The sequence below is a fragment of the Panthera tigris genome, chromosome A3, assembly GCF_018350195.1.
Source record: "Panthera tigris isolate Pti1 chromosome A3, P.tigris_Pti1_mat1.1, whole genome shotgun sequence".
In the NCBI taxonomy this organism is placed as follows: Eukaryota; Metazoa; Chordata; class Mammalia; order Carnivora; family Felidae; genus Panthera; species Panthera tigris.
In genome coordinates, this window is record NC_056662.1 from 37,328,651 (window position 1) to 37,464,406 (window position 135,756).

At 41.0% G+C, this 135,756-nt stretch overlaps 1 protein-coding gene and 1 long non-coding RNA gene across 5 annotated transcripts; one reads left to right on the top strand and one right to left on the bottom strand.

Moving 5' to 3' along the window:
- The first annotated feature begins 6,060 nt into the window (after positions 1-6,060).
- Positions 6,061-41,653, top strand: BTBD3 (BTB domain containing 3). Of its 3 annotated transcripts, none has more exons than XM_042980913.1 (5): positions 6,061-6,216; positions 33,015-33,300; positions 33,792-33,882; positions 34,474-34,592; positions 37,645-41,653. In XM_042980913.1, exons 2-5 carry the CDS (start codon positions 33,158-33,160, stop codon positions 38,675-38,677), a joined length of 1,386 nt encoding a protein of 461 aa, XP_042836847.1. In that variant the 5' UTR covers positions 6,061-6,216; positions 33,015-33,157; the 3' UTR covers positions 38,678-41,653. The 3 variants fall into 3 exon arrangements, with proteins under 3 accessions (XP_042836847.1, XP_042836846.1, XP_007086872.2); XM_042980912.1 differs by lacking the exon at positions 6,061-6,216 and adding an exon at positions 16,784-17,063; XM_007086810.3 differs by lacking the exon at positions 6,061-6,216 and having other exon boundaries at positions 32,344-33,300.
- Positions 41,654-57,581: 15,928 nt separating this feature from the next.
- LOC122236991 lies at positions 57,582-103,681 on the bottom strand. Of its 2 annotated transcripts, XR_006215183.1 has the most exons (5): positions 103,494-103,681; positions 100,930-101,069; positions 67,918-68,018; positions 64,458-64,585; positions 57,582-57,632 (listed from the first exon to the last, which is right to left on the bottom strand). It is a non-coding gene; the product is annotated as an uncharacterized LOC122236991 (long non-coding RNA). The 2 variants fall into 2 exon arrangements; XR_006215182.1 differs by lacking the exon at positions 57,582-57,632 and having other exon boundaries at positions 64,192-64,585.
- Between the last annotated feature and the right edge of the window lie 32,075 nt (positions 103,682-135,756).

Genomic DNA, 135,756 nt, shown 5'->3' on the forward strand with positions numbered 1-135,756 from the left:
TCCAAAGTAGACTCCAGGCTCTGAGCTCTCAGCAGAGAGCCTGACCCGGGGCTCAAACCCAAAGACTGCAAGATCATGCATGACCTGAGCCGAAGTTGGACATTTAACCGACTGAGCCACCCAGGCGCCCCTAAAGGTTGTTGTTTTAAAGCCACTAAGTCTTAGGATGGTTTGTCACTGAGAAATACTAATTGTACCAATATATTAAGTACAGATGGACAAAGACTGCTAGAATAGAAAACAAGAGGAGAAATACTTGTCATGGGTGTGGGTTAGCTCTTATACTAACAATAGGATACTGGACACAAGAGTTAAACATATGAAACAAATGTAGCCATTACAGAAAGTTTTTATGACCCCATTGTCAGAGGTGATTTCTCTATTAGGACATTTGCTAAACAAACACAAAGTAAAAAATTCAGAGAAGACATACAGAAATGCCACTATTCAACAAATCTCACTCAGTACTGAGATTAAATCCTCACCTGGAATTTTCATGTTAGATTTGAACTCCTGGCCAAATTAATCAAAGCTTTGGAATTTTACTAGCAATTATTAATTATATTTAGAAATAGTAGTAATGTAAATATGTCATCTATGCTATTATATATGTTACACCGTTAGTATGTTTCAGCATGATTTTTAAATGCTATTGATTTCAAGTAAAGTAAAATTGCCATTGCTTTCATAATATTGTTTTGGTAATACTTAAAAAAAAATAAACAAGACTAGTAAATCTCAAACTTTGCTGTGTATTAGAATCACCTGAAGAGTTTTTTTTTTTTTTTAAATCCCAATGCCGAAGTGACACCCCAGAGCAAATACACTAGGATCATGGGACTGTGACCCAGACATCGAAAGTTTTTTCAGGCTTCTCAGGTGATTCCCATGTGGAGCCACGTTTGAGAACCAGTGACCTTAGTCCTAGATCCACGCTGTCCAATATGATAGCCACTAGTCACATGTGGCTACTAATTATTTGAAATTTGACTAGTTTAAATAGAGGTGAGCTGTAAGTGGAAAATACACACCAGATTTTGAAGACATAGTATTAAAACAAATGTAAAATATGTCATAAACAATTTTTATAGTTATTACATGCTGAAATGATAATATTTTGAACATGTGGATTAAGTAAAATATACTATTAAAGTTAATTTCACCTGTTTGGTTTTATTTTTTAAAATGCGACCACCAGGAAACTTAGTATTACATATGTATTTGCATTTGTGGCTTTTTTTTTTTCTGTTAGATAGCACTGACCTAGACTGTCCCACTAAACTAGACTATAAGGTATGGAAATAATTATTTTAATATTCATATGACTTTACAAAACCTTCCCTAATGAAGAATGGGTTTACATTTCACAAAACTGGATATAATGTTCTGTAGGAGTTTCATTTTTAAAGAAAAAAATCCTCTTTAACCCAATATTGCATTTATTACAGTGTTTTTATCATTGCTTATGCAAAATCATTTATATGCATTTAATTTTTATGATTATACTCAATTTTATATTAAATTTTTTTATGTTTTATTTATTTTGAGAGAGAGAGAAAGAGAGACAGTGTGAGCAGGGGAGATACAGAGAGAGAGGGAGACACAGAATCCGAAGCAGGCTGTAGGCTCTGACCTGTCAGCACACAGCCCTATGTGGGGCTTGAATCCACAAACCACGAGATCATGACCTAAGCCAAACTCAGATGCTTAACCAACTAAGCCACCAAGGTGCCCCTCAATTTAATATTTTAAAGGGCATGCTGATATAAAGTTTATTTAATATTCAAAAATAAACGTATAATTAAAATGTGCAAAAGTCAGCATATTGAAAAGTGTCAATTGATCACATTTTATCAGTGGCATGAAATATTAAAGAGGGAGGTAAAGCCTGTAAAGAATAACCAATATTGTGCCACATTATTAAATTCTGATTTCTCATGATCAAATATGCTTATAGGAAGAAACATTTATACTGCCATTCTCTCTACTGGGTGATCGACATTCTACTTGTGATACTGATCAAAATTGAATTCATTTGAATAGCGTTACTAAAAAATCGCATGGTGAGTGCTACATATGAATAGCACAGAGCTCATTGTGTTTTAAGTCTAATTTTAAACCATTTAATGCTAGCACACTGGTTAAATTTACAAGGCAACATTCCAGGGTTTGTAATTAAAAAAAAAAAAATCTGGCCCAGGATGTATTTTAACTTACTTCACATCTCCTATTATCATCATTATTATTCATCAGATGATAATTAACATCCATGGCTGGAGGCCATTCCTTTCTATTTTATTAAAACTCTTCCTTTTCTAGTATAGGGTTTTCTTTAATCCCAGATTAATTTATTTCGCATTCACCGTGGCAAAGCTCCTGAAATGAATATATTCACAAACTCTCAAAATAAAATATCCTGAGTATTTAAATTTTTCTTTTTTAACATTTATTCATTTTTGAGAGGCACAGCATGAGCAGGGGAGAGGCAGAGAGGGAGGGAGACACAGAATCTGAAACAGGCTCCAGGCTCCAGCTGTCAGCACAGAGCCCGACGTGAGGCTCGAACCCACGAACCATGAGATCAAAACCTGACTCTTAACCCACTGAGCCACCCAGGCACTCCATCCTCAGTATTTAATGATTACTAAAATGCTAGGTAGTTTCCCCAGAATCATTACATTTTGTAAATCCTGGAGTTAGTTTACTCTCACCCATGGTGGAATATTTCATTTATAGCCAAAAGGAAAAAGGAGGTCACGTTATGACAGGACTGTTATCAGACAAACAGTAGGGTCATCTTTGTCAACCTGTGTAATAGTTTCCAACTCAATCATTCCTTATCTTTTTATGAACCCAAACCCCACCTTTTGTTATTTTCATTTTAGGTTGTTTTTGTTTTTGTTTTTCCTCATAAATCTCCATTAGGCCAGGAAAAATTTATGTTTTTTTTTTTTTAACTCCAAAGTTAAATTCTCACTTAAAGTTAAATTCTCCTTTAAACAAAATAACAGCCACAACAATACAGAGAAACAAAGAGAACAGGAGCTCTCACAACCTGAATGAGTGATAATGTCTCTTCAACCCTACCACCTCTGACAGCTCAGAAGCAAGTGAGTCAGTGGAATGTGGAATGTTATTTTATTTGATATTTATCAACTTTGCTCAAAACAGTTTTAAAAGATGCTTGCTGCTGTGCCCCTCTGGCTTGCGCCACAGGGAACAGCACAAAGCTGGGGGCCACAACGGAGGCAGGTTTAGGAGAGAGAGCCCCCAGCATCAATCTCTTGAACAAGGTAAGATTGACCCATTCATTTATGTTCCTCCTAAAGAATTTGCCACATTCTGCCTTTTAGTTATGATTATTCATTTTTTTCTGGGCTGTTTGATAAATTCCCTGAGGGCAGAGATGTTGCCTAGTACATAATAAGTGGCAATATTTGTAGATTAAATGGAATATTTTATCCATTTTTGCAAGCTCGCAATGGCTATGGGCCTGCCCCAAAAGGAATTCAATAATACACTCAATACTGTATCATGCACTACTCTGGGACTGGGAATTATTTCAAAAGTAAACTTTTCTTAGATTTCTCCTACCAAAGTAGCAAGTAGAGTGAATTGAACTGACACTTAAATTGGAATAAAATATTCAGATGTGAATTCATATCTCTGCTTTGCATGTCCAGTGTTTTAAAAGTATAACTAAAGTCTATCTTAATAGCTCATTTGGCATTTACTTGCAAATAATTAAAATATTCATATGTATCACTTTTTTAGCAGGTCAGAGTTAGGAAGACCAAAATTTTCTGTCATCTCTAAAGTCCGTTTATTAAATTTAAAATTATTACTCAGTGAACTGAGGAAATGCTATCACAGTGCCAATATCTACCTTTTCTCCTCTTTTGGTTTTGCCTCTGCTATTCATTTATAAGTAATTCAGACCCTAATATATGCTGCATGCTTTACCTATTTTCATTTAATTTTTCATAACCTCACAAATTAAAGATTATAATCTCTTTTTTTCAGATTCAGATGGTAATTAACTTACGTAATCTTCAGAGACTTGCAAGGGATATTAGTCAGGTTTCTGCAGAAAAACAGAACCAACATGGCTGTCTACCTATCTACCTGCCTACCTACCTATCAAAAGAGAGAGAGAGAGAGACTTATACTCACATGATTGTGGAGGTTGGCAAGTCCCAAATCTGGAGGGTGGGCTGGCAGACTGGACACCCAAGGGAAAGATTGCAGCTCACATCCACAGGCACTCTGCTGGCAGAATTCCTTCTTATTCAGGGGATGTCTGTCTTTTTCTATTAGGTCCTTCAACTGATTGTATGAGCCCTACCCACATCATGGAGAGCAATCTACCTCACTTGAAGTCCACTGATTTAAATGTTAATCTTACCTTGAAAAAATACCTGTTCACAGAAACATCTAGAATATACTTGACCGACTATCTGAGTACTGTGGCAGAGCCCAAGTAACACATTAAAATTAATGTGTTCCATTATTCCATTTAATTCCATATCCATCATAATTCCATTTTACAGATGAGCACAGTAAGACTCAGAGACACTAGTAATTTGCACAGTATCAGCAGTTTGTTATGAAACATTTGGGCTTTAGAAAAAGGGGTTTTTGTTTTCCAAAGCCTATACATATATATATATATATATATATATATATATATACACACACACACCCACGTATATATACACATATATGTATATATACACATACATATATGTATATACAATATGTATGTATACACATATGTATACATATATATACACAATATGTATGTATACACATATGTATACATATATACATATATGCATACATGTGTGTGTGTGTATACACACACACACACACACACACACACACACACACATATGTTTTTCAACTGAGTAGAACTAAGTTTTTCCAGGGCTCAACTCATGTTAAAAGAAACATTTAGTAACTGTGGCTGTATATCTTAGAGGTCTAATTTATCCACTAATAAATACCTACCAAAGATGATGATCTAATTGAATGAAGTAGGTGTCTGTCATTATAAACAGCTCCGTATCCCCGAAAAGGCAGTGACAAAAGCTAGGGAATCTTGTTCTTCACAATCTCTGAAAACTTTTCCGTGCTTTCCATTCCTGGTGCCAACACTAGAATTTAGGACACTACCACTTCGTACCAGAATATATACTACATTGTAGGTCTCCAGTCTTTATATATTTAAGTTAATCAGACCACCGCCTCCCCTCTCCCCCCATTTTTAACATTTTTCAAGTACTCACGAAAAAAAGCAAAATTTTGAGGTTAAGCGTTAAAAATGATTTCCAGAGGAGCTTCAACTACTCTTCCACCCATCGTTTCGGCTCTATGAATGATACATTCAGGTTTTAACCCCCAACAGGGTATGCACGGTGTGTATGTGTGTGTGTGTATACATATACACGTATATATATGTGTATACATATACATGTATACACATGTATACACACATATATAATTTTTTTCCACTTATTCCTTTGTATTCATTCACCTTTCTCTCCAGGTGAACTTCTGACTCCAGCTCTTATTCTTTCAGGCTTCTCAGTGAAGTTTTGTCATCACCCCGATCCAGCAGCAACTCTGCTTCCCCAAACTGCCGAAGAGTGTAGTGCACTTGCCTTATCTGTTCAAAGGGAAGGATGCAATCACTGCAGGAAAAGCAATCTCAAGCCAATGGTTCCCCCATTAATGGAGACCGCCCTAGTCCTGCACAAAGGGTCTGCCAAAGTAGGTGCTCAATAAATGTTTAACACATTTGATGAAGGCACCCGAGAAAAACACCTGCAGTCTGTGGGACAAGGGCGAATGCGCCTCACAGTGAGGAGGTCTCCTGGCCTTCTTCGCCTCTTCTCCCTTTCACTGGTCCAGGGTCACCAGTCTCCCAGAAACAGGACCCCAGGAAGGGACAGGCAGTGCGCATGCCCCTTATTTATCCAGGGCTGCCTCCAGGCGCGTGGCCAGCTTGGCCCCACCCCCTCCCGGCTCCCGGGCGCGCGCGCGCGGCCCCGCGGAGCGTGCCCTGCGTGCGGGTGCCCGCCAAGCCCGCCGGGCGCTGGATCCCCGAGTGCCCGGGCCGGGGCCTGAGGAGTGGGCACCGGGCCGGGGTGGCGAGCGGCGAGCAGCAAGCACCGCAGGCGGCGGCGACGCCAGAGGTGACGAAGAGCGCGGACGGTGAGTGAGGGCGCCGCGGGTGAGCGGGCGGGCGCTCCGCGCGTGCGCACCACCGGACCGCCTGGCCAGGGGCGCGCTCCCGGCCCCGGGCCGAAGGGGCCGTGCGCGGCTGGGCTGGGACGGGTCCTCCGGTCGGCGTTGGGCTCCGGGATGCGGGGTCCCCGGACACCCCGCCTTCGCTCGGGAAACGCTGGCCGCGCGGCAAGCCTTCCCGAGGGGTTCCAGGCGGGATGGTGCCGGGCCCGAGAAGAGGTCCTGGCGCCGTGGCCCGAGGGGCTGGGCCAGCTGCAGCCGAGGGACGCGGGGGTTGGGGGGGGCGAAGCGAGCCCACCCGGGCACCAGCCTGTCACACGGGCGCCCGCAGTGTGCGCGACCCGCGGAGGTGGCGGAGGTCCAGGGAGGGGGCGCGGCCGGAGAGCTTTGGCGCCGAGCAGGTGGCGGGGGCCGCGCCCCTGGCCCGGGGAGGCGCCTGCTTGGAAACGCGAACAAACTTCCCTGAGAAACTTTATTGAGGCGCTGCCAGCGGGGCCCGGATTGGGGGCTTCAGGGACCCACACCCCGTCCTTGCCCAGCCCTGGTCGCCGCAGAACCCCAGCGAATGATGGTGGGCTACTGGGGGTCTGGTTTTCTTCTGGTACTGGAGCTCGTACTCCCAAGTTGTGAGCGTCATTCATGGCCGATTCGCTCTTGAAATAGGTGTATAAGTTTGGTGTTTGGGTAAGAACGGTGTTTGCTGTCTTGGGAAGAAACAGATTATGCTGCCTAGTCTTTTTATCTCAAAGAAAGTATTGTTAGAGCATTCTGGGGATTCCTATTTATCAAGAAACCTATTGTCCTGTGTGTGCTTGGGGAAAGCCAGTAATTCTATTATTAGCCTTAAAAAGACAAAGGGAGATAATTGTGCTTTCTTTTTCTTTTTTTCCCCTCTTTTAAAAATACTCTTTACCACCTACCTCACCAAATCACGGAGTACAGTAGTTCCCAAAATTGGCTGAAGAAGAGAACCACTGGAGAGTTTTAAAACTATGCTCAAGTAGCACACCCAAGACCAATTAAAACAACGTATATTTTAAAAGTCCCTAGGTGATTCCAATGTGCAAGCATAGTTTGGGAACCGGTGGTTTAATATAAGAAAGTCAAGATTTCAATTTTACGAAGTAGCATTCAGTTTGTAATGGAGGAGATTAAAGTCTAGCTTCATTTTCCAAACAGAGGAATCGACAAAGGGTGGTTTGTTTGCCACCGGGGAGGGAGGGAAGTGTCTCTAATGGTTCAAACTTAAACTTAACTATAATGTGACTGTAGCGTCCAGGACATTGTTCTAACTGATGTTTTGAGTTTCCTTTGGGGCTCCTCAGCCCTCCTTCTCAGACCCTGTCATACCCAAGGGGTTTCATTGTCTTTTAACCTCTCAACCCCCTCCCCCATCTTTACCCTTTCTCCGTTCCCTTTTTTTTTAACCATCCCCCAATCCCTGGGAGGATCCCCCTCCCCCGGACTGTTCTGGCTCTGAAGGGTTACTGCGGGTTCCTATAGCAACGAGTCCTCCAGGGGAAGTGGGCGGGTCCTCCTACCTTTGGGTTTCAGAATAGGACTCTTCCTTTTCTGAAGAATTTGAATCACTCTTTCAGTTCTTGGCCTCAGCGCAGGTAAGGGTGAGCTCATACAGTTCCAGTTTTTCTTTCTAAGTAATTACATAACTATTAATGCTGTTGCTTGGCATTAATACTGCTAGCAGCTATGAGGAATATTCATTTTTCCCTGTTTTTGCGCTGAGAACTTGTTTAAGAAAGTCCCAAAATGAGGTGGAAACGATGTTTTCTGAAACAGTTTTTTCCTTTGGGGCACACAGACCTAAGAATTGCATACATCATTTCTCCAAAGTCCTAAGACATCTTACATTTAAGAAATTTTAAAAGTGAAATATAATCCTACAGTCATGCAAAAAATCTCTGGTAATTTGTGGCAAAAAAAAAAAAAAAAGTCATTATCAGCCTTTAAACAGTTTGGTTCCTAGAAAGTGCTTTGCCTAGATTCTTTACATAAATTAAACCAATTGTAGTGTTATACTTTAACAAAGGAAAGACACAGTTTGTTTACAAATTTGCCCACTGTTTTCCCTTCCCCAACACAGAAAACACATCCAAACAGATAATTTTATGCTCAAAACAGGTATCCTATAGCCATCGAATTCCAGTTTGCCTTTCAAGGAACTGTTAAAACAGTTCTGAACAAAAAAGTATGGAAATAATATCATTTACATATCTTAGGCTTTTTGCTTTTTGAAACCTTTCAAACTTTACTGTGTAAATATCAGAATTCAATCCCATCAATTCCAAAATGCTTTTAGTAGGCCAGTGATTCTGAGCATGCGTTGAGAGTTGAAGAGGTTTTCTCTTGCAACTATCCCCTGTTCTATGTGGTAATTAAACTGTTAACTGGACTATCAAGCAGATTCTGAAAGGCTGATTTTTCCCATTTTACTCTGAGAAAATAATGATGGAAATCCCTCTCATTTGATGGACCTTGTAGTTCAACAGTAATGCTCTGCTAAGATAGTAACTTGTCACCTAATCTTTCCTTTTTGCATCACATGCTTCAAAATTGAGGGCTTCTAAGCAACTCCCATTTGAGAGGATCTATTGTTTCTATGGCTTTTAAACATTTTAAAATAAATTATTCTTGCTGTAGATATTTAGGGAATTAAAAAAAAAAAAAACCAAAGAAAATAAAACTCAAAATCACATCATCCAGAAATAAAACTGTTCATGTGATGGTATGTTTCCATTTGTCCCTTTTTCTTTGTCTGCATATTAAAAAAAAAAAAGGCATTTCAGTTTCATCTGTAGTTTAAAATATGACCTTTTCGCTTAACCTTTTCTGTGCCTTTAAATCTTTGAACATAAGTTTTAAAAATATTTTTTTGTTTACTTATTTTGGAGAGAGAGGGCACCAGTGGGGGAGGGGCAGAGAGAGAGGGGATCAGAGTATTGGAAGCTCTGCCCTGATAGCAGTGAGCCCTGTGCGGGGCTCAAACTCAGGAACCACGACATGATGACCTGATCCAAAGTCGAATGCTCAATCAACCGAGCCACCCAGGTGCCCCTGAACGTAAGATTTTCTAATGATGGATATGCCAAAGTTTATTTAATGAGTTTTCTGTTGTTTGACATATTTCCATTTTAGTGGTTGAAAATTTGGTATGAAATACTGGTTGCAAATCTGACCTTGATCACTTTGGGTTGGAGTGAACTTTATTAATTACCCAATTCTACCTAATAATGCCTACAGCATAGAGATTTGGAGAGATGGAATGAATCATAGAGTAAAGCCTTCAACAGAGTCTGTCTGGCAAAGGAAGTAGGCTCAGAAAGTAAGAACAGACTTGGAGGCAGAGCTGGGATAAAATGCCTATGCCTGAAAGTCTTGGGGTCTCTGACTTGCTTGGACTGGATTTATAGTAGAATTCCTGAGGCAGAGGTGAACTCTTTTATGACTCTTGAGGCACAGTGCCAAACTGCTTATGCTAAGACACATTGATTCCCTTATGCACCTAATGGTCTCCCACTGTGTCAGCATTCCAGTGCTTAATCTTTCCTAATTTTCTATAAAAATGTGATCTTATTTTAACTTATATTCTTTGGTAAGTAGTGAACTTGGTGATTTGCTTCTTGTTTACCTTTTCAAAGCTGTCTGTTCAGGTACTTTGCCCTCTTCACTCTTAGTTGTTGATTTAAAAAAATAATTTTGAATACCTGTTTTATATAGTATTCTGCCTTTATCATATTTGCAGTGATTTTTTTCCCCCCACAGCTCATTGTTTGTCTCTTAATTTACTTAATGGTGTTTTCCAAACAGCAAAATAGTTTTACTTTAATGTAGTCAAGCTTTGTCTTGTCTTTTATGATTTTTCTTTTACACATTTATGTTTGAAAAACCCAGAAGTGAGGTAAATGTAACTGAAATTTTGGAAATATATTAGATTTTTAGGTTTAATTCTGTATTAATGTATGTATATGAATTGTCTTATACCACCTCCTCCTTACCAGTTAGTTCTACCAACACCATTTTTTTTTATTTTTTTAAGTTTTTTTTTTAAATTTATTTTTGAGAGACCAGAGAGGCAGAGCATGAGTGGGGGAGGGGCAGAGAGCAAGGGAGACAGATTCCAAAGCAGGCTCCAGGCTCTGAGCTGTCAGCACAGAGCCCCAAGCTGGGCTTGAACTTAGTAACTACTAACTGCAAGATCATGACCTGAGCCAAAGTTGGATGCTTAACTGACTGAGCCACCCAGGCACCCCCCAACACCAATTCTTAAAAGTCCATCCTTTCCTCATTGGTTATGGTCTTTCCTTTAAGATCTTGACTTAATCTTGGGTCTGCTTCTGTTTTAGGTCTTACTCATCTATGCACTGATCTCTAAACTTAATGCCAAATATTTTGTACTGTGGATTTAGCATACATGAAAATACCTGGTAGAGCAAGTCACAATATTCTTTTAAAAATCAGAAGTACGGGGTGCTTGGGTGGCTCAGTCGGTTGGGTGGCCGACTTCGGCTCAGGTCATGATCTCGCGGTCCGTGAGTTCTAGCCCCGCGTCGGGCTCTGTGCTGACAGCTCAGAGCCTGGAGCCTGCTTCATATTCTGTGTCTCCCTCTCTCTGACCCTCCCCTGTTCATGCTCTGTCTCTCCCTGTCTCAAAAATAAATAAACATTAAAAAAAAATTAAAAAAAAATCAGAAGTACATTCATCTGTCCTTTCAGATAAAGATTATCATCTTGCTGTCTTTAAGCTAATACAGGCACATAGTTTAAATCCAAAAGGCTTACTGTAAAATAAATGGTCCCTTGCCCCTCTCCCCACCAGCCCCAATCCCCTGAGTCTTCCTCCCCAGTGGCAGCCTTTTGACTGTTTACTGTTTCTTCTGAGTTGTTCACTGGGGCCTACTGTAGGGTTTTTCCTCTTGGTCTGGTCAGAGGATTGTCTTCCAGCATCCTGAGCTGAGGAAAGGATCTAGCTGCTAGTGTTCCCAGAGGGATCTGTCAGAGGTTTCAGAATCCTCTTTGTATAGAGGTCACTTTGGGGAAGGTTCCTGTGGGTTTACAACCCAAAGACTTAACTGTTTCATCTACTTTGTCAGGAATCCATCTCCATTCTTGATGGGTTCTGGGACTGTCAGCCAGACCTTTGCAGCAAGTTAGGTTGGAAGGGCATCCAGGGATGTAGAGCTTCCTAAACAAACTTTATTAACCTAATTTTAGCTTGCCACCCTATGTCACTCTTCTAGGTCAGGTAAGTTGCTACTTGTCTTTCTGCTCTCCACATTTGTGATTTTGTTGCAGTTTTCCACTACAGTTAGGTGCATTTTTGATTTTTGGTAAGGACTCTCATCTACATGTACAGTAGTCAGTGTCTCTATTAAGGGACCTGAAAAGTTGTTATTCAGACCTTCTAGCTGTCCTAACAGGGTTTTTCTTTGTTTGTTTGTTTTTCACTGAAGTCCTGATATTTCTTGTTAATGTTTTTCTTCAGTATTTATCTTTCTGTTGCCATTGTGATGGATTCTTCAAATTGGTTATTGTTAGTATAAGATAGTTGTTGATTTTTGTGTATTTATTTATAGCTGGCTATTCTAAGAGCTTTTCATCTAAGAGCAGTTTATTCTCTTGGGTTTCCTCGTTATATAATCAGTTACCGATAATGATACTTGAGTCTACTTCTTTCTAATAATTATACCTTATATTTTGGTTTTATGGCATGCTGACTAATGTTAACATTCTGGAACATTATAAAATGCTTCTGGAGCATTCGTTATCAATAGTAATGGTGGTAATGTGCAAACCTGTGTTCTTTAATAGGAAAAACAGTAGTAAAATACTGGTTTTTAGTTTATCATAATTCCTCATCAGTAGAAATGAAATATATATCCTATTTCCAATTTGCCTAGAGGTTGCTTTCTTTTGTCTTGTTTTGTGAAGGGATAGGAATTATATATTAACAAATTACTGTTAGTAGTTAAAGATTATCACTGGTAGTTCTTTTTGTTTTTAATGTTTATTTTTGAGAGAGAGTGTGAGCAGGGAGGGGCAGAGAGAGAATCCCAAGCAGGCTCTGCACTGTCAGTACAGAGCCAGATGTGGGCTTGAATTCACAAGCCATGAGATCTTGGCCTTAGGCGAAATGAAGAGATGGACTCTTAACCTGCTGAGCCACCCAGGTGCCCGTATCACTGGTATTTCTTAATGGATCAAGTGATTTGAGTCCCAAATATTAAATTGCAGTAAATCCTTTTTTTTGGGTAATTTTTTTGTTGTCGTTTATTTATTTTGTGGGAAAGAGACAGAGTGTGAGCGGGCGAGGGTCAGAGAGAGAGGGAGACACAGAATCCGAAGCAGGCTCCAGGCTCTGAGCTGTCAGCACAGAGCCCCATGCGGGACTCAAACCCACAAACCATGAGATCATGACCTGAGCTGAAGTCGGAGGCTCAACTGACTGAGCCCCCCAGGCTCCCCTCCTTTGGATAATTCTTTAGAAAAACAAATTCAATTCATGAGCAAATTGAACTATAACATCATATTCAATCCTAATTGTCCTCTGGGGTGAGGGAGGATAGAGTCACTAGGACTTTTTCTAAAGAAACTATTCCAAGTTGCTAAATCCAGCAGTCAGTTCTCATCTTTACCTATTGCCTGCATTGATACAATTGGTCATCCCCTCTCTTTTGACATATGTCATCTGATTTTAAAGATTCCACATGCAGCTACTTTTCCTCCTTAAACTACTAGACCACTAGTTTCACTTTTTCTGTCATTTTTTAAAATTTGCACTGGGTTTTCCTCACCAACCTATTAATTTGGAATGCTTCAGGGCTCAGTTCCTGTAGGACTCTTGTCATAAACAGTTGGGAGACTTCAATAAAATACCACGTAGCTGTTTAAGACTCCCCAGTGGATATCTCCAGCAGGGATAGTGCTCTGAAACTTCTGGAGCACATATCAACTACCTTTTTGACTTCTTAACTTGAATACATAAAAGGTACTTCCGTTTTAACAGGATTAAAACTGATTTTTTGTTTTTCTCTACACACCTACTCTCCTTGCAGCCTGCCCCATTTTGGTGGGTGGTAGGTACAGTTTTCAGATTATTCAAGCCAAAAACTTTGGAATCATCCTGACTCTTCTCTTTCTTTCCACATCAAGACTACCAGCAAATTCTACTTATCTTCAAATGTATCTAGAATGCTGTTTTCCAAGTAAATCCAGGATTTCAGCCCCTTTCCTCACCTTTATTGTTCGCATCTTTGTCTAAGTTTCCAGGCCTCTTGACTAGATTATTACAGTGACCTCTCTTTTCTCCTTCCCTGGCTTCCTTTTAACAAGTTATCCGAATAACAACCAGAGTGATCTTTTTTTTTTTTTAAGTTTATTTTATTTTGAGAGAGAGAGAGAGAGAGAGAATGAATGGGGGTTGGTGGAGAGAGAATCCCAAGCAGGCTCTGTGCTGTCAGTGCAGAGCCTGACATGGGGCTTAATCCCACAAACTGTGAGATCATGACCTGAGCTGAAGTCAAGAATGTTTAACTGACTGAGCCACCCAGAGTGATTTTTTTTTTTTAGCGTTTATTTATTTTGAGAGAGAGTGAGAGGGTGGCGAGTGCTAGTGAGGGAGGAGCAGAAAAGACAGAGAATCCCAAACAGGCTCTGTGCTGCCAGTGCAGAGCCAGACACAGGGCTCCATTTCACAGACCAGGAGATCATGTCAGGCGAACGTGATAACCTCTACACTTCGGAAACACACAGAAACCAGGAGATCATGACCTGAGCTGAAATTTTTAAGAGTCAGGTGCTTAACCGACTAGGAGCCACCCAGGCTCCCCCAGAGCGATCTTTTTAAAACAGAAGTCAGGTTACACTTAAAACCGTTCCATGGCATTCCATCTTACTTAGAATAAAAGATTTCCTCATAATGATTCACAAAGCCCAGTACAATCTGGCTACCCTAACTCTGACCTCTTCCCCACTTCCCTCCCTCTCTTGCTTTCCATGCTAGTCATCTTCACCTCCTTGCTGATCCTGAAACACATCCCACTTTCAAGTCTTTGTGTTGGGTTTTTCCTGTGCCAGTAATATTTTCTCCCCAGATACATTCATGGCCAGTTTCTTCACCTCCTTTGAGTGAGTCTTCACTAAAATATCACTTTAGCAGTGAGGTCTACCTTATATATAATTGCAAGTTATGGCCTGGATCCCTCTTACAGTGCTCTGCATTTCCTTTTTCTGTAGCATCTATTACCTTCTAAAATACAACCTGACTGACTGACTGATGGTGAATTGTCTTTCCCCACTCCTGCTAGGCTGTAAGTTCTGTGTGGGCAAATATTTTATGTCTGTTCATTAAGGTGCCACACGCGTCCAGTACATGGAAGGTGTTCAGTAAATATTTTTGTATGAATGAATGCAGTCTGCCTTCTGGTTTGTTTTGTTTTTTTCTTTTTCAGTGATTTTCTTATAAAGTAGCATAGTCCTTGGCATTATTGGGTCCAACATTAATGATTTAACACCCTACCGGCAATGGAGAAGTTCCAGAACATGTATAATTTACAATGGATATAATACTACACTGGTTATGAGGATTAAGTAGGATACTGCCTGTTAAGTGCTAAATTGTGCCAATGTGTAGGGACAAGTCTCTTAATTGTCAGAAAAGCCTAGCCAACAGCCTTTATTCATATTTGAATCAGGTGAATTATATTCTAGAACCTGCTCTCGGATTTCAGCTCTTAACCAAGGGTGGGCAGCAGCCTCACTTTGGGAACTTTTCAAATTACCTGTCTGAACTCCCTGGTAAATATCAGTGATTAACTGTTACTATATTTGTTTTTTAACCAATCTGTTAAAATGGAATGTAGCCATTTTTTGTTTTCTCCTTTTGTGCCTTCTTGCTGTTCAGGACATCTCTCTATCTCTTATGTCCCCTTTAAACTTTATTCCTTAAGGTTGAAATAAATTCTTTTATAAAGTGATTTTGAAACCACTCAGAGCCGCAGAGAAGCACATAATTGAACATGATATTGAATCCACAGAATCAAAGCATCTCAAGTCCTTTACCTTCAGCTTCCCGGACTACAATCCCCACAGCAATCATTATAGCAGTCATTTTAGAGTTTTGCTTACGGTGTTTCTAGAGCCTCCTTTTATGTCCTTCCAATTCCATAGTATCTCAAAAACATCAGACTCCCTTCACTTCTCTTTCGATAGAGCAGGAAGTGTTTGTATGGTTTATCCTGTTACATTTGCTGTGCAAATAAATGTCATGTGCAGGAAAAAGATGATTTTTTAGAGATCATATAAGCAACCAAAGAATAGACAGTAAACCAAAATGTATCTCCAGAAATGCATAAACCCAATAGCTGTTACCTAAATACAAAAATGTGCAATGTTTCTTCAGTCTTTACTTTCTTTTTCCCTAGGCATATCTAGTTCCTTGTATTTTATCTACCTAATTTTTCTGTAGTTATATGAGCAAGAGCAATCCCCATATTCAGAGGGCGTAAACGTTTTAGCCGTGATTATCTTTACACATTAGAAATAAAATTTCTGAAGCAACACTGTTCTGAATGCATCTGCCTGATAAATTTGCTCTGCCTTTGAAACTCATATTAGCATCTGGGTTTTATTACAATTATTTTATTTTGAACCCCAAACAAGGTCTTATTGGCCAAGTCTGAATGGAGAGCATTGACCTGCCTTTCTGTTGCTGAATCACAAAATAACCCTTAATTTAGGCTATTTATTAATTGATAGCCCAGTTAGAAAACATGCCATGTTTTTAAAGTTCTACACTTGGTTTGAGAACATATGTAAACATTTGTTTTCTTTCTAAAGATTTTTTTTTTAATTGCCACCTTTTATATGCATTCAGTTTTGTTTTGTTTTGTTTTGTTTGGAAGTGGTGCTCTTGCCTACTCAGCACCAGCAAACATACCTACTCTATAGTGAGGGACTAATTATTTTACTTTAGGTCTCTGGACAGATAAGAGATTACCAAGACTCCCACCTATTTTCATATCCTTGTTCATGGAAAATGTAGTAAAAAGTCAAGTGTAATAGTCAAACTACATTTAGATGTCTTATTTGGGGAATGATCTATATTCCTGGAAAGTCTAGAAGATTTTCTAATATTTTAAGTTAGACCTACAGCAGGCTTCTTTTCCCAAAATCTTATTGTCAACATTAAAAATGGCGAGAATCTACCCAGAAGTACCTCCTGCTCAAGATTCAGGTTCAGGCTCCAAACAGCTATTGCTGAATGTTGCTATTTCTTGCATATAGCCTTACCCCCACCTCCCACGTGGGACATCCATTCTCCATGGGTGCATCCCAGAGTGCTCCCTCCCTTCCCATGATTTCTTCTGGGATCTTAGGAGACAGGGTAATAAGTAAGTGCTAGAAGCTAGCACCCATCTGTTGGAGAGCAGGCAATCAGCACTGGAGGGATAGTGTGCAGTGTGCAGTCAGTCACTTCCAGTCCCTGCTGGTCATTTCTTATGGTGGACTCCCCACCCTGTCCCCCACATGGCTTCACATCTTTCAGTAAGTGTTGTGGAACTTCTTTATGTGAATTAGTAGATTTTCTAGTTAACTTAATACTATTCAACAGTATTTCTCTGGGACCTACAAGATCAGCCCATGCTTACCTGAAATTCTAGGTTACTTTATTATCTACTTTCTCTTGTCAGTGCCATGAAAGACTCCTCAAAATGCCAAATTTGATCCTGAGTTCTTGCTAGCATACAGCTGCCGGCAGGTACTTAAAATCATCACCAGGCAGTGATATATTCTACCAGGTGAGTATTGGTTGGGGATGTCAATATATAATGGTACCTGTCTTAAGTTATAGGAAAATCAGATGCTCAAGTTCAGGACAACCTGTATTCTGATTTTACAGTCTTTGTAATAACATATAATTGTTGGGTATAGAGTAATTATGAGGATCACAATTCTACCAACATACACAACCCCTGAAATCCTTTTATGAGTGAAGCTAAGAAGGTGTTTGAACACCAGCTCTTTAGTAAAAGGCTGGGTTTTTTTAAAGATTTTATTTTTAAGTAAGGTCTGCACCCAGCGTGGGGCTCGAACTCATAACCCTGAGATCAAGAGTCGCGTGCTTCACCAGCTGAGCCAGCCAGGTGCCCTAGAAAAGGCTATTTTTAAATGAAAAGTTACTGATGGTAGATTAAATATTTCCTTTTGACTTCATCAAAGTCCTAACCTAAATTTTATTTCCAACAACTTTTCTACTACTTAATACGTATACAGATTTTGATATTCTATAACCTCAAATACTGTAGTATATAGGAAGGTATTAAATTAGTGTGAGAGAGGCATGTTGTAACTTAATGTGTCTGTTTTTAAATGAAGGTCAAAAGTGAACGGGGGGGGCTCCTGTGTGGCCCACTTGGTTGAGTGGTGGACTTCAGCTCCGGTCATGATTTCATGGTTCGGTTTCTAAGTTCAAGCCCCGTATAGACCTGCTGCTGTCAGCATGAAGCCTGCTTCAGAGCCTCTGTCCCCTTCTCTCTGCCTCTCTTCCACTCCCCCTGTCTCCCAAAAATAAAATAAACATGGTTTAAAAAGTTGAACAGCAAATTCTCTTAACGTTGGCAGCCATGCTTCCCATCGGGAAACAGCAGAGGTTGCTACTTCTAATTCTCCTAAGGGAATGTAATATAGGAGAAAGTAGATTATTGGGGAGACATATCTGCATCTTTCTTACTGCTTTATGTGAAGTTTCTAGGGACAGTTGTCTGCTCAAAATCTATTTTTATTAGAAGATCTCAATTAATATCATGAAGGTGTCAATTAATAAATCATGCACTTCATGTTCTGTGAATTTTGGGAGGCTGGAGCAAAGCTAAGTTGCCAAACTGTCATAGAAAAAATAGAATAGGGGCGCCTGGGTGGCGCAGTCGGTTAAGCGTCCGACTTCAGCCAGGTCACGATCTCGCGGTCCGTGAGTTCGAGCCCCGCGTCAGGCTCTGGGCTGATGACTCGGAGCCTGGAGCCTGTTTCCGATTCTGTGTCTCCCTCTCTCTCTGCCCCTCCCCCGTTCATGCTCTGTCTCTCTCTTTCCCAAAAATAAATAAAAAACGTTGAAGAAAAAAAAAAATTAAAAAAAAAATAGAATAATAGTTCTTCGCTGTTAATTTTTGTGGCAGAGATTGTCATGTTATTCTTGCGTCCTCTATCTACAAAAAAAAATTTTTTGGGGAGTGAGCAGTTGAGAATTCTGTTTCGAGGATTATTGTTTTCTAGAAGAGTAAAACCAAAAGATGGTATGTATAAACACCTTTTTAAAAGACTGTTAAAAACCTCTAATAACTGACCACGTTATTTGCTTACAGTAAAATCCAAATTCCTTAGGATGCTAGGCAGGCATCCATAGTTCTCATACTTTTTGGTCTCAGGATTCTTTTACTCTTATTTTGAGAAATCAGAGAACTTTTGTTTATAGGGGTTATATCTGTTGTTATTTATTGGTGCAGAAATGAAAGCAAAGATAAATTTTATATATTTACTTACATGTTTAAAAATAAATATTTTCTGGCACCTAGGTGGCTCAGTTGGTTAAGCATCCAGCTTTGGCTCAGGTCATGATCTCACAATTCATGGGTTCGGGCCCTGTGTCAGGCTCCTTTCTGACAACCTGGAGCCTACTTCAGAGTCTATGTCTCACTCTCTGCCCTTCCCGCATTCATGTGTGTGCGCACTCTCTCTCTGTCTCTCTCTCCCTCCCTCAAAAATAAATAAACATTAAAAAAATAAAAATAAATATTTTGGTTTGAATCCTATGACAAAAATCTGGTCTTATAGATAGGTAGCCGGAAAAGAAAAGACATTTTAATACCCTTTTCAGATTATTGTGAATGTTTGATACCTCATCAAAATTTGAATGGTAGATTTTTATTTTTATTTAAAAAAAGTTTTTTAAGTTTATTTACTTTGAGAGAGAGAGCATGAGTGGGGAAGAGGCAGAGAGAGAGAGAATTCTAAGCAGGCTCCGTGCTGTCAGCACAGAGCCTTATGGCAGGCTTGAACTCATAAACTGGGAGATCATGACCTGGACCAAGATCAAGAGTCAGACCCTCAACAAACTGACCCACTCAGGCCTCCCTGAATGGTAGTTTTAAAGGTTAATTGCCATGTGAAATGTAAAACCATCAGTGTACTCTTGTTATACTGAAATTCATTGGTCTTTTACTTTGAATGGACCATTTCCCCCCTGTGCATGATTCTTTACTGTAATTGCATTATTATTAGAAAACATTGGATCAGTGTGTTATGCAAATCCTTCAAATGTTATGTTTCATAATACAATATAAAAAAATTACATTCATTTAACAGCATCACCAATCTCATTAGAAACAATCTTTAAGTATTGGGAAGCTATCAAACTCAAACTCACCGTGGTGTAATCAAGATTTCCAAAATTTTAACTTTTGCTCGAACGTTTGAATTTTATCATTGGCAATAATTTTGTTTTGTTTGAAGTGACAGTCTCACTTCATTTTTGAGAAAATGTCTGCTAGATATTTAAATGTGAATAAGCATATTTGGCAAATTTTCTCAAGTTCATTGGTGTTCCATGGAAGAAGTGGTTGGTTCAGCTCTAACACAAACAATTGCAGGAGTATTTTTTTTTTTTTTCCCTCAAGGCAACCATTCTATTTCAGTTTCACTAGAAATGCTTTAAGCATACTTCCCATTTCATCACACAGAATATTAAAAAGATGTGTGCTCAAGGGTTAAGGCGTAATTAAATCAACAGTTTTTACTGCTGCATCTCCCAGAGATTCCCCATGAAACTGCATTGATTAAGGCAAAGGTATGCACAGTAGCTAATCTGCATTTGCCCAAGCTGTTTCACCACTATTCCTAAATACTCCCATTCCCCAGGTTTGGGCAGGGAAGAATAGGGAAAGAAGGGTGATTTGACTTGTCCTTTGGCTGCTCAGGATTCACTGGACTGATCTTTAGGTGGCTTCAGAACTAACAGCATCAGTAGTGAAAAGAGTCACACAGCCAGGCTATGGACCAGTTCTTTGGAGCTTCTGGACAGAACCTTCCCTTTTCTAATTGGAGCAGATGGCTCCTCTCATGAGGGTTCTTGGTTATGCATCGCCACTACCAGATGTTTCTAGGGGGGTTCAGAGGGCTTCAGTCACTTGTACCTACTTCAAATACTTTCTTCACCAGTACATTTCAAAACCGCTTACAATGCTATTTAATACTTTAAAATCATGCATACTTACACAGCAGGCACAAAACAATATATTTACCTTATCCCACCTTCCAAAAAATACATTTTTATAACAAATTTAACTTCTTTAGAAATCCACGTTGTTTTTTATTTTTTGCCAACACACAATTCAAGCCATTGGTTTATAACAGTTTTTTAATGTTGTCAACCCTACTAATGATTTTTAAAATCCTTGCTGGTGGTAAAAGTTTCCTTTATAAACATGCAAGAGCTTTTGCAGCCACAGTTAATATATTCAGTTGTTCCACTATTGATATTACTATCTCCATTTATTCTTACTCCAATATTGTAAGAGAATATATAGACGGAAGTTGAGAATTCTTTATTTTTTTGGGAAAAAAACAAATACTTTTTTACCTAACACTTTGGTTCTTCTTTGTAAAGCATGGTGTGGAGACATGTGTAAGAAGTGTACTTTCCTACTTGTGCTCATGCTCCGCAGTAATCTTAATGTGACATTGCCCATCCCTGGCACTGTGTTTGTTTGCCATGTAGGCGTGAGTTTCCAGACTGTTCATATACCGAGCCCTGTACACACAAGCCTGTTTTATTACTTTGTTTGAAGATTGGGTGTGTCTAATGTAGTGGAAATTTATCCATTCAATGTTAAATATAGACGAAATACATTTCAAAGGAAAAGTCTCTTTAATTATCTGTTTTTTTAGATTATTCATATGACTGCTTTCTTCCTTTCATGTGAATTGCCGAGAATTTATTATCCTTTCCAGTTCATTAAATCACTAAAATTCTCTACTGGTGCTATAAATAAATATGCCAGACCATGAATTGAGACTAGTTGATAAAGGCAGCTTTGTCCTAGTAACTGGGTCTTGCCGTGGTTAACTCACACTTTGAATATGTGAATATCCTTACTGCAGTAAGTTTCACACTTCTGGTAAAGTAAAGCCTTGCTTTTTAAGCACATGTGGGGACATGCTTTAAGTTGAACTTTAGTATTGTCAGTTGGCCTAGCTGCAAGATGAATGTGATATTACAAAACCACATTTATGCTTAGACATGTTCAGGAGAGCCTGGGGACACATTTAATAGATGTCTAGGTTCTTTACCACTGTACCTAGCATAAGCCTGCAGCTCAGGCAGCTAGAAACATCATAGACCTTAGTTTCAGACCATTTTAAGCTCAGGACCAGTTGTACTCCACAAATGCCATCTAGGGTTCTAGATGGACTTGGATGTGTTGGACTAGGTCCTTCCTGTTACAAAGTGATTGAAAGCCTGGTGTGGGTGTGGTGCTGTTAGCTCTCTTTGGGAGATGCAGAGATGCAGCCCTCAGAGAACGTCTTCTAATCAGACACCATAAGGCAAAATGGAATGTGAGAAAGTACAGCATGGATAGTCTCTAAGCACCAGAAAATCTGCCTTGTTGAGGTGTCTTTGGACTACATTGAAGGATAGATAGGCTTCTGATGGGTAGATTTGTAGGGAAGAAAGAGCAGTGAGGATGGCAGGAGACAATTAGTTCATCTGCAGTGTGGGAATAGTTTTGTTTGCAAAGTGAGCTCATGAAGAGGACAAGTTAGCTCACAGCCATGTCATGGCGATTCAGAATGCATTGCAAAACATGAGGCTTCCTCTCTCTGAGAAGACAGAATTTCTTCATTTCTTCCTGGAGAGATATTTGGTCTGCAGTCCTGACATGCACTTGGCCACATGCCACCTAATATTCCTTTTTGTTTCCTGTTTGATGCTATATTTTAAACTTTATGAGAGAATGTTACCTTAAATAGTGATATCAACCACGTTTCCTATTCTAAAGTCTTAGTGGATCACGGCTTCCCTATAGCTGGCTATTAGAATGTGTATGCAGAGACCTAACTCCTATAAATTGTGATCACCATTTTCAGAGACGGTCTGAAACCCATGTATGGGTCCATGTACCTCTGAATGATGGTGAACTGGCTGTTTCTCTGTTATTGAAACAACAACAACAGAACTAAACAGTTGAATTGCCACTTGTTGAGGATATATTTGGATTTGAATGTTCATTAATCTTTAATTGCACTATAGTTAACGTACACATGTAAACACTGTCTACCTGTTGTTTTGTGATGCAGAGATTCAGGAAACCCAAATTTAAAAACATATTCTTATGAATACTTTTGACTTTCTAAGTGAGACTCATTTGAGCATTATTTTATGAGAAATTAACTTCTTTTATTCTGTACCTCTGGGCAGTTCAAGTACTGACCTACTTATATAGTAGCTCTTAATTAAAAAAAGAAATGCTTGCTGAATACATATTACAATTGAATTTTTCTTTGAAATACCTTATTTTTCTACTTCTGGTGCATGCAGTGAAACTAAGTACAGAACCCTCTCAACTTTATTCCAATTACAGCAGCATGAGGGATGGAAACAACAAGGGAATACTTTATCAGTGCCAAATTATTATTTTCTGCAGCAAATGGGGGCAATTTCTGAATGTTACTTGGTGTTGATATAGTGAGGGTTTTGCCAACCTTTATAGGACAGTGTCCTTCACAACAGTCATGGAGAATTGTGTACTTAACAGCTAATTAAAAGTAGCATAAAACCTATTTTTTAAATTTGGGTTTAGGATAGATTTTACTGTGAGTTTTTGCCAGAAGCTGGTTTCAATAATCCTCTGTCACAGGCTTCTAATTCTACTTGAATTTTTTGTTAGGAAACATTTTTGTGGCTTAGTTTAGAATGTATGTGCCTTTTTCATTTTCATTTGGTGGTCCCTACTCTAGAAAAGATAGGTTAGAAATTGGGTGTGAAGATGCCTTGTATAACTTCACATATGTTTGTATTTTCCCGTGGCACAATTTATCTCAGTGGAGCAGATTTCTTATTTTTAGATCTTGCACTGTTTGCTTAAAATAACTATATTTCATTTCAGCCACATACATTGTAAAAGTGAAGGAAGGCATTTCATTAAATAGTAATTAATTGAGACCCTTGTCGATGTATTTATTATGATGACATAATCACCACATTGGTAACTCGTCTTTTTCTATGTGATTTTGTTAAAATAAGAAATAAAAGTCACGCTCACTTGCCAACCTCGGCCTTGCCTTTACCAAACCTAATTCTGTTCACTTTAGAGTGATAAAAATTTTAAACCTAATATCATGTATATCATTACTTCAGGTGTTTTAGGAGGTAGTGGTAAATTGAATGATAGGAGAGCAGTGTTCATTTCTAAGCACCTTTTAGTGACTAAGGGCACAACACCTATTTAGATGACTGGTATTTGGTAATCTTTTTTTTTTTCATCTTGTAGAGCTTTTTTTACCAGAATTGTGAATGTTAGGGAAATTGGTCTGCGATATTTACCCCATTAATAACCAGTATTGATATACAGTATCTGATGATTAGAGCATTGTCCCATTCCATGTGCTTATTGGAAAAGTGACTTTCCCAAATACAGCAAGACATTCTTTGGTTAAGTTTAGGTTAGGCCTTAATGAAGAAGGGCTTTGGATTTTATTTTAATGATCTGACTATGGAAATGTTTTTAGTTATTCCTAATATCAGGGAAAAAAAATCACCCACTGAAGTTAAAAAAAAAAAAAAAACTAAGAAAAAATGTTTTTCTTTGACTAGCACATGATTTTCTTCCTGTGAACTGAAGCCAACAACCAACCTACAGAAGGTCACAGCAAGATTGTTCCATTCCAGCATTTCTAGTAGGATTAATGTCCCCTGTTGGATCACTGTAGTCTTCTTTCTGGCCTTCTCAGAAGAGACTTCTTGAGGCCTGATTTTACTTTTCTTTGGATAAATTGTTTTTAGGTACCTAGGTGAAAGTAACACATAGAATAGAATCATTGTATTATAGTAACAATATGTCTCCCTCTTTAACATTTTAATGTAGATTCTATTTGTTTGAAAATAATGATTTCTAAGGACTCCCTTTAGCTCCAGGTTTAATCTATGTGTAATGATGTTGTAAGTTAATCTTACATTGATTGGTAAAATATCTTTAGTAAACATTACCCAAAGAATTAATAGGCTTCTATTAACGAGGTTTGTGTACATGCATAGTTGTTGTGCCCTGAGAAAATAGGAGAAATGCATTGCATTAATGCTGGATCTCTTACCGATGGAAATTCTCATTTTGGAATTTCCATCTAGACTCTCTGCATATTATCGGTTGTCAAAGTAGCAAACTCAATTGAGAATTGTGATTATAAACTTTAACAAAGGATTTCTTGATGAAAGCTCAGTTATTCTAGTGTAGTTGAGCCAGAATTTTGAGAGGCCATCTTGCCTGGTTGGGGGAATGATTAACCAATCTAAAGAGAATCCTTTCTTTCCATTGACTTGTGTATCTTTTACCTTATTTCACTGATTATAAGGTGTCATCAGCTGTAAGACATGGTATTATTTTATGTACAAATAAGAAAGGGAAGAAAAAGTCCTACTAGTTGTACTGTTAGCTGCCATCAATTATAAGATAAATTCAATTTCAGAGATGTTAAAACAGGGGAGGTCTTAATAATTAAATAATGGCACATTCAGTTGGGCGTCTGACTCAGGTCATGATCTCAAGTTTTGTGAGATCAAGCCCCGCATTGAGCTCTGTACTGACAGTAAGTGCAAAGCCTGGTTGGGATTCTCTCTCTCTCTCTCTCTCTCTCTCTCTCTCTCTCTCTCTAATAATAATGACATATGTATGTGCATAGTTTTTGTTGGGTACTGGTCATAATCATAATATTAAAATGTAAAGAAAATATATTAAATAAATCAGTATTTCTGCTAAACATACAGATTCTTTAATCCTAGAAATCTAGAATTGGGAAAAAATAAGAGATTAGGTAGTGAACACTTTTACACATGAGGAAATTTACTAGATCATCCAGAGTATATAAAAATAAGGAATTGATTACCTTGTTTACCAAAGTATCTTAAACTTACAAAAGAACTCATGATAGTAGTCCTTTAAATAGTTATCTTTAGGGGTGCCTGGGTGGCTCAGCTGGTTAAGCATCCAATTTCGGCTCAGGTCGTGATCTTACAGTCTGTGAGTTTGAGCCCTGTGTCGGGCTCTGTGCTGACAGCTCAGAACCTGGAGCCTGCTTCGGATTCTGTATCAACCTCTTTCTCTGCCCCTCCCCTGCTCATGCTCTGTCTCTCTCTGTCTCAAAAATAAATAAAAAAATTTTAAAAAAGTAGTTATCTTTAGAGTATCTCATATGATAAATTTTATATACTGTTTCTTCTCAAGATCACCTCATTTAACATGATAGAGAATGACTTGGGATTTCAGTGAGGTGTTTAGTATTCCAAACAAGTGTATACAGACATAGCTTATATAAGCATCAAATATCATGTTAAATATCATAACAAAATTTTAAAAAGAAATCATTGTTCCTGCCTTCAGAGATAGTCACATTCTACCTTTGGGCATATTTTCTAAGTTTAAAGAACAAGTGAAGGTTAACTGGAGCTCTGTGGTGAGAAGGAAATAACTTAATGAAACTGTCCACGAGCCTTATCCTTCCAGCCACACTGAGGTATGCTTCGCCCAAATGCTTGTGTTCTCACCCTTGGTGCTATAATTCAAACTAGGTCATGGCTGAGAGAGGTCAAGTCGAGTTGCTAGTTCATACATGGGTAAGTTGTAGCTTTGGGCCCTCTCAGAAAAGGGGTCCAGCAGGGCATCTGCCAACAGGCGGTCTCACAGACATGAACTCCAGGGGACATCTAGCCTGGAGTATGGGTTCCAGGTGTAGATTTAGGCATCAGGTGGGGACCTAATCACGGTGTACAACACAACCTCACCTGCAAAATCCCCACAAGAGCCTCAGCAACCCAGGACCTCTTGGCCTGTGAGTGAGGCTAGAGCAAGCCTGCAGATGGGGATGGAATGTCATTAATTGTGAGGCCTGGAAGATTATAAGGGCAGGGAGCCAGATTAATTTTTGGGTTTTTGTTGTTTTGGAAGATTGTATCACAAATACTTCCTGCTTTGGGTACAGTTGTTACTAATAGTGAAAGCTTACCTTTTGGGAAGTGTTTTAGACTTTTATCAAAACACTTTCACAAACATGTAATCTTGCCTTCACAGTAAACCTGAGAGGGCTGAATGGGTATAATTACCCCATTTAGCAGATGAATAAAATGAGACTTAAGGATATTCAGTACCTTAAGGTCACTTCTTGATGGCTCTTGCTTTTTTCACTATACCATGCTGACAATGCTTGGCTCCATATTTATTTCTAAATTTAGAAAGTATATCGTCTATTTTCCAGCAGCTGTTGCTATTTTTAGGAACTGCCAACATTTTGCTGCTTATCTTTTTTATCTCTTATATCACAAACGTATTTTTTGCTCAGTATTGAAAAGTAAGCAAAAACAATACCCTGTTCCATTGTGACTTAATCAGGTTAGATTGAAATTTCTCTCCTCTGTGATGGTCTATTAGTAATTTTTAGAAGTGATCCTTTCCACAGTTTACCATGTTAACTTCACTTGTAGCTGTTCAGGTATCTTCTGGTAAACCAAATGCAAGTTCAGACAAGGAGTCCAGAGTTAGAGCAAGTTAAACAAGAGTTGCCAGCATTCTTGGTTGTTGACATAGGATTTGTTGGGGTAGACCACGAGTGCCTGGTTTTTCCAACTTTCGTTTTACCTGGAGAGCCTCTTCTGTGTGTTTCAGCAGCTTCCTCATGGCTGTTAGGCATTTATGTTCCTTCCTGTTAGAGTTCCTCTCCATTTTTTTCCAGAAAATGCCCTAGAATTCTTTCTGCAGGGTACGGAGTGTGTATGTGTGTATGTATGTGTGTGTGTATGTGTGTGTGTGTGGTGTATATATATATATAAAACCATGTTCATGGTTTTCATATCTGTAATTTTTGCATATATTTTTTTTCTTTTAAAGTAGATAAAAATATGAAAATAAAGCATTATGTAAAAATGTGGATATAATTAACTGTGGATGGAAATTAGAGCGGAACAGACAACATTAGGCAAGCAGTCTGGAAATCTTTATTCTAGTCCAGACATTGCCCCCCCTCCCTAACTATTCACAACTCCCTTAATCTTCTGGACACCTAGTCACTTTATCTGTGGATAGAGTTGCATTAAATGTATTAATTTGTATTGTCCCTTTCTGTTCCAAATCTCATTCAGGTCCCAAACTGAATATACAGGTTTCTACTAAATAAAGAGGGATGTCTGGCAAACCTTCCAGTGGTGAAGAGGATGATCTAAGTGAACTTAAATTCTGTTGATAATTTTGTTATTATTGGGAATTGAATGAAAAGAGAGAAAGATGATTGAACTTTCTGACAATTGTAAAAATTATCTAAAATCCACTTTTACTAGCTAACTTGTTTGGTTCGTAATCTTGCTCACTATCGTATGCCAGTCATTTAACATGTTACATGATTAGCATGTTGTATTTTAAGAGCACATGTTTCCCCTACTATCCAGAAGTACAGTGTACCTGTGAAACCTTTCGTAGGCCAAAATGGCACAAAGAAGAAGCAATTACCATTAGTTTATTTGGAAAAAGTCTTGAGTGTTCCCAGACCCCCAAAAATAACCTCTCTTTGGCTTTTCTGATACTTTAGGACACATGTTGCTAATGGATGCACAAAATAAATCAAGGTGTAAAGCACAGATGCTCATAGAGTTCAGAGCTATGGAGCTTGATGCTGAGTAGAGTTCCTGGGGAGGCGGAGTGGTGGTGCCACTTTTCTCAAAATGTGTACTGCCTCTGGAATGGCTCACTGCAAAACAAATGCTGAAGGCCTGTTGTGCTTTTTTTCATAAAAGCAAAATTTCTCTTTGTATTTCCTCTGGCTAGTGAAAACATGTATTAATGTAGGTCCTTCATAAGAGCGAAGTCCATAATGTGAACTTTTGAAAAGTGGGAGATACCTGCGTATACTTCATAAAAGATTGGTGGCTCCTTGACCAATATATTAGGGCGGATTAACCATGTCTCATAACAGCTTTAAAATTCAGGAGGTGTAACGCTAGTTGTTGTAAGGAAATTTTAGAGGTGGAATATGACCATAGATTTCGAGCTGATATCCTTGATTTATTCACTCTTCAACATAGTGGGTAATGTTTCTGGGTTGTAGATTCAACAGATGGAGTTTGAACTCTTTACATTTAATTTCAAGGGAGAAAAAGAAGCTATAATTTGTGTTTAATGAACTAGACTGTAGAAAAGAAAGCAGAGAGGAAAGTGATATAAATACTTTGTATATTCACATCAGTCTTAGATTTTCATAATATTTTATTGTGTTCTGGATCATGGATTACTCTGAAGGACAGATGATAACTATGGCTTCTCTTTCTAGAAAAATACATGCACACTCCCAGTTGTGCATGTTATTTGTTGAGCTGCCATATCCTCCTTCAAGTCCAAGCTCTTGATAGAAAAGAACCCTAGAATATGAAACCTTGAAAGCTATTAAAAATAAAGCTAGACCATTATTACTTAAACTGTGGTCATGAAATCAATGGAATGAATCAAGACCAACAATAAAAATAAAAGAGAAAAATAAGATAATATCTATACTGTCGTAACATGCTAAGAGTTTTTGTTTTGTGAACGGTCTTTCCATTTTTGTGTGTGTTTTCACACTTGTGCTAATACTGAGTCTGAATATAAAACGCATTTCTTACTAAAGTGGATTGAAGGTACAGATTGAAAAACAGTCATCTATTCTAGAGAACCTCTTCATATTGTAGCTGAGGAATTTGAGGCCCTTTAAGGCTAAATGATTTGTTCAGGCACCCCTCACCTTCAGCACACATACACACAGTCTTTTGTGGCTGCACCAGGACTGAACCACATTATTTGATTACTAGTTTTGCTGTGTCACAACACTAATTTTTTGAAACAGAATTATGAAGTAGATTATTGTATAAATATTAAGTCGTTCATCTTGGCATTCTTTAATCCTTAATGTTTCTGACTAAAATGGTCTCTGTCGTTGTCCTGTAAAATAATCGGGACATGAGCTTTTCCAGAGCATTGAAAAATATTTTGAAGCCTCTCAGTTGGCTGTGCACACACGTGAATCCTAGAATTTTGACATTTTGGGCCTAATCAGAAGAATTTCAGAGTAAGACATGAAGGTTAAGTTTTATGACCAACCCAAATTAAGTCATTTTGTATTTTTTCTCCATTTACTTGATAATGGAATGCAAAACATGGCACCAGGTGTTGATACTGGATCTTTGGGAGACCCTGTAACCCTCTTATTTTAATCTTACATGAGGTGTTGTCAAACTTGAACATCATACTTATTACCTGGAGGGTCTTATTAAAATGCAGACTCTGGATTTCTAACAGGCTCCCAGGAGATGGTGTTGCTGCTTATGCTGCTGTTCTGTGGACCACACTTGTAGTAGCAAGGACTTTATACTACCTGTCTTTTAAACCGTGGTAGGAAAATGAAGCTCTTAAGAAGTTTTCCATGTCTTGATTTTATTATCATTTTCATGCTTTTCAGATTGGCCACAAAAATTGAAATGGCATTTTTATTTTTTAATTGGATTACTTTTTTGTAGTGAAGAACACATCTTTCACAGCCATGCTCATCAGCCCCCACACCTCATGAGGGGCAGCACCCTCTTTGCAGCACGGTTTTAGGGGACTCCAGTTTAGGACTGCTTCTTGTAACTAGTATATTCACAAAATATTTCCACGGAACTTAATTGTCCAAATACCTGAAGCCTTTAATTTCAGAAAGAGCAGTTTTTAAAATATTCTGTAATTTTCGCTCAAACTATTAGGTGCACTTTTTATTTTAGTGGTGTAAGAGCAGTGTTTGAGGCTTTCTTGGTAAAAGGTGTTGAACAACATGTGAAATGAGTAAAAACCACGAAGTCTTCTACTTTTTATGCTTTTCCTGTTTTTTTTTTTTTTAAGTTTATTTATGTATTTTGAGAGAGAACATGCACAAGCAGGGCAGGGGCAGAGAGAAAGAGGGAGGGAGAGAGAGAATCCCAAGCAGACTCCACACTAGCAGCTTGGAGCCCACAAACCGTGAGATCATGAATTGAGCCCAAAACCAAGAGTCAAATGCTTAACCAACTGAGCCACCCAGGTGCCCCTGTGCTTTTTCTATTTTGTCTGTCCAGTTAACAATTATTAGTCTGTCTTGTAACAGCTCGTTTCCCTTTCCATTCTAATTGGTTACTGTCAGACCTGAAAGCCAGGTATGTGTGGGACTATCCTGGTCAGAAGGACCAAGGACCTTCCTGTCATCCTGTCATGGGGGCTTTCCTAGGAGGTTGTTGTCAGGAAGTTCTGTAGCCGACCAGCAAGGAGAGAAATCCTTTGATTTTAACGTCAGTCTGGGAGTTAGTTCAAATAGGAGCTCATTTGTTCCTTCTTTATACCTTTCACCATGGGCTTTAAAAATGAGTCTCTAGAGCTCTCTTCCTGTAACGTTGTGTGATTTGAAAGTATGTGTGTATGTATGTGTGTGTATATATATATATATATATATGTATGCTTGTGGTAGCCCTGTGATCGGGAACACAATAATTGTAATAAATAAGCAGCACTTCAGGGTCCATCTAAAATGGGGGTGAATAACCTGTGGTAAAGGCTGTGGTCCTACATACACAGTCTGCCTTGCACTGGCTTTGCAATAATGATGTAAGGGTTTTAAGGGTAATAATGATGACAATACAGAGGATATTCCTTGGCTCAGTCTCATGACCAAGGGTCCCAGGGATTAAAGTTTGATTTCGGTGTGTTATCTGCAGCAGATTACTAGTTATAATCATCATCATAGCTCCATTCGTTGAGCCCTCGCTCTGTCAGGTACTCATTATTCAGATGAATGCTGTGCAACAAGCAGGACCATGGCCATGAAGTCTGCGTTCGGGGGTCGAGGAGGTGGGGGGGGGGGGTGGGGAGTAGCAAATAGCGGCTGTACCTGGAACAAATGAGAGTAGTCCAGATAGCTAGGGGTGAGATTAAGTCTCCTCATTAGTCCCTCTTTAAAAATAAACAAACATGTGTGGATCTTACAGCAGGTGTTTTGTTTTTTCTTGTTCAACAAAGCTAGAAATTGTTGAGGGGTTCACATCTATGAAAACCATATAGGTAGTAGTTTATGTTCTTCTGATTCCAGGCAGAGAGAACCTGTTTGCATTTTAACTAGGCGGCATCAGAACATGTATCATCTTGAATGGCCTTATTATTGTTTTGTGTTAGAAGATGTGGATTATAGTCTTCAAAATTATGACAAATTAAATGTAGCCATAACATTTAGGCTGGATTTTGAGGTCCTGAACAGGGCCTCCCATCTGACATATTTTTAGTGAATTACAGCCTTTAAAAACTGATTAGCAGACTTGTCTCATTTGAATCTTATTTTTATTTGTCTGTAGTTTCAGTGCTGCTAAACCTACTGGTATAATCTTAGACTAATTTAAAAGTATTTTCTGACCTGAAACTCCTGTCAAAGATCATTATAGGAACTAGAAAATGTTGGGAGGTAAAATGAACACATGACCTCATCTCTCTTATTTTGCACTAGACTATAACTTGCATTCAAAGAGACTGGAAAAAGAAAAACAACATTCCTTTCCATTAAGCTGTAATAAATGTGTTGTTTAGTATGGTTTTGCTATTAATAATCCATTTAAGCTGGAAGAATGGAGGATTTTGTTTGAAGTATTTGAAACTAAGTGCTGCCGGGATGAAGATTTTACTAGAAATACAGAGTACATATCAGTCCCTACCCTTTGTTAATTGATCCTGCTTATTTAGCTAGGGAAATTAAAATGTATGTCTACTGAAGGGAAATCCGTGGGCACAAACTGTTCCTTTCCGGTTTGCAGATATATTTCGTAGGTTGTTTATCTTATTTAAATATGCAATAATACAGGAGGCAACAGAATGCAACTGCTGTTCCTTTAATATGAGAGCTATGCACGTTACAATAGGTGTCACTGTTTTGCTTGGTCCAATCATGATTGGTGACTTCAGCTATTGGCTCGGAGCACTGGCTGTCTGACTCCATCTGCAGGGCTGTAATACCTACTCTCCTCCGATCCATTCACCACACAACTTCAGCCGGCTGAACAGACTCGCGCGGCTCCAGCACATCTTGCTAACCTAATTCAGAGAACAAGCAGTGCGGCTCTCTGCCTGTCATCTTCGCTCACTGTAGCATTTGCAGGTGATCTAGGAAACTGGGTTATTTTTATGAGCAAATAAGAGAAATAGGAATCATGATGGAGATGTATTTAGCAGACCCAGTACTGGATAAAACTTAAAGGCAGTTTCTATTCAACATAGTGAAAAGGTCACCTTGTCCGGCTGAGAAAAGAAGCAAAGCATCAGCTTGTTGGTTTCTGTTAACATCTTGGCTCGTGCTAGCCTCCTTTCCTTGATGTTTACACCAATTTGGGATCTCTAGCCGTAAAGAGAGACACACTGTACTCATGGTAGATGACAAGGAAAAGAACATGAAATGTCTCACCTTCTTCTTGATGCTTCCAGAGACGGTAAAGAATAGGTCCAAGAAAAGCTCGAAGAAAACAAATAGCAGCAGCAGCAGTGGCAACAGCAGCGGCGGCAGTAACAGCAAGTTGCCCCCAGTTTGTTATGAAATAATTACCTTGAAGACTAAAAAGAAGAAGAAGATGGCTGCTGATATATTCCCTCGTAAAAAACCAGCCAGCTCCAGCAGCACCACTGTCCAGCAGTACCACCAGCAGAACCTCAGTAACAACAATCTTATTCCGGCCCCAAACTGGCAGGGTCTTTATCCTACCATTCGAGAAAGGTAAGTGCCGGGCCAGCACATTTACTTGCAAAGTTTTCCTGTGTTGAAGTTTCTGCTTTTGCACAACCTGTAATGGATTTTAACGTAAATCTGTGTTTCCTCTTTTCCCAGAAGCTTTACTGGTAATGGAAAACTGCCTTGTATCTTTTCCAAAACAGTACAGCTGTTTTCCTCTTAGATAAAAATGTTTTTGCAAGCTGTAACATTTAAGTGACAGGATTGTGTCTGTGGACCACAGAAGGTTTGAAGATAGAAACCTTTTATTTGTCCTTAGCCTGATGAAAAGTTTGTGTAACTTTTTTTTGTTGTTGTTACTTCCCATGTGTTTGCAATGATCACAGAGTTGTTTAGTTGGAATCTTTATTTGTAGTTTTACCCCGAAGTTACTAAACTGTTGCTTTAGCTTGTGACTCTTTTGTGGGCTTTGTATGTTGGGGAGGGGTTTTAAAAATGCCGGCTGCTGTGAATTAATGAATTGCCTCTGTTTATAGAAATGCAGTGATGTTCAATAATGATTTGATGGCAGATGTACATTTTGTGGTTGGGCCACCAGGTGGGACTCAGCGGTTGCCAGGACACAAAGTAAGCAACAGCTGCATTACTGGTTTAGTCCTGAGGTTTACAAAGAGGGACCCTTTCCATGAGCCTGAAATGAAACTTGGTTGGGGTGGGCAGCTTGCCGGTGGCAGGCAGTGCGTGTTTCACCCATCACAGAGAAGGCACAGCCTCTCCAAAGGGTCTTGGCCACGCTTAATTTTTTTCTTTGTTTCTCTCTACCCTGCTTTACGTCCCACACAAAAACATGCCCTCTTAACTCTCCAGTCATGGAAAGTTGTTGGGACAGGTTAGGGAAGTCATGTTTATTACTCTTCCCTTAGAAATTGGTTAGATACGTTTTTATTTTATTTATGCATTTATTTATTTATTTTGTAATGAGGGAACTTGTCCATTAATCTCTTAAAGCCTTGAGGTAATTAGCAGCGTAAAGACTGGCTTGCGTGAACATCTATCATGCTTTCACGGCAAGATACACTGTACCTTGGCTTTGAAAAAAGAGCAGGTGTAGGTGCTCTATGTCCACTGAACCTGATTGCTTAGAGTTGTTTTTCTGGATTGATTTACTGAAAATGCTTGTAGTTTAGTGCATGAAATAAGATTTCCCTTTCTCCACAGTATGTTTTAGCTGTTGGGAGCTCTGTGTTCCATGCAATGTTCTACGGAGAACTTGCTGAGGACAAAGATGAAATCCGTATACCAGATGTCGAGCCTGCTGCTTTTCTCGCTATGCTGAAGTAAGCACCGTTCGTTTGTTTAGAGTTTGTTTATGCCATGTCTGTACTCCGCTGGTTTCACAGTTAAATGTAAGTTCTGTGTAACAGAAAGGGAGAAAGATGAAGAAAGAGGGAGCTGCTTACCTTGTAAATGTTTTTGGAGAAAACTGCTGTGCATCTTTCGGTGGGAAGCATGTGGAATGGTGCAGGCATTTATAATAACACTTTGGCCTGAGATTTTTGGGAGCAAGTGGCATGTACAGTGATTTCATTTTTAATGACTTAAAGAAAAATAACTTCCTAGAGTAGGCATTGTCTAATAGAGCATATTATCTCTGACAGCATCATGTATGAAGAAGTCTTTAGAGACATATATTATATTTTTGTTTCACAGTTCCAGAAATTGTATACCTCATTTAAGTACCACCAGTTAGGAGATTTTTGAGTTTTCCAGGAGTTACTGTTTTCTGTCAACAAATGTAAAACTTACTGTGTTGAAATAATCTGATCTTTATATATACATGCATATACATACTCTTACATAAAATCACATACCATTTCTCAAGGATAAGAAGCATTTGCTTTTGGTAGCAGAGGAGACATTTTTGAGACAGATGAATAGTTTTCTATAGTTTTATATGTATTTAATGGGTAATATAAAAATGTAAAGCTGTAAGGTACATACTTCTTTAAAAAATAGTTTTTTTATGTCTCATGGTGCTTTTCAGAATCCAATACATGTTCATCAGCTAAATAGAATCCGCTTCTTTGATGTGTATTGGTGCTAGACAGTGTGGTTAAAATCTGATGATAATTTTAAATAATACTTAATGATTTGTGTTAAATCCTTATTCTAGCACACCAAGTATATCAGGAATTCAAGGATATCTGCTGCTGTAGGGATTTTGGTTCACTGGAATAAATAGGTTTGTTGAAAAAAAATATTCTGTGTGTCAACAAGTTGGACAATAATCCCACAAATAGTTAAAATGTTGCAATATATTTATTGTCTGCTTCTACTGAAAAATAAGTACTATAGTTCTAGCACTTGAAGTATTCAATTCTCTATTTATGTTGTAGTTTTGAAATCTAATTTCTTCTAACTGAAACTTTGACAATGGGAAATAGGGAAATTAAAGATAAGTGAGCATATGAAGTACCTACCAAAAGGTGAAACTAATTCACCACTTTTTAACAACCAACAGTTAGTGACGAGGGATGTGTACAGAAACCAGTTTTACCTGGAAAGGGTTTTGTTCTGTTTTGTTTTGTTTTGTTTTGTTTTTCCCCGTAAAGTCAGCTTTGTATATTTGACATTGTCTCTGGCGGAGGAGAACGGCAACACGAGTTCAGCGTTTTGACTGCACTGCAGTCCAGTAGTGTTGTGTTGTTGATTCAGCCACATGTATACATAATTAGGAAACATGAATAAGAAATTACAAAATTACATTTTACCTAAGTCATTTGCTAAGCATCTTTTCTTACAGATGTATTACCTAGAATATATCTCAATACAGCTTTTTAAAATTATACATGCAGTCCACCAAAAGTGGTAAGAATAAGAAATGTAGTAGGGTGCTGTTTGCCCTTGGGCCACTGTTGGATCAGTACTGCACTGTCTCCAGAGTAGTGGAGGCCAGGTCTTCCAGACAAGTGCACTGTGTGGCTGAGTAGCCAGTATTCCTAGAAAGGGAATTGTCAAGAAAAAGGGAACACTGCTTACTGCTCAGTGTTCAGGGTAAGAACTACAAAGTGCTGACTGTGTTCCAGATTCCTCCCCAAGGTCCTGGTTCTCAGGTCAGAGCATCACTAAGCTGCCGGTATTTTGTGAAATCTGTCTTGCCAGTGGTGGTACATGGCTTAGCCTGTCGGAAGAAAAAGAGCTTCCTGGGAGCAAAACTGGAGGTTTCATTTGTGGTTGTGGGCATTTTACTTATTGTCATTATTGTGGGTTTTTTTTTACTTTGTTCACAGAAGCCATTGCTAATCTTTTGTTAAAAGTGTTTCATGAAGTTAAAATATAGTAACGAAAGGAAAACTTCACAGCAAGTAGCTAACCTTAGCTAGAAAAATTTTAAAATTTAAGTGTTATCAGTTTGTATTTTTCACCCATACGTACTTCTCACTGACTCTTGTACTCAACCATAGCAATCTAAGAGAAGCAGATGATTTTTTTTTTTTTACCTTTACATACCATTTAGAGAGACTGCCACCATCCCCCCCAAATCACCAAGAAGCGTTTTATCTCCTGACATAAGGATGCTTCACAGAATCCTAAAAATAGTGCATATTTGGGCCTTCTTGCTTTTGTCTTTTAATTAAATATATCTGGAAACAATATATTCTTTAATTCTGAAGGTAGAAGAAATGCGTGGGGGAGAGAGGAAAGAATTCAGGGTTTAAAAAAAGAAAAGCCAGATACAAAGTGTATGTTGGATTCTATGTAAAGGCAACTGGAAGATATTGTTGAAATCCATGTTTGATAATCTTTTGAGGTTAGAACTACTTGCAAAATATCTTGTTTAATTTCAGGTCTTATTTTGTGTTTAGGAAAAATTCAAGTCATACTTTGTTAATAGCATTAAGATGCAGTCATTGCCAACATTATAGTATTGAAGGCATTTGTTTCTATATGAATGCAGAAAATTATAAAATAAAACTATATATATAGCATCTAGAACATAGGGAGATTATTCTTTGATTAAATATAATATGATGTATATAACAGAAACTTTGCTGTTTTTCGCTAATATTAACTCTGACATGCAGTTCTTTTTCAAACAGTTCTAATATCTTCTATTTTTTTTTTGAAGACATTGAATGCAGGTTATAAAATAGAGGCTAGAATGGTAACACAAAGTTAATGTCTTTAATTATACAAAGTTACTCCTGAGTTGAAACATTAATAATTTATGAACATATTTCAGAGGTTTCTTTAATCCCTAATCATTTTTGTAATAACGATCACATAAGACAATTTTCTTGGAACTGACTTGAAAGTAGTTGCATCTTTTCTTGCTGGACATGCTCATTTTGTGAAAATTCCATTTATATGCTGTGCGCTGTCTTTCAGATATATCTATTGTGATGAAATTGACTTGGCTGCTGACACAGTGCTGGCCACTCTTTATGCTGCCAAAAAGTACATTGTCCCTCACCTCGCCAGAGCCTGCGTTAATTTCCTGGAGACCAGCCTGAGCGCCAAGAACGCCTGTGTGCTCCTCTCCCAGAGCTGCCTGTTTGAGGAGCCAGACCTGACCCAGCGTTGCTGGGAGGTGATCGATGCCCAGGCTGAGTTAGCTCTCAAGTCTGAGGGATTCTGCGATATTGACTTCCAAACTCTAGAAAGTATCCTCCGCAGGGAAACTCTGAATGCCAAAGAAATTGTGGTTTTTGAGGCAGCTCTCAACTGGGCTGAAGTGGAATGCCAGCGACAAGATCTAGCTTTGAGCATTGAAAATAAACGCAAGGTCCTCGGAAAGGCGCTTTACTTGATCCGCATACCCACGATGGCCCTGGATGATTTTGCAAATGGTGCTGCACAGTCTGGAGTTTTAACCCTCAATGAGACCAATGACATCTTCCTCTGGTACACTGCAGCCAAAAAGCCTGAGTTGCAGTTTGTGAGTAAAGCCCGCAAGGGCCTCGTGCCCCAGCGCTGTCACCGCTTCCAGTCATGTGCCTATCGGAGCAACCAGTGGCGTTACCGGGGCCGCTGCGACAGCATCCAGTTTGCAGTTGACAAGAGAGTGTTCATCGCCGGCTTTGGGCTGTACGGCTCCAGCTGTGGCTCTGCAGAGTACAGTGCCAAGATTGAACTTAAGCGGCAGGGCGTTGTTCTGGGGCAGAACTTGAGCAAGTACTTCTCAGATGGCTCCAGCAATACCTTCCCCGTGTGGTTTGAGTACCCAGTGCAGATTGAGCCAGACACCTTCTACACGGCCAGCGTGATACTGGATGGCAATGAACTCAGCTACTTCGGACAAGAAGGCATGACGGAAGTTCAGTGTGGCAAGGTGACTGTCCAGTTCCAGTGCTCCTCAGATAGCACCAATGGCACTGGGGTGCAGGGAGGGCAGATCCCTGAACTTATATTCTATGCTTGAAAACACCTCCTGAAGCAGTGTGAGCTCTGAGGTGCACATCTGGTTCCTACTTGCTTGATGCTTAGCTCATCTGCAGATACATGATCCACGCAGGTAGTTCATAATGAATGAAGCTGTAGGCAGTTTCTAATTTCTTTCAACCTTTTAATTATGTACAGGCAAAAATGCAGCATTCAGCTTTTAACTATATGCTTAAAAGAGCCAAGTTCTTATTAAGCCTTTGTGGTTTTTAGAGTTGCATCTATACACCTGGGGAGAATTTGTGCTCTTTTCCAGCTGCCCACTGACCTCCCAGCTTTGTCCCACTTAAAACGTTTGGATCACCTTGAATTTCCTCTAGGGCTTTATTTTGACAAATAGAAATAAATAGTCCAGAACAACAATGATAAGAGTTATTTTTAAGAGAACTCCCTCTCCCCCCCCGCCCCCCGCAAAAATTATAGGTAAATCTCAGTGTACAATTTCTGAAAGAAGTTTTGCTTCATAATAAGTAACATTTAGAAAGTAGACAGTCATGTTTAGCTCTTATTTCATTTTAAATATTTTACTCTGGGCATTATTTTTTCTCAAATCCTAAATTCATAAGATTGTTAAATGTTAAACACTGCAAAGGAAATTGGATGTTTGCTTGGGCCATGACTTCTACAAGCAGTTTTTTATTCTTTTAGTTTAGGAGATAAACTATTATTTCTTTTAGAACTAACTAAATTACAAATTTTTATTGTCAGTAGGGAAGAAATCACAGACCTGTTAATTTAAACTAAAACAGCTTATAAAGTAAACCTAAAAAAGTCCCGTTCTACAAATAGTTTATTTGATGGCATGGTAGTCTGCACCATTTGAAAAAAGCCAGTCTTCTCCCCACTTTGCTTCTGATCGTCACCATATGCTTGTTTTTATAAATCACACTGTATAGAATCTTATTCCCCTTTTCCCATGAAAAGAGGACCAAAAGTTCTTCAAACGTATGGAGTAACAATTAGTTTTGTAGCACTATGTGTTAATATAATAAGATACTTTTATTTGTTGATTTTCTTTTTTTTAATCTGAAATACATTTTATCTGATCTACTTTGACCACATACATACTATCTTCTTAGTTAGTTATAATTATGTCCTGTTCCTAGACTGCTAGAATTTGGCCTTTGGCCATCTTAAAGTGCCAATATATGCCTGCAGGGTTTTAAAAAAAAGGTTTGGAGTGATATACTTGATTGTACCTAATATTCATTGTATCAGCATCCCATCCAGCCCTCTTATTTGTACGTGGCTAATGTAAACAAAGGAGGGGAAAGCTCATCCAAAAATTCTCCTTCAGTGACGGCTTGTGATGGTTTAGTGCCTGTGACCCTGGGAGTGTCCAGTGTGTTCACTTCCAGCTAAAGTATCCATGTGTTTCTGAGCAGCTTTTCTGCTCAGTGTGATCCTGAGATGGCTTCCCCCACCACCCAGAGTGTGGTCCCTGACCGCCTCCTTCTCCTGCTCTGTGAGCCCCATGCTGGCTTGTCTGGAGCCAGGGGTTAGTCCTGGGGTGGGTGGGCGTGTGCGCGTTGTGGGCGTCGGTGCGCGTCCGTGTGCATGCAGGTATGTCTGCCGACTCAGGAATTGTCTCCTCCCTGCCTGGCCAGTAAGAGGTGAGACACAAATGGTCCCCCTGCTGGCCTGAGGAAGGCCCCAGTGAGTGACTACCCTGATCTTATTCACTGTGCTTCTGGGCCACTTTTTCCCCTGTAGACGTGGGCTTGTTGCTTTTGGCCGGCTTCCCTGACGGAGGAGAACACTGGATTATGGGAAATGTTTTAATCATGTTTGCCATTACCTATGCCTGTTAGCATAGATGATCAGAAGCTGTTACTGGTGATTATAGATGAGTATTCCCAGGACAACTTTCCAAAATTATCTAACAATTCTTTCTTATTAGGGAGATGACACACAGTAGTTTGGCAAAGTATCTATGAAACAAAGGTATGTTTTCAATTTAAAAAATACTTCTATAAAGGACTTTGCTTTTAAATTATGGTTAAACATTTCAGTAACTCATAGCTACCATGCAAATTGGTAGACTATGTACCTGTTTAGAAGGCACTCATTTTTAAGCCAGAGGAGAAAAAACTTGATTTAGCACTAATTTCATCATCTCAGATTGTTGAGGTGGGTGTGATAACCTCAGAGTGAAGATTGCTCATTTGGTAACGCTCACTGTCAGTGCTCCTGTTAGCAAGATGCCCTCCACGTGGCTAGGGAACAGCTGGTAGAGAGCAGAGGGAGATCCTGTACACTGGGGGTGTCAGCGCTTAATTTTATGTTAATTACTATTACTTAAAAAGAAAAGACACATCCACCACCTGATTGGCTGGTGTCAAGAGCTGTGGGTTAAATTTGAAAATTGTATTTAGACTGAGAAATTTTGTATTTTAAATCCTGTTCTCCCTTTTGCATTTTCAACAACATGGAATGAAAGCTAACGTGCTTGCTTTATTTTCTTTGGTAATCTCAAATTTTGTAGCTTTTACTGTTCTGACAAGGCAGGCAACTCTAGTGTATAAACACAACTTTATTAAACAGAATACTCTGTAGATGCTTTTCCCAATGTATCTGGCAGTCTTTGTTGTTGTTCATACTGGGGATAAAGGGGAACTAGGCTAGCAGTTCTAATGTAACATTTTTTAAGCATATCTTAATATAGTATTTAAGTAAATGGTCTAATTTCTACATAATTATTGCACTGAACTGTCTTTTTTGTTTTTTAAGGTGTTTAAATAAGCTCAGCTAATTCAAGACACTAGCCACTTGTGCATCAGAGTGCTTGAATTTAGTAGCTTACAGCATTATTTATGAAGGAAAAATATATAAATATGAAGTACCTCATGTTGAATGTTATTGTACTGTATTTTTAATGTAACAGTGCAGATCTTGTTAGACACATGAATGTGTATAATCATGTTAAATGCAAATAAAAATAAAATTGGTTCATAGATTTGTTTTCCTTAGCATTTTTGTAGGTCCCTTGAAACAGTAAAAAATCCATTCTGGCACTTTTGGTGCCACTACATTTTACAGAGCTGGTTTTGCTGGGTCATTTGTTTGCTAAGTATTCAGATATCTTTGATCCCTAAAGAAGTAAGAATTTGAGGCAAAAGCGTAGGAGAACAATGGATATGTTAATCAATCTCATTGTTCAAAGCCTGACTGTTAAGTTAATGAGAGGAAGTGAATGGATGCATTTATATTCCCTATATGGAATTTGTGGTTTGCTGGCATTCTGATGCTATAGTTGCTCAAATGTCTGTGGGTCTGGCTATACTAAGGGGGTGTTGATACTGAATCACATCTAGCTTTAGATGTAACCAGTGCTGCTTGTTCTTGCTGCGTTATAATAGCTTAAGTCTCTGAATGAAAAAAATAAATGTCATGTGAGAATTTTGAATATAATTTTTACATGCTCAACTAGTTTTCAATTATATTTGTCCATATCAAGTAATATACACACACACACACATTCACACATAATTATATACACGTGTACTATATTTTTTCTCTGCAGCCTTCTTTTGCTCTTCTACTATAGTTGATTGTGAAATCCTATATATTTGCTTAATCACTTCATCTACTCAGGGTTCAATTGCTAAAGCATACCTCTTAAAAAATTTTTGGAATTATTCCAGAGAATAAAGAAACTGGAAATATTTGTTCTAATCAGATTTAATTACAGATACAACCTAAATTGCAAAGGTCTCTAATCCGGGAAAGTCATCTGTTTTCTCTGTCGCTATTTAAACATCCATATGGTTGTTTTCAATATCCCAAAACAATGGAAATGAGCTCCTTTGCTGGCACCCAGGATCAACATGTCACTGAAATTACACATTCTTCTCAGTGGACTCTATGGCTTGCCTACAAAAGGGAAGAAACAGGAAGGGAGAAAGCATTCTTGAGGACCTAAATCATGCCATGTAGAGGCTGAAACAAGCAAATGGCCCTGAAAATGTGTGGTTACCCTAAGTCTTTGTTAGAAGAGCACTTTGGGTGTCCTTGAGATGCCTCAATGGAAGTTGAGTACACTTTTGATTTCTAATTAATACATTTCAGCCTTTTATTTCTGAGCCATTTACATTTATTGACCAGGTATTCCCTTTGTTCAGCATTTCCTCTTATTCTTCATTCATCTTCACTTTTAAAAATACAACAAAACTGAAACTGGGGAGATATTTCAAAAGAAATTCCGCATGTATTTCTATAAGCAATATAGACACTGGTGAGAAGACCTTCTCAAGATATGGTCAGGTTGGTGAGATGGAAGTATTTGTGAGGAAGAGATGAAGACAGTGGTTGACTCTGCCAAATACCAAGCAGCATAAGACACTAACCAGCAGCATAGATCAGTTGCTGAAGAACCTTTGGGTACATTTCCAACTTGGGCATCTCTCTCTTTTGCCTCTCTTGAGCCTTTTTTGAGGGAGAGTGGTGGGAGAGGTGTAATTCCCATCTATGCCAACCCTAACTGTCCTTATGACCCTTGTTTTCTATTTGCCTGTTTACTTAAATGTCCAATGGACAGCAGTTTCACTAGCAGATGCTGTTGTTTTATACTCTGTCTATAAAGTTCTTAACCTCAAGATAAATAGTTAAACAAAACATCTGCTCTTTACTTTGTCAAAGCTGTGCTTTAAACAGTTCTGTATACAGGGCACAATTATAGTTACCCATTCGACTACCAGAACTTCAATGTCCGTTTACTCCGACTGATTTTCCTTTAAGCTGGCTTCGGTAGTAACCAGTCAGAGGCTATGAAGGAGGGGGAGGGGCTGTATTAGACTACAAGAATGGTGTCCTTTTCCACTTTGTGGAGCAATAGTACAGAAAATTATTTCAAAATTTAAGGTACTTTTTTGTGTTTATGATGTTGGCAAGCAGTTCATATTTAATAGACCATCTCTTACATCGGTTTGTTTTAGAGGAGTGATATTGTACCCGAAAAACGTTTAAAAATAAGTCCTACTAGTGGCCTTCCTAATTTTAACATTAAGTGCTGCAGTAAAGCTTTCTGAGCACAGATAGCATAAGGACTGTTGTGAGAAACCAGAAGAGTCTATGAGATATTTTGATATGTAGCAGTCTTTACTGTAGCTGTACAATTTGCATTTTCCTTCCCAAACTATATTCAAAAAATAGTCTAAAGAAAGATGACTATTTAAGGAAAGCTGCAAATAATCTTTTAAAGCTTGAAGCAGAGGGGACCACCTTCTGCTGTACAGTAGAATACATAAAAATGTACTTTTGAGAGAGATTCTATACATTTTTGTGCTTGTCTTAACCAGCTCTAAAGTTTATTTCAGTGTCCTGTATAATAGTGCCAAAACAAACAATACACCTGAGCCTTAACCAATTTGAAATTAAAGACAAATTCCAACTCTGAGAACATATGGCGGCATCAAGGGACTATTCAGTGTTTCTTAGATGAAAGACATAAGGTTTAATTAGTGAAAGGATTAGCCCAATGTTCATTCACTCATTGGTCATTTATTGATCCTTTGCTTCATCCCAGTCAGTAGAGAGACCCATTAAGACACGGTGTGTGCTCTCAAAAGGTCCAGGGCAGTGCTGCTCCGCCCTTAGCATGCACAAGAATTATCATGAATTGCCAGGCTCTGTCCCCAGAAGTTCTGATTTGCTAGGTCTTAAGTGGGGCCTGAGAAATTGCACATCCAACAGGCTTCCATATCTGCTGCTGCTGCTTCTGCTGCTGCTATCTGCAGTTCACACTTGGAGAGGCCTGTGCAGGGCAGGAGAGAAATGCCTTGGCTACGACAGGAGCACTGCAAAGGGCATCCACATCAGTGGAAGAAGAGGTGATGCTTGAGCTGGGTTTTGAAGGATGCATTAGAATTATCTAGTGAAGCTTGGTGTGATGCAAGTTGGAGGGAGCAGGGAGGGGGGGAGGGAATTCTAGAAAAACAGCAGAGCAGATAGAAGGGCAGACAGCTCCACGTGGCTTAAGAAAAGAGACATGTGGGAGAACGAAGCCACCTAACTGTGTGCCACGTATGGAGCCAGCTAATGAACTGGACCTGAACACACACTTCCATCTGCTAGGCTAAATTACCTGGCTTTTATCACAGAATGAAGCAGTGACATTAAAAAGATTTGAAATAGACCAGAACACAATTTTGTGTTTTCGAAACATCTTTCTGAGCTCTGGGAAGTACAGGCTAGCTCAGAATGAAAACAGAAGTACTTAGGGCTAGGCTGTGAGTAATGCAAATGTGGTGGTTGTGACATCCACTTAAACGAGGGCTTGGTGAAGATGTCTTGCCTTACGTTTATCCTAAAGGAGAAGAAGTGTTTTGTTTTTTTTTTGTTTTGACTCCACCATCCTGTGTAGATAATTGATTTATAGATACCCACTCTTGATTCTAAGATTCTTTTAGAAAGAGGGGAAAAGGAGGGCGCCTGGGTAGCTCAGTCGGTTAAATATCCGACTTCAGCTCAGGTCATGATCTCACAGCTTGTGAGTTTGAGCCCCGCGTCGGGCTCTGTGCTGACAGCTCAGAGCCTGGAGCCTGCTTCGGATTCTGTGTCTCCTTCTCTCTCTGCCCCTCCCCTGCTCACACTGTCTCTCTCTCTCTCTCTCTCAAAAATAAAATAAACATTTAAAAAAAACAAAAGGAAGGGAAAAAAGTCAACAGACTGTACTGGTTAATAACACGCTGGAGCCAAGACTACCACGACTGTAAGCTGCATGTGACTCCAAGCCAGGCACTTAACCTCTCTGAACCTGTTTGCTCAAGAAAGATGGCGATAATAATAGTGCCTTCTTTAGATAATTATTATGATGATTAAGTAAATTAAAATTTCTAAAGCACTTATAACAGTACCTGGCATACAGGAAGTGTCATATGTTGATTAAGTAAAACAAAGTCTAAAGGGCCACAAATTAAACCTATGCATTTTCCTCATATGTGCCCTTATGAGAACCAGTTTACTTTCATTTTACACACACATAAGTTGTCAGTGCAGACAATTAAAAAAGCATCATTTTGGGGGTACCCGGCTGGCTCAGTCAGTTAAGCGTCTGACTCGGTTTTGGCTCAGGTCATGCATGATCTCGCAGTTTCATGGGTTCGAGCCCTGCTTCAGGTTCCGTGCTGACAGTGTAGAGCCCGCTTGGTATTCTCTGTCTCCCGCTCTCTCTGCTCCTCCCCCACTTGCACTGTCCCTGTCTCTTTCAAAATAAATTAAAAAAAATAATTTTGTTGTTCTTTCAAGTCATTGGTCAATAGATAAGGAGTATTTAGAGCTACAAAGAGCTGTATTGTTGAGGAATTCTCTTACTTTAACCAAATTTCTAATAAGTATTTCAACTTTGTCATGCTAATGAGAGACAAATGATGTAGTTGGATTCTAGCACACCAGTTAGAATTACTCAAAACTGCTGTGTAAAAGCTGACTGGGAGTACATAACAGGTGTGTGAGAGACCCTTTGAGAACATTTTCCAAGAGGAGTCTGTTTGCTGGTAAAAAAAAAAAAAAAAAAAAAAAAAAAAAAAAAAATCCCCTGTATTTGTTCTGCTAGAGTCAAAATATGCTCTTTATTCTTGGCTTACAATCTTAGACAATTTTGGATATCACCCCTTCTTCAAATATTTGGGGATTAAAATCATTTTTAGCATTGAAATTATTTGTTGCATGTTGAAAGGAGGTTTGACCCGATGAGTGATGTGAATGTCACAAGGAGTCACTAATTGTCTTTCTTCAGGTAAACACAGGTGTGCCAGGAGAATTTGAGTTTGCCTGCCTCCCCCCACAGTCTTGCTGGCACTTTACCTCCTTTCTACTGCCCTCCCTGTGAATGTCCCCCGTTCTGTGGGCTCACCTCCTGAGGCAGTGCTGGGGCCTCATTTGACAAGGGCCCTGACATCAGCTAATTTTTGGTCCCTGGTTTAGGGCTGGATTCTCTGTTTTGCAAAATATGCTTTTAGGAACCTCACCCTCCAGAGATTCTCATTCAGGGACCAGTCACTTTTATCTGAAGCTCAGAGCAGGTGTGTGGGGATCCTGATGCGCATGAAAATTTGGGAACCACTGGTATAAACAAGCCTCTTGGAACCTTTTCTTACACCCACATGGACATTTAGCTTCAGCACCCTGCTCTTTGCTGGGGACCCTGGCACCACAGACTCTCAGAAATCAGTCTCATGCATATGCCCTGAACTCAATGAATCTTGGAACTGGCCCCAAGCAAGGCCACAGTCAGCATTAGTGGATAAAGTAAACCAGGGGAATCGGAAGGCCTATTCTCTGACTCCCTGACTGCTTGACACTGACCTCTGCTTGTTATTCTTGCTCTCATCAGTCTCCCTATGCCCCCACAGCCCTCCATCTGCACCTCAAAAGCTCAAAGATCCAGTTTTTTCAGCAATGTCCTGGTCCCATCTCTAGTCCACTTGACCATGCCCCCTGCTTAAGTTCTAATCACCTTTATTAAGTGGTCTTGGTGCCCGCCCATGTTTGGAATCCCACTTCTGAGTCCTGTCTCTGTAACCATTCCACTTCCTTCAGACGTGTGCCAGCCTGTTCATTCAGCGTGCAGTGTCTCCTCTTCCAGGCTGATATTCCTGGCCACTGGTCCTGACAGAGCCCTGTGCCCAGCCTCTTCTGTAGTCCTCACTCTCTGTTCTCTTCTTCTCATCTTCCACCAGACCCCCACAATGGCATACTTAAAATAGATTTTTGGCAGCTTTGTGTTGCACAAGTGTCACATAACAAACACAAAACCTCAGGAGTGCACGGCAATACATTTATGCTCTGGTGCCTAAGAACGGCTGTGGGTTGTCTTGGCAGCGACACATACTTGATTGGGTTCATTCACATTTGGGTACTGGCTGTCTTCCCTGGGGCAACTTTGCTCCGATTGTCTCTTATCCTCCAGCAAGCTGGTCTGGGTGGTTTCAGGCCAGTGGCCAAGGCACAAGAGAATTACCTACAACAGGAAGGAACGTGCCTGGCCTCTGGGGGCTTGGGCTCAGAATTTGTGCACCATCACTTCTGCGTTGTGTTGGCCAGAAGATGTCACAAGGCCACCCAGAAGCAAGGGGTGGTGAATTAGACTCTACCTCTTTACTGAGAAGAGCTGCAGAGTCATGTAGCAAGGGCTGTGGATAAAAAGATGAGTATCGTATTGGGCCATTTATGCCATCAGTGTTGGAGGTACCTACATGCAGACCCTGTGCTCCTTTCTAACCAGGACCTCAGAGTCAGTGCCACTTGAAGTTACCCACAGAGAATCCACAATCCCCAAAGGCATTAAGTGAACATGAGGATTTCATAGGGGAGAGGAGGAGGAATCTTTCTCATACTCATAGCATATACTTCCCAAATATCCATTTGGCAAGGGTCCTCACCACGTAGTTGGTTCTTCTAACGAGTTGCTTCTTGGCCTCAATTCCCCAGGCAAAACTGTCTTCTCATCAGACCACATCTCATCCCCTAGTTCCAGCTCCTCAAACTGGAGCCTTCAACACCTTGTTAGATGTAATATTGTCACTGAAATCACTTCCACTCTTGTATACTTCCCCATTAGCATTGCTGTACGATTTAACTCTGAAAACCAGGCCCTAGTAAAGCAAAAAAAGGTTGTGGAGGTGGAGAGGAAGGAGCCTTTCTCTTGTGTGTTTCTTCATTATCATTAACAGCAACACCCCTAGGAAACTTTAGATGGTTCATGAGCTTCTTCCAGGTACAGGTGGATGGAGAGAGACTGGGTAGGCCCTCAGGGTCAGGAAGAAAAGAGGAAGTCGTAGGTTGATACAACAGCTCAGCCATCCCTTGGGGCCAGAAGGAACTGGAGGGAGAGGGTTGGTTGGAGCAGGGAGCAAGGATGGGGTCTCACTCAGGTGAGCAGGAAACCTCACACAGCTTTTCTACCTGGAGCCTCTCTCCCATGGGACCACACAGTGTTTGATCTGGGGAAGTTCAGCAGAAAGGACTGTTTAGGGTGAATCCACCAGCTGGTGGGATGGGCATATCACTTGTATTCCTCTAAGGTCTGTTTGCCAAGGGCTTGCTTAATCTTCTCTGCATATTGTGACCATATCACCAAGGCCTCATCAACAGAACATTTGCTTATCTTATCTTTCCAGCAGTGCTTTGTCACCTCACGTGAACATTCATAAGCCAGCTGTGTACTCTCTGGTCTTTGGGGGAATATGACAGTGCCCTTGACCCTACTTCCATTCCTTTCTTCTCTGAAGAACCCCTCCCTCACCAGTGCTCTTGGAGGAAAGCCCTGGCCACTTTGTATCTGTTTTTCTTCTACAGGACAGAAAATTTTAACTACTGGAGTGTCCCAGATCTTTCATTCCCTACAGAGACAGTATACTTGGTTACTGCTAGTAACCAAAGTCTTGATTGCTGAAAGAGTTGCTAAATCGGTCCACTCCTTCCTCAAATTTCAGATTTACTTGACAAGTAGGTTTATCAGAAACCTCATGCCATTCCTTTTGTTTAGGCTTATTTGCCTTAGATAAAGAAAGAATTACAGAAATAGAACAATTGTGATAGACTTTAAATATTTTCACATTCACCCAGTAAGAGTGTCATTACCCCTTGTAAAAATTCCAGACTATAGGCATAATTTGGGTTGGAGGTAACATTCAGTGTGAGTGGGAATCATGTCACCTGGTGGCTTCCCAGAGACTGACTCTGTCATTCACCCCAGTCACAAAACTGGCTGAATTTGAGCACCTCTTGGGACAAACTTCTTCATGTTAAAGTATCTCATCCCCCTTTCCTCCCTCCTCAACTGCATTCAGGAAGAATGTACCTTCCAAGGGAGTAGAGTCAAGCAGATTGAACTACTGCCATTTCCAGTAAGATTACAGTGCACAGACCAATGTGGTGTGCAAAAACACTCTGTTTGGGGGTGTTTTGTAGATGTTCGTGGTAGGTTTTATTGCCATTCTTTAATGTTTCATTTATTCAGAGTTCAGAAGTCATGTGGGAAATGAACTAAGCCCTTCCTTACAAGGGCAAAGAAACACCTACCTACCTTTTCAGGTAAACAGTTGTTGGATTGATAACACCAAATCCTCCATATATGCAAGTCACCTTGGCCTCCAAGAAAGCTTCAGAAGTGAGCATGAATGGGACTAGAAACAAGATAGTACAGGGTCAGAATGGGGGGTAGGGGTGAGAGAAAGTACACTGGTGCCTCCCCATTTTCTCTGAGATGCAAACAAAGCCTTTGGATGAAGAAGGAAAGGAGTTCTTTGGGTGGAGTGAGTGAGTGATGTCCAGTAGTGACAGGTGGCCAGAGGGAGAGGAGGTGGCTCTGTTAGACCCCCCTCGTCTACCACCCACACTCTGTAACGAGTCTTTGTGGGTTTGCTAAGCTTTCTGTGAGAGCCCCATGGGTGACTTTCTCAGGTCTGTTTCTTAGAGGCTTTTTAGCTTCTGGGCCTCCAAATCGAGCCCAGAGTGCAGGCCAGACCCACCAACCATTCAGAGTAGAGGAGTGAGGCCAGAAACTAGGGCTTCCTTTGCATCACGTATTGCCCTCAGGCCATGTAGCAGCTGGAAAGATGTACAAGCTTTGTCCTTCACCAGGAAGAGCCACGTCTGGTTCATGGCAGCTTCAGACATACTTGGAATCCAGAAGATGGTGTTGAAGTTTCCTTACTGCTCTGCTGTGCCCAACCCTCAGGCTGGGTGGAGTCTGCCCTGCATGGGGAGCCAGAGGTCTTCTTGGCATGCATGTGTTCATCCTTCCTTTTCTATCCTTCTTGCCTCAAAGGCACCGTTCCTCTGCTGCTCACGGACTCCACCTATAGCTTTTGAACTTGAACAATCCGTCTCATTTCCTGCCTGCTATCCCCACATTCATTCATGAAGATGTTAAAGGTGAGGGAGTTCTTTGCTACCAGAACTGTGTTCACCTCTCACAGCTAAAAGGCCACTTAACAGGCGGTGGGGGAATAGGGAGGGACAAAGCAGGTGGAAGAGCCCAGAGGTGCCATGTTGTCACAGTAATGAAGATAGGTCGGAACAAAGAGGTGAATGTCACCAGACACCTAATCCCTGACCCATAGACAAGAAAAGACGAGTGGCTTCTTACAGCCTACATGTGCCAGTTGTCAGGCTTTGCCATGTGACTGCCATTTACACAAGGGCTGTGCAGTCTTCCCAAACTCCCACTAAGATGCCCTGGTTAGAAAAACAAATTACTGCATGCGTCCAGAATGCAGTCTTTCATAGGTCATTATCAGAGTGGGTCTCTTGTCAATACCATGCCTGATTGGGAGAGGCTCTCAGAATCATTTAGTTTCTGTCTCTTGTCAGGGGAAGCTTTTTAACTGCTTCCTGCTGTCCTGTCATTCTGTGCTAACCCCAAAAGGCAGTGTTAAATTGATGTCATCTTTCCAATTTCTTCCCAGAAGCATTTTCCTTTCTGGTTAACAATGGAAACATTTGTGCAATAATCAAGGGAGAAAAGTGGCCAAACACAAATGCTGTGAAAACCCCTCAGTGGGATGAATGCATTTATTTATCTGCGTATCCCATCATTCTGGATGACACAAAGAAGGATGAATCTCATTCAGGTACTAAGATAAGGAAAGAAAAATAAAGAAATAAAATGAAAAGCAAGTCCAAACCAAGAAGAAACCCATTGCCTTCAGTCAAAGAAAAGGATTTGATTTGAGGCTATTAGAGAATTACCACCAAACAAAAAACTGAAGAGAATGTTGATTATCATTGAACGAGGTGAGGAACACTTGGCTTTCATTGTGTTGTACAGTCTACATTTGTGTATGTTTGAGAATTCCCACAAGAAAAAATTATTTTAATTCAGGTAGGAATAGATCAATGAGCTCATACCTGTCAGGTAGGTCCTAGGCAGAGGCCCCTTTCCCCTACATTTAAGTCTGCAGTGCCAGCGGGACCCATTCCAATAACATACAGCTGAAAGCATGTTTGAAAGTCAACTTAGTTTGTTTTAGACATACACGTAGACAAAGGCTTCTCTGTGATCAGCCCACCTCTGGAGTCGTATAAACACAGACTAAGGTTTTCACAAATGCTGGATGTCCGAATTTTAAAACTTAAATTATGCATCTTCTTAGATGCAGGGATTGACAGTTATGTTTAGTTGCTTAAATGAAGACTCCTACTTCATAAGATTCCTAATTAAATGGGAAAGGCATTCTAAATTCTTGATCTTTGCTAATCGTATCTGGGAGAAGCCTGGAAGTTTAGATCATGATTTAATTAGGGCATTCTTACAGTTCCCCTGGTGGCAACATGATCTAATTTTAGCAAATTTTAATTGCAAGTGCAGAAAGGATTTATGTGGATTGGAGTTGAGTATGAGATATTCTAGCTTCCTTAAGTGGCACCACCGTCCCTTACACCTCAGATCCTCCATTTAGCCATCCCTGACCGTAACAGTTATAGGGCGCAGGGCGATTGAAACAAAGTTACCTATATATTCTATATCTAAATATTAAAAGTTACGTATCAAACTAACACATGCTAAATAAGCATTCTATCTTGACAAATAGGACTTCATAGCAACCTGGAAGGCCAGGTTCAAATTTTAAATTCTTGGCCCCTCAGGGTACTGTACTGGGGAATGTGGTTATTAAGAGCTTATGGGTCCCTTCCCATAGTGTATTTCTTTTCTCTTATAAACCTTGATTGTATGTCTCCTCAGGCCCATACATGCAATGTTGTCTATCCCAATCCAACAGCAAAGAGCCACCCCTGGGGGCTAAAGGTACACATAATGGTGGTATATCTATCCTTGTGAGGAAGTGGCTTTGAGGCTGTGAAGACAGAGAATTCTAGGCTCCCAGGTACTGCATGATGCAGAGATTGAGGCATGGGTTTTAGGTAAGCATGTCCCCTGGATTGATTTGCAAAGAGTTAATGAAATCTATGGCAAATAACTTTGTCTGCTTCTCCTCCATCAGGTCCTAAATGTTGGCTCCATAATCTTTCCTCTCATACCCAGGGCTCGGTAATCTTTCCTCTCATCCTTTATTCCTCAGTGATCTAATCTGGTTCCATGGCTTTATATTCCTCATTCATTCATCCAACAAATATTCATATTTCTAGGTACTGGGGATACAGTAGAATACAAAACAGAAGACAGAAATCTATGTCACAGAGCTCATTTTCTCATGAGTAAACAGTTGATAAGGAAGATGTGGCCATTTTAACCATGATCCTAAATTCTTTGGTATTCCATCCAATGCAAGGTAGAGTCAAATTCTGATCTCTTGAACTTGGGTGGTCCATAGAGCCTAATGAAAGGGATGCTGGGTGACTTCCGAGGATAGGTCATCCAAGGCCATGACACTGGTCACTGGAAACGCTCACTCCTGGAGCTCTGCATGGTCACATAAGAAATAGACCACCATGCTGGAGAGTCACATGTTGGTGTTCTGGTTGACATTCCCTGCTGAGTGAGTCCTTTAGCCCAGGCACGACACAGGAGTGGGAAAAGCTACCTTGGAAGTGGATCCTCCTGGTCCAGCTGTTTCAGCCTCAGCCACTTATGTCACTCCCAACGGAGGCCCGGACTTTAGGGAACAGCGAGGTTCTGTCCTCACTGTGCATTTTCCAGTACTGACCCACAATATCTGTGAGCGGAATGAAGTGGTTTTTGTTACTCCACTAAGATTTGGGTCAAGACATACAGTGACTTCTAAATGTATGTCCCCAGTCCAGACCTGAGTTCCAGGTTTGTGTGTTCAGCTGCCTTCTCATAATTCCACTGGGATTTCTTTCCTTTCTTTTTTTTTTAATTTTTTTAATGTTTATTTTTTGAGAGAGAGAAAAAGAGAGAGAGAGAGAGAGAGAGAGAGAGAGAGAGAGAGAGAGAGAGAGTGAGTGGGGGAGGGGCAGAGACAGAGGGAGACGCAGAATCCGAAGCAGGCTCCAGGCTCCGAAGCAGGCTCCAGGCTCTGAGCTGTCAGCACAGAGCCCAACTCGGGGCTTGAACCCATGAACCGTGAGATCATGACCTGAGCCGAAGTCGGACGCTGAACCGACTGAGCCACCCAGGCGCCCCTCCACTGGGATTTCTAAGTGAGCATCTGAAAATGTCCACTTCCAAAATGAAAGTCTCGATTGTCACCACTGCCTCCCAGCAACAAACAAACAAAAACAACTTGTCCATCTTCCCAGTATTAGTACAGGTCACAAGCTCCCATCTAAATACTTAAGACACAGTCATCCTAGATTCTTTTTACATCATTTCCCACATCTAATCTGTTAAGAAATCTCGCTGTTTTGACATTGAAAATAGACCTCTCATCTATTTTGCCTCAACTCCACTGCCCATAGGCTAGCCCTAATCACCACTGTCTTTCACCTGAAACAGCCCCCTAACACATTCCTGGTATCCAAACCTAGCCACTCTAGAATGTTTTCCCAACAGCAACAAGGAACTTGTTTCAAAAACATAAATCAGGATTTCCAGGCATAGGATGGTGTAGTGAGTGAAGACTTCAGTGCTTCCCAACCACCACTCTCTCCCCAACTACCCAATTCTCTAAACAAATAGTAATGAACGTATATATTACATGTGAAAAATTGAACAGCAAAGCTGGGATTAAATACAGAATAAACAAGTCCAGGAAAAGGAAATGGAATGAAACACACACTCACACACATGCACACGCACAGAGTGAATGGGATGTCAGCTCCAGTCTTGCAGTCAAAGCAAGCAGTAAGTAGGTCCTGGAAAGGCATATGGGCTCCATGAGCTATTTCTTCTGAGGAGACCCCTGTTTGAAGTATAGACTGGGGGTTGTCTTCAGTCATAAAATGAGGTGGAAAAAGACCATCCCACTACTGCCACTGATTATAGCTCCTGCCAAGTAAAGGCATGGGAAAGTGGATGATACAGGTACATCCTTGAGACCAAAAACTGAGCCAAGCCACCACTGGCTCTGCACCACCATCTGAGATCTAGTTCTAACTGGTGGCAGTGGAGGTCCAGGTGCAGGCAACTGTAATAGTATTAGACAATGAGAGAGATACACAGAAGGAAAGAGGTGTGTACTGGGGGAGGATCTCCCATTAAAATAAACCTGTAAACTAAAAGTCCTATACATGTGAAATAATCTAGTGCTAAGAAAGACAATAAGATAAAACATTAGAATGTAAATTCACTCTTAGAAGATTTGTGTATCAGTTAGTTATTGCTATGTAATAACATGTCACCCCAAAACTCAGTTGCTTTAAACAATTTTATAAAATATTCCCACAAAAACTTTCAGTACTAAGATCTATGTGTCCAGTAGATAGATCTGTTTGCACTAGAAAGAGAGTAAGAATTTATGGACCACAATCAAGTTTCAAATACACAGAGACACATTTGATAGACTTGAAAGGTGGGACAGTTGAAGCCAGATTGCAGGAAGTGGCATTGGGGTCAGGAGTGGAAAACAAAATCACCATAAGTAAGGAAGGTTACTGTTCACTCTCAGTAATGGGACTGGGCTGGGAGAGGAGACCAGAAGTGTTAGGTTAGTAAGAAAGCTCCAATAGGTAGGGTCTCCTCTGCACCATGGTTAGGAGCAAGATGTAGCTTAAAATGGGAAAATATATTTCACTAAGGGACTGTGCAGTTTTTTCCACATGCAAGTGTGGATACATGCATGCACACACACACACACACACACACACACACACACGTGAGCAGAAGGAAGGTTCCTTCCAATCTGCTGGAGAGATGAACACACGAGTTTATGGATTGCCTGGTGCCTCTGAGAACATGACCCACTGGAAGGCTTTTCAACACCAGGGCATCTGGGGGTATCTGGGGGTGGAAGTTCAGGTAGCAGTGACAGCAACAGCAGTAGCATCAGAGAGAAAAGGTGCCCAGGAGAGGTTCCTGCAGAAACAGCTATGTGGACCAGTAAAGTAGGAGAGGCGTCTACAGATGTCTTCCATAACGGAAGAGGAGGTTACAACAAATTAAACATGAGACAAAGAAAACTAGCCTCTACCAACTCTGTTGACTGTTGGAGAGATATAAGGAAAGGGGTGGGATGAGATGCTACCCTTTGGCTGTGGTAGCCAATGAGTCCACGGATATTAGGAGAAACCACTGAAGTAGTATTCCCTTGGTGCTGCAAGCTGGAGAGGCCAAGAGGAAATTCAGGTAATACGAGAGACTGATCTGCAAAAAAATACACAGGTCTTTGAACACTAAATTGTAAATCTAATTCTGTAAAACCATTATGGCAGTCAGCCTCCAAGACGGCCTCCAATGATCCCCACATCTGGGTATTCAAACCGTTGTGGGATTCGGCACACACTGGATAGGCTGACCTGGGAAACCAGTAGGCTATCACACAAATAACGGTGTGTGATTTTAGCTGCTAGGCCGTAAAATACATCATAGCCTCTGAGCTACTCTTTTGGATCACTCAGTCTGTGGGCAGCCAGCAGTCATGTGGTAAGGACCCTCAGGCTATCCTACGGGAAGTTCCAAGTGGTGTGGAATTGAAGTGTCTTGGCAATAGCCTTGTACATGTGCCATCTTGGAAGCAGATATTCCAGCCTCAGTCAAGTTTTCAGCTGACTATAGCTTCAGTCCACATCGTGACTTCAACCTCTTTGGAGACCCCAAACCTGAACTACCCTGTTAAGTTGCACCAAGGTTTCCGACCCACACAAAAACTGCATAGAATAATAAATATTCATTATTTTTAAGCCCTTACATGTTAGGTTACTTTGTTATGCCCCAAGAGATAGCTAGTACAGATTTTGGCACCAGAAATGAAGTCGGACAACAGATCCTTTAAGGATTTTAAGAATGAGTCTGTCTTCTCCTTGATTCTATGAGTATAATATTCTCATGGGTTCAAACCCCTCTAGGCTGCACTGACTCAGCCAGCTTCACATGGCTGCAGCAGGCTGGCCTGGACTTGCAAACATGAGGGTGACAGGAATCCAAGAGAGGAAGAGAAAATACACAAGCATTTTTCAAGCCTCTACTTGAGTGAAATTTGCTACTGTCCTGTTGGCCAAAGAATCACATGTCCAAGCACAGAGTCGCCTGGGAGGGTGGTACTCAAGGGCATGGATGAGGCAGTTGTTATAAACTGGGGCTGTTAATACAGTTAATGTACCACCACAATCCACTAAGGTTGCTTTAAATATGTCAAGTTATAGGAATATTTTCAAGATGGCAAACCCCTCATTCATGTGTCCCTGTTTTCTACAGCTCTTTAATCCAACCCAATTTTCCTTAAGTTTTAACAAATGATTTCTTAAATGTACACAGAATTGTTCTTGTTAAATCATTTCCAGCATATTTGGACAGTTTTCACACCAAAATCTCTTGGAGTTACCTTCTTTTGTTGGTTGCCAGAGGCTTCCCCTAAGCTTTAGTATGCTATCTAGTAATAAAAACCTGACTACTTCCAAATATTATTTTTAAAATGTCAATAAAATTGGTGTTTTGTTTTGTTTTTTTAGAACTGTAGATGACTTTCCTCCTCACATACATTCCTTGGCTCTTTATTTTACAGAAGTAAAAGGGAGATTCAAAAAAGAAAATGCAGAGCATGGGATGTTTGTTACCAGAGACCCATGATTATCTTTACCCCTGATTGAAAAGGAAACACTACTCACTTTCCCTTTAGTAGTAGCTCTTTGCACTTTGAAGTCCTACTGCCATTACTGATTTTGTATTAGATGATTCTTTTGCAACATTTATACCCATTGCTTAGTATCCTTCTATTGCATATGGTTTTTCTTTTTCTTTCTTTAAGGATGATTTTAATACCTTTCCAGCTGCATTTCAAAAAGACTTAGAACATGGCATTTTAAAAGCATATTTAAGTAAAACCTGGTGTTGTAACTTACCTCCAAACAGAGTTACAAAGTGGCTCCATTGCACTAGATGTATTGCAGGAGGGATCCCTTGTTGCAAAGGGCACCTGGAGAAAATGATGTGTGAGTTATGGGCCTACAGTAGATACTCGTGGGGAAATGTGCCCTACTTAGTGCATCAGCTCTCTTCTTTGAAGGATTTCTGAGCTTAAAACCATGGGATTTGATCTATTTATATATTTTATGTGGAGTGGGAGAAACCATTAGTACTTAAAACATTGGCTTTGGTGGATTTGACGTGGTTTTAAAAATGTTCAAGACATTTCAGGGAAGTTAGTGACTTGTAATTTTGCTGAAGCAGGCCATTTACTCTGAATGTGCTGTGAAGGGGAAGAGTGTGCACCCAGTGGGCCACCTCATCGCCCTTGCCTCATTCCATCATCACCCACCTGGGAATTCTTTTGCAGCGATGGTCGCAGTTGTTTGCTCATAATGCATTCATCCCCACCTTTCTCCTCTCTGCCTCCTGATCATTTTTATGTTCCTTCAGGTTTCCACTTCTACTTCCCCATTACAGGTTAAGGTGGGCCTTGATTGGATGAGAGCCAACCATCATCATTGGTTTGGGAGTGACCATGTGGCTTAAAACAATGTAATTAATCAAGGCAACCTTAGAAAATCTGGGTATCATTTAGCTATTGCTGTGTAACACACCACCCAAAAACTCAGAGTTGCTTCCAACAATTTGTCATAGCTCTCCAGGTCAGCTGTGTGGTTCTGATCTCAGCTGAGCTTCTCTATGTGTCTGTAGTTAGCTGCAGGTCTGCGCGTGGCTCTGCTGTTCCAGGTTAGGCTCTCCCATGTGTACGGAGGTCAGCTGGCTGGAGATTAGCATAGGTCGGGCTCAAGTGAGATAGATTGCTTCTGCCTCATGTGGTCTTTCATTGCCCAGAAGGGCAGCCGAGGTTTGTTCTTTTAGCGGAGCCAGGCTTCCAAGTGAGAGTGAAAGGTGACCCTCTTCTGAGGCCCAGGCTCAGAACTGGCACCTTGTTACTTCCACCTTATTCCGTTGGCAAAAGAGGCGTGAGGCCAGCCCACATTCATGGGGTGGAGAAACAGACTCCACTTCATGATGAGGGGAACTACAAGCTCACATTGCCAAGGGCATGGTTTCTGGGATGTGGAGGTAAAGAATTGGAGCAATTTTTACAATCAGTCTACCAGGGTCAGAGTGAAATGTCTTTGCTCACTTCTGGATATGAATAAGGAAGTGGACGGAAGTCCCCAGAGCTCCTTGCAGCCTTCTTGCTATAAAGGGGAAGCCGGCCTGAGGACAAGGACAGTATACAAGGGAAGACAGAACCAAAAGAATTGCAGAAGAACCATGTCACGGCTCTCAGGATCCTGAAGACATCTGCATCAAGCCAGCACCCCCGGACTTTAGAGACACATAAGCCAGTGAATTCTGATGTCATTCCAGCCTGTGTGATTGGAGTTTTCTCTCTGGAGAAACTCAACTGAGATTCAACAGAACAGTGCTTTACTTCTCCCTTAAAATTGCACCTCATCCCAAAAATTCAGCTACTAGTGCTTCTAGGAAAAGAATGCATAGATATGTAGGAGACAGTTCTTAGTCAGAAAGTCAAAGTTTCCTATAAATTAAAGAGTGAAATGTCTTACTCAGCAGAAGTTTGCATCTGTGACTTTAATCCTATATTTATGGAATATTCAGGAGTCTGAATGGGTCACTTAAAATTTCCAGTTATAATTTACTGTCTCTTATGGAAAAAAAATTACATGTTTTAGTAGACAGTTACTCAGTCTGTTTTTTTTTAATTATATCTTTTGAAATGCTCTCTCAGTTTACTTTCTATTTCTACCACAGTTTTATTGACCTTTGCACTCTATGGCTTATGTTAAAAATACTATCTATCGGTATGTTGAATTTGCTTTTCCTAAACTGTACACAATCCTTCATGATTCCAACAAAAAAATTTAATGGGGGGTATTGAGCTCATACCCTCCTTAGCCAGTTTGAGAATTATAGCTTTAATAGCATTTGAAGATTTGTAGATTTACGAAGGACCTTGGGACATAATCTTCCCCAAGTGTCGAATGTCTATTCTATTCATTCATTTAAACAGTTAAGTGGATATATGAAGCTTAATGTAGTCACCATTTGCTAGGTGATGTATTAATACTTTCAAATTCCAGTGGAAAGAACCCTGGGAAGAAGTCCAGGGATATAGCTTCTGGACCCAGTTATATTCCTGAATGGCTGTGAAGTACAGAAGTTTAGAGTACCAACAGAAGCAGTAAAGTCATGTGATCCAACTTGGAAGGTGCAGGGTGTCACTCCACTGTCATGGGAAATCAAACATTGATGGAAACACTCTCAAAGAGCATGGGAAATCATGTAGAAACTCAAATCTGCCCTAATTCTCAGGAAGAAAAAATGTTGCATCACGTTTGTGTAAGGCCTAGTCTAGAGAAAGTTGCCACTGTTCCAAAGACAAAGGAATAAGATCTGAGAATTTCCACATTAGCTTAATAAGTTACAAGTTTCCACCTAAGCAGGGTCACATGTACAGCTGTGCAACTTGTACACTGCACAACATCAAAGATTGCTGTTCACAGTCTGTGGTATCAATAGCTCCTTCGGGCCTTATCCTCTGACATAATATACACTTTTGTATGTGACATCCCTGCACTCAAATCCCTTGTGTCATTTATTAATTGGGTTGATACAAGTCCGGTCTAATTTCAGAAGCTGTATATCTATTTTCTCTGGCTGTTTAGTGTTCCAGCGTAAGCTTTTCCCTATTAAGGAAAAAGTGGTCCTGGAATATCATTACCCCTTGGTTGCTCTGAGCCTAAGGACCCAATCCCTAAGTCTTTTCCTATTGGACCTCTCCTGGGAGCACGACAGTACAAAGGGAAAGAGCGGCCTCCATTTCAAATCAACCAGTCAGCTCATCAGCCAAATGCAGGCAGTTCTCCTTCTTGAGAGTGTTTCTTCATCCTAGTAAAGACTGTTGGCTTAAATATTCATCAAGTCCTTCCCACTGTCAATGAATCAGTTCCATTAAAACTTGTCACTGCTAATGAGGTGTCCTTGCCCCACTCTCTTTTCATTCCATCCACTCTTAAGGAACACTAGTTTTGTCTTCCCAGATAATAATGTGATCATTTACTTAGCACATACTCTGTGCCTGCCATTGTGCTTTTCTTCCCTCTTTTGTAATATGAGAGAATTGAACTTGAAGACACTGAGTAGGTTGGGTCAGAGCTGGCATAGGACCCATGTGGCCCTACCTTTCTTGAGGCTTTTCCTTGTTGAGTCTAGGACAGTTTTTGCTTCTTAGGCTCCTGACAGTTGACTGGTATTTGCTGCCCTCTTGGCATAGGATTAAGGTTGTGCCTTGGAGCAAAGGTAAGCATCTTTGCTGAGGCACTCACTTTTGCTCCCTGCCTTGCCTCCAAGAACATATCTGTTCACCTGTGGACAAAGCCTCTGCCATGGTGAAGTCTTGTGAAACTGGCACTTTAGGCTTAAAGCCACCTGCCTGGGTCATGGCACTTAGGGCCCAATCACAGAATAGTAAAACCAAGCCCCAGGGCTAACATAAGCATCTGTAATTTGCTGGGTTCGCAACCCCACACTGTATCACAGACCCATCCTAAGCATCTCCATTTGTTATTGTGACCCACCAGTCACACACCCTTGACATGCTTCCAGGTTCCTGGACCAGTTGCCCAGTTGCTGCAGGTTATTAGGGGGTGGAGGGTGCCAATAAAGGCTATCTCCCCACCTACATTCTGAACCAACTGAAAAGACTAAATAGATGGCAGATGGAGGTAAATGTTCTAAAATGCAGTTGGTGATGGAGACTTTGGCTTATACCTATGAGAAGGTGGGTTTCTGAACACTGAGCCTCACACTCAGGCAGGCTCAGTGCCCCTGATGTGGTAGAATGCACTGGGTAGGCTCCCTACTCAGGGGGCTGGACATTTCCTGTGTCTGGAAGGCATTTCTCCCATAACTGTTGTATGGATGGCTTTCTTGTCACTTACATCTTAGCCCCAAACTGACCTTCTGAGGGTGGTCTTCTCTGACTCCTTGGCCACTCTCTATCATCTCTGGCAGCTCTATGACATGTCTACACATTCTTAGACACTGCTTTCATCTGAGATGGGGCTTAAATCCCCACCCCTTGAATCTGAGCCAGTCTCAAAGACTCTGTTAAAACCAACAAACATAGCAGAAATGACACTGCATAACTCACAGTAATTTCTGGGGTCAAGTTATTAAAGGTGATAGAATTTACACAGTGTCTGCTGGGACACTTGCTTTTGGAGCTCTGAGCCAGCAGGAATAAAGGCCAGCTATCCTGAGGCTGCCGCCATGGTGGGAGGAAGCCCATACCACATAGAAAGGCTATGGGCCAGGGTTCCAGTTGGCACTCACAGCCCATATCCTTGGTGACAACCAGCCTAAGCCACCAGACGTGCACAAGGTGCCTTCAGAGGGTTTAGCCTGCAGCAGCCAAGCACCCCAGTCTTAGAATCTTCCCAGATGAGGAGATATCATGACAGAAACAATCTATCTATATTGTGCCCTGTTAAATTCCTGAACTACCGAATCCACGAGCATACTCAAATGGTTTGTTTATTGCCATTTACTTTTGGGGGTGGTTTGTTATGATGAAGTAGTAACTGGAACACCCTGTTTAATATCTTTTCCATAGCAGTACTTATCATGGTCAGAAATTATATTGTTTACTTATGATTTATTTACTGATAGCCTATCATTCCTACAGAGTTGCAAGTTAGCTCTGTTAGTGCAAGGGCTTATCTGTCTTAGACCTAGAACAGTTGTGGCACATAGCAGGCTGTCAATAAATATTTGCTGAATGAGTGAATGAATAAAGATCTTTTCCCTTGTAGAACAGAAATAAGAGTTCCTGGGAGAGTATTTCAGTCCTTTTATTCTTCATCTCCAGGCCCTGGGCAACAAAACCAAGGCTGTTAGTGTGAAATACAAAGTAGACTGTTCTTGTTATAACATTCAGGCAAACTACCCTGTCGAACACTCAATTATTCCTTCAATGCCATGGGCTGAGCACCTGCCCTCACCCTACAAACCTGCCACTGTAATTCTGACTGGGGACAGTGAGGTAGACACAACCTAGACAGTGTTCAAGGAGTTATTGTTTAGAGGGCACTGACAAATTAAATAATGGAGAAGCGTCATTAGCAGAACACAGCCTCAATGGCAAGCCCCTTAAAAGTCAGGGGCAGTGACTGCCGTCTGCACAACACCCTATCCCCAGAGCCCTGCTCAGAGCCTGACATGAAACAGGTGCTCAGAAGTATTTGTTGAGTAGAGGAAACAGAGATTGTTCTGAGCCAGGGCAAAAGTAAAGGCGTGGATCAGAAGAGAAGGAAAACTATGAGTAAAGGAACTATGAGTAAAGGAACTCTTGTGAAATGTTGAGGGAACATTTCGTTCCCCAAACAGCATATTCTGCCATCATAAAGCATCCTTACAGAAGCCAATTTAAAATACCAAGGACCCTGGCACAAACACGCCACTGTTTTCTTAAAGCAAGTCTATTAAGATGACATGAAAAAATAATGGCATCTGCCTCAGGTTTCTGCTTGGAGATGGATTCATGCAATCTCAGCATTTTATCCTGAGCAGCTCCCCTGAGAAGATGCACTGGGGAAGCAATTTGTATATCTTTTAACTAAGACAGGAAGCCTTGAAGTCTGTGGGTTGTCCACTTCCGTAAGACTCCAAACCAGTCGCAGGGAAAGGTGTCAGATCTGAAGATCTTGTGTGCTGTTAACTGCATGCGGTTCCCCCTTTCCCCACCCCACCCCCGCCCCCCTGGTATTTACATCTAAGGCAATGCAAAGCCTTCGATTTTACAGCCAAGTTAGGATGCTGAGAATGTTCCTGAGTGGAATATGCCTGAAATTAATTAAGATATGTAGAAAATTTGGGCACATCACCAGGGACAGGGGATGTATTGAATTATTATTTGTTGAATGAATGAATGGATGGGATAACTGCTAAGATTGCTTTATGCTGTCGATGGTTTTACTAAACATATCAAATGCAGTCTCACCCAGACAGGTTTTACCAAGACAATTTCATGGAGGAGTAAAGGGAGTGTTTAAAAAAAGCAACACCAAGAGCAGTCGCTCAGTGCAGAGGGATGCAGCACTTATTGACTCACTGAGTCCTTACACTTGGTGCTTTTTTGGCACATTGCACTTTGGTGGCTGCGTGGACCTTTCTGCACCTCTTTGTCCCCCTAAGCATCGCCATCAGAGAAGTCAAGGATGGGGCTCAGTCACAACACAGACAGAAGAAGACTCATTAGTGGGCAGCCTCGCCAGGAGAAAGTGTGAATATCAAAGTAATTAGTGATTGCTGAATATTGTCAGCATTTCAGCATTGCCCTCTCGTGCCATTGAATCCTCAAGCACTTGCCTAAAGTTCCTATGAGCACGCCTCATGTCCCTTCTAGGAAGTGGAATGATGTCTTGGGAAAAACACAGGTGTTTAACTCAGGAAGTTCTATGTTCCCAGACTCTGTAAGCCTCAGGTAACTGAGACTATTATGCCTATATTGTAATAAGTGTGAAGATCACATGTTATAATGTCTTATACATGGTCTGCCACATAGTGAGGCAAGCAAGCATTAGTAGCCTGTCCTTATTTTTAAGCCAGCGTATAAAATCCTTGAAGTCAGAAAGCTGGCACAGTGCCTTGCATATGAGAAGATTTTATGAATATTTATTGTATGAGTGAATGCATGAATAACCATGGGATGAAATAGTGTATTAATCAGGGTAACTCTAGCAGCAGAAATAAATATATTTCAGTGGCTTATCAGAATAGAATGCTATTGCTTACTCACCAAAGACTCCAATTTGGGTGTTCTAATCAGCAAATGGCTTTCGACCACATGTTGACTCATGGGCCCAGGCTCTGTCCAGCCGATATATGGCTTGGGCCTTGGCGTCTATGTAAATCAGCCCCAACTGCCTGAAAGGGAAGGGACATTCACCAACTTCCACTCACATTCAGCTGGAGAGACCTGGTCATATGGCCACACTTCGACCCAAGGGAGGCCAGAAAGTAAGATCCCTCATTAGGCCCGGTGTGCCTTTCAACTCTACACACTTGCATGAGGGGACTGATTATTACTGTCAAAATAGTTTAAAAAAAAAAAAAAGAAGAAGAAGAAGAAGAAGAAGAAGAAGCCAGAAACTTAGAGATGAGTGAACACATAATGATAATTTGAGTAAAAGGTATTCCTATAATATTCTTTATAAGAGATAATAATTTAATAATTATTAAATTGTTATTAATAATAGTTGGCAAATGCAGGTGCCTATAGGAAACAGGCAAGAAATATAATGACTCAAGTAGGGCAACAGGATAAAGGGGGAACTGTGCTAATTTGGATTTTCTTAACTCTCTGAGGCTTCCAAAACAGGGAGTTAAATTCATTGCCTCCCTCTGTTCATGTTGTAGGCCTGGACTAAATGAGAGTGCTATTTTACCTTATTTCATTTTATTTCGACTTTTTTTTTAAAGTTTATTTATTTTGAGAGAGAGAGAGAGAGAGAGAGAGAGAGAGTGAGTGAGCAGGGGAGGGGCAGAGAGAGAGGGAGAGAGAGAGAAGAATCCCAAGTAGGACCTGCGCTGTTAGCACAGAACCTGATGTGGGGCTCAATCTCACGAACTGTGAGATCATGACCTGATCCGAGATCAAGAGTTGGACGCTTAACCAACTGAGCCACCCAGGTCCCCCCTTTATTTTGATTTTTAATTAAAGTTTAACAAATCTACAGAAAAGAGCAATATCTAAGTGTACAGCTTGATGAGTTTTTACAAACGAAACACCTGCAGTGCAACCAGCACCCAGATCAAGAAACAGAATGTCCTCAGTATCCCAGAAGGCCTCCTCATGCTCCCTTCCAGACTTCTCTTATAATATTTCCAAATAAGCCAGAAGTATGAAATTTAAAGTAAATTTTCTTCTGATTTTTAATGTATTGTGTGGTGGCCATGTAAGAGACATTTGCAAGGTGGACTTGGTTGAAAGTAACCAGAATGTAACCACCCTCCCTCCTCTCAGGATGGGTGTCTGTTGTCCACTGAGTCTAACAAACCACCCTAAAATGTACTGCCTGAACACAACAAACATTGATTATTTCTCATAAGTCTGGTTAGGCTCACACAAGCATTTACAGATATCTTGAAGGTCATCTGGAGGCTAACTGGTCTAGGATGACATCAGATGGCATGGCTCATTTCTACTCCTTGTGGCATCCCATCCTCCAGCAGGCTAGCCCAGAATTGTTCACATGGTGGCTAGGCAGAGTTTGAAGAGAGAGCGTGAGGCAGGAGTGAGGTGGTAGGGTCAGATGGGATGTGAGATGTGATGATGGAAGCAGAGATCTGATTAATGTGGCCATGGATGGAGGAATATGGGCAGCGTTTGGAATCTGGAAAGGCAAGGAGTGGATCTCCCCTAGAGCTTCCTGAAAGGACACAGCATTTGACTTTAGCTGCCTAAGACCCATTTCAGACTCAGGACCTCCAGAACTGTAATATCAATTTGTGTTGTATTAAGCTGCTAAATTTGTGGTCTCTTGTTACAGCAGCAATAGGGAATGGTTACACCAAGCTTTTGCCATGCTGCAGACTCTGCCTTTCATAAGTCCCTGAATGGCTGTGGACGTTCTTGCATGGCCAAGAACATTATCACTCAAGAGCCAGAAACCAGGCCTTGCTTTGGACTCTGTACTGCAGACACAGCCCCTTTCTGGCCACCCCCCAGCTGTGCCCATCCCCATGGAGCCAGGAGTCTTGCAGGCCCATGCTACTCCAACTGGGTCTACACCACAGCAGTGGCAGCCTCACCTAGGCATTTGTTAGGTGTGCCAATTCATGACTCTCAGACCTATTGGATCAGAACCCCTGGGAGTGAGACACAGGAATTTGTTTTGTTTTAATTTTTTTAATGTTTATTTTTTTTTTGAGAGAGAGAGAGAGAGAGCATGGGGGAGGGGCAGAGAAAGAGGGAGACACAGAATCCAAAGCAGGCTTCAGGCTCCAAGCTGTGAGCACAGAACACAACATGGGGCTTGAACTCATGAGCCACCAGATCATGACCTGAGCCAAAGTCAGGCACTTAATCGACTGAGCCACCCAGGTGCCCAGGAATTTGTATTTTAACAAGCCCTCCAGGGATTGTGAAGTAGGCTTATGACTGAGAACCATTGCTACCCAGGGTATGTGTGGGAGTCTTTTCCCAGGGTCTGTCCTTCTCAGCGTAGGCCATCCTAACATGAATGCAGTCTGGGGCCCAGGAGATGGTGGTTTGGAAGAGGGTTGAGAGGCTTCAGTTTAGTCTTATGGTCTGAGGTGTCTGTATTATTGCACAGGAAGTCCTGGTTTTGCTGGAAGTAGCCAGGGGAGGGGAGAGAAGAGGGGATGGACTGGTGTTTTCATTTAATATCTTGTTCCCAGAAGCATCTGGTCGTAACAATTAATGGAAACAGGGGAAAAGCAAAGTGCTTTGAAAGTGCTGATTTCTGTATACTTAGAGAAATGATGAGTATCACCTTATATAGAATCAAAATCACTTTGTATGGCATGACTTCAATAATAAAAATAGTAACAATAAAAATAAATCATCACCATCATCATTGTTACTGTCTTAGGTCTGATTCCCTGGAAGCAGAACCTGAAAGGATTCGTGAGTGAGTGATTTATTGGGGAGGCGCTCTCAGGAGGAACCTAGAAGTAGGGGAAGCAGGACAGAATAGTGGAGGAAGCCAAGGAAGGCAAAGCCCCAGGCTCAACCTGATCCTCAGTAAGGGCAGCTTTGGAGTGTGAGTTGCAACTCATCTTGTATCTGCCCAAAGGCAAGGGAACTGAGGCTTCTGAGTGTGGCCCCTGTGTAACTGTCTGCTTTGGACAACACCTGGCATGCAGGCTCCCTGCTTGTGCAGGGAAAGTGGCTCCAGGGCAAAGCATACAGGAGCTAGTGGGCGGGCACTGGAACCAGTACCCTGATCCCTGAGCACTGGCGTGTCCAGTTCGGCTACCCTGAGCTCTTGTTTCATGCTGGGCACTGTTTTCAGGGCTTCTCTTGAATTCAGTCATCAAACCCTTACCAGGGAAGAACAGTTGCCATCCCCATTTTGCAAATGTAAACCTGAGGCACAGGAAGATTAAGTAATTAGACCAAGGATCCACCTGAGGTAGGAGGTAGCTGAACTGGGATTCAAACCCAGGCAGTGCAGTCCCCAAACATCCCTACTAATGGCCCCCTTTTGCCACCATTCTCCCATGGGCCTCACCTGCCCGCCCTGCTTCCAACTCCTTGCAGGGACAATACTTCATCGAGGGGGAGCAAGTAGGTGGTTTTCCAAGTCTCCTTCATCCAGGAATCAGAGTGAGGCTTGAGAAGAAAAGGGAATTTTTTATCAACCACAAGAGAAAATCTTAATCTATATGCTTAATTAGGTCAGATACCCATTTTCCTCTGAGTCTTTTCTAGTTCTTTGAAGTCAGAGGAAGCCCTGGGCGTTGGAGGGGGGAAAAAGTAGAAAGAGAATTGGGAGGAAACCTCCCACATACACACAGAGGAAAAAAAAAATCAATCGTCAATCTTTTTTAAGGATTGAATGCAGATAAAGTCGGCTATCAGCCCTATCAACATGGAAAAAAAAATGCTTAAAATAAAAACTAGGGCAATCCCCTGAAGGAGGAAAAGCTTGGCATCCATCTGAAGACTCTTCTACCTTGTCAAGAGCCCCCCTCCCCTTCTATCTCACTAAGATACTGGAATTGTTTACAGTCAATCCAAGGACTCCTTGATGGTTTCGATGTTCCAGGTAAAACAGAAAACTCCAAACATAGATCTGAAATTTTCAGAGGGTATGTGAGGGGCATTTGCTATGGAGCAAGGTGTGCTGGGGGAGCAAGTGTAGACAAGGTGGGTCAAGAGGTCTGGTGCTACCATGGATGGCAGCATCTGATGCATACGTCTATGATTCTGGAAATGTTCTGTGCCTGTGCTGCCCCAGACGGTGGCCACTACCCACACGTGACTAGTGAGCACTTGAAATGTGGCTTGTGCAACTAAACAACTGAATTTTACTTTTATTTAATTTTATTTATTTTTTTTAATTTTTTTTAACGTTGTATTTATTTTTGAGACAGTGAGAGACAGAGCATGAACAGGGGAGGGTCAGAGAGAGGGAGACACAGAATCCGAAGCAGGCTCCAGGCTCTGAGCGGTCAGCACAGAGCCCGACACGGGGCTCGAACTCACAGACTGTGAGATCATGACCTGAGCCGAAGTTGGCCGCTTAACCGACTGAGCCACCCAGGCGCCCCTATTTAATTTTAATTAATTGTTTAAATTTAAATAGCCATATGGGCCTAGTGGTTACCCTAATAGACAGATTAGTTCTAGGTGTTAACCTTTTATGGATTTGGTATTTCCAAAATCACCTAAAAAAAGAGCGATCTTTTTGTTCCAGCCTTTTTGTGCATTTGTGCAGATGAAGAAATCAAATACATCAGTTAACTTCTGCTGCATAACGAGACAGTGGCTTGAAATAACAGCCATTTATTTATTTCATGATACCCTCGGTCACAAATTGGGGATGGGCATAGTTGGATAGTTGTTATGGTCTCCTGATGCTAAATTTGTACATTTGTGGGCAGCTCCAGCTCAGCTGAGAACTGGCTGGTCTAGGATGGCCTAAGTTGGGGGCTCATTTAGGCTCCATGTGGTCTCTCATGCTCTCAAAGGCTAGCCTGAGATCTTGCACATGATGGCTGGATAGGGTTCCAAGAAAGGGAACCATAGTGTGCAGGGCCCCTGAGGCTTAGTCTCAGAACTTCTGTGACATTCTGTCGGCCAAAACAAATCACACGGCCAGCCCAGATTAAGGTGCCAGGAAATAGACTCCTCCTCTCGATGGGAGATACAGTAGAGTCACATGCAAAGAGTGTGGATATGGGGAAGCATAAATAATTGTGGCCATTTTTTAAATCAACCACACTAAGGCCCCAGGGGCACAGTGATTGGCCTGAGGTCACAAAAGGGAAACTTTGAGTAGGGCTGGGATTTAGGCCTGGGGCTCTTGACTCTCAGACCCCAGGGCTGACCTTAGTTTGGTTCTTGGAATCTCTGTATAACCCTTGCCTTTTTGGACCTCAGTTTCTGCATCTACAGAAAGATGGAGACAGGCAATGATTTCTCTGACTTCCCCAGGCTCATTTCCTATGTTGGACTTGGTGGATGCCCAGGGTGAGGCTCTGGGGTGGGGCGGAAGCCTGGGTGTGGGCAGATCTGGGGGAGCCCATGTGGAAATCCTGATGGCTGCCTCTTTTGCAGAGGGGCTCTTTGAAAGCCAGAAATTGTCACACTCCACAAATGTAAATTTACCAATGGGCTGGCTCAGCCTTTTGGAAAGACGTTGGTAAAAGACTGAGTTTGGAAAGGATAGCATTTCTTCTTCCAGGTTTTTCTCATTTATAATCCACCCACTTCCTTTTTCTTTCATAAATATGATGTACGTGAGTGGAGCGATCTAAATATCTTCCCAGTTCCAGAAGCTTGACAGTATTTTCACATCGATCTCCCATTCCATACATCACGCCCTGCAGATCTGTGAACTGCAAGGCCAATAAAATGCCTCCGGTAAGAAAGAAGCCACGTGTGTGCTTCCACTTGGGGCCCTGAGTCTCCCAGGGCTTTGCTGCCCACTGTAGCACCCAGGAGCAGCCACCTCACTATACAGGCAGTCCAGATTTGCGTGTTGTGCCGAATGTCTGGCCCACAGGGCTTTACTGGTGAAAACAGACAGACATTAGAAGGGCAGTTCTTCAGAGGGAAGGGATCATGGAGAAGCTGGCAGTCTTCTGAATATGATAGTGAAAATGGTGAGCTGGAGAGAGCAGGAGGGACGGGGGAGGGGAAGAGGGAAGGGGAGAAGAGGAGGAAGACAGAGAGGAAGCAGGAGGAAGGGCAGAAGGCAAGTAAAGAGAAAGAAAGAGGAGGAGAAGGGTAGGGATGGAGGGGGGTGAAGGAGGGGAGGGGCTGTGGGGTGGGAGGATCACAAGGGCAGGGCCGCTTCTGAAGCCCCAGTTTCCCAGGATGCAGACATTTTTCTTTCTTGTCCTTCCTTCCTTCCTTCCTTCCTTCCTTCCTTCCTTCCTTCCATTCTTTCATTAGTTCTTTCCTTCGTTCTTGCTCTCTTTCTCTTTCTCCTTTTTTTAAAAAATTTAAATATCTAATGGCTTTACTAAGTGACTTATGAACCAGAGAGCACCCCATCTTGCTAAGGTGCCCCTGTGGCTCTTCCCTGTGCACAATTATCTTCCCTTTCTCAAGGGGCCTGGACTCTCAGTGAATCCAGTGGGAGTCCCCAGTTTAGTATCATAAGAGAATGTGACTCAGGTCCAAGAAGCACTGAATTTGTTCTCTACCCCCAGGCTGTGTGCCTTCCAGCCAGTTGCTTCACTTCTTTGCCTGTTTGTCTTTTCACCTACATAAAAGGCTGGGCTGTTTGAGGTGGTTTTTATTTTAAACTCTCTTTGGCTGGGAAAATCTATCTTCTAGTGAACTTTTGTGAAGAAACACATACATTTCCCACAGATGTACAGGGCTGCTCTATGTTCAGTTTGAAGATGGTTGGGTCAGACCAGCTTTCTTAGGTTGGGATCTCTAGAAACACACCCTGAGACAAGCCAATGATCTCTCTCTCTCTCTCTCTCTCTCTCTCTCTCTCTCAAGTTTATTTATTTCTTTATTTTGACAGAGACAGAGAGAGTTGGGGGGGAGGGTGTGGTGTGTGTGCGCAGAGGGAAAGGGAGAGAGAGAATCCCAAGCAGGCTCCACACTGCCAGTGCACAGCCCAATATGGGGCTCAAAACCACGAACCATGAGTTCATGACCCAAGCTGAGATAAAACATCAGACCCTCAACCCACTGAACCACTCAGGTGCCCCCAAGCGAATGACCTCATAAAGGAAGTGCTCCCATGAGGGAGTTTGGAAAGCAGGACAAGGGTAGGGAAGAGGATGAGAAAAGGTGCAGTTTCAGGCAAATTACCAGCCTCAGCCTGATCCTGTGAGGTTTCTAGAACATCGGTTAGGCCTCAAAGTTTATCTCCTTTGAAGTAAGGAGCTGGTTTTCATCCTCTGGACTAGAGGCCGGTCAGGAGGATATACCTCTCAGCAACTCCCAGCTCTCAGTGCTGGTAAGGAAGCAATAACCTAAGGACAACCCTCTGAAAGGGGTCACAGGGGCCACTCCTTAGCAGCAAAGCACTGCCAACCTGGGGGACAGGCACAAGGAACCAACAGAAGGGATCCTAGGGAATTTGGGCAGGGCACCAACAGTGTCTACCATGCCATCTTCATGAGTTTCTCCAAAAGCTAGTGGTCCACAGAAAGTGAGGCCAACCTAGACCAGTAAGCCCTTAGGCAACCTGCCTTCTGACCACATGGTAAAGTCACATGGTGGAGCCCAGCCCATGTCAGCAGAACCGTGGGGTCGGCCCAAAGAATTCTTGGCTAAATTAATGGTTGTCTTCTAAGCCATTAAGTGTTGGCATGCTTGTATGCAGCAATAGCTTTCTGACACAGGGGGAAGGAAATTATCTGAATCCAGAGTCTAATTTCTATCCCAACAAATATCTGTAAGTAGAAACTAAAGGTGGGGTCAGTATTGGAGTCAGAATTGACCTATATACAATTTTTTATTTACCTTACAGTGGCATTGAACTTCATGAGACACCAGATAGTTCTGCCTGGAAGGAGGCAGTAAGAATAATGTCTCTCCAGTTATTACTGAATTAATACTAGACAATTGACCCTTTTTTTTCAAATCATCCCCAGCATTTCAAGCTACTACTGGGTTTTAATCTACTGCCTTAAAATCCTCATGGTCACTGCTACAATGGAATTTGTTCTTGAAAGATAACTCTGCTTCTTTAAGAAGAAGGCAGCAAATAATATAAAGAAGGAAAGAATAAAATAAGATTACATGGCTAAGCAAAAAAATGAGGGGGAATAAAAGAATAATGAAGGAGAAATTAATTGAACTGTGCTTTGAATGATTGGCTTGGTGACCAGCTTCTTAAACAGTTAAGATTACAGTAGGGAGGTTAGGTTATATATATATATGTGTATGCATATATATATATATATACACACACACACACACATATATATACATATATATATACATATACATATATATACATATATACATATATATATAACATAATATATATACATATAGACATATATATACATATATATTTTTTTTAATGGCATCTCCCATGACTTTAATTGAAGTTATTTTTAAGCATCATAGAAGCCCAAATACAAAAGCTTGCTTCAACATGACCTTTCTGGAGATTTTGCAGATTGCACTTTACAGGTGTATCTTATTCTGGCTCAAGTGAGGTACCTATCACTTTGCTTGACATCATTCCTCCCTAAAATCACCACATTTGCATAAAAAATTAATATGAAAAGTGTGGTGAGCCACTAGGCAGATGGAAGCCTTTGACTAATTAGTTGAGAATGGTGACAACTTCAGAGACACGCTTCAGAACAGATTTAGCACTGACACTGCTCTGCAGATATGGGAACACAGTGTCACTTTCCCGGGAGATGGGGGAGGACGAGGTGCCAGCCTCAGAGAGCCTGGTGTCTTGGCTTTGGAGGAGGAGCAACCAAGAGTCTGTTCACAGGTGACAGTCCTGTTTGTGGAGCTCCACAATGCCTTATTGGGTCACATCCTTTGTCACACCCTTCCCTTTCCTCTTCCTCTTCCTGACCCAGAGGGCTGGATCCTTTCCGCAGCATCAGCCCCAGACCCTGTCCTTGACTCCTTCCACATACCTTGCACATCTGGTACTTGCTGCTTCTGGACCACTCATATCTTGATTCGTAAAAGAATCACCTGAAAGCCTTGTTAAACCCAGATACCTGGGTCATACTCCCAGAGATTTGGATTTAGGAATCTGGGGTGGGGCCAGAGATCTTGCATTTTCAACCATTTCCCACGTGATGTTGATGTCACTGGTGCAGGGACCACACTTGGAGTAGTTGTGCCTTAAGGAAATGATAACATTGATCTTAGCACAGTGTTGCAAACTAGCCTCCTGCAGACCAATTTCAGCCAAGAATCAGTTTTTCCTTCATAATAGTTTAAAAGGAAATCACCCCCAAGTATCTAAAGGTTTTGTCTTCTTTTGTAAAATAAAAGCATCCGTCACTGTCAACAATTGCCTTGATGTTAGTAGTAGTGTGTCCATTTAGAAGGGACATGTACTCTTCAATTTGCTATAGCCCTCAGCATCTGCTCTCACATGACACCAGGCTCACTCCATCATTTCCTTTATGTGTCTGGTCTCTGTTGGTCCCTAAGTTTGTGTCCCTTACTTTAAATTTGCATAATACAAATTAATTCATATTAACTTTCACAGGTAGTTTATCTGCATTTTTGCAAGGGCTTTCTGGCAATAGTGCCTTAGTTCAGAGGTGTGATACTGATGCTGGAAATCTTAGACTGGAATGGTCATCTTTGTGGAGAATTGTGGGGCTTCTCCAAGGCCCTGGTAGAACAGTCCCCTTGCATGTCTCCGTGAGAAGATTAACCTGGTTTCCCAAAGATTGCTGTCTAATAATGTGGCAATAGATGAGAGAAGACTATACATGCCCTCTTAGAAATGAAGATCATTTATAAAGCAGAATTTTGACTCAATGAGGCTGGGGTAATACAGCCTTAAGTTCAGAGAACAAAACGTTTACTAGGGTTCTGCTTATGAAAAATCCCATTTTCTCCTTCCATTTCTCCTTAATCAGTTCCTTGAAAGATGGCATGTATAGTTGACCACGGTTTCTGGAGTTTTGTCTGGATTCAAATTCTGGCCTGGCCATTTACTTTCTGCATTACCATGGTTACATTACTGATCACTGGGAGTGCCTTGGCTTCCCCATGCATAAATCACACCAACCTCACAGGGCTATATATGATGGTTAAATGGGCTTTAAAGGTCTTATAATAGCCAATGCCTAGTGAACGGTTGATAAATGTCATTAACACCTGCTTCCTGTTGTAGAAAGTACACAGGCAGAAGAATCAACCTAAACTCGAATTCCTGTCCTACTAGGTATTGGTCATGTGGCCTTGAGAAATGTTGCCCATTTCTTTTATTCATTCATTCAACAGATATTTATTAAACTTATATGACCTCACTGGTAAAATGGAGATAGGAGGTAATCTACTTCATAGAATTGTTGCAAAGATTAAATGAGATAATTCATATAAAATAATGCTAGACATGTGAGAAGTACTTAACAGTATTAGGTCGGCCCACATGAAATTGCTATTATTGTAAGTTAAAAATGATTGAATCCTAACAGTTTTCTGCAGTTCAAACCATATGAGTAGTACTCTTCTTGCTTTTAGTATGGTGGTTGTTGCAATTTTATTCCTACCAACTCTATAGGGAGTGCATCAGTTAGCTCTTGCTGTGAAAAAAAAAAAAAAACAAAAAACAGCTCCAAACCCAGAGGGATGAAAGTATGAACCCTATTTTCATGAGTCTCATGAGCCTCTGGACCAGCTGGATGGTACTGCTCCTCTGGACCAGACCTGACTGATCTTGCCTGGACTCACTGAGGAGTCTTTGCCTCATTATGTGTATTATTTCTTTAACTTAAAGAATGATGTTTCCCAAGCAGTAAAATGTTCCTCTTCCTTTGATGATTAAGTATCTTTATCTTCCCATCCTTTGGTTTTCCTGGAGTTTTTGGAGGCTCTGACTAGGACACACATGGGCAGTCTTCTTTAGCACCATGAAGACTCTATTTCTCTACCTTAAAATACAAGAAGCAGAATCACCTCTGCAAGAAAACAAAGTAACTACGTACCAACTTGGTTGGTTTAACTCAGGTTTCTTGCTGATGAAATGCACAGTTGCTCTTGATATTCTTTTTTTTAAGCATTTTCTAAAATTTATTTTTGAGAGAGAGAGAGAGAGAGAGCAAGCAGGGGAACAGCAGAGAGAGAGGGAGACAAAATTCCAAGCAGGCTTTGCGCGGTCAGCACAGAGCCCAATGTGGGGTTCAAACTCACAAACTACAAGAACATGACCTGAGACAAAATCAAGAGTTGGATGCTTAACCAAATGAGCCAGCCGGGTGCCCCATATTCTTTTTATCCAGCACCTCTAATCACCAGCGGCAAGTTCAAAGATACTGCTAAATGAACTCTAGTCATATCATAAGGAGGTGAAAAAACTCTGACCTCTCCAATTTTGAAGACCTCAGTTACAAAGGACTTTATGAAGCCTTTACAAAGTCTTTATGTATTGAAATAATAAAAGCTAAAATTTCCATGTCACTCTGTACATGCATTAAATTGTTTTCTCCACTCACTATTCTGATAAATACTGATGGTACAAATACTATTCCCATTTTACAGATTTAGGAAAATCGAGGCACAAGTTAGTTAGAAGTTTGCTCAAAGTCACCCAGATAAGAAGTGGGGGAGTCAGGATTTGAACATAGAAACCCTTGGTTGGGACCTACACACTTAAGCATGATCAAATGTGCGCTAAAGGTAATGGTTGTCCTCTCTCTACCCAAATAATATTAAGAATATTAAGTCCTTTCCAATTCAACTGAAGATCCAGAAACTGTGACTAGGACCAGTGAATCGACAGAGGCAGATTGTAGCTCAGTATGAAAACAAAACCATAGTCTGATTTTTAAGAGCTGCTTAACAATAAAGTGCAATGTAAGGTATGGATTCCCAGATACAACTGAACATCACTGACACAAGAACTCAGGGACTGGGTTCAAATCCTGGCTCTTCATTTTCTTCCTGTTAAAGTGTCCAAGGCACCTAAGTTATCTTAGCCTCAGCTTCATCATCTTGAGAAACAAAGAAAACAAAACAAAATAACAACAAAACAACTCTAAGTCACTCCATAAGTTATTGTGAGGATAAGGTAATATATTTAAAGCTTGTGATTCATTAGAGTTCACCAGCAAGGACTCATTTCCTTTCTTCTACCATCGTAGGACTTGCCCAATGGAGCTTCCAAGGAATCTTACAGGAATAGGAGACATGGGGCTACATCTTGTATCAGAAAAAGGGTTAGTCTAGCTACTCTGTACTAATAGCATCACCTGGGGCTTGTTAGACATGCAGATTCATGAGCTGTACCCCAACCTTCTGAGTCCAATTATCTTGAGGTGAAGCCCAGCAGTCTGTGCTCCCAGGTGATTCTCATGCTCCATAAAGTTTGCAATGCCCTGGCCCAGGTGACCTCTACAGACTCTTCCAGCTTTAATTCTATGGTTCCAGTTTATCCCTCCCTCTCCACCACCCATGTAGTAATTGCTACCTTGTGTTGAATACCTCGTCTGCTCAAACATGTGAGTAAATACTTGGCATGCATTTATTTAATCTTTGCACCAGTGAGGTTGCTGATATTATCTATCATCCACACTGTACAGATGAGGAAACTAAGAAGGAACCAGCATACTAAGATTCGCATCTGAATGCATTTGGAGCTCTGACTACTACTAAGCACTCTGCTTAACTAATCACACAGGGTCTGTTAATCTCCAAGAAGGACCTAGAGGGGAGTTATTTGTCTTTCAAATCCATTCATCCAATAATGCCATGGAATAAAGAAATTAATCTAATGATCCCAGACAAGTCCTAGAGAGTGCCTCTGTGGAAGGTCGTTGGCTGATCACCTGAGTTTTCTTAAGACTAGAAAATGCTGGGAGGTCACAGGGTTGTGTAGAAAGGGGTCAGGAGGTTCCCCCCAGGGGTGTGCTCAGCAAGCAGGGACCTGGTGGGTAGAAGTGCTGCCTTAAGTGCCCTGCAACTGAGAAACACAGCTGTAGGTAATTATTTTTTTTCCTAGCTATAAATAAAATAATCCTAAGAAGAACGAGGTGGGGGAAGAGCAATCGGGGGAGCTTCACTTATGCTCTCCCCCGCGGTTGGCTGCTCTGGATGATAAAGCAATGAGTTGTTTTTAACCACTTACTGCCACCTGCTACCTTTTTTTGCTGGTGATGTCTCTCCAGGGAACAGGTCTTAAAGCAGAATTTATGGTCAGCCGAGCCTACACAAGAGGTGACCATGCCTATCTTTCTGTTCTGTGGTCCTGCCTGACACAGAAGAAACTAGCAGCAGAGGTCAGGTAGTTTATTGTGTGGAGGAAGAGAGACCTTGTGTCCTGTCATGCTGGGGCCCTTACCTCCCCTTTGCATCTGCTTCAGCCACACAGATAGCACTGGTTAGGCTAGGCTACACACTGCTCCCTACGGGGGCGCCTCAGGGTACAGACAATAGTCAGGATTTCTGATGATTTGAGCAGGGTGCCCTGCGCTTAACTCAGACCCGCTAGCACTAGAATTCCACAAGAATACTGTCACTTCTTTGGCAAAGTATTCTCAGTCCTCTAAAATGGAAAATGCTCCTGGGGATGGAAACACACCAAGGCTCCCCTCTCATTTGAACCTTCATGGTCCAAAGTCACTTCCAATGGTTAGATTTTGGTGGCTTGGAGGAGGCTTCTAGAAAGGTCTAGACAGTCGCTGTTGGACATGTAATTCTGGGTCCGTAGCACTTCACTCCCTGGGTGCCTGTTGGAAATGCAAAGTCTTAGCACTGTCTCAGAACTCCTGAATCAGATTCTGCATTTTAAAACACATCCAGGTGATTTGTGTGCATTTTAGCATTTGAGAAGCACTGATCCAGATGTCTGAGACTCAAATGGGGCCACACAGCCGCCGTGTTGGGGGAGGGAAGAGGACCAGAAAGAGATAGTTTAGCCTGATGAGCAAAGCATACATATTCTGGAAGTGTATCAAATTGCTTAAAATGTACATGGAGCAGAAAGCAGGTGAACGATGTAGGACTGATCTCTGACCACGAGTCAACTTATAGATCAATAACAACATCTCTTGGTGGCCCCATGGGGACAGAACCTTGGACCTCCAGTGGACAATAATGAGGGTAAGGATGATATTGCCTGGCTGGCACCTGCTAGGCAGTCTTCTACAACAAAATGCTGGTTAACAGAAAACTTCAAACTGTGATGCGCTGACAAATTGTCAGCCATCTACCCAGGGTACACTTTGGTTTGCAGCCCCTGTTGAATGTTGCTCACAAGGAGCTTGCTTTAGGTAGAGTCAACCTGTGAACTTCCTGGAACCTTGCTTTGATACATGAGGGTCAGGGGATCTCCAGGTTCTTGAATCTGAAGGTGAAGAATGATCACTGTTCTGGGTACCACATGCAGTGGAGGCATAGGAGGCCAGGACCTGTCCTGAGGCCTGGGGACCCGCTGTGAAGTTTCTTCTGATTAGTTCAGTCAAGCCTGTGCCCAACCCTTGAGAACGCATACCATTGAGAAGTCTATATGGGCCATATTGCCTCTTGTGATGATGAACTGGAGATAAATGTTCAAATTAAATCACATTCTTGTTCCTAAAACATTGTGAATTATATTTTAGTAATTTCAGTGATATCTCATAGACTTAGACACTCTGAGAGCCTTTGTTATGTTCAGTGGACCTTAGGCTGACTCAGGTTCTCTGTCTCAGCTTCTCAGTCAGTGACTTTACAGCCATGATCTGGAATGTGCAGGGACAGGACCACGAGTCTGCAGGAATCCACAGTGCATTTGTACACGTACACGTATAGGGAGGCGACTTTGTAATCCATGCCGCCCTTAGGGTGGCTTGGCATTCCAGGTTAGGAAGCATCATCTTTCATGAAATGGAACACAGCTCTAGCATGATTAGCATAAATGGAAATGTCAAATCCTAATGAGATACACAGAGACTGGCCCAGTCCCTAGGACATCTTATTGCTAACCTGTGCCATGCTATCCTAGTATAAGATATAAAAATCATCACTAGCTTTGATTTGGTCCTCATGTATTTCATCTTGTTTAAAATTCTTGAAGATTATCCTCATATCCACATAGTGAGAACTGAGGACCCTGGTCAGGGTGGGGGGGCAGACAACAATTTATGAAATGAAAATAGATAAGCTTTAGATTAAATAAAATAGATATCAACTACTGAAATGAAATGAGAAAATTCAAATGAGGTAATTATCTGGAGTTCATTTCATCAGCTCTAGATTTTCAGGAGAGGCCACTTCTCTTGTTTACGGGCAAGGTTCTTATTGCACAAGATTTAATTGGGGATACTAACATGTGTACCTCTTTCCAACTGCAATGTCTCACCCACAGTAAACCCAAAGGTTGTATTTGAATCATGAGTATTTTGGAGCATGTGGAAGAGTCTGTCAGAAGGTGTGGAGGTCTTTCCTTTAATGCCTGCTTTTCACGTTTCCAGCAAATTAGATCTACCCCAGTGTTCACATTCCTTCATGCACTCATTTACTCAGGTGCTGTTCTAGAAATAGGGCAGATCCTGCTCTTCCTGGATTTACATTGTAGTGGAGGAGACAACAAAAATATATTCTATAAATACACAGTGTGTATATGAGAATAAAAAGGGTCCTAAGATGAAGTGTAATTAGGATAGATGGGCTACCTGTTGTCGATGAGGGCCAGGGAGGGTGAACTCCAGACAGAACAGCAAGAGCAAAGGCCCTGAGGTAGAAATGAGCTCACATGTGTATTTTTCTTTTTAACAGACTTTTATAGCTCTTAGCATATACCAGGAATTGATCTACATTGCAAATAATACATTGTAAATAATACATCATTTAATCCTCTAGAAACCCTGTGAGGTAAATGCTAGTATTATAAAATACTACATTTTACAAATGAGACAGTCGAAACACGGAGAGTGTAAGTAGCTTTCCCAAAGTCACACAGCTGGTAAGTTGGGGAACAAGGATTCAAACTCAGATCTGACCCCGGGGTCTGTGCTTATAAGCACTTTGCTGGCAGTTCCCAAATTGCTGCACATGGGAACATTTAGGGGATCTTTAAAAACTACTCATGCCTGGCCCCCTCCTTCAGCTATTTGAATATAATTGGGATGAGCTGAGAGTTGGACACTGGGATTCTTGAGAGATCCCAGATGACTGGGATATGCAGCAGATTTGGAGACCAAAGGCACTGTGCCATGGCTTTTAGCATTTGTGTGTTTGAGAGCCAGAAAGAACACCAGCATGTTTAGGCTTAAACAAGGGAAGGAGTGGACTTCCCTCTTGTCTGTCCCCTGTTGGTTGACGTTTGCCTATTTACACATTTGCCAAAATCAACGGCATCCACATCAAAAGGAAATGGTCTAGTCTTGAATCAAGAGCACCCTGATCACACTAGTGGTACCATTCTCATCAGCAGTGCATACTCTGCTCTTCCTTCCTACAGAGTGCACAGCCACATTATCGCCTGACCTCAGAAGAGCACCCCACATAGGCCAGAGGCCAGCTCTGCTGAGGCAGGAGCAGGTCAAGCTGAGCTAAGCCCTGAACCCAATAATATCGTCCCATTATCTTTGAATGATACCATTTTATATTTTCTACGTACGTTGATGCTCAAAGCGGACCCTAGTTCTCATTCCCCATACTAATGGACTGGTTCACACTTGTGCTACAAATTGCTCTTCCATTCACCAGGAAGTCGGGTGAAGCCAGCTAGTGATTGACTCTGGGCAGGGAGGGAAAGTCTGCATTATATCTGCATTGGGGTCACGTTCAGCATGGACACTTAGGGAGGCACTAGATAATTTATTTTGTCTATAGGCCCTATGGAACTGGAAAGGGACAAGAATCATGTCATTGATTCCAATATTTGGTTCAGACACATTCCTAATATCTTACCAAGACAGGAACTAGGACTGTTTTCCTGGTGCCAAGGTCTGCTTGATAGAACTCAGAGCAGGTTAAGTGGTCACTATGTGACTTTGGCTTGAGTGTTGACTGGTGTGTGGGTCAGTTATTTTGAGCATCTATAATAGGCCTTCCAGAATATCCCATACCTGAAAGAGGGAAATGACTGCTCTAGAGATTGAGAGGAAATGCCTATTAAATAAGAGCACAGGGAAGTTAAGAGAACTTCCTGAAACCACCTTTGGTGAGTTGTTGAACTGGAATTGGAACTGGAATTGGAAATGAGGGTGTCTTTGCCAGTCGTGACTGATTAAACTCCACACCCCTATTCATATGAAAGGAAGCCTTCCAAAGACTCCTAAGTGGGCAGTGGAGTGATGAGAAGAGATGATTATGGTACAGATGCCAAGAGCAGGCTCCATATTACATACAATCCTACAGCACATTTTACGTGATTATAATGTTTCACGAGGGTAGCAAAGGCTGTGCTGTAAAATGCCCCATCAAAGTCCCAGCTGGCAAGCGAGGGATTATGAAACAAAGCTGCAAGTTAGGAAGCCAGTGTCATCCACATTCTCCATTAATGTTGTGTACAATTAGCATTCACAAGTAAAGGTTCAGAGCTGACTGCCAGCGTAAGGATTTATGGGGCTTTCCACAGAACAGAGCGAAAAGTCAGATATGTGTTGAAGACACTTGATTAGAGTCTATCCCTCCAAGAGTCCTAAAATTATGACACACTGAGGACTACAATGAGTTGTATTTGCTCCTAATATCAAACACTTTAGAGATTTCATGAAAAGCAATATGCCAAGGTAAAGTTTTAAAATGTTGGTGATATGTGATTAAGTATTAACTAAATTAATTAAGTGACAGATGTCTATGGATTCCTGCATGTGGGTTGTGGAGAAAGGATTATGGTGAAGGGGCCGTGGGAGGACTCAAACTCTTGGCAGGATTGGAGAAGCAAGGCATCTAGTACTGGGAGTCTGTGTGTGTATGTGTATAAAGACTTGCATACAGACTCTAATACATATATTTTTTAATTGAATGTAGATGCTAGTCATTAAATATAAAGTTTACTTATTTCATATTAGTTTTGTGCCATTTTAATTTTCTTAATCAGCAAAGACTAGAATGTCAATAATAACTGCCCCACTCCTTTTCCTTGAAATATTAGGAGTTAATTCCTTGGGTTAATGATGTGGTTGTGCTGATGAATGTGTCAAGACAATATGAGAGAATGTACACCTGCCCTCTCTTCATCCTGGGTGGTAAATTTCCAAGTGGAAGAATTCTAGATCTGCCTCAAGATACTGGACCAAATCAGGCTATTGGGCAGAACAACAGGGCTGACAGGGCCAGGTCATGATGGGCTGATGCTGGAGAGATTGGAAAAAACTATTGTCATAAGACTTTGGAAGAACAAATCCAGAGAGGAAGAACGTTGCTAATGAAGGGTCGATGTCCAATGGGTCTGGCTAGGTGGGGAGTTAGCAGAGTTCAGAGAGGCAGGAGAGAGAAGACATTCAGGCAGATACTTTTTTTAATGCTAATTTATTTATTTTGAGAGAGAGAGAGGAGAAGGCGAAGAAGAAGAAAAAGAGAGAGAGAGAGAGAGAAGGAGAAGACGAAGAAGAGAGAGAGAGAGAGGGAGAGAGAGAGAATTTCAAGCAGGTTCCATTCTGCCAGCACAGAGCCTGATGCGGGGCTTGAACTCACAAACTGCGAGATCACAACCTGAGCAGAAACCAAGAGTCGGATGATCAACTGACTGAGCCACCCAGGCACTCCCAGGCAGTTACTTTAGATGTGAAATATTAAGAAGGACAAAAAACAGGAAATGGGACTTTAAATTTTCCTTAAAGTTAAAATGAACGAATGGAATCCACTTTCAAAAGATTTCAGGAAAGATTCAACTTCCATTATAGATACAGTTTGGCTGATGGATCATATTTCTTTGAATATAATGCCGTACAAGAATGAATTTTAGGGCTGCAACCATGGAAGGCCTTATCTTATATAGGTTGTAATGGTTCTGCAATATCCATACCTTTTCTCTTTTCCTTGTCTAACTGATACCCCATGAGACTGGGAAGGATAACTTGGCAGCTAAAAAAAGCTTTCTAAGCCTAAGGAGGCCAGAATCTCTGATATGGCAACTAGATTTGGACTTTGTCATTCCTTTTTTTTTTTTTTTTAATTTATTTTTGAGGGAGAGAGACAGACAGAGTGTGAGCCAGGGAGGGGCAGAGAGAGAGGGAGACTCAGAATCCGAAGCAGGCTCCAGGCTCTTGGCTGTCAGCACAGAGCCCAACGCAGGGCTTGAACTCACGAACCATGAGATCATGACCTGAGTCGAAGTCGAAAGCTTAACCAACTGAGCCACCCAGGCTCCCCTGGACTTTGTCGTTCTTAATGAATAAATACTAAAGGCCTTGGTGTTAATCAGGGTAATTTGCTGGTATAGCCAAGTCATAGTTCTAGGTAGCAGATCAACAAAAGAGGTCACAGGAGGAAGAAATTAGAGTATTATACTTGCTGTCATTTTTGAGCAAAGAGGCGAGTTGACTAGAATTTGGGAGGGAACAGCTTGCCATTGCAGATGGCCAGCACCATTATCAAGGGGAGCCAAGGGGCAAGAATGACATGAGGCAATCCAATATTAATTTGGAGTTATGGAAGTCCAGGACATGCTTGCCAACCATAAGCTCCATGCCATGCTCATCTTCCTGCCAAAGGAGCATGTGGCCATGAAACACCCAAGTGCACAGTAGTGGCCGTGGTCAAGAGGAAGGCAAAGGACCATGAAGGAAACTTTTAATCCTCTTCCTCATCACAGACAAGGTTGAGTTTATATGAAACTAGAGGAAGTCACACAAAGTGCAGACCCCAATAGCCCAAGAGACTTGATTAGATTTTCCCCATTATTTGCTCTCAGACATCCTGTAATTTCCATTCTTAGCACTCCTGGCAATTATAACTAATTGTTAACTAGTTATTTATTAATGTCTTTCTCTTTAGAGTAGAAGTTTCATGTGAGCAGGGATGATCTTATTTGTGGATGTATCCCTAGTGCCCAGCATGATGTCTAGCTCACGGTAGGTGCTTAATGATTACTGGTTCATTGAATGAATAAAGTTAGTGTGCTCAAGGGTAGAACAAGAATGAATACCAATGTCTAGGGTATTGATGGTGAAGGAATGTGATCCAAAGGAGAGAGGTAAGAAGAAACAGTACCTAAGTAGAGTTCTAGGAAAACAGTAAGCTCCTCCCATAGAGGGTTAGACTAGGTCTTGGAGAACATTGATAGGTAAAGTGTGGCATGGACCAGAAGCATCAACATCACCTGAGAGCTTGATGGGACTGGAGGATCTTGGCCCCACTTGCTGAAATAGAATCTGCATTTAAACAGATGCCCAGGTGATTTGTGTGCACACTGAAGTGTGAGAAGCATTGTTCTATGGCAGGAACAAATATCCTACTCTGAGGGTACTCAGAGCAACAGTGGCTAAGGAGAATGGAGGTAAGGGGGAAATCTGCCCCACTGAAACCATGACACAATAGGTGTGATGTTTGATCTTCAGATAGGGAAGTCTCTTGCTATTAACACAAGGACAAAGATGAAGCAACTTAATGTAGACTTACCATTGTTAGTCCTGAAGTTGGTCTCTGTGAGGTGACTAAAAGACAGCAAATCATGCCAAGTTCTTGTGCTTTAAAAATTATTGACTCACATGGGAAAAAGTCACACCATCCAAACAGGGAAATGGACGGGTTATAGTGTAGGGACTGTTTGTCCACAATATATTCTTACCAGCTGGCTGAATTTGAGTGACAGTAAAGAGAAAATGAGCATGAAGGAATGAGCCCTGGAGGTAAAGAGTTGATTATACCAATGGTATATGTCAGTGGTAGTCAGACTGTGTCTTATGGAATTTGCAGTTCTTGAGGGGTCCCTCATGGGATGACATAAGTGTAAGAAGGTGATGAGGAGACAGAACAAGAGGCCATATTTAGCTATTTAGCTAGAAGAGCTGTTTTATATCTCTGGGTTATACCAAGTCCTGAGTGATACAGTGGGGACATGGATTGGCTTGCATGCCATTTCAGATAGATAACTAAAAGAGAGTTTGGGGGCGCCTGGGTGGCTCAGTCGGTTGAGCGTCCAACTTCGGCTCAGGTCACGATCTCGTGGTCCATGGGTTCGAGCCCCGCGTCAGGCTCTGTGCTGACAGCTCGGAGCCTGGAGCCTGCTTCAGATTCTGTGTCTCCCTCTCTCTCTCTGCTCCTCCCCCATTCATGCTCTGTCTCTCTCTGTCTCAAAAATAAATAAACATTTAAAAAATTTTTTTAAAAATAAATAAAAGAGAGTTTGGTCAGTGTGAACGGCTTTAATCTAAACAATTGTAAAAGGTCATGGAGTATTTTTAGACCCTCCCCTCAGGAAAGGAGAGAAAACATACAGACCTATTTTTGTAGGTACCTATTATTTAACTCAAATATGTAGCACACAGTGGCATCATAACAACCTGATCCCAGATCTCTTTCCAACTGAGCCTAGAATTCCTCTTAGCATGTAACTCTAGGCAGTCATTAACACTTGCCTGGAAATGGTACTGGAGATGAAATTCTTTTACCAATTTGAGTTTCAGGTATTAGGGAGACATGTCAGTAGTTTCTCTAATCATCTATATTTTAGTAATGTAATGATGATTTTATATGGGACAAGAAGTGAGCATTTGTCAGTTTTCCTAGCTGCTCAGCACCATTTGGACACCCTTCCTATTTCTGGGGTATTTCCTATCTTATAAATAACACCTCCCCAAGAATGGAGCCCACAACTCATTTTTTCCCATCTTCCCTTGCAGATAGACTCCAATAATTATATGCACCTGTATAAGACCTCTGACTGGAAGAAAGCAGAAAGATGAAGCTGGTATTTCACAGATTCCATTTTTTGGTGGGTGGGGAGCATGAAGGCATCCAGCTTTCCAGGATATTAATGGTGGAGATTCTGGTACCTGGCTACCAACTTCAATGTTGCAAGCTGAGATATCTTAATCCAGCTTCAGAGGAATGGGGTTCTGGCTGGAGCATGGGTACCCTATGCTCTGGGCATTGTTGTTACCTTTTTAGCTCTAGACCTGATACTCGGGCCCTCCTGTAGATACTTCAGTACCCTTTAATATGTTTCTTTTCTGCATAAACTAGCTAGAGTAGATTCTGTTTTTTGCACCTAGAATCCTGAACTGTGGTTAAAAATAAAAGCTCTAATTCTTCATCATTCCTTGTATTAGTTACTGATATGTGCAATGAATTATACCATAACTTGGTGGCTTACAACAGCAATAGAACTTTATTATCTATCACAATTCCTGTGGGTGAGAAATATTCAGGAATATCTTAGTTTTGCACTTGAGATGTGGGGTGGGACAGCAGTCATCTGAAAACTTGACTAGGGCCAGAGGATCCACCTTTAACATGATGGCAAGTTGGTTCTGATTGTTGGTAGTTCTTTTCCATGTAGATTTATCTACAGATCTGCTTGACTATCTTCATTACAATTGGTTGGCTTTTGCCAAAGTAAGAAATCCATGAAAAAGAAGGAGGGTGGGGAGGAAGGAAAGAGGGAGGGAGGGTGAAGAGAGAGAGAGAAAGAGAGAGAGAGAGAGAGAGAGAGAGAGAGAGAGGGAGAGAGAGAGAGAGATTGAGAACCAGGAAGAAGCTGTCCTTTTTATGACCCAGCCAGTGCAGTTACATCACTTCCACCACATTTTATTCATTAGAAGTGAGTCAAAGTCTAGCCCACATTAAGGGGAGGGGAAATAGGCCCTTCCTTTTGAATAGGTCAGTGCCAAAAAATCTGGGTACACATTTTAAAGCCACCAACCATGTTCTTTGCCATATAAATTTGCAGTGCCTTCCCGCAGTAGGTGAGCTAACCTGCCCTGCCCTACACTCTGAGCTGAGTCATTTGACTTAATTTGGCCAAAGGGATCTTTGGAGACATGTCATGCAAGTAGAGATTTGAAAATGCTTGCATGTCTTCACCTGCTCTCTTGCATCCCTGCTGTCACCATGAGAATGTATCCAGGGTAGCTTACTGAGTGGTGAGAGCTACATGGTATAGAGTCATGTATATTTGTTATCTGTGACTGCATAACAAATTATCCCTAAACTTAGCAGCTAAAGACAATAAGCATTTATTATCCATCCGAGTTTCTGTGGTTTAGGAATTTAGGAGTGGTTTAGCTGGTTGGTTCTGGCTCAGGATTCTGGCTCAAAGGTTATGGTCATTGGAGGGCTTGGCTGGGACTGATGAATACATGTCCAAGATGGCTCATGCGTGTGTCTGGCAAGTTGATGCTGGATGTTAAGGCCTTGGTTCCTCACCATATGAATCTCTCCATAGGGCTGATTATGTGTCTTCACCAACATGGTGTCTGGCTTCCACTTAGCCGAATGGTCCAAATGAGCAAGGTAGAAGCCACAGTGTCTTTGGAAACCAAGCCTTGGAATGACTGTCATCCCTGCAGTATTCTATCAGTTACACAGGACAGCTCTATTTTATGTGGGAGGTGATCACACAAGGACATGGATACCAGGAAGCAAGCATTACTGGGGACCATCTTGGAGGATCGTAACCACATCAAATTGCCATAGTCATTCCAGTTCAGGCCCACTTAGGTCAGCCAATAGCTAGCCTAACCCTAGGCATGGGAGCAAGCTGTGGAAGATCAGCAGAGCTGCCCAGCCACCCCTGGCTGACTCTAAATGCGTGAGCAATAAATGAAGTTTTGTGGGTATTTGGCAGCATTATTGTGCACAGCCACAATAATGTGCCGATACAAGCACATTAGTGACACCGGGAGACATTTAGAGGATTATGAATTAGAACTGCAGTGAGAATCACTAGGCTTGGTTTTCCAATTGGCTGGTACAAGATTCATATATAAATAGGATCTCTGTCTTTGAGGACTTATATTTTGATAATTCATATACATTTGAGCATTTGAGCCATTGATTTACTTGTTTCTCCTGCAAAATGAAGGACAGGAATAAATGCAGGCAGTTGCTTTTATTATTCTGAATTTGTTCTCAAACTGCTTTTGTGTGTAGAGAGTAGGATTCTTTTTCCTAAACTCTTTAAACTTTCTAAAAAATTGGCTTTATTAGGTATAATTTACATATGATAAAATTCACCCAACTTTAAGTCTACAGTTTGGTGAGACATTTAATGAATATCTATGGTCACATGATCGCCATCACAACTGAAATACAATACAGTGCATTTTCATCATGCCCCAAAGTTTGTTCATACCACAGACACCTTAAGTAAACTTTTTTACTGAAGTAAAATACAAGCAAGTACAAGCTTGATGAATTTTCACGAAGTGTATCCATCATTCTCATCAAGAAAGAGAACATGACAGACACTCCAGGGGTTCCCAAATGTTCCCTTTCTCCAGTGGTAGCTACTAATCTGGCTTTCATCACCATAAATTAGTTGCCTGCTTTTGAATGTTAATGGAAATGGAATCATCTAATAAGTATTCTGTTGCATCTGTTTTCTTTTGTTAAACACCGTGCTTGTGAGATTTTCTCCTATTGCTGCCCCTAGTTGTCGTTTGTTTATTCTTATTGCCAGTATTCCAGTGTAAGACTATGCCACAATTTATTTATCCATTCTATTCCTGATGAACGTTTGGGCTGTCTCCAGGTTTAGGCTGCTCTAAAAAGACCTGCTGTGAATATTCGGTCCGTGTTTGCATGCATTTTTTGGATGGCTTTGTCTGTTTTTAGGGGATATTAGGAATATAATATAATCAAAAACTGCCCATTCGTTTTGATTAAATTAACTAATTTGGACCACTCACCAAAACAAAACAAAACAAAACAAAACAAAAAAGAAAAAGCAACAGACTTTTCAGAGGACATTTTACCTGCTAGAAGATGAGGCCTTGGGTTTGTGTTTGCTCCATTTTATGAGAAAAAGAAAATAGAGTGTGTTTTGAAATTGGAGAGGCAGGTACAGATATGGTCAAATTGTACTTCATGTTCCAGGCTCTGTGTACCAAACTTTTCCCCCCTCCCTCCTTCCTATTTTCTTTTCCTTCTTCCCTCTACCTCCTTCCTTCTCTCCAGTCATTTTTAAGTAAAGAGGAATTTCAAAGATGGAGTTGAATTTCCCTCAGATGGGGATTTTTTTTTCCATGAAAGTGAAGATGAAGTCAACTGATTTTGAATTTGCTCCAATGGCTTCTTTTTCTGGGAAATAGTTTTGGGCTTCCATAAACATTGAAACATTTTTGTTGTATCAGATTTTGTTCTGCTTATTACATCCTGCCAGACAGGTCTCAATAAGCCATGATGAAGGCCACGACAGACATCGTAACCCGCATCCTCTCCATCACTGAGACCCTGGTAGTCCTGCCATTAGAGGCAACCTAACATTTCATCTGCCATTGTTGATGGGCAAGTTTCAATTTGGGCTGGCCAGGCCCCAAAATGATCTACAAATGGCAGGTTGCAAGCTGTTATTTCATAGACTATAGGCTAGTGTGAAAGTCCTGTTCCTTTTAAGGAAGCTCATCTATTCAAAGTTGAAATTACTTTTGTGCAAGGACTGTTGGAGGACAATTCTATGTTCCACAGGCCGCATGTGTTTTAAGGGAAAAATTGCAAATTCTAGTTGTTTCTAGTTCTTGGGCAAGCCACCAGTTAACCCATTTTTGAGAAGTCCTTTCTACGCATGTGAGCATGTAGCAGATGTGTGGTTTCGGCATCCACTCCCCATTGATCCTTTCACAAGAACACTTAATGACCCCATTGATTGGATTGATCCCTACCCATGACTTCAGAGTGAGCTCTGATGGGTTAAGTCAACTGCACTTGAGCCTCTGATCTGGTCATCATTAGCCATACGTTATAAGTTAGGCCTTTGGTTTGTGCTATTAGGACAGCATACTGTCTCATTTTGTAGGATTTGAAACTGGAGATTGGGGTGCAGCTATCTTCTCTGCAAGGCTAGGGCCTGTTGTGAATGGAAGCAACACCAAAGAAGCAGTATTTGCCATATTTAGGCTCTATCATTGGTTCACTCTTAGTGAAGCTGGAAAAATGAGTTTTTTCTCCCTTCCTCCCAGTTGTGATCATTTCAGTAAACACAGACCCATTTTTGCCAACTGCACTAAGGACCTGTGAGTGGCCATAGAAGCTGAATATGCTTTCATTTAGGATAACTTCAAATTGAGTTTGAGAAAGAAGCCTCCCAGTAGAGACAAGGCTGGGGTTCGTGTGTCTCCCCCTTAATGCAGATTGGACTCTGAAGTACACATGTGAGAGAGAAGGCATTCTTTTTTGAGGCAGAAAACTCACTCAATAGAAGTCGTTTGCATTTCTATTTGAGCAGCCTGGAGACAAATATAGTGAAATGAATAGCCTTTTAATTTAATTGGCTTCCCAGTGTGAATCCAAAAATAGAAGACACAATCCATCTTGGAGTTACTGTAGAAATCACTGAGATCCAAAGCCCAGCACATAACCGCCCCCCTCCCCACAGAGTGTAAGCATCTTTCCCACTGATGCCAGACCTCCCACAGAAACTGAGGCAAAGTGGGGGTTTTGTGGGGAGGAGTGTCTAGTCCCAAACAGACAATTGGGTCTATTTATTGGTGATTAGCTGCCATTGTCTTCTGTTCCTAAAATATAAACTATGCATTAAAGGAATGAGAAAAAGAAGTGCTATTACATGTTTGTGTACTTTTCAAAATCAAAATAGAGCCAATGAAGAGGAACAATGTAATACATTGTGACTTTTTAAAATGAAAATAGAAGAGGGTATCATAGCATGGCTAGAAGTAAAAGCCTGGTGTAAAGCTGTCGGAAAGTCCTTCTGACATCTCAGTCTTCTGCCTCTCAGAGGTAAGATCCTATTGGAAAGTCCTAGGGTGAATTTTGCCTTTGGGTTGAAAGTGAGGAAAAGGGGAGAGGTATATGCTGTCTGGGTTTCAGGCCAACGTTCTAAATTGTTTATACAGTTGAAACGCATTTAAGCAGAATATCGGCACCTCGTGGTCCCCCAGAGCAGGATTTGGATGAGAAGGCACATAGGAGGTGGCGCCTGATGCAGAGGGAAGGAGAAGCTGATGGGGAAAAACATTAACCTCTGAGGAGAGCAGGTGTTTTCTCCAAAAGGCCTTTCCCATGCTGTCTAACTAAAAGAGCCACTTGTGTCTGGCTTCTCTAAAACTTCAATTTTTCCGCTCTCAACTGACACGTGTGCTTTGGATTGACTATCACGTTCTTTGCTAGATGTCTGGTGGAATTCAAATGCTGAGGGAAAAAAAAAATGATGGAAGCACCATCAAAATATATCCTTTTGTTGGAAATAAGAGAATAGATAGCATGATTTGGTGAACCAGAGGGTCCCAGGAAGAGAATAATCAGTGTCCTCTTCGTAGCTGTGAGCTGCCCACCTGATTCAACAACTCTCGTTGCAGTAGGAAATGTAGCAGAGCCCACCTCCACCTGACAGACTCGCCTGCACCTGTCCTCACTTGGGGCAGAGCGGGAACAGTTCCCACCAGGGAAGGATCGTTTTTTAACCCAGGTTGTATTAACCCCAACCTGGTCCTAGGCAAAACTGTATAGGAGTTTACAACCAAGGCAAATTTTGGTTTTGTAGCACACCTCCTTTCCCTCCCCAAGCTTCTTGGGTGTCTCTCTTTCCCCTTGGTCTCTCATCTGGTTCCTGGCCATCCTCACCTAACCCTCTACCTGTGTTCAGGTCATTAGTGCATCATCTAACTCTCACAACAACCTGATGAGGCAGGCCATACCATTGGCCGGCCCGATTTTGAGACTCACAAAAGTAACTGCCCCAAGGTCCTGCAGGGTTTACGTTGTAGTTGGGATTTTCTGAAGACGGGCAACCTTTACACCTCTAAGGATTATATCTCCCGTTAGAGGAATTCTGGGGGCTGGGAGAGGCTGTGGACATTGATGTTCTTTAGGTACATCACTTAATGGCCCCACCTGTGAATGCTCATTCTGCACTAGGTGTCTCTGGGTGATTCTATTTGCATTGGAAAAGTGGCAGGGAGCTTTGGAACACTAAAATGAAGGCTGATTCTTAGGCTTTGCAAACAATGAATCCCTTTATTTTAGAAAACACTTGTCCTCCCTGATGTCAAGTGTGACATTGATAGAGGCAGAGTTAGAGAACAGGACAGCAATAAAAAGAAGTATGTTTCACTGCTTTATCGTAACTCAAGGCAGGCAGTGTTTTGGGCTTCAGGTTTTGTCCATCTGTGGTATGAGGGCTTTTCATTAGATGATTGCCAAGGCCTCTATTTTAGCTAAACTTCTGCTGGCTCTTTGAGAAGAGGAATTAAATTCATTTAATATGCAACTTTTTTTTTTTTCCCCACTAGTGCCTTTATCTCTCTCACCTTTGGGATCATTCCTGACTTCCTTCTTGGGCTGTTAATAATTAATAGCACTGGCATTTATAAGCCAGTGGTAATATGTTTTGATTTTATCATTTCTTTTCATGAATTATGGATATTATTAAAAAGCAATTTTTTAAAAGTCCAGAAAGGGAATGGAAATTGAAGGGGGGTGGCGGTCAGAGGCGATGAGAGGGCATACTATCCTGCTCCTCGTCGTCTGTCAGGTTTAATAAGTAGCTTACAACTTGAAGGAGCTCCTGCTCTTTCTCCACATCTCCCTTCGTGGGTGGGAAGACACAGCTGTAGCAGGAATATAAATTTATACTAGAGCCTTGAAATCTTCCACCTGCCAGATCACTACATAAAGCAGGTTTCTCTTAGATGCCATTCAAGATGGGAAACCCCTGAATTGCTGTGTGAACACACACAAATTCTGTACAGATCTAGAATCAGAAAACTGAAGGTTTCGTATTGACATTGTCTTTGATTGACCAGCTGTGTGACTTTGAACCCGTCAATGAAACTATGGGGCCTCTTATCTCTAAAATGTTAAAACAATACCAGGCTCACCTAGGTGATAAGACTCTTTGCGAGTAAGATGAAATTGTAAATGTTAAAAATAAAGTAAAGCAAAATGGCTGTTCCTTGAAAGACACCATTAAGACAATGAAAAGGCAAGCCACAAACTGGGGGAAAATATTTAAATATTTGCTAAACATATCTCTAACAAAAGATCTGTACCTAGACTATATAGAGAACTCTTACTGCTAAAAAAGAAGAGACAATTAGTAATTTTTAAATGGGTAAAAATATTTGAATAGATACTTTAAAAAAGAATATGTATGACTGGCCAATAAGCACATGAAAAGATGCTCAACATTTTTAGTCATCACAAAAATGCAAATTAAATCCATGAGGAACTATGACAGGATCATTAGAATGTCTAAAATTTTAAAAATGGGAAAGAAAGAAAGAAAGAAAGAAAGAAAGAAAGAAAGAAAGAAAGAAAGAAAGAAAGACTGATGATACCAAGTGCTGGCAGTGGTGTGGAATAGCTGCAGCTCTCATACATCCTGATAAGTATATAAAAGAGAATAGCCACTTTGGAAAACAGCTTGACAGTTTCTTATTAATATACACTGCCTGTTGGACCTAACCATTGCATTCCTAGCTATTTACCCCCAAAAGGGAAACTTTTTGACACAAGACCTGTATGTGAATGTTCAGAGCAACTTTATTCAAAATTATTCAAAACTGGAAACAACTCACGGGGCACCTGGGTGGCTCAGTGGGTTAAGCATCCGACTTCAGCTCAGGTCATGGTCTCATGGTTCATGAGTTCAAGCCCCATGTCAGGCTTTGTGTTGACAGGTCAGAGCCTGGAGCCTGCTTCGGATTCCGTGTCTCCCTCTCTCTCTGCCCCTCCCCCATCCATGCTCTGTCTCTCTGTCTCTCTCTTAATAATAAATAAACATTAAAAAAAAAAAAAGTGGAAACAACCCAAATGTTCATCAGCTGGTGAATGGATAAACTAATAATGGCACATCCATACAGTTGTATACTACTCAGCCATAAAAAGGGGTATGCTTAAATAAAAGGGGCCAAACTCAGAGTACTTATTATATTATCTCATTTATATAAAACATAAGATGAGACAAACCTAGTATATACTGGCACTAGCAAAAAGCAAGTTAGGAGTTGCCTAGAAACAGACACTGTTGGGTGGGGTTGGTGATTGCATGGGAACTTTTGGGGATGATGGAAGTGTTCTATATCTTGACTGCAGTACTGATTACACAGGTGTATACATTTGCACAGATGTGTCAAAATATGCACATAAAATGAATGTATTTTCTCTCTGGGTTTCATCTTGAACAATTTCTACTTCTAAGTCCTCAAGTTTACTTATCTTCTATAGTATTGTTGTTGTTGTTGTTGTTGTTGTTGTTGCAAACATTGTGTTGCATTGTGTTTTTCATCTCTGGAGGCTCATTTGGGTCTTCTATTACCTCTGTGTCTTTCCTTATGTTCATGCTTTCCTCTACCTTCTTGGATATGTGGGATGCATTTATGATCCCATGTATTACTTGTATAAGGTCCTCGTATATTTACTTTTATCGTTTGTGTCATTACTCTATGATTGATTCTTCTTTTTATTATGGGGTCTCTTTCCCTACTTCTTTGCGTGCCTGATAATTGTTGATTGGATATCAGGCATTTTAATGTTTGTATTGTTGGGTGCTGGATTTTTTTCTTCTGGTATTCTTTTAAATACACATGAGTTTTACACTAGGAAATAATTTGATTCATTTGAGGCTTGCTTGTGAGCTTTTTTCGGCAGGACCAAAGCCTTCATTCTATGGCTAATTTGGTCACACTGCAGAGGCACTATCTTTCTGAGTACTCAACCAGATCTCAAATAAGCATATGCAAACAGGTAGGTAATCAGTACTCAACCAAATGTATATTATGATGTTTCTCCATTCTGCTGTGGGAAATGGTAAGTATTTTTAATTCTGAATGAGCTCTGAGTAATTTTCTACCTGCTCTTTTCCTGTGGTTCTTTCCCTGGCCTTGCATAGTTTCCTCACATGAAGAGTCTTATCAGTGCTCCGCCATGGACTTGATGGGCACCACATGCAGAACTCTGCAGCTCCCTCTCTCTATGCTTCTGTCTCTTTTCTGGTTTTCTGCCCTGCAAACTCTAGCTTCCCTGACTACCCCATCCCCCCTCCGACTCTGTGAGAGTTCCTCCTCCCTGTGTTGAAGCCTGAAAACTCCCCAATTGGTAAGCTGGACCAATCTCAGATTCATGTTGCTCGTTTCTCCTCTCTTGTGGACCACTGTCCTGCTATGTTTGTTGTCCAGTCCCTGAAAACCATTGTTTCATATATTTTGTCCACTTTTTTTTTAAGTAATCTCTATATCCAACATGGGGCTTAAACTCATGACCCTCAGAACAAGAGTCACCCGCTCTATCAAGTGAGGCAGCCTGGTACCCCTATTCTGTCCAGTTTTCTTAGTTGTTAGGAGAGCATTTCTGGTTTTTGTTACTTCATCATGATTGGAAGTGGAAAGTTCAAATGGGTGCATTTTACTTCATGTGATTTATACTTCAGCAGATGTCATGATGCATTCTTCTCCTTGAGGCTGCACCATAGACTGGATGTTCAGAGTAGCTTTGTGAGACTTTGCCATATTGTGTAGGGGCTAGAATGTGGCAGGAGAGTCTGACTAGAAACTGCAGAGCAGTTTATCATTGACCCACTTGGCCACACCACACATACATCACCTATAATGTTACTGCAGCCCTTCAGGCTCTTACCTTTTCAGAGTTTACTGGCTAGGCCTCACTCTGCCTGGCTATGCTCACAGCAGGTTGGGCATACAGGAGAATCAGATCCTCCCAGAGCAGCTTTCAACAATGTCTGGGAGCACTTCATGTGTAGACACTGTAGCTACCTTGCCCTTCAGGAAGGTAACTCTGGGGTGCGTCTTCCACACTGTTTGCAGACATACCCAGCAAGATCAATCTTCGGCTGCTCATAGTGGTAACTTGTTTGATAGCATACTCTTTATTATCTACCTCTCATACCCTGTCTTACTTCTTCCTTCTTCCGCCCATACCCTACAATTAGTATGTCCTGAGATTACCTCCCAAATTAACCATTTATAAATGAATCCTTGTGTTAGGGTCTGCTTCTGGAGTGGCCCTAACTCTGACAGGAACCAACTATACCTTAAACAGAACCAGGCTGCCCAGTGGCCAGCCATTCCCCAGTGGAGAAGGAGCAGGGACCTGCAAGCCCAGTCAGTCCTCAATTCTCTGCTTATTGTTGCCTGTGATCTCACACGAGTGATGTAGCCCAGGCCTTTGGTGCTGCAAGTATCAAACGATAATCCATTTCTAGAGGACAATTTTGGCAGTAAATATAGTTTTAAAGATGCCTATCATTTTTGGTTTAGTGGTTGTATTTCTAGAAATGTTCTTCAAGAAAATAAATGAAGGTCTGTGCAGTATTTGGCTCTGAGACTTTGCATTGAAGCTCCATCTATAATACCAAAGAAATGGAAGCAACCTGGATATCAACAACAGGGTATGTGACAATGACAACTCATTCATATAATGATATACTTTGCAGTCATTACAAATACTGTAAAAGATTAATATATTTTGGTAGAAGACATCCTAGTGTATCGTGAGGTACAAAAGGCAGGTTATAAAGCAATACATATAGTATGATCTTATTTACTTCACTTTTGTCATAAAGGAAATTTCTTTCCTTTCTATTTAATTTTTTTAATATTTATTTTTGAGAGTGAGAGAGACACAGAGTGTGAGTGGAGGAGGGTCAGAGAGAGAGGGAGACATAAAATCCGAAGCAGGCTCCAGTCTCTGAGCTGTTAGCACAGAGCCTGACGTGGGGCTCAAACTCACAAACCGTGAGATCGTGACCTGAGCCGAAGTCAGCCACTTAACCAACTGACTCCCAGGCACCCCTCATAAAGGAAATTTATGTTGAACCTTGACCATTCACAGAAAACTTGATCCCCGTATAACCCAAAGCCAGCTTGAACCTCCAAGAACTCATACTGGACTCAGTTGAGAACTACACTCCAGTATTAAACTGGAGAAGCAGATAACACCATGCAGATGACATCATACAGTGATAATGACCAATCCCAATGGCACTTTTAAGTCCCTTTCTGTAACAATTGCAAAGTGCCATTTGGATCCTTCCTAATTTAGAAAATACTTTCTCCTACTTGCCCTCTGTTTGACTCTTACTACTTATTAGGAGAGGCCTGCTTTAACTCCTCACAGAAGAATCTAGCTTTCCTCGTCTAGCATACTAAGTTTGTCTTCAACAGAGACCATTTTGGGTCTTTGGTTATTCTTGAACATATTTGAATGAAGTTGATCAAAAGTTGTATTCAAATAAATATCATCTACAAGTCTTTTCTGAATATCTTTTGTGTGCCTTATACCTGTTCAATGTAAAACATAATAACTTTGAGTGACTGACCCATGGGGATAGAGGACCTTGAAGAAATCTGAATCAGAAATGAAAATTCTTCTATCTTCTACCTGCTCTCCTCTTTCTCCCCTCTTTTAATTTTCTTTTGCTCGCATTAGGTGCCTATTGAGCCATAGGGATGAGTCAAGGAGATGGCTCATCCATCTTCAAGGAGAGAATTTTGGGTAAGAACTTGGATATCAATGAAAATAAATAGTCCCTTGGGGCACCTGGGTGGCTCAGTCCGTTAAGTGTCCGACTTTGTCTCAGGTCATGATCTCATGGTTCATGAGTTCAAGCCCCACGTCGGGCTCTGTGCAGACAGCTTGGAGCCCGAAGCCTGCTTCAGACTCTGTGTCTCTCTCTCTCTCTGCCCCTTCCCCAGCTCACACACACACACACTCTGTCTCTCAAAAATAAATAAACATTAGAAAAAAGAAAGAAAAGAAAAGAAATAGTCCAGAGCTTATTCCTGACTTGGTGTATAAGAGAGATATATAGTCAGAGAAGTTCTACCTAAGTTGATGTTACCAATTAACAGCTGAGGGATAAAACTCAAGAGAGATTAAATGATTTTCTAAAGTCTAACAGGTAACAAGTAATGAATAAGGTCAATTGAGTATATTTGCATTAAGTAGAACTTCAAATCGTTTCTATTTATTTATTCAAAGGAGAACCTGCCTCTCCTCGCACCACTTTCATCTAGAGGAGGTAAGGGCGGGTAAGTTTGCATTAAAGTCACTCATGGGCTTGAGTGGAGGCCATGGAGTTGGACTGCCTGAAGGACGTTTGCAAAATATGAAGCCCCATGTTTCATCCTTTGCAAGACCTGATTCAACTAGTGTGGGGTGGGCATTAGGGAGATTAGTTTTCAACTGCTACCCAGCTAATTCTCAAGCCTGCCAAATGTTACACTCTGGGCTTGACCAAGCCTCTGGCAGTCCGGGACCAGAAGGCAATAAAAGGTGGGAAAAGAAAATAGGAAATTGACCCATAGGATTTGGACCATTTTTTTCACCCAGAGCAAATTCCTTTGTCTCCCCTGGTTGCTGTCTCCCCTCAAGTGAACAAATGGAATCGGCACATTTACAAGGATTTGCCATCTTGGGTAGAGATGGATTTTGGGGCCTGGTAAAGTCTTCCAGCTCCTCCAATGCAAAAATGAAAATACAACTAAGGGCTAAACCTCGTTCAGTCTCCATAAGCAGTGTGTGTGACTCTGCTCTGTCTTACTGCAGAACAGGGCTTTCACACTACACCATTTTATTTAAAAGCCGTTTCCCTTCCCTTCTTTCTAACATGAGCTTCAATCACAATATTTTGTCTCCTTTTCTAATAAAAAATGGGGCTTCACTATTTGGGAGGACTGACAGATTTTCCTCACCCTTTGTTTGATTAAAGACTCCGGAAACTTGTAGGAACTCTGCTGATGGTTTCTTCGCACATTTGAATGAAATGCAAAATGAAAGGCTGGAAGCCCAGGAGCCTGCAGGTGTGTTTATATTGATGCTATCTGCAGCTGCTGTTTAGTTTGCTGTTAGGGAATGGGTTTCTTCTTGCTGCAAACTTTAATATTAAGGAACTTTAGGCTAATGTTAGGTCAAAATGCTCTTTTACTCTCTTCTCATCGTTCAACTTTGTCCACTTTGAACCTTGAGCAGGTCACATTCATGCAGTTATGGCGAGCCTCTATTAGAGGTCCCACCAATAACACGCAAGAGACCCTATGTATCCTGGAGAGCTTGTGGTTACTAGCAGAAGAAGGAAGCCCTCTGGGCCAGGGATTGGCAAACTTTCCACAAAAGGCCAGGTAGTAAATATTTTCAGTTTTATCAGCCTCTGTCACAGTTATCCAACTCTGCCATTGTGTGAAAGCAGCCATAACTCAATAAGTGTGGCTGGGTTCCAGGAAAACTTTATGTGCAAAAACAGGTGGGTGGGCTGGATTTGGCCTTTGGCCATAGTTTGCTGACCTAGACCTCTGGTCTTGGACATTAGGAATCTACAAGGGGCAGCATAGTAAGTGTGGTCACCAGACAGGTCTGAGTTTGAATCCTGGACTATCCACTAACTAACAGTGTCACCTTGGAGTAGTCACTGAGACTGAGCTTTGCTGACCTTCAACAGTAAAATGGGAATCAAATCAGGGTGCCTGGGTGGCTCAGTCAGTTAAGCATCCGACTTTGGCTCAGGGCATGATCTCGTGTGGTCTGTGAGTTGGAGCCTTGAGTCAGGCTCTGTGCTGACACCTCAGAGCCTGGAGCCTGCTTCAGACTCTGTATCTCCCTCTCTCTCTGCCCCTCCCATGCTTGTGCTCTCTTTCTCTCAAAAATAAAGATTAAAAAAAAATGAAAACAATGGGACTAAAATCACTACCTTGTAGGTATCCTGGAAAGAGGGCTGGAACAATTCTGAGATTGATCTTCAACCAGGTAGGAACCCGGCCCAGACTATCACATCACTTAATCTAGAGACCAAACTAGAAATCAGACTTCAGATGATGGGGCCCCAGGGGATGTTTTTAAGCCAACCGAGGAGTTTTATTTGGATCACACAGTGTTTTAAAGACTTTTGCAGTGTGAATGCTTTTAGATAAGATTGTATGTTTTCGATTCATCTGTAACTACTACTTTGCTGTCTTATGGCTGGATCAATTCTTATTTACTTATTTATTTATTTATTTATTTATTTATTTATTTATTTTTATTTATGGATCGGTTTACTTTTAAAAAATCCTTCCTGGGGTCTTAATTTTCTTCCCGGGAGCATTTAAGTTTGTGATCTCTTAACTGGAAGATCTGAAGACTCTTCCAACTCAGAAATACCATGACTCTGCCACTCTCCAAGATTGATACATTCACATTTAGGAACAAATCACCCAAAACAGTGTTTTCTTTTTTTTATTAAACAACAACAACAACAACAACAACAACAACAACAACAACCATGCTTTACTTCTCCTGAGTCTAGGAGCTGCCCAGGCTATTCTGCTGTCTTAGGCTAGGTACAACTCACCTCACTGGCCTCTCTCATGCATTTGTTGTCAGCTGGGGGCTCAGCTGGAGAATGGCTGCGTTGGTCTGCCTCATCTTAGATAATGCCACTCTCCTCCATGTGCCTCTCATAAGTCTCCAACAGGACAGCTAAGGCAGGTCCTCAGAAAAGCAAGAGGAAAAGCAGATAATATGCTTCTACAAGTTTCTGCTTGCATCAAGTTTGCTACTCTCCTGTTGGTCAAAAGGAGCACACAGCCAAGTCTAAAGTGTGGGAGGTCACTACCAAAGTCACAGGAAAGAGTAGAGAACTAGAGCTACTAATGCAAGAAATCTATCACAAACTTTAAAGTGATGGTTGTGTGAGGGTAATGGAGCCATTATTCCCTTTGTCATTGCTGAAAAATGTGGTAACTTTATGAAAACAAAGAATGGGATCATGGTGAGGTAATGGTGAGTGCAGGTGACTCTGAGTATGTGTGTCTGTGTGTGGAGGGGTGATGTTTCTCATTCTTTTCTCTTTTTCCACCAAACCAAGAGCAAAAAAAAAACAAAAACCCAGAGTTTTGTAGGCCTTTGCAAACACTTCTGTCAATCCTCTTGGGAACTATAAAGGAAGATTTTAAGGGCACTGTCTAGTGGGAGATCTTTCCAAACAAACAGTGCTCTCGCTTTTGACATCATGAGCTGCTTGCATTCTTAGCTTGGGATTCATCTCTGGAAAGATGGTTACTTTTTTCTGACACAAATCAAGAAAAAGTAATTATTTTAAAAGTGACAGTGAATAGAAATGACAACAACAGCAAAACCCACCACTACCATCAGCAACACAACACGGATAGGTTATTTTTGCAAAGTAAAAGTTATGAATTTTCACAGACCCATGTTTAGTGAAGATAGTAAAAGATATAAACCAATACTGATTTTGTAAATCTTTTCCTTTGCATATAGGTGTTGCCAATAAAGTCCTACAGGTAAGCATTTGAAATAAAATAAGGAAGGCTGAAATGTTGAGACTACATATTACTTACATTAATTTCTGTATATGGTAGCTTAGAGTTCAATAAGAAAATAACCCATGTTTTTCCAAAGCATTGTCTTCAGGTTTGTTTTTTGTTTTGTTTTGTTTTGTTAGACGGTGTGAGTGGGGGAGGGGCAGAGAGAGAGGGAGACACAGAATCTGAAGCAGGTTGCAAGCTCTGAGCTGTCAGCACAGAGCCTGACATGGGGCTCGAAGTCATGAATCAGAAGATCATGACCTTAACCGAAATCAAGAGTTGGATGCTTAACCAACTGAGCCACCCAAGCACCCCTCAGGTTTTTAATGGAGATGAATGATTCCAAAGCACAGAACTCTCAGTCCATTTCACACTCACTACATTTGCTAAGTGCTTAGTAACACAAGGAAATGAGAAAAAAGCTAGAGCTGAGAAAACTGAATCCACAGAGGTGAGGTTGAGTTCCTTGATGCCTGAAGTGTGGCCCATGGGTAGACAGCATCATATCACCGAGGAGTTTGTCTTCCCTGGGACCTGCTGAATCAGTCTCCATTTTATCAAGCCCCTGAGCATTTGTATGCACGTTAGCATTTGAGAAGCACTGGTTTCTAGTTAATTATGTTATAAATTAGAGGCTACATCTGGATTTAATAGAAACATTGTATTACAAAACATTTATTCAGAGACCACTTTAATAAAGACCCCAGATCTATTATGATCTTTGGGCCTCAGTGTTTATATCTGTCAAATGGGGACTCATAACTCTCTTTCATGATTTTCAAAGGAGTTGAAGCAATCAAGCTATAGATATAATAAAGTGCTCTGGAACAAATAAAGAGATATATAAATATAGGGTCTTAATTAACAAAGTGCTTTGATTTAAATCTTTCAGCTAAGTACAGCTAAAATTTACAGTAAGGAAATCTTTTCAGCTAAGTACTTTCAGCTAAGTACTTTCCTAAACACTGAGGAAACTCATGAGATCAAGAAAATGCTATTGTGCCTTCATGCTCTTATGAATATCCAACCATCCACCCTGGGTAGCTGGCGTTCTGGCACATTGTGACATCTATGAATCTGTTCCATTCTGTCAATGAAGACCCATCACTTCAATGGAAGGTCTTAACACCTGGCACTAGATTCTAAGATTTTGTTGCTAGAAATGTCCTCTGGCCAGCAGCATCAGCCTCACCTGGAAGCTTCTTGGAAGTGCAAAACCTCCAGTCTGAACTCCAATCTACCAAACCAGAACCTTTTTTTTTGATGAGATCCTCCCAGATTCTTGTGCAAATTAATCTTAAAGAAGCACTGATCTAAGTGAATACTTCTCAATTGTCCAGAAGGAAGAACTTCCTCTGCCTTATGGTCCTTCTATCTGGACCAAATTGACATGAGACAGATTAACAGGAGAAAATCAAATTTAATAGGTGTATGTGCAGGGAATTCACACAGACAGGGAAATTCCAAAGACAATGAGGCAACCTGAAGCTTCTATGAGCTAAAGAGAGTGGTAAGGCTCTGAGGATACAAAGGGGAGTCAGGACATTAGCAGCAAGGTGAAAGGAGATGTTTTGAAAAACAAGGTTACCTTAATATGCAGATAAGTTTCTTAGGTAAAGGGGAATCTCTGCTATAGCTTTCTTCCTGGTACAGGCTGTCCTTTCCAATACAAATTAGGCTCTTGAGGGAGAGACAGAGAGCTTTTCCTGAATTTGCTGGGTTTGGATGACTTTTCATTGGAAATAATCTTTCTGCCAAAGTGGCCCATCTTGGGGCAGCCTGCCCTGGGCCCCTACAGAAACTTGGCTACACATTAGAATTCCATGGAATTCCAATACCAATGCCCCGCCCTACCCCCAAGCAATTAAATTAGAATCTTTAGGAGTGAGCCCAGGCATCTGTATGTATTTAAAACGCCTAGATGACACTTCAATATACTATTTGGAGGGGTGCGACTTGATCCAGAAAGAGTCAAGGGACAGAGGTCTTAGAGATCCTTGGCACATGAGAAGAATTGGAGTTTGGGTGTGAGAAGAGTAAGAAAATAAAGAGTGAAGGTAGAGGAAGAAGCCATGTGAAACCTCAGGTGTGGAATTGGCTGAGGTGCTTTGGGGGGAAGCTGGACCCCACACTTAATGTTAAGTTATATGTACTTCTGTGACATAAAGACTTCTATCTTCCCAGAACTGTAGTAAAAGCTACACATGCTTGGCACCTCTTATGGAAAATAAGGAATAAGGGCTGAGCCCAATGCCTGAGTTTATATAGAAAATGTACATTCAGAGTGGGGTGATGATACAGGTTGCCAGGTAAAATATGGGACACCTGATTAAATTTTAATTTCAGCTAAACAATGAAAACCTTTTTAGTACAAGTATACACTATGTGATATTTGAAATATCTGAAATTTACATTTAACTGGGTACTCTGTATTTTTATTTGCTCAATCCAGCAACTTTATGATGAACCCTAAATTGGTTCATGAGAAGCAGGAGCTGAGGTTCTGAGCCCTCATAAAACACAGTTCGTATTGACTTGGCAGAAATCTTGGCAAGGACATTGTGCTTAGAATGAACTGAGGCATCTTACCTACCTTTGGTTTAAATCAGAACCTTTCTCTTTACTCTCCCAGTTCCAATTTTCTTGGGTCTCCCCACTTCCCCCCCCTCCATCCTCCTTTCCCTTACTTTTGCTTAGCTTTTAAAATGAACTTTTCCTTGACTTGGTGTTTATTGTTTTCCTGGTGCCCTCCACTTCTGGTAAAAGAGAAGCTCTATTCTTAAAGCCAATTCAAATTCACTGATATTTTTGGAACAGCTCTTATTTATTTACCATATTCTAGTGTGGCCACATCTTTGGAGACAGGTCCATAAATTTACATTTCTAAAGTGCTTCATTCTGCTCTACTGTGTGGTGGACAATTTCCTGAGGCCAGAACCGGAGTCAGCTCAGGGTGTGGGAGAAACCGATGAGGGTAGAGCTGAAAAACAACAGCAAAATGAAAACAAGAATTTTGTCTGAAACCAGCCCCCACCAACAACCCTGCCTCCCTGTGCTGAGTACAAAGAGCTTTTTCAGATGGGGTGCTGAATGGGCAGGGGACCTCTTTCAAAACCACCAAGTCTGTTTACGTAGATATTATTTTCTTTTGAAAACTGCCTGAATTGGAGTCTTGTGAAGCATTTCTCAAGAGCCACCCTAAACCATTCCCAAGCTGGGGTGGTGATGTTGTAGGATTTTTTTTTTTTACCTCAATACCCAGGTTCGTTGTCTCACTGCTTTGAAGAATGAAGAGGTGGACACAAAATGAGCAGCACCCAAAAGTTTATTAGAGTAGAAGATCAGAAAGGAAGAAAGTATGGAAGCTCTCTTTACAGAGAGCGGGGAATACCTATGACAACAGGCAAGGGTCTTTGTTTTATAAGGTTCTGGTCAGCCCCCCATCCCTTCCCCTTGTTTCTTCTCAGGTCCTACCCTTATTGGCTTGATAGCTCTAGGTGCTGGGTTGTCCATCCTGATCGGCTCAATTCCATTGTGTGAGGGGTGGGCTGTGGCCATATCCTTCCTTGTGGGTCAGACACGTTATGGTCTACTACTTATTCTTAGTTAAGTCTTTTGTCAAATTCCTGACAGGAACCTGAGGGAGAGTAGGTGGTGTCTGTTACATTCTTAAGAGGGACCTTAAGCCTGAGGGGGTTTGCTGTGGTCCTCTGCTGGCTCCCAGCATTGTTCCAAAATATGTGTCTTTCCCCACCCAGGAACCACAGGTCCTAACCTTTCCCTCTCTGCCTATCTTATCCTATCTTTCCCTATCATAGTAATGGAGGCACAGAAAGAAGGAGAGATAGGCACTTCTTGCTTGCCTGACAGAAAGGAATGGGATAGAGCAGTGGTTCTCAAAGTATGGGCTTTAGACGAGCAGCATTGGCACCACCTGGGGACTTACTAGAAATACAGAATCTCAGGGTTTACCCCACACTTGCTCACCCACAAACTCCAAGGGTGGGTCCAGCAATCTATGGTGTAAAAAGCCTTCCAGGGGACTCCAATGTACAGTAAAGTTTTTGAGGACTACTGGGACTGACAATTGTACTTCCTCACCGTCAGTAAGAAATCCTCATATCTGTTGCCAAGCACCACTGGTTAGGAGGATGTGGATTGCCCAGGTGTGCAGGGCTGGGCTTTCCAGACAATGTTTGTGTGTGGGGGTAGGAGGGTGGGGAGTAGGTTCTTTTTCATGTAAGGAATACTTTTCTTTAGTAGGATGACAAAAAAGGACCAGGATAGCTAAGGACAGAAGGAATAACAGCTAGAAATGAAACTTACAAAGCCAACAGGGTCCTCCACAAGGGAGAATAAACTTTATATCCAGAGCAGAAATTTGTTGAAACAGAGTTTTAAGTTTTTATTTAAATATCACATGAACCCATAATAGTATAGCTACTATATTTCTGTTTAACATATGACATGCATTGTACTAAACATGATTCTATGATAGGGAAAGATAGGATAAGATAGGCAGAGTGGGAAAGGTTAGGACCTGTGGTTTTCCCCTGGGTGGGGAAAAACACATATTTTGGAACAATGCTGGGAGCCAGCAGAGGACCACAGCAAACCCCTCAGGCTTAAGGTCCCTCTTAAGAATGTAACAGACACCACCTACTCTCCCTCAGGTTCCTGTCAGGAATTTGACAAAAGACTTAACTAAGAATAAGTAGTAGACCATAACGTGTCTGACCCACAAGGAAGGATATGGCCACAGCCCACCCCTCACACAATGGAATTGAGCTGATCAGGATGGACAACCCAGCACCTAGAGCTACCAAGCCAATAAGGGTAGGACCTGAGAAGAAACAAGGGGAAGGGATGGGAGGACTGACCAGAACCTTATAAAAAAAAAGACCCTCGTCTAGAGTCCTCAGACATTCACTTTCGAATGCCCCCTCTCTGTAAAGAGAGCTTCCATACTTTCTTCCTTTCTGATCTTTTACTCTAATAAACTTTTGGGTGCTGCTCATTTTGTGTCCACCTCTTCATTCTTCAAAGCAGTGAGACAACAAAACCCGGGTATTGAGGAAAAAATCCTGCAACAGTTCAAACTGATGCTACAGTTGGCCACATAAAAGTGATGGGGTGAGGTCCTTGCCTGTGAGACCACAGCCCCAGAACCAGGCTTTGGATTGGCAGCTCTGCAGTGGTGAACTCTCAGCTGAGTGGTTCTGGGCCTTTGCTGCATCTTGGACGCACGCAGGAAGCTTTAAGAAATGTGGATACTTGAGTCCTAGCCTCAGAGATCCTGATATATTAGCTCTGGGGTATACCTGAGCATCAGGAGTTTTAAGGTCTCCTAGGATTCTAGTGGGGAGCCAGGACTGAGGGGCCACTGTCTTATTAAGTCTGTAGCTAAGTGGTTCTCAACCTGGATGCAAATGAGAAGTACCAGTTCTCTCTTTAAACCATACTGGTGGTTAGGGCCTATCTCCTGAGGTTCCGATTTAATTGATCTGGGGTGGGGCCCAAGCATCACATTGTTCCAGTATATCCAGGATGGGGATCACTGCTCTAATTCTTTTCAATGTGGTTTTTTTTTTTTTTTGAAGTTTATTTATTTTTGAGAGAGAGAGAGAGACAGAGTGCAAGCGGGGAAGGGCAGAGAAAGAGGGAGACAAATAATCTGAAGCAGGCTCCAGGCTCTGAGCTGTCAGCACAGAGCCCGACAAGGGGCTCAAACTTGGCAACTGTGAGGTCATGACCTGAGCCAAAGTCGGATGCTTAACTGACTAAGCCACCCAGGTGTCCCTGCTCTAATTCTTAATGCTGCTGAGAGCTCCAGGAGATAGACAGCAGGGTTTGCAATATGGCCTTGACCCTGACTTATCACTGCTGATAAAGTCCTCACCCAGAATGACTTTGGGTTGTCTCAGAACAGCAGGAGTCAGTTTAGTTCAGGATTATTGAGGATTCAAATAAGAGCTGTGTGTGAGTGTGTGCATGCATGTGCGTGCAGGTTAAGTGCAGCATAAAGACAAATATGAATTAAGAATAAAAGGCGTATTTTCCCTGTTGAAAATAAGGGAAGATATTTCCGTTTTCCTTTTTGTCAGAACATTAACCTTAGAACATTTACCTTCAGAAACCAGCTTTATGACCCGGGAGTGTCTTTCTTAAGGACCTGGGAGCCATCTCCTTGAAAAGTAGACAGCATCCCCTACCCCCCGGGTCTCTGAGGGAGGTAGGAGCCTAACTTGGTGGGCACCTCCTTTCGAGTTGTAAAATTACCGCCTGTCACAGAGACAGGAGTTTATTTTTTTTTCCTTTGGATAAAGTCAATTAGCTAAGTTGCAAAGTTAGGGTGAACTATGTGTGACCCACAGTGCAGTCAAGTCCTCTCGTCTGAGGCCTTGTTAGTGTTTATCTTGAAACTGTGCTCGTAAACTGGTGGTCTCTGCTTGGCTATGCAAAGTGGTGGGTGCGATTTCTTTCCATCTTTGCAGTCTCTTAGCGGATTGCCTGTGACTGCACATCACATTCTAGTTTCATGCTTATCCAGGAGTAGAACTGTTTTCTTTCTCTACCGACTTTGTGGAGAGGGTTTCTGGATTGGGAGATTTGTTAAAAAATTTTACTTCCCCAATTATGTGTGTGGGTGTGTGAGAGTGTGTGTGTGTGTGTGTGTGTGTGTGTGTGTGTGTTCAGCACACACTCCCCCCCACCCCCACTCTACTTCTGTGCCTCATTTCTGCAGTTTTTATCACTTTTTTCAGTTTGGTTTTCCTTGCAAGGTTTACTTGAGAAGAGGCTTTGCTCTACTTAAGAAAAAGGTTTGGGTACCAGTGAACTTCGTTTCTTTGGGGTCCCCTCTAGCCCTGACATTCCAGGGACCTGAGGCTCATGCTGGCACCACAACCTCCATCCTCCTGGAGTCCCCCGGTAATCAGAGCCCCACCTATGTGCAGAGGGGGCTGGGAAGAGGCCTTGTACCACCCCAAAGGGTTCAATTGCTCCTGGCAGTGGCTTGTCTACAGAGCAGGGTGCAGAGAGAAAGCAGAGATAAGAGAGTGGGGGTGGGCAGCAGAAAGGCAATGGTAAAAGTAGAGAACTGTAGAATGTTCTTCCACTAGGGAACAGCTAGAACTTCCAGAGCCTGTGACACATGATTCCAGCCTCATTTAGAGTAGTGTTTTCAGTAGTCCACGGGTAAACAGACTAGAATAATATTTGAGCTGATGAGAATGGATGGAGGTGGCCGAGTTTGACTTGTAACAAGATCGTTTGGCCGGGTACAGTGACCTGCGGAACTGCTTCCAATGACCCCAATAGAGGTCCAAGGTGATTAGGGGTGACGGGTGCTCTCTTTTCTCTTTTCACTCCCACCATTGCTACCACAATTTTAGTGACTCACTGGGGATGTGTGGTGGAGAGAGTGAACACCAGACCTCCCAGATTCTCTCTCTCCCCTTCCACCCACCCCCCAACAAAAAGCCTCATTGTGCTCACTGAACACTGGTGCCATGAATGGAGCCTTTATTCCAGCCACATTTCTGAGTGTGCTGCAAACTTCCCTGAGTGCGATGGTTTTGACGTCAACTTATAAAATCATAAAACAGAAGGCCTGGAAAGAATTTCTAAAATGGTCTGATCCAACCTCATTCTTTTCCTTTCTTTTTCTTTTTTGTAACAGAAAAGAAGTGAAAGAAGATAGAAAAGTCAAGAGACTTGTCCAAGATAAAGCAGTTGGTTGGCCACAGAACCGATCTGCCAAAACTCTGCAGATAATTTTTTTTACAATTTTGTCCTGTTTACATTCCTATGGGAAAGATAATGGACACACAGTCCCATTAAGTGATAAATGATTTTCCCCTGTTTACCAGTCAAGGAAAAGTTTAGAGCTGGAGTTCAGAGTCCCTCTCCAGTCCCCCGTCCCTCTCCATACCCTTAGTCTGGGGTGGGGTTTGCTCTAGAATTTGCTCAACACATGGATTTCCAGCTTTAAAGATTTCTGCCTCTTCATCACTGTCAGAGCAAATGGGGAGACATATGTGGGAATGAAATTGGAATCCTTGCTAGTTAGATGCACACATTTTACTTGAGTCTTAGAACTACAGATTTCTGTTGCCTTAGTCTCTAGACCTAAGTATAGGGCTCTTTGTATTTAATAGTTTTTCTTTTTAGGAAGGAAGCTGTTCTAATGTCTCCTTGTCTTTGGCCATCGGTTCCTCTACTTATCAGGCTCTTTCCTTATCCTAGTAGTTGATGCTTGCCATCCCCCTCCTTTCCCTTCTTTTTCTCCTTCTTCTTCACAGTTTTTGAGAAATAACTAACACATATCATTGTATAAGTTTAAGGTGTACATCATGGTTCGATTTACGTATATTGTGAACTGATTACCACCATAGGTTCACTTAACATCCATCTTCTCATAAGGATACAACAACAAACAAAGAAAGAAGAAAAGAAAAAAGGAAAAAAAAAAACTATCCTTGTGATGAGAACCCTTAGGACTTACTCTGTTTGCAACTTTCCTATATAGCAGATAGCAGTGTTAGCTACAGTCTTCATGTTGTAGGGTATATCCCTAGTGCTTATGTATCTTATAATTGGACATTTGTACCTTTTGGCCACCTTCCTCCCATCCTCCCTACGCTACCCTCTCTACCTTCTTTTTTGACCTCAAATACTGAGAAGGTTTCTCTAAGCTCTCGGTAATGTTGGTGGGTGACTCTATGGCTTCCTGGATACACCTGAGTATAGCACTTGTCACACAGCCTGGCAACTGTTAGCTAGACTGTTAACAAGCTGAAATAGAACATTTCACTCTTAAGTGCATCATTCTAAGTGAAAGACATGGGACTAAAAAGGCTAGCTACTGTATGATTCCATTTATATGACATTGTGGGAAAGTCAGAACCATAGGGACAGAAAACAGATCAATGGATGCTTGGGGGTAGGTGGAGGGATTGACTACAAAGGACATGAGGGAATTTTTTGTTGTGATGGAACTGTTCTATATTTTGATTGTGGTGGTAGTTACAGGATCATATGTGTTTGTCAATAGTCATAGAATTGTATGCCAAAAAAAGGGGTGTTTTATTGTACGTAATTTATACCTTAATAAACATGACCACAGAGGAAAAAAAAAAAAACACAAAAATACCAGCTCTTTAAAAAAAAGTTCCAAACCAATCAAAATTGTAAATTCTCATTTAACAACTGAAGTAGAATAAATATAGCCTTCTTTATTCTGAAAGCCCAGCTATTATTCTTTATTAGAAATAAAACTCCACTTAGCCTCAAAAACTGAGTTATTTTGAAAGTTAGCATGGAAGTCCCCCCAAGATAAGCATAGGATTCTCTTTCTGGTCCCAATTCTGTCACACTGGCCAAGAAGGGCATCTCGGGACTGCCTTCCTCTCTTTTCAGAAGGGTGACCCAGAGTTTCATTTGACCTTGAGAAAATGGGCATACTAAACACAAGTGGTATTTGGGTGGCCTCAGAACCTACAGAGTTTAGGTCTGGTGAGTGGGCCATGAATGCCCCTGCAATTCGCCAGGGGTTGTGGGTGCACACTTTGACAGAAGACCCTGCCAGAAGCTGAGCACGAGACATTATCATGGCTATAAAGTGCAGGCTGCTGCTCAAAGCTCCAGAACCATCAGAGACATGAAGACAAGGGATTTAGGTAGCACTTGCTCCCACAGTGAGTGTAAACATGGCAGGGATCAGATGGAGGTCACGGCTCAGTTAGTACCTGAAGGATCCTATGATTTGACAAGGCAGAGGATGGTATTTTCTGCCTTTGTCAAGATGGACTCAGAGTGGGACTACATTACATCCAAAGGCTGATTAAAGTAGGGGCAAGGGCTAGGAGAGATGAGTTCACCCCAGTGCCTGACCATTTTCTGGGACGCTGATTGGGGTGGCATGCTTACTTGGATGAGACTGGATTTTTCAGAAATCTAACAGCAATTTAGCATTCAAAGTGGACCCTTCGGGAATTCATAATCATGGATGTGTAGCGAAGGAGCCAAATAGAATAAGCTTAGCCACACCGAGAAACTACACTTCGTTCTATTAATTATCATCCGAACTTTATTACTTACATTCCCCCTGATTGAATGCTATTTCCCAGCTTCAAAGCACTAGAGGTGCATTGTCCAATACAATAGCCATGAGCCACACATGGTCATGTAAATTTAAACTCAGAGTAATTGAAATTAAACCCCATTTAGAATTCAGTACCTGAGTTGCGTTAGTCAAGTGCTCAACAGCCCATGAGGTGGCTGCTGTGCAGGGTGGTGCATATGGTTAGAATGTGTTCATCTCTCCAGAAAGATCTATCAGACAACACTGCACTAGGGGCTATTCCCTCAGAAACCTAAAACGTAGAGTGGTTCCTACTTGTCAATTGAATAAAAACGTGTAATCTAAAAAGTCAAGTTCACCACATGCACCGGCGCACCAGAACTCACCTTTCTCAGCTCCCACGGTGATGCTACTGTCTCTGAGATGACAGAGATTTTGCTCTTAACTGAGTCTGTGTCCGGATTATTTCTGGTTCATGGACAATCGGGTTTGTTTCTGTCTCAACGATCATTTGGACTTCGCTGCTAAGTAGCAAGAGTTAAGGGGCCACTGCCAGCCTGTTTTAGGCTGTATGTTTTTGGAAATCTGGGACTAAGTCCCCAAGAAAGGGGACCCAAACACAGGGACTGCAGACCACTCTGGGCAGCACGGTTGAGAAGGTTGCCCTGGGTTCCATCTTATGCCCCTGGCCTTAGTGTCACCCTCAAGTTGTCTTGTCTGCATCTGTCTTTCCTGTTGGCTTTTTTTTCCACAGCTGTGCCCAAGCCTGTGTTTGCTTTGGGCCTGTGGCTCAAGCTATGTTGCTTACAGTTCTCTGGGAGAAAAGCCTCTTCCCCAATGCCATGCTGCTAAATGTTTAAAAATGGGCTCTCTGGGCTAAAAATGCCTTGATTTGTAGCATTTCCTGAATATCATGGCATAAATTCTCTCACCATGGTCGATTTCAAGTTACCAACCTGATGTCAAGCAGCACAGGGCTGGGAAGTATTCCCACCAGTCAGATATAATGGTTGTAAATAACCTCAAGAGCATGGTGATAATAAAAGAATTAGATGAGCTTTAAGTATTTGTTATTTTTGTTTTTATTATTATTTATTTAACTTTGAGTTTCTATAATTAAATTTTCATAATGGCTTTGTTTAACAACCGGCTCACAGAATTACTGAAAATTTCACAATCGGCTCTCCTGGGCTGCTGTGAGCTGGCTCCAGCCCACCACTGCCCCTCTCTTTTTACCAAGGAAGAAATAGAATTAGCCTTTACAATGAGTGGTCTGTTCCTAATTTAACCCCTTTGTGTGTCTGACAGACACGGGGGGAATACCCCTGAAGATTCGTAGATTGTAGGAATCTTCCATCTGTGGGCACCATAGGGCTATCTAATTCAATCAGATCCACCATCAAAAGAAGTGAACAGGCACACGGAGTTAGAGAATTAAAAATGACCAAGAGCAGAAATCTCTGCCTTCTCAAAGAACGTTGTCTGCATGACCATTGTAAAGATGAGCCAGAAAATGTGCTGGTTGGGGAGTGCAGGTAGATTAGAATGACTCCCGCTGGGGTGCCCTACTATTGCTTGAGAAATCTGAAGCATTTGCAGGTGTGCGCCATTTTCTGTTTTTATATGGGAAGCCCAGTTGTTCTGAAAGCTGGACTCTTGTGTTATACTTTATTGTATTTAGAAACACCAGTCAGTGCTTCTTGGTTGCCTGTTGAGTTTTTCTCCTGTAATTGAGAATCCCTGAAAGTGGGAATGAGTGTTTGGTGTGGTGGTTTCTCTAGTTCTTGGTACGATGTCTAGTTCGCAGAAGATACTTGATACATGTAGGTTGAATAAAGGCTGAGATTCTGGGTTATCCAGGTTCCAGTTAGGAGGGGAAAACTGCTCCATATCATTAAAACTGTTAGGCACCAAAAGACATACCTGAAATGCTTTTCTACTGTGTTCCCCAGTCCTTATACCCTCGTGGACCAAGAGGGATCCAGGATGGCAGAATAAATAGAATAAGAGCCTGGGATCAGAGAGCGCTGTTGACAAACCCCAGGTCTTTTGTTTCCTGGCTGCATCACCCAAGATGAGTCCTGTTGATGGGGTTTGGAGTGGTGGGGTGTCCAGAGTGGTGGGGAGGTCCAGAGCCGACAGCCAAGAAAGAGTTCTTGAGACGTCTTTAGTGCAAAAAGATGATTTTATTGAAGCACAAGGATAGGACACTTGGGCAGAAAGAGCTGTGTTATAAATGTGAGAGATGACCATTTATATACTATGGAGTTGGGGGAGATCAAGACAAGAAGTTTCCAAAGGGATTCTCATATGCTACAAAGAAGACTCACATGATACTGGAGGCCTAGCTATTGTCAAGCTAAGGTTGTTTTCCCTCTAGCAAAGCATTAACATTAGGACAGTAGGGAGTTCCTGGAGAACTGTTACACTCTCCTGCCTCAAGTATTTGTCAATGGGCTACAGGTTATAAGGAAACCGAATTTTATCTGCCATTTCCTCCTGCCTTTGTTTCTCACATCACTATGGAAGGGAGGGAGATGTTGGGGCTCCAGGAAAGGAGTCTATAGGTTTCTGCAAACTAGGCTATTGATAAGATTGCCTTTTTCTTATAATTTACTAAGATATTTGTGAACTGATGGAGACTGTCAGTTTAACCATTTGTTTTCTTTCCTTTCCTTTGTCCTTGGGCAGCCAGGAGTGCCTGAGGAATGTCACACAGATCCCACCTGGGTGGATGGAGCGGGTGTTTTCAGGGTGTCAGCTTGCCTTATGCTCCCTCATCACTATCTCTAAGACTCAGTTTCTACATCTATAGCACGACAGTATCACTTCTGCTTCACTGAGTTGTCAGAACTGCATGAGCTGAAACATGCAAATTGCTGGCATGTGTCAGGCACTCAAAATATGAGGGTTATTAATATTATGAGTTTCCACTTTCTCATTCTCCTTCCTTCTCAGTTGCATTCATCAGACATAGAAATAGCTTAATATATGGATACTATCTTGACCCAGTGGAACCACAACATGAAGCGTTATTCACCCCCTCTGTGGTTTCAGGTGCTATAGTATAGACTAGGGACAAAGAAATTCGTCAGACATAGCTGCTACCTTCAAGGAATTTAGAGATCAGTCAGTGAGTGAAAAATATAGCCAGATTATTGTGATATGGTATAAACTAGGCATTTTGCTACTAGAAACAGAATTTGAAGGGAAATTGACCAAGAGAAACATTTTGACTCTTAACTTTGAACAAAAGGGGCCAAACATTTCCCAGACCTCTGTCCCATGACCTCTTTTGAGAGCTCTTGGCATTCAAAGTCAAATCCAGGTGCATTCCCAAGGTTAGTGGGCAGTCCTGTGGTCTTTCTCTGGGTCACCTGAAAGTAAACGATGAAGCCAGATATCACAGAGTTTTTACCCTTAAGGCTTAATATCTCTGCCTGCTAAAAAATAAAGCCAAGGTCTGACCCCTCAGGGTTGTTACAATTTTGATTATTTTTGGACAGAGGCAGCACTATCATTACCTCATATCTCTCAATTATGCCTAGTATCTCTCAACTATTCCAGAACCTTTCCTCTACAAAGCAAGAGATCTCCTGCTGAGGTTTTCACACATCTCTCTGGAGTCTTTTTGAATTTGGGCATTTCGAGGAAAATGCATTGAGTGTTCTTTCATATATTTGTACTTTCCTACTTCCCTTTGCCACCCTTACCCCCCTCCCCACCTTAAGACAGTTTCTTCTCTCCTTTATGAAATATGTATTATCAATTCTAAAGCCAGCAGCACATGAGTGCATACTTTCAAGAAGATGCCTCTTTAAGAAAAACTAATTAAGCACTCTCCATCTCCCCTTGCCTCTCCCTAGTATGCTGAACCCCTTCTGAAACAAAGGAGCCTCAGCTTGAATGGCATATTAGGTGTGCAGTCACCTTGGTCTCTCAGTCTGAGTGGTGCAGGACAGGTAGAATCTCCGTTTGTGCATACACTTTCCCAGGGTTTTTTGTATTAGTTTTGAGCTCGTTGGTATTCAGGTATATCCTATTAAAATGAAAACACTCTGGAAAACGGTGCTACCTTCAGCAGTTCTCACTTCAGCCAGGAATTGTGAAGGGCTATTAAAAACTAGAAAGATTTCAGGGCTCAGAGATGGGGGAGGGAGAGGGACCGTATGAGAATAGAAAGAGCCTTGTAAGAGTCCACCTAGGAATTTCATCCCAATGCAGAATCTCCGGCCACCCCAGATCTGCTGAATCAGAATCTCTGGGAAAGGGGTCCAGAAAGCTGTGTTTCAGCAAGCCCCCCGGGTGGCCCTGATGTGCACTTAACTTTGGGAAGCACTGAACTAACCCGCTGGCTCAGATCCACTTTTCTTCAACTTCTCTGCATAAGTAGCAGTAGTGTGCTTTTATAAAATATTAGACTTCCTCCAGCATGAGAAGAATTTAATGATTGTGTACCCCATTAGCAACGACGATGTTTGTGCTGCAAACTTACATCGTGGAATGATGTCATTTCTCACTGGGCTGCACACCCCCCTTGTGTTTCTTCCCAGAAAAGAGCAACTTTTGATACAAATCTTATTAATGATAATTATAAATGATGCAGGAGATAATTTTTCACAATTTTCTTTGATCCAGAAGAAGTAAGAGAATCATGTGGACTCTTAAACCCCTCACAGGTTTGTGCATAGAGCTGAACACCTGTCTGAGTAGCAATACTGAATATGAAGAAAAAAAATATATGGCAGACTAAAAGGAGGAACAGCTATTGAATATCTGAGAATTCTATTTGCTTTTTTTATTTTTTTATTTTTTTGCTGCTAAGATAACAGGATAAGAGATTTTTACCGCTGGTGCCATATTTTTTGATGTGTTTGGGAACTGAGTAAAGCAAACTGCACTTTTGGAAAACCACTAGGGTAATGAAATTACTGGAGTAGGTGCCAGAACACTTGAACACTTGTTCTGTTCTGTCCTGATGACTCACTAGCTATGAGAACTTGGATAAGTTGACCACTTCCTGAGTCTCTATGCTCTCCTCTGTAATATGGGGTGAAATAGTCTCCCTCTCTATTTTGAAGGTTATCGTGAGGATAAAATGAGAAAAAATATATAAAAGTCATACAAATAGGTACTCTTGGGTGGCTTACTTGGTTAAGCGTCTGACTCTTGACTTTGGCTCAGGACATTATCTAACCGTTTGTGATTTCGAGCCCCATATCGGGCTCTGTGCTACCAGCACAGAGCCTGCTTGAGATTCTCCCTCTTTCTCTCTCTCCCTGTCTGTCTCCTCCTCCCCTGCTGGCTCTCTCTCTCTCAAAATAAATAAACTTAAAATAAAAAAGTCATACAAATATGCAGTATACAGGCATGATGATACCCTGGGGCATATATCAGAATTACTCTCTGGACCCCTACCCCTGCTGCTTCCTCTATGTAGAAAGAAAATAGTCTGAGAACTGGAAGGGAATATCTGAGGCCACACATGCTCCAGAACTTTCCAGGGAGCCAGTGGGAAGGAGAGCCCAGGACCCCACACAGAGGTGGCTGGCTCATTCTGGGAGGTCCACCTTGAAGTCCATAGATTTGCTGCTCTCTAGGGAGGCCCATCCAGCAGAAGCCTTGGAGGGAAGATGCACGTACATACTTGGAGCCTTTGGAGGTACTTTCTGGGCCTGTGACTCTGTCATTCTAGAGGAGAAGCACCAGTGGGCTGTGCTGTTGCTGGTCCTTGTATGGGGAAAGGGTTGGCACTTGCACCTGGAATGCTCAGCCCTGGACTTCTCATTAACAAGCAATTTAGAGAAAACTAGGGTTCTATGATCCTATACCTAGCCAAAATATCAAATGCCAGGGCATCTATTCTCAGAGTTGCAAAGTCCCAGAGAGAAGTGTAGAGAGAGTATTTCTAGAAAATAAAACTTCATGAACCTTGAGGAAAATATTTAAGGACACAGTCTAACAAATAAGAATTGATTCACAACATGGATCTCAAGATAGGAAATGTGCAAAGTACAGAATGACAAGACCAGCAAAGCCCCCTGCTTTTATGCATGTATAGTTATAGGGAAAAAGAAAACACAACAGAGGGCAAAAATAAAATAATCTGGACAAATATACTATTAATAATAAATTTACAAAAACTTATTTTTATAGATTCATTTTATTATTATATTATTATTTTAAATAGATTTATTTGTATTTATTATGTAAATAATAAATTTATAAATTTATAAAAATAAATTTAATAAAATAAATTTAAATCAGCCAAATTCCCCTTTCAGAGTGGAAAGATGATCAGATTGCACACGTTGAAAATAATCAACTACACGCTATTTAGGACTATTATACATAAAACCAAGTGATAATAAAATACGGATGATAAAGGGCTTACCAAAAATATCCAGGAAATCAATTCAAAATGATGCAAACGGGAGACTCTTAATGTTTAACAAAATGAAATACAAGGACAAAGCATCAAATAGGGAAAAGGAGAAAAACAGATAATGGTAAAAATTTTATTCAGCAAAGAAGATATGATAGCTGTAAAAATGTACCCATCAAGCGTCACATCTGCCAAATACAGAATGAAACAAAACAAAGTAGATATTTAAGGAAACTGTGACAAAGTACAATTAGAATGCAGATGTTGATAAGTGGCTTCTGTGTTTCAACTATCAAATAAACAAAAAGTAAGAAACAATGTGTTGAAGAACATAATCGTTAAACTGTAGTAGAAGCATGGTAGGATATGGACGCTACAAACAGTAACTATAGACCTTTTTCTTTGTGATCTAGAAACAGTATACCTTCCTCCCTATTTTGATAGAGCAACTAGTGTCAATCATGTATTCAGCCACAAAGAAAATCTTAATAAAATATCCTAAATAGACACTTTATAGACTATATTCACTGATTAGTTGCAATTAAGCTAGAAATCAGTACTAAAAAGGCCAGAAAACACATTAACTAAATTGAAGTTAAAACTATTCTTCTAAATAATTACTGGATCAATAAGGAAATTGAACTGAAATTACACACTATTTGAGGTATTTGGAAAATAATGTAAAAAGAACACTTGTACAAAAGAAAAAAAAACTATGGGATATAGTTAAAACTATATTAGGCAAAAATAGGTCTTTATTGCTTTTATTATTTACAAAGGATGACAAATAAGTGAACTTCATTTTCAAATTAAGAAATCTAAAGGACAAATAAAGTAAAAAAAAATAAGTGAAGAGGAAAGATGCAATTGATTTATTAAAGAAATAGAAAAAAATAATAGAAAGGAAACATCAAACAAAAAGCAATTTCACTGAAGAGATGAGTGAGATAGACTGGCAAGCATGAGTGGTGAGAAGAAAGGCAAAAATGTGCACTCTGTGGCACGAGGAAGGAGAGAAATCACTGATTTGTGAGAGATTTAAAAATGTATCGGAGAATATTATACATGAATATGTTGTAACAAATGTTATTGCTTGAAAAAGTATAATTGAATAAAATGGATTCAACAAGAATTAAAATATCTGGGTAGGCCAATAACCAGTAAATTGATGGTCAAATACTTAAGTATCTGACATTAAAAAAAAAATCACTAGGCCCAGATAGTTTTCTAGTAAATGTAAACTTAATCTAACTTCTAAAAATATGAAAATTTCTCTGTAATTTAAGTGATTAGAGACTGCAGTGAAGTGATAGAAAGCTATGCAGCTCAACTTATTAAATTTATGTAATCTTAATACCAAAATCTGATAAGGTTCAAAATAAAGCTCTTAATTAATTTACTCATGGGTATAGATGCAGATTTTCTGAAGCAAAGTGTTAATAAAGGGATTCCAATCAATAGTAGAATATTAATGCCACACCCAAATAGTATTTCTTCAAAGAATTCAGAGAGATTTCAAATTTTGAACTATATCAACCAAACTTTTTACCTCAAGAAATTAAAGAGAGGGAAAGCTATATGATTATAGCATATATACGATATAGCATATATACTGAAGGAGTATTTAAAATGTTCCAGCATCCATTCCTCTTAAAACTTCTAAGTAAAACTCGAACAGAAGGAAAGAAGTAGACATGATAAGGACTATTTACTTAATAGAAAACATGGGGGTGCCTGGGTGGCTCAGTCGGAGACTTCTGCTCAGGTCATGATCTCAGGGTTCCAGGGTTCCGGCCCTGCATTTGGACTCTGTGCTGACAGCTCAGAGCCTGGAGCCTGCTTTGGATTCTGTGTCTCCCTCTCTCTCAGCCCCTCCCCTGCTGGCACTCTGTCTCTCTCTCAAAAACATATAAATATTACAAGCAAATTAAAAAAAAAGAAATCATGGAAAAAAATGGTAAAACCCTGAAGCTAACTCCATTAAAATGTGGAAAAATTAGGGATAACTTCTATTACTATTAAAATTGAATAATGTTTGACAAATGCTAGTTGATGCAATAAAACTAGTAAATAAAAAAATCTGCATAAATACAGCATAGAAAGAGACTTAGTTATTGTATCCTTACCAAACTCAAAAGGTCTCAACTAAAATAACTACTAAAATAACTAAGATAACAGGGAAACTGAGATTGAGAGGGATAGGATGAATATACACGATCATTAGGTTTTCTCCATAACTGAAATATCAAGTTAGTAATAAGAAAGAACTATTATACATAATAGTGACCAAAAAAGAAAATATTTATTAATGAATAAAATGAGAAAAAACATAGGTCAGATGGAAAAAAAAAAACAATAACATCTTACCCAAGGATATAAAATAAGACAAAAATAAGTGAGGAAAATATCTTCCTGGATGTGAGGATGATTATAAAAATACTAATTCATTCCAATTTAATATATACAAATTTAATGCAATTTCAATCTGAATTGGACCTGGTCAAAATAATTAAATTCCGTTGGAAGACTAGATGATTGAGAAAACCAAGACAATTTTGGAGAAGAGTAATGTCTAGGAACTTGACTTAACATTTATTAAAAATGCAAAAATTACTATATTCATTTCCTGTATGGTGCCATAACGAACTACTACAAACTTGGTGGGTTAAAACAACAGACATTTATTCTTTCACAATTCTGGAAGGCAGAAGTCTGAAATCATGATGTTATCAGGATCCTGCTCCCTCTGGAGGCTCAGGGGGGTGGGGGTGGGGTGCAGTGGGGCAGTGGTGGGGGTCAGAGTGCGGTGGGGAATCCTGTCCTTGCCTCTTTTAGCTTCTGCTGGCTGCCAGCAATCCTTGACTTGTGGCTGTACCATTCCTGTCTCTACCTTCCTGTTCACACTGCCTCCTTCCTCCTCTTCTGTCTTGGTAACTTCAGTCTCCTCTTATAAGAACACCTGTGATGGCATATAGGGTCCACAGTGAGAATCCAGGGTAATCTTCTCATCCCCCAATTTTTAACTGAATCATATCTGCAAAGACCCTTTTTCCAAAAAAAGAATATTAGCAAGTTCCAGGGATTAAAGTGTGGCTATTTCTGGAGGGCCATTTTTCAGCTCACTGTAATAATCAAAACCTGTTGGCTATGGGGCACCTGGGTGGCTCAGTGGGTTAAGTGTCCAAGTCTCGGTTTTGGCTCAGGTCATGATCTCACTGTTTCGTGAGTCAAAGCCCTGCATCGGGCTTTGTGCTGACAGTGCGGAGCCTGCTTGTGATTTTCTCTCTCTCCCTCTTTCTCGACTCCTCTCCCACTCACACTGTCTCTATTTCAAAATAAATAAATAAACTTCAAAAAATTAAAAAAAAAAAACTTGCTACTAGAGCAGACAAATAGATGAATGTACAAAATGGTGGAGAATTAGAACTATCTACTAATAGGAACTAGACATATGGCAAAGGTGGAATTTCAATTCACTAGGAAAAGATGCTTTATTTGATCATTGGTTATCTATAGAAGAAAATAAAACTACATCCATGTCTCACTGCCATATAAAAATAACTCCCAAATGCATCAAATATGCAAATGTAGAAGCAGAAAAGTTAGCAGAAATTCTAGGGGAATATCTATATATATTTGACCAGTAAGAGACCCACCTATATGACTAGATAAAAATAAAGTCTTTAATATGACACAAATGCCTTTCAAAAGGTGAGGAGTCTAAAGTTAAACAATGATTATCTTATTTTTTATATGTCCTATTTTTTTTTTAAATTTTTTAATGTTTACTTATTTTGAGAGAGAGAGCCAGAGACAGAGACAGAGTGTGAGTGGGGAAGGGGCAGAGAGAGAAGGAGACACAGGATCTGAAGCAGACTCCTAGCTGTCAGCATGGAGCCCGACGCGGGACCCGAACTCACAAACCGTGAGATTATGACCTGAGCTGAAGTCGGACGCCTAACCGACTCACCCACCCAGGTGCCCCTGTCCTTCTATTTTGCATGAGCATCATTTAGTGAGCATTATTATGTATGTAATAAGAAAAATAAAATGAGTAATATTCAAAGGAGAAAAATACTACCTGTGTTTTGGAGCCACAATGATATGGGTTAGAGTCTTAGCTACTATTATTCCTTAATATTTCTGAACCTCACTTTCTCCGCCTGTGAAAGGAGTATAGCATCTACCTCCGTAGGTTGGCATGATTATGTGTTCACAATTTTTACATGGAGTTGTAGGTATAGCAAACTGTGGAGAAACGGGTGGGGTAAGGGCTAGCATGTATATCTGTGGTTGATTTGAAAAGCAGTTTACATACAAATCAGAAATCTGAGAATGTGTGTATCCAACAGTAGAATGGGAAGCCAGAGATGGGCCCAAAGCCCCACATCTACCCCAAATCTCACTTGCTGCTACTACTGGTGGCTTGGGCACAAAAATATTAATTGTATATATTCCCAACTGACATGGTGATTAGAGTACACTTTTTGTCAAAATGTGTATTTCTAACTTTATCATCAAACTTCCTATCTCCTGTAAATTCTTGAACATCTTTTCCCTTTACATTTCCTGTTCCCAGGTTCTGGATTTATCTTGCTGAAAGAGTGATTTTCTGAATTTCACCAGCAAGGCTATTATGGGAATTTCTTAAAGACATTAGGTTTGGGTGCCTTTGAATGACAAAAGTCACAATTTCCTAAACTAATATTCATCAGTTAAGACACATTCAAGTCTAGGAGATTATCACACACACACACGCACACACACACACACACACACACACACACACATGCACACTTTTTCACAATTACATCACTTACTTGAATAATAAATTAAATCACTCTTAGAGAATAGAATTAAAGAGCTGAAGAATTCTTTAGTTTACTTCCTTTTATTTCAGAAAGGAAGGGTCCAAGGCCAAGAATGGATGAGTGGGCCCACAGATGTCACACAGCTTGTTCCTGCTGAGTGGGGATGAGACCTACATCTCCTAATCCCGGTCCAGTTTCCTTCCCACACACATGGCCCTGCCTAAGGAATATGTGGACAGGGTCTCCTCCAGTCTGCTAAAAACAATCTATTGTCTTTATCTCTTGGATCCTTGACTGGCTACTATTTCTTTCTTTGAAGGTGAATAGGAAGTGTCACCTCCAACACTCTGCTGTGATTCTTTCCATTCTGAATTCCACAGGCACCAAAGAGTTCCAGATACTTCCAAATACTAATGAAGGGTCTTAGATTGGAATCCACCAACTATCCTGATGGATGAAATGGGCACGTAGACCAGACAGGCTGGCTAATAGTGACAGAAATGGGAGAAAATGTCCTGACAGAGATATGCTATTTAAAAATTACTCTAAGAAGGGCTCCTGGCTGGCTCAGTTGGTAGAGCATTCAGCTCTTGATCTTAGGGTTGTGAGTCGGAGCCCTACGCTGGGTGTAGAGATTGCTTAAAATAACTAAATAAAATGTTTTTAAAAAGCAAAAAAATAAAAAATGAAAATTACTCCAAGAGGGCTAGGATGAACAATTGTCTTCCTGCTGGCATGCCATACCCCTGTTCTTGAGTAGGGTTAACACTATAGGGAAATGTTATTTTGGCCTACATAGTTGAGGAAAAATAATTTCCCTGATCTTTCTGAGTTTAATGTCAGACAACCAGACAGTCCCCCACTGTCTATAATTAGAAGTTCAGTCTGGATTTCTCCCATTTTGTTCTATCACAGGAGCAGTTGATACTTCAGAGAGAGAGATCAGTGAGGGAGCCTCTTTTTTTTACTTTTCTTGAATCGCTGAGAGCTTTTATCAAGATCTAGGCAGCTAGGCTGGGGTCTAACCAAAATCAGATAACCAAAACCCTGTTTATGGTTATCTAAGTGTGGATTCCCCAAGAAGCAGACTCTGAGACTAAGATTGGAGTGAAAATCAATTATATGGGTTGTGATTGCAGGATGTACCCTACAGGGCAGTGAAGTGTTGGTACAGGGAAGGGAAGGAAGCCCAGGATGTGTTAATGACAAATTACAGCCTGGGCAACCATGGCTCAATACCACTTGGGATCTCTAGGGGGCAGTGTAGAGCACATCAAAGATGTTCCACCTAAATGGTGAGAAGCTTGGGGTAGGTCTTCACCAATTCTCGTTCCTTATCTACTGATGCTGGTTTCTGGAGGTATTAACTTTCCAGCAATTCTGACCAACCCTGTGGGGGGTGGGGAGCGGGGAGCAAAGAGAAAGTCTTTACACAGGAAGCTGGTAGATGCTTGCAGCAGGTCACCGTTATTGGAGCACCAATACCATCTGCTACAGCGACCTACTAAAAAGAGTTCACATCTTAATTTAACACACTTTATTTCATAAATAGGTTAAGACTCATAACTTGACCTCATAAAGATAATTTAGCCTATATTCTTAAGCAGAGTGAAAACAGTAAATTCATTCATTGATTAGCATTCTGTTTTTAGTTCTAATATGAAGGAAAATAATATTTTTAATTAAGATTCTAAATCTTTTTGCTATTACCTGAAAATATTGAGAGTGGCTGGCTGGGTCCTGACCAGGAAGTTAAAGACCCATGCAGTTCTCTCTAATTATGACATTTAAGCCCATAATATGTCATTGGAAGGAAATGAGGCTCCCACAAACATTTTGCCTTTCAAACTGACGAGCAATTAGAGCTGAAAAAGATGTATAAATTAGAATATTCAGTGCATTTGTATTAAGACTATAAATCACCATAGTTATCCTACTCACAAAATCCAACCAATAGGGACAGACAGAATCCCTTGAGTATGTACTTCTCTGGATTTTTCTCTGTCTGTGCTTACTTTTCCAAGGGTAGACCTAAGCATGGAGGCATTAAAATCAATCCTGTTTTGCTTATATGAGAATATTCCCTGGCAACGACAGTGCTTCTTTCTTAAGTCGTGATGATTTTCTTCAAATCTGGACTTGCTCTTATATTATTAAGGCTGGTACCATTACATGTTTGCTGTATTGCCATCTGAGGCTTGTCTTATTGCCGGCAGCTCTCAAATTCTAGCTTTCTGTCTAAGATATAAGGGTGGAAATGCTACTTATGGGTAATTACAAAATCACCTTGCTCCAATTGATTTATTGGAGAAATTTCAATCAAGGCTTAATGCTTATCCCAAGCAGACAACAATGCTGATAGTATTTAATGATTTATTGAATGCTGCCAACTCTAGCTCTTTCTCTCGTTTTTTTTTTTTTTTGTTTTGTTTTGTTTTGTTATGTTTTTTTGTAGGTGGATTTGGGGACTGTTTCAGATGCACTCAGTGCTATGGAGATATTTGGTAGATCCTAAAACACAGCCCCTGGTCTCTTTCCTGTTCCTTATAGTTGATTTGATTGGGTGTGTTTCTGCTAGTGTGCACTGATAGGAAGGTCTGGGATGTCACCTAAGGTTCTCTAGCTACCAATTGTAGAATGTACTGTCAAGATGTTGGGATGTTTGTTTAGCCAGAAGTTACAAGGACACTCAGAAGGACTGAGTTAATGATGAACTGTTTAATGACACAAAGTGAACTTATTTGCATCAAGTGTATAAAACCCATCTGTGTTATGGAATATAGTTTCCAGATATGCCAATATTATGGTTTTGATTAAATCTTTTTTCATAATGGAGATATTGTTTGCAAGGAGTGAAATGCATGGATATTAATTTCATAGGTCAATGGATGTATATACATCCGTGTAACATACATCCCCATCAAGATACAAAACATTTGCATCACTCTAGAAACTCTCTCCTGTTTCCTGTCAGCTCCCCCCGCCTTCAGTCAATCACTCCTCTTCATTCCATCATTACAGAATAGTTTTGTTTGTTCTTGAATTTCACTAGTTTCTTTCACCCAGTGTTACATTTGGTTTTCAAGATTAATTTGTAGAGTTGAGTAAATCAAGTTTGTTCCTTTTTAAAAAAATTTTTTTTTAATGTTTTATTTATCTTTGAGAGAGACAGAGACAGAGTGCGAGCAGGGGAGGGACAGAGAGAGAGGGAGTCACAGAATCCAAAGCAGGCTCCAGGCTCCATGCTGTCAGCACAGAGCCTGATGCAGGACTCGAACTCACAAACTGTGAGTTTATGACCTGAGCTAAAGTTGGACGCTTAACCAACGGAGCCACCCAGGCACCCTAAGTTTGTTTCTTTTTATTGTTGAATAGTATTCTATTGTATGATTATATAGTAGTGTCTTTCTCAAATCTCTTGCTGATGGATATTTGGAGTGTTCTCCATTTTTGGCCAGTATGAATAAAGCTGCCATAAATATTCTTGTATAAGACTTTTGGTGGGGTTTTCTGTTTTCATTTCTATGGAATAAAACCTGAGAGTGGAATTGCTGAATCATAGGAAAGGTCTGTGGGTAAATTTACATTATATATATGGTTTAGAAATGTTGGCTTAGGGTTGGTCACATGATGAAATGTAATAGACTTCCAAATAGACCACTCCTAAAATTGAAAGTGAATTTTTACCAATATATAGTATCCCAGACATTCCTACCTATATAAAAGGTGTTGTTTGCTTTATTGGCATGTGAGGGTGTGGCCTACAGGCCATTTGGAGGAGTGCATTCAGCTTGGGATGTCCCCAAAATGCTGTTACCCTATTGAGCAAGAGAGGAGCCCATGACATCAATGACTGCTTACTGTACTATCTTGATTGCATATTCAGGTCTGTCCCTAGAAGAGAGCACTCCTGGGACTGGGTCCTGCAGGAGCTGGAAAATATGATGACTTCTCTGACCACTCACAGATGGTGTGTGTGAAGGGGTGCAGGTTAGATACCTCAACAACAAAGGAAAACGTGAAGTCAAAAAAAGCTTTTGGAGGAGCAACTAAGACCAGAATCAGGATTACGTTATAGACAATGATGATTTTAAGAACTGTATAAATTGCTCATTTGTTGTCAATTTGCTTTGTTGTCCTCTCTCTGTTTTCCCTGCAGCAATTTGTAAGAAGTTCAGTAAATAAATAAGCCTCCTGATGGGGTGGGAGTGGGAGTCTTCTGCATTCTAGGGGCTGAAAAGACACTCTATAGGGCAGGGTAGATTGCCACAGACAGGGAACCAGACATGGAAATCCAGTCTGTGTGACCTTACAAATTCATGGTTGACAGGCTGCTGTTGGGATGTGCTTTTCAGTTCCTGGAGGCTCACGCCTTTGGGGTTTGGTAAAACCCACTCATTACCATGAACTGACCAACTTCTAGCCTTGTGCTGGTCCAAGTAGTCTGGGCAGCTGTATGTCTCACTGTTATGTCATTGTGTGACCTTGCCAAATCCACATGACATGGCACTTTAGTAGGTCCCCTTGGGCAGTTTTGCTTGATGAGGGCTATGCTAGAGTTTTTCGCTATAATCCAGGCAAAGGTGATGTAACTCCTTAATTAAATGACTGGATTTCAGTCCTTGTTCTCTTTTAGCCTATGAATTTCCTACATGAAAGTTCACCTAATTTGATGATGTAGGAATTTTGTTGCTTGGCCTGAGCTCTTGTTGGCAACTCAATATGATAAAAATGTCTGGAGAGCATCTTGAAGTAGAGCAGCCTTTGGTGCCCCATTGTCATCAGATCCTTGAGTGGACATCTGTGTCTCCTGGCTCTCTCTCTCTCTCTCTCAAACTGTATATCGTTTATGCAAATCTGGCCAGGTGAGAATGCAGCCTCACAGAAGATATGGGGAGGTTAATTAAGGCTTTAGGTATTTTGAGACTGAAGGGTTGTAACTCTCCACTTGCACAAGTGCCAAAGTGTGGCATTTACTGGAAGTAGGTTGCTCAAAGAACAGATCCCCATGTTTTGAAAAAGTATTAGATGTCAAGCCCCCCCTTCCCTCCAATGGTTGGAATTGCAGTTTTTAAAAATTCAATGTTGGATTCTCAGTTTTTCCAACATTTTTTGGAACCCCAAATTGGACTGAATATATTTGATTACTCTTTTGTCACCATATGCCCCTGGTCACCTGGTGAGAAGGGAAGCAGCAGGCAATTTAATTTCTTCACAGTATAATCTCAAGTCCCTTTGAGTAAGAGCTTTTAGCAGCTCTGTTCCCTAATTGTGGAATTTACCACCAATTTCTAGTCCCTGTGCCCTGTCTCTGCTTAAACAAATGAAAGCTTTCTGCATTCCCAGAAGTGTTTGAAACCCTCAGCTGGGGGCAGGAGGGGGCCGGAAAGAGGTTGGGAGAAATGTTTATTGCTCTGGGTTTAGGTTCTCCTCTGGAAAAAAGCGTGTACCAATTCACACTCGTGTTACTCTTATTTCTGTTTCAGGAGTCTGAATAAAGAAAATAAGAGTAATGATGATAAAATCAAGGGAAACATTTGAGGAGATGCATGGAGAAATATGAGAGGGAAAAAATAGAGGGGAGAGCAAAGATCTTGGAAGAGCTGAGGGGGGAATAAATCAACCTATTCTCTCCTGTCCTTTCCTCCTACTTCTCTGTGACTGCAGTGAATTTAGTGGCTTTCTTAATTCAGTGACATTCACATATATCACAGGGCAGTTCTATTCACTGAAATATTTATTTGCCTTGAGTGGGACTGTATGAAACGTTAACCATGGACATAGTAACTGACATACACTACGTTCCTTTGCTTTGCTGGAAGATTTTGCCCAGGGGATCAAGACCCCAGGGAGGGGTCCTGCACCCTGCCCACCCGCAAAGCTGTCACACCCCAGAGTTTGGCAGTAACAAGCACAAGTAATTTCTATGACCATTTCACCTTTTGGTCTGCAATGTGCTCTGAAGTCCAGCATTTTTCCTTTTGTTACTTATTCATTTAATATATGAACCGTAAGACAGAGAAAGCACATTTACAAGAATCCTGGTAAAAGCAAAGTGGTGGAAAGAGTGAACAGATTTATGAATATGGTTTCATTATAAGCTTCCCAGGGATGTCGGAACTCCTTTCCCATTGCTATACAATGAGGCTATAGAAAGACTCATTGGAAATAGATGTCATAGCATTGGGTGCAAAAAAATTTGTGAATCCCGAGACTCTTGATATCCTGTGTTGGGGATATAAAATGACATGATGAGTAAATATTTCAGCTTTCAAGGATATGGTTGATAGCACTTAAATACACCCCCACACAGACACAATCTTGACATGAAAGGGTTAACAGCCGCTGTCCTTTCACAGTGAGAAGAGATTTTTATTCAAGAGGCCAAGTAGGTACCTGGGGTTCTGAGACTCTTTACCCAGCCTTTCATGGAATCTGATTATTTATGAGGCTTTAGGGATTAAGGACAGCATCTCTGCTCACAGCCAAGCTTAGCTCTTGCCCCCGTTATAATGTGTGAAGAAAATCTAACATAGAGCTCTCTACTTTGTGCAGAGATCCACAGTGTGTCCATGGCGAAGGAGTTTCCTCATTTATATTTAAGGCCAAGAAGGAGATTAGTGTGTGCTTTCTATGAGAAAGGAATGACTTTCATGCTGAGAAAACTTAACCCTCCATCTTTCTTAGGTGTCAGCATCATTTTGACATAGGAGATGGGCCAGGCAGGGTGGGGAGGGGTCAGCGAACTAGACAGATTTGAGGGTAGGATGGTCACAGGGGTATGTGGAAAATGGGGTCATCAAGGTTTGCATCAGGAGAAGCAGAGAACCAGGCATGAGTTCTAATCTAATGTGCCTAGATTCTGGGTATGTGTCCAAAAGAATTGGAATCAGGATCTTGAAGAGATATCTGATTCCCCATGTTCACTACAGTCTTAGTCACAATAGTCAAGATATGGAAACAACCTAAATGTCCATTGATGGATGAATGGATAAAGAAAATGTGATATATCCATACAATGGAATATTATTCAGCCTTTTAAGAAAAGGAAGTCCTACCATATGTAACAACATGGATGAACATTAAGGACCTTATGTTAAGTGAAATAAGCAGGCCACAGAAGGAAAAATACTGCATGATTTCACTTGTTTACAGAATCTAGAATAGTGAAACTCATAGAAACAGAATAGAATGGTGGTTTTCAGATGCTGCAGCAGGGAATGAAGAGTTGCTGTCCAGTGGGTGAAAATGAATAAGTTCTTGAGGTCTGCTATACAACATAATGCCTAGAATTCACAATACCATATTGTTCACTTAAAATTTTGTTAACAGGATAGAGCTCATGTTAAGTGTTCTTACCACAATTTAAAAAAGAAAGAATTAGCTGGGAGGCCTGCTTGATATTGAATGTCTCATCCTCAGGTCAATGGCCTTTACATTCGTGCTGATTAGACATAGGGCTGTTATCTGGGCCTGGGATGGAGCAAGCTCTAGCACAGGGACAAAAGGCCCCAGCTAAACAGATCTGAAAAGTGTAGGAGCCAGTTTTCTTTGACTCAACTGGCTCCAGGAAAACTCATATTGTAGGGCCATGTTTAAGAATGCAGGCAAGTGGGGGACCTGTGTGGCTCAGGCGGTTGAGCGTCTGACTTTTGATTTTGGCTCAAGTCATGATCTCATGGTTGTGGGATTGAGGTTTTTTTTTTTTTTAAGTTTATTTATTTATTTTGAGAGAGAGAGAGAGAGAGAGAGAGAGACTGAGCCGGGGGAGGGACAGAGAGAAGGAAAAGGGCAGAGGGAGGGAGAGGGGCAGAGAGAGGGGGACAGAGGATCTGAAGCAGGCTCTGTGCTGACAGTAGAGAGCCTGATGTGGGACTTCAACTCAGCAGCCATGATATCATGACCTGAACCGAAATCAAGAGTGGGATGCTTAACTGACTAAACAATCCAGGCTTAAATAAAAATAAATTAAATCTTAAAAAAAAAAAGAGTGCAGGCAGGAAAGGAGATTTAATGTTGCTGTTCATGCTTTAAGTGGGGTGTATGTGAGAATATGTGTTTGTGTCTGTGTTTAAGAGAGAATTTCAGGTAGAGGGAGTATACAGAATGAGAAATTAGAGAAACACAGAGATATGGAGAGAGTGTGAGATAGAGAGATACAGAGGTATACAGACAGAAAGAGAACAAGAAAATTGAAGGTATAGAAAGAGTCAAGGATAGGCCTAGTGGAATTTCTTCCTCCCCTCCTCCCCCAATTAATCATATGGTTGGAATGATTGAGAATGGGGTCGTTTTTATTTTAATTGAAACTCTAGGGGTATACTTCTTTTAGATCTTAGGAAGATTAGAGAAATTGAGATTTAAAAAAGAAGAAAATTCCCCTCAAAACAGAGAAAAAGTACTCTTTACAAAAGAGAGTCCTGTCACTTATGATGACAAAATTAAGTTTGGAAACACAGAAAGTGCATCAAGATGGACCCTAGTCCTCCAGGATGTAAGCTGGGTCCAGGTGTTGTTGGACTTCACTGGCAAGCCATTGTGCTGGATATTTTGGTTCTGAGCATTCTGCCAAGATTCCCCCATATATCTATATCCATGTAGATCCCTGACACGATGATGACTGAAAAAATATTTATGAATCAAAACATTAATAAGCAGATGCCCTTTTCATTGCTCTTACTCATATCCAGGTGAACTCCAGGCCAGTTTTCTTCCTGGCACCTCTGCCCCACCTATCATGTAAACAGAAGTAATTATAAATTATACCGCAGGCTAGTCAACAGGAAATCTTCCAAGCCTGGGCTTTAATTCATTTTGGGTGATAGTTCATCTGACACACAGCCCCACCAGACAGGAATAACTTACTTTAATTGGCCATCATTCGTGAACTGGAGCGTGGTCTACTTTAGAAATGACACTGCCACTTTATTGTAACTGTATTTCTCTGACTCATGGTTATCTAACTGAAGGGAGTAGATCAATTTTTCATAAATCATAAAAGTATGTAGAAAAATAAAGTCGATTTCTTTCCCCAGCCCTTTCTAGCTGTCTACACAATGACAAAAAATAAAAAAAAACACCACATCCAGTGACCATACAGCTATTCTTGGAATTCTCCCCAAAGAAGATGGGCTTAGGTAGCAAAAGACAATGGTCACAACCCGAGGTTGGGAAAGGGAACAAGATAGGCCATTCTCTAAGGGTCTTTGGCATTTTGTTAACTAGGTTGATGTAATCAAGACTCTTATAGCCCTAATGATAGCAATTGCTTCAATCAATAGAGTCTTTGTTCTTTATTAGAGAGTTGTTCCTAGAGACTGAGATGGTTATATATGTAATCGCATTAGGACTCCCCTACCTTTCAAATGCCAGGGAGGTAGCAAAAATATACCCAAGAGTGTGGATGAAAGGGTGACTTGGGGCAATGAATCCCTGCAACTCATCAGAGGCCTCTGTGGCCACATTGCTTGTGGATGGAAGACCTTGCCATGAACCTCAGTGTCATTTTCTTTCTCTCCTTTTAACCAAGGCCTTTTTTTTGAAGAGGTTGGAAAGGCATGAAAGGAAGCCATACTCATTCCATCTTCATAAAGACAAGATCTCAATGAACAGGTTAATCCAATAGAGGCAATGATATCATGTTAATTCAACCCATGGTCACTCTGAGTGCCTGCATGATGGGTGAGGGCTGGGCTTTGGTGGCTCCTTTGCTGTCCTTTTCCTGGGGTCTCTCTACAAATAATTCTGTGGCACTGGTTTAGAAATCCACACCCTTTCCCCATGGAAGACAGCCAGTTTTGGTTCCACTAAAGTATTTTGGTCATATGCTTCTAGATTACAGGAGAAGTCCCGTGGGTAGTTAAGAAGGATTTTCTTTTCAACTGCAGAGTATGGATTTCAAGAAAAAAGAGGAACACAATGTAAAAAAGATGTAGGTGCACGTGTGGATGTGGATATGTGTACAAATAGTTTCTATTCTATCCAGAATCTAAATTATAAATATTTAAAAGATAAAATTTTAAACAATGCCCAAGAGCCATTAAGTATCTATTCATACACATGGTTTGGAAAAATGCATGTTCATGCATAAAGTGTATTTGGAGGCATTGAATCTCTTTTTGGAAGCATTCATGCTTCCATTTCCTTTCCTGTAGCTTTTCAGAGTGAGTGAACATCCCTGCTGTCTTCCTAGTAAACTCAAGGTTCTTACTACATCAACTCCCATACATTAAGAAATAAATGAAAGCCACCATGTAAGTTTAGGTTTGGTGGCAAAGTTTGTTGTACATTGGGGCACATTTTCACATGTTTGCATAAAGCAAACTCATGTGTGTGTATGTACATGTACTTTCTTACACATGTATGTATTTTGGGTTTTTTTAAAAGTATAATTAAGTCGGGGCGCCTGGGTGGCTCAGTTAGTTAAGCGGCCGACTTCGGCTCAGGTCATGATCTCGCGGTCCGTGAGTTCGAGCCCCGCGTCGGGCTCTGTGCTGACAGCTCAGAGCCTGGAGCCTGTTTCAGATTCTGTGTCTCCCTCTGTCTGACCCTTCCCTGTTCATGCTCTGTCTCTCTCTGTCTCAAAAATAAATAAACGTTAAAATAAATAAATAAATAAATAAATAAAGTATAATTAAGTCATAGTGTAACTGTCATCTGTAAAATATTCAGGAATAACCATCTTTATGTGAAACTGGTATATTTGGAAGACTTTAGATGGCAAAATTTTCTGACAAATCACTGATTTGGAAATATTTTTACTTGATCCATTCCTGCAATATATTTCAGTATAAAGTACATTTATTTTTCCCATTTTATTCCTAATAAATGGTGCAATTTAGTAATGGATAATTGACTCATTGAAGCATAGAGGGGTAAGGGGATTTTTAATTCTAGTTTTGTAAAGAGTAGTTTTGGCTGTTTGCCATAGTGTCCCAGTTCTAGAACTTGCTAATTTAGTATTCCAGAATGATTTGTTTGGTTGCCTTCCCTGTTAACACACCTCTGGCCGCATCTGTAAATAAAATGAGTTTGAGTCAATTTTGCTGTGTCTATCTTTCAGTGTTTCAATTTAATTTTCAAAGGCTTCTCTGTGAGCATACCTTTAAAAAATGGGTTGCCGATAGACAGACATAATAGAAAGACAGAATTACCCAGTTAAGAATGCCAGGAGACATCTCTGAGCAGTTATGGAGATGGAGATGTCTGGAAAGTTTATTGCCCTTAATTTGCTCAGCATTTCCTCCCCTGCCCTCCCCTCCCCCATCTGTAGGTGTTAGATCTTTAAGGGAGCCTGACATTTAGCTTTGAAATGAACACACTTTTTTTTGGTTCCACTTAACAACCAGGGTAAGTTTTGATAGGTAATTTAGCAAATGTCAAACTTTTCTAATAATGTAGATTTGATTTATACAGCCAAGCTTGTTATTCTCACTACCCAGAAGCCTTAGAACTTTGGTGGCTTTCAAACCAAGGCACCCCTGTCTCCACTCACCTTCAAATGCCATAGCCTCCTGGGAAGACCTGTGCCTCCCTCACTGTCCTCAGCATTCTGGCTGGTCTCTTTTTCACCTATTCTGAATTCACTCTAGCTCCACCAATCAGCGTGCTAATGGGCACAAATATCAACTGTTTCTTCTTCTTTCTGATTCCTCCTTATCACATAAACAAAAGTAACTTCTCTTGATAATAATACATTTTCTTGTCTTTTAACGAAGAGAGCAAATTGGACAATTTTGGCTTACCACCAGGCAGTCAAGATGTATTTGTCCAATGCCCACTGCATACACAGGCCTCATTACACAAAATTCTTATTTGTTTACCCTATATCGATTTCTTTCTCACCCCCCACCCCCACCCAATCCCCCGATAATCCTTCTTTTTTCTTGGTGTATGTCATTTGGTTGGCATCAGTGTGTTCCCAGTATGAAACAGGCTTGGCTCCCATTTCCCTGTCACATGATCTATCCCTGCCAATTGGAGCCTAGCATACCCACCCCTACCCCACCTCCGTGATTGGTTAAAGATAGGCATGTGACCTGATGAGCACCAATCAGTGCTGAGAAAGACCAAGAATAAGGACGTCTTTTCCCACTGGGATGGGTGAAAAGTAAATTGTAGGCATAGAACTGTGAGTGTCAGTCTATGGGGATAGTCTGCGTGAGAATTAAGATATCTCAGGGAAAATCAGTCATGAAATAGAGAAAGAAGCACATTTGGTTTCCTGTGTCACCACATCTAAAGGCAGAATCTACCATTGGCCTTTTCTTAATTTTTCCTAAGCTGATATGAGTTTTCTGTCATTTGCAACAGAATGAGACATAGTCCTCTTTCCCTATAGCTAGCATGAGGAGACAATAATACCAGGTCGTGTTTGGTATATGGAATGATAGAGATACATGTAGGATAGGAGATATCAGATGAGTAAGGACCATGTGTGAAGGCTTCACATTTTGGAGGACATAAAGTTTCAGCTAGGCCTTGAAAGATGAAGGGGATTTGGAGACCTAAGGAAGATCCTTGTATGAGTGTTTGTTCTTCCTTCTACTCTGCCTCCATGACATATCTTGGG

Excerpts from the sequence above, each read along its gene's own strand:
- BTBD3 (XM_007086810.3), top strand. The coding sequence starts at position 32,957 with ATGGTAGATGACAAGGAAAAGAACATGAAATGTCTCACCTTCTTCTTG. Across the intron at positions 33,883-34,473 it reads AGCGGTTGCCAGGACACAAA|TATGTTTTAGCTGTTGGGAG; the intron begins GTAAGCAACAGC and ends CTTTCTCCACAG. Across the intron at positions 34,593-37,644 it reads GCTTTTCTCGCTATGCTGAA|ATATATCTATTGTGATGAAA; the intron begins GTAAGCACCGTT and ends GCTGTCTTTCAG.